Below are 134,116 nucleotides of genomic sequence, written 5' to 3'. Positions count from 1 at the left end.
TCTAAGTTGACTTGTAAGGTATCAAGCTGAGAAATGCATTTTCTAAACAGCTGTCCGTAGAGCGGTGCTGAAGGACTAGCAGCATGCCTATCAGCACTTTTAATTTGTAATTGTTTAGTCAAGTTGTGCACTACTGCATGCATATTTTAAACTCCAGTGATCGCTTGTTTTCAGCAGCTCTGAGGCACGGACATGGGCAACTGTTTTTTATTCACTCCACTTGACTCGTAAAATCCTGGCAAAACCACCATGTTGGCATGGCTTTGCGTCAGTGTTAATTTAGAATGATGTTAGCTGCAGGCACATGTGGGTCTCCAGTTATTGGATAAGGAAAATTGAATCCCCTCCCTCGTGGTTATTGGTTAGATGTTAGACTGGAGATTGGAGCCGAGTGTAATGAGTTGACAATTCGGTCTTATATAAAGCTACAGATTAATATCAATCTTCTAGTTGTGAAGAACCAAACTATCTCCTGAAATAGTAGTACTTCAAAGCCAAAAATGCAGACACGCTCATTCACACACAGATAGACGATCACAACCGTAACTTCCTTGCCCTTCCCCTTCAAGCACACACACACACACACACACACACACACACACACACACACACACACACACACACACACACACACACACACAACACACACACACACACACACACACACACACACACACACACACACACACACACACAAAAACAACAGACAAACCCAGGACTATATGAAAAAATACACACGCCCTACACAACATTCCAATCAATTTTCCACACTCCGCTTCAGCATTCCTGCCTGGTGTTAGAAGCTTTCTTCCCACTGCACACAGAAAGCCGTGTGTGTGTGTGTGTGTGTAAAAATCTTTAGATGCTGTGTAGCAGTAGGGCGCAGTGAAAGGCTTTCTCTGTCAGATCAGCTATGCCACAAGCTCAATTTCTAATCCTTTGCTGCAACAGTCTGCTTTGCCCCCCAAAATACAATTCATACCTCTGTCTTCTGTATGTCCACTACCAGTTTATTGCTATAAAGCTGCATAACACTGTTTTCACAATAAACACAAGAATTTCATATTTGCATTCATAAATAGTATGCTGGCATGCCAGATATCATTACTTACTGATCTGTTCTTATTTGAATAATTGGGATAGGGATTTGCATCATTGTGCATTGTTATGTAGGTTATAGCTCGTGTTGTTAAATAACAATTATGTAGCAATAATGTAACACAAAAAGAATGTAATGAGTAGTGTAAGAACTTACTTTCTTCTGACAGTAAACAATCCATTCTGTTGCAACAGTGTAGACTGTTATGTGCAATGCATTATTGTTTTGAGTAAGAACCATAGATAATATCAACGTCGGCATTGCTATTGTTTTGAAGCTTGGAGTTGATCGTTTTTAATATCCCCATCTTGGTATTTTGAAACCAGGTGTGACTAGGGATGGGTATCGTTTAGGTTTTATCCGATACCAGTACCAAACCGGTACTTTTGAAACAGTGCTTAAATGGTGCTCGAACCGGTGCTTAAAGAATGGAGAACACACACTTTGTCCAAAACACCTCTCATGTTCAGCTGTTTTTTTGTAAAAAGATAACAATGTTAGCCTTTTCTGCAGCTATGGGGCATATATGGTATCACTCTTGGCTGGAAGCAGTGCTTAAACAATGGAAAAAAACACCAATTTTGTCCAAAATCCTCTCATGTTTAGCTGTTTCCCACTTTTTCTTTGGTCATTTTAGGCTTTTTGGCCAGAGTGAAGGGAGTATCTGCCATCAAACAAGAAGACAGCCCCATGTAGCTATGATGATGTTTGCTAGTTCACCTTACGTGCATTAATGTAATAACGTGGTTAGCCTACTCAACGTAAAATACACACGAACAACATTAAGCTACTCACGCAGAGAAGAACGGCTGCTGCCATCATCATCCTCATCATTTCTGCTACACTGGCAGGGCTAGGGGCCAGGACTCTCCTCTTCGGGTTTTGGGGGGGATGTTGCTAACTCCGGGTCTGATAACAGGCACCACACCCGCAGTAGATGTGCTCGGTGTGAGGTCTCACAGCAAGCTATCAAATACGGCGCATTTTTCGGCTTTTAACAAAATGCTATACGTCGCCAGGTGTTTCATCAGATTCGAGGTGTTACCTCCTTTGACAGTATCACAGTATCAGCTTAAAGCACTTGTTGCAGGCTGCTGAGTTTGCATATTTTGCTGTGAAGTACAGCCAGACTTTGACCGCTTTGTCTTGGGCATTTTTAATCTGTAGCTCTGCTCTAAAAGAACGTACGTACCTGGACCCGCCTACTACGCTTGCAAAGGTAAAATGATTGGCTAGAATCCAAAGTGTGTGACATCTCAGGAAAAAAAGCACCAAAATGTGCGCTGCTTTTCGGTCTGGTTACTACCGTTTATGTCATAATGGCACCGGATACCGGTACCCATCCCTAGGTGTGACAAGCAAGGGCTAAACTAAAATCTTCTAAAATTGTGATCAAATAACTAGCTTACAGTGCCACGTTGCATCCACGTTTGTCTTCCAAACTATTAGAATTCTTAATGGCAAAGATTCAACAAGATCCTGGAAACATCCCACAGAGATTTTTGGTCCATATTGACATGACAGCATCAGAATCAGATTCCGTTATGGTCATTCAGTCAATACATAAAATATGCATTGCTGAAGGAAATTAAAAAACACAGACAAAAATACAAAAGAATCACAATAAAAACAGAAGTAGGTTAAAAGAATGTAGTGCAGCTGTCTATTACACAATGTTCACAGTTGCTTCAGATTTGGCAGCTGCACATCCGTGTTGCAAATCTCTCCATTCCACCACATGCCAAAAGTGCTTTGTTGGACTGGTGACTGAAGGCCATTTGAGTGCAGTGAACTCGTTTTTCAAGAAACCAGTTTGAGAAGATTTGAGCTTTGTGAGAGGGCACATTATCATGGTGGAAGGAGCCTTCAGAAGTGTTCATTTCAGTAGTTCATTAGTTCATCTGCTTCAAGGTTCAACCTGTTGTGTATTCAGAGACGCTCTTCTGCATACCTTGGTCGTAGAAAGTGGTTTTGTGAGTTATTTGGACTGGATAATTTGTGTTTTTTTCCTATAAAAATCTATAGAGAAACTTGTAATTTTCCAAACTGAAAAGTACTAAAAAAAAATGTTTCAGTCCAGTTATTCATTCACACTGCACATATACACCTGAACTATAGCCTTCGTTTGTTTTTGGTAACACTGAAGGTGCATGAGTATGTTTGAATCCACACAAACACAGATCATTGAAATGCTGAAAAGGTATAATGCCCTTGCACTGAGTGGGTGGTGAGTAAAACACTGTATACCTCAAAAAATAAAAGCAAGACATGGATTCCAGGGTTGTAAAAAGTCACTCGCACTCAGACATTCCCAGACACACTCCCACAATCCCACAGTATGACTACACACCCACATGTAGAGTCATCCACAGATAAAAGAATAAAGCACAATCCCAGTCAACCTCCCACACGCGTACACATAAAAACAGCGAGTCCAGGAGAGCAAAAAAAGGGAGATAGTGTGGTGTGTGCACTCAACTGTGGCTGGGGACATGATGATGTGTCTGTATGTGTGTTGTAGGCTGCATAGTGGACAAAATTAAGGTAATTTCACGGCCTGGTGCTGCTGACTTGTAGCCACTTGCTCCCTTTGCTACAGCAGTATGTACACCTAAATGTACATGTAGGTGTTAATGCAGCTGTGAGAGCAGAGACCACTCCAGAACTCACAATATTAGATGTAGTAAACAGTGCTTGTCCCTTATGAATGTCTAATATTAATATTTGGAGGTTTAAGATGCTCAAGATGACACTGCAGGATATATCTTTTAAACTAGACTGTTTTCCTGACATTCATGTGGGTAACAAACAGAGGATTTAAGTCTCGTCATGTTTTTTTTTTTGTTTTTTCTTTACCTGGCAAACATGAAATCTTTGACTTGTACCTCTGCTTTCTTTGCAGCGCACGCAGTACTGATCAGCTGTGGCATACAATCAGCCCATCTGCTCGATACCAACTCGACTGATATAATCTGATCTATAAAAAGATGGCATCAACCATCCCTGCAATCAGCAAACAGTCCGATAATGGTGATGTTCACATCTTAAACCTGTCAAGTCTCATGTTTTACTCATGAGGTTTCAGAACCCTTTTCTGTTATCACACAGCAATGAAATCAAACTCTTTCCAACTGTCACACTATCAAAGAACATCCCATAAAAGGCCCTTTTGGCTTCAGTAGCTTCTTACGTGTGTGGTGGCAGCCAGTAGGAGATAATGTTGTGAAAAAAGCCATTTCTGACCGCCTGTTGTGTGAAAATGGTCCATGTTCTTACCTTCTGTGGCACCTACAAATCCCTCCCTCCCATTTTGTAGCTTAGGAAACAGAAACAGTGCATGGTGAACTCTAGTGAAATAGTCTTTATCCTAAAAGCTTACAGTGTTGGCTTATAATTTAGCTTCTTCACAACCATTAATGTGAGATAAAATTGCAAAAGCATGAGATGCAAATCCTGGGTTAAGTTAACCAGCTTAACATTGCAGATTAAAGTCTTTTAGTTGCTGCGTTAATCAAATTCACAAGCTGTGTACAAACAAATGTTGCTTCCAGGTTTTAAAAGTGAAATGAGTGCATGAAGTACCTGCATTCTTTTCATTTACCAGCAGGGGCAACTACTTTAGTTGCAATAAAAAAAAGCCAGTTTATACAAGCGTGGCTCCTTTTATCGACGCGTTCAACAAAGTCTTCTGAAACTCTTCTGAAAGCATAAACAGGAAAGTGAACCACTCATCCACCTCCTGCACAAAGCTAAGTAATCCCCACCTTAGGGAAGGCCTACTGACATTGTTTACAAGCTTCTGGGCACATACACATTAGTATCATTAATAGGGAGTTCACAGCGCATATAAATGCATTTAAATCTTCACCAAACAGCCAAAAAGGATCCAATTCTGTGAGTGATTTTGTAGGGCCAACTATTCAATGAATCACCATTTGTTGACTCATAAATAACAATCATTTTCACGTAACCACCAAGTGATGAAAAAGTCAGAACAGTTTCTAAAATTACTGTTTTGTCACTGTTAATAAAGTTCTGAAGAGAATTAGGAGTTAAATTGGTAGCTGTGATGTTAAATTGCGTCAGTGTGGGAAGCAATGGGTGGAGAGAAATGACCCTCATCCCCAGCCGTGGTTCTGACTTAACAAAAAGATGCTTCAAGTAGGCTCCATCAGTACTCATCTATGCCTTTGATAGCCCAGATGGCCTGAAATAAAGATGGAAGAGTGGTACACACAGCGCCTTTGTGCCTCCGTGTGTCTGTGTGTGTGTATTCCTGCAGGACAATGAGAGAGCAATTACACAACATTTAAGAGTGAATCCTAACCAAGTACTTTCAATACAGTTTATTCCCCTGGGTCAAGTTTTGTTCCGGCGGCCAATTTAGCTCGACTTCATAGCAGTGTTAAAAAGGTGAGGACTATAACGATGCACAGCAGCACATCACCAGCTCACTGAAGGATAAAGTATTTTACTCTCATCATAGCACTCTTATCAAAGGTGATGTTCCTCATTTCCATCCATTTCATGATAATGTGCTGTCAGTGATAATTTGTATTAGCAGTAAATTGGCCCATTGCTATGTGATAGACAGCAGTGATGTGGCTCGTCCCCACCACAGATTTGCAAGTCGCTGTGTTGTTGCTATCACCAGGCTTGAGCTTTCTTGCTTTCCTTGCCAGACTGATGATGAGCTCTGCCCCCCCCTCCACCCAAAATCCTTGGATGTCTGATCAGCCTCCAGTATGTAAAAAGAAAACCTCTCTCAGATCCTTCCTCCAGGATGAGTTGATTTTCTACTGATATAACTCTTAAATTGAATACAAGTGCTTTCATAGATAACAGGTGGGAACGTAAATGGCATCTTTTATGAATTGGTGCCTTTTAATTATCAAAAATGCAACAAGGGCACCTGTTCTTTGAACAGTACAAGAGGCATTTCTCCAGAGCAATTATGAGGTGTCCTGTTTCCTGTTATTGTGGTTTATATTTCTTCCCATAAGGGTTTCATGAGCTTCACAACACCAGCCCTAAATTTCACTTCTCTCACTGTGCTCTGCTGAGGCCCTAGGAGGCATTTGCTTCACATAGATTTCAAGGTTGCTGCGTTAAAGAAGCTTCACAAGACTTGCTGGATGAGAACAATACTCACTGGGCTGCAACTGGTTTAGGTTCAGAGTTTCAAAGTGAGAAAAACAAAAATATGAGACGGACTAGCCTAATGTCTACTGAATAATAAATATAAAGCCCTCAATGGAGCTAGCTGCTTCAAGAGCGTGCTTACAATTTATGCAAGTGTTAACCCACAAAGCAAGCACTCTGTTAGAGACAGAGAAAGCCCAGAGAAAGTTGCTGCTTAATAGTTAAAGGCATGAATAACTGACTCTGGTAAATGCTGCTCATCTGGAATGGGTCAGGCAGTTTCCCTCCAGACAGAATGTGACTTGAAATCTTCCAGGTTGGGAGAAACTGAGGAATCTGACTTTAGCTATTATTCTCCAGAGGTTTTTACAGGAAACACACAAGAGAACAGGATTTCACACTGAGCCCACGCAAGGAATACTGAGTTTTCAGCAGAAGGTAAGGAAAGGTGAGCACCAGGCGGTCTTTAAAAAATGTGAGGTTTGATTAGTGGAATCGGAAACAGGTGAAGCAGCTGAAGCCAGAAACACCAGTGTTTCCCACTGTGCTGGCCAGCAAGAGAATCCAGCCCATTGCTGCACCTGGCAGAACAAGGACAGAAGTAGAGAAATAATCGAAGCACAGTTGATGTTATCTTTAGGATTTCTTTCTTTGGACATTCTCACTCAACTAAAACCTGTCTATAGCAGAGAAACAGTATAGGTCCTAAAGAAATAATAATAATGATAATAATAAATTGAGAATGTGCTGAAAAATCAAGGTGGTCTTACCAAATATTAACTTTCAAGCTCATTAGAATTCTACATACTATGTTTTGGCCTTGTATATTGTATTTCCATTTATGTGTTCACATTCCTATAAAGTGCTGCATGTAGTTCCCATTTTTCAAGCAAAATATGAAGAAAGGATGAGCGGCTCAAGACTTTTGAACAGTAGCGTCAATACTGACATTCATTTTATCTTAGTTTAACAGACAAATTACCTGCTGTGATGTATCAACTCCAGCATGTTCCCACCAGTAAGAATAAGATCAGTTCTAACTTGCTGTTTGGTTTTAGGACTTCTTTCATGTATTGTTTTTGTTCAGGAGCAGCATCCGATCGGTTTGGATCTTATCTCACTAATAGAAGTTCCACAATCTGTATCGGCTATCTCGTATCCGATTTTATCCCACTGTCTTGTTATATCTTGCAGGGCTTTGCCATTTTTAAACTCTTTATTATGACCAACTATTAAATTATAGAATTAACAAATGATTTATCATTCAGCACATTTTATTTGTAGATAACATCAACATTTATTTCTCTTTCAAACCATATGAGACTTTTAGACAATCAAAAGTTGGTCATGTAGTCCTGTATAGAAGAACTGCTATAAAGTGTGACGTCTGAAATAGGAATGCTCAAAAAGCTCCAGGAATTATTAACAGTCCTTTAATATTCATAAAATATTCAGAGAGGTTTGCGGTTACAGTGCAGCTACAAGCATAGATTTCTTGCAGAAGCATAAATATATAGTAACATGTACGAGAACAGGAAACACAAAGGTACTTAGGAATAAAAAGACAATCATGCATAATCATCAGACTACTACCACTACCAGACATGAACCAAAACACCAGGGAACCAAAAGAAATAAAACTCATCACTAGAATAGAAATAAACAGAAACCCAACAGAGATCAGATACTAACAACATTACAAGGAATCACAACCACTATATAATAAAGAAATGGAAACAGGAATCAGTAACTTTAAACAGTAGAACAGAAACTCAAAGCTAAATATCAAAAAAGGAACAAATCCAGGGACCATAACACTAACAGATTAGCTAAATTTAAGTCTGTGGGACTTATCTATTATATGTAGATACCATATTGGAATATTGGTTGCTGCTGCTGTTTTGGGAGAATTGCATCTCCCAGTACAACTAACTAGTTTGTGTGAATGGATGAAGGAGGCAAGTTGTATAAAGCACTTTGAGTAGAAAAGAAAGAAAATGTAAGAACCACAGTTTCATTGTAAAAACTTTACATGATCTATCTTTTATAGACAGTCTTATTTTGGACATTTTGGTGTACTGAGCAAATCCTTTCCAATTCTTTCCTCAATGGTGAACCAGTAAAGCCAGGCCTACATGGTGGGATGTTTAATGGCTCACCTGTGAACTGATTATTTCTCTTATGTGCTGTAACCCTCAAGCAATTGCAGAACGATATGGAAAATATTAAACAATATTTTAATAATAGAAAAACAATTTGAAACATGTCGAGGCAGAGGGGTCTGGACATCCCTGCAGGCCTGGGAAATACTTTTGCTGGAAATCATGCATTGCAGGAATGTTTGGCAGAATACAAAAAACCCATAAAAGCCTTTCAAGGAAAGAGGAAAAAACTTGCTGTGTTATCCAAGCCTCACATTCTTCTGTCACAGATGGTTCTGCTTAGTGAACACCTCATACTGAATCTGGATTGGATGAAATTTTAACAGGCCCCATATTTAAAGAAGAAGCGGCTCATTTGGGGATGCAAACGTCAGCTGCTTCTTTTCTTTGTGATTTGTGGCTGTTGTGGCCTGTTGCACATGGACATTTTTTTTCTTCTCGATTTGCTCGCCTACTTCCAGCGGACAACACGAGCACTGTTTTTGATTTGTGTTAACTGGGAAGACAGCAAACACTTGTTTGTGCATGGTAGTTCAAAGCTGTTTCAAACCAGAGCTTATCAGAGATGCGCTGGTATTTGGGTCCACCTCACCGCAGCAGTGTCCCACTATGGCTAACTGTTTTCTTTGCTTGGGTTGAAGAATGTGAATTTAAATAAGTTAGCTTCACACTTCCCAAAAACATTCAAACTAAACACCATGCAAACAAAAATGAATATGGTTTATTCTGGGCCAAGTTTTATCCTGTTATCCTCCTGGATCTCCATTCGAAACATCATCAGTCTAACTTGGAATGATGCACTCTGTCTGTCTGCATGATGGCTGTTATTTCCCCTTCCTTCAAATTCTTAAAATGGAAAAGAGATGAAGAAATTGCTGATATTTATAATCAGACTGTGGTCTTCCCTCAGTTCAATTTGTTATGTCAGGCTTTCCAAGCACGACAAACTCCTGACTATCAAATGTCAAAGTTTTTTTTTAAACCACCCATATGTTGGAATCACTGGATCCAAACTTATCATAACACTTTGACCAAACCACACATTCATCTAAGACCAGAACGAAGAAACATTCTCCGGGTCAAAGAGTACTTAGAACCTCCCAAGTTCATCTGGCATTACTGGCCAGGCAAACCAAATTTATGAATTATAGATATCACATGAATCAGCCCGAAATACTCAGTTTGAACACACCCTCACGCTAAAGGCTTTGACTGCACTAGAATGCAAAGTTCACGCATGCATGTAAAGAGCCTACATGCACCGTATTATTTTGCTAAACCTTTAAAACCCTTCAGTCATACAGGCCTAGAGACCATCTGCAAGCCACTGATCACGAGGGAAAAATTAGAATTCCCTGACTGGTGGCAAATGATTGCTAGTAGTAGCTGTGAAATGTATTGCTAAGCTCGAGTCACGCAGGCCTACAGCCCTCCTTGTGACTGCTTTGGTTGCTAGCAGGTTATTGCAGTCATCCACAGTTTGTATGGGCGCCAGCGATTTGATAAGAGGTTACGAAACTGTGAAGAGTTCGTTTACTTTGAAAGGACACGATCTCTTTTTCATTTTGCGTAACAGTTTTTCAAATTTAGCTACGTCTCACTGGTTAGTTAGCCAGTGTGTGCAGACAAGTTGTCATCTTCTACGTAAATTGCAGGTAACCACGGCAATCTGGTAGTTACCAAAGCAATCACAGGCAGGTTCCCGATACAGTTAACTGAATTTACCCAGCGACAGCCAGCAACTACAAGGAATATTTACCAGAGGTTGATATGGGGAACGGTCCTGGGCCTAAATAATAATAATAATAAATAAATAAATAATAATTTTTTTGTAGATCAGTTGATTTCAATGCCAGCTCACATCAGTTGATGGTTTAGCTTCAGCCTTTCTACATAGGCAATTGGCAGATCTCAAATGGGACGTGCCATTTAAGCTGCTTTAGGTACACACAATTATGACTCCTGTGCAAGCCGCTTCGCTCTCACCTCCACCTCATCTCCTACTGCAATGTTTTCTAACTTAGTAGATGTCATGTCTGCTGTCAGGGGCATCTTCTTTCTTTTGCCTTGAAAGAAGAATGGCAATACAAAGAGAATCAGTGCTATGGTATACACGGTGGCTGCTCTAGTAGAATGTGGTTGTTCTCACTTTATTTTGATATTCATCAGAATTTTAATTGGTTTACCATTTGTGTCATTTGGATATGCTCTAGTAAAAACCTTGAAAGAGAAGTTGTGTTTAAACTTGAGGTTGTAAATACTACTATCAGAAAAGAACTGATACTTGCAACCATATTCATGGACCAGGTGGAGCTATCCACTGGAGTCTCCCCTGAGACATGTTGGTACATGGGTGAGGCTGACCTTGAACATCCCGGCTGAGTTAGCGTTTGGCAGAATTGGCCTTTACTGGTGTTTATCAGATTTACATAGATTTTGTTTTTATTATGAGGGTCAAATTCACTGTGGCTGGACACTTACGATTCCTCCCCACCCGTTGTCTTTGTTTACTGTATCTGTACTGCACCACCCGCTCCTCTCACTCTCTCTCTCATTGCTCTAAGTAAAGAGGCTGCCATGACAGACTGCCTGTTTTCAGATGTCAGGCAGGGAAGAGCTTAACTCTAGGGAGCTCTGGAGATCAAAGTATTTACACACATACACACACACAGACACACACACGCGTGCGCAAACGTTCATGCTCTCAGTTACCACAAATCCAGCCTAACGTACACACACAGACAGAGGGATGTGAAATATCAGCATCAAACTGGATGCGACAAGGTCTTTCCCATGGCACTTTCTGCTGCTGCCTCTTCATGAGCATGCACATGCACGCACTCACACACAAATAATATTTGAAATCTGTAAGGGCAGATTAGGCAAAATCTCTACGGGTGTTTCAGCAGCAACCCACTCTTTGTGACAAGAGAATCCCTTTGTGTGTGTGAACAGCTTTTTAGTACTTTGTGTGTATTTGTGTGTGTGTGTATGTGCATGTGGTGAAAGTGTGTGAAGGTTGAATGGGTCTGAGTGACAAAGATGCCCCACATTCCCTATGTGTGTGATTTCAGCTTTGACTAAATTAACATTATCCTCCATCCCATCCCCATTCCCTTTTTTTTCACTCTCTCACATTGTCTCCCTTGTGCCCCCCTCCTCCATCACCAGTAATATGAGGGGTGAGATTATCCAGGCAAAGCCATTGTGGTTTCAACACAAACCTCCTGGATCTCCAGAGAGCTCCAGATTCTTTTACATAACAGCTCATCCTTTCCCGAGCACTGAGGAGATTAGGATGCAATTTTAGGTTTGTCTCTGAAGGCGAATATTAAAGAGAGGCTTGAGTTTTCATTTGGCACTCGAATAGGAGCGTCTGTGATTTTACTGCAGGACGGACAGCTACAGATTCTATTGCATGCGACCAAATCTGTTCCTTATTTCTGCTTAACTGTGCGTCACAGATGACATCTGATGCCATATATTATTAAAAGGCCTATATTTTCACGAAAGCAGGTTTAAAAAGCTTTACCTACTTTGTGCGTACCATTAAATTCACGCCAACCTGCTATGTGACACTCCAATTACAATACTTGTACATTTTGGGCTGAATGCAAAAGGTTAAATATTAAACGGTGTTTGATGAAAGCAATTTTTGGTAAACACTGAAAGATATATGAGCTTATGGAGAAATCATTTACTGCCCACAACCACAGCAGCCACGAGAGGCAGTTATGATATGATGGCACACTGAATTACTTTTTCCTCCAGTCACTTTCTCTGACTAAACATTGGGCGACCTGACTGCGAGACTCTGTCTCCTACTAATTATGTTTACCAGCCGCAACAATGTGGCTGGTATTTTTGTGTATGTGTGTGTCATCCTGCAAAATGTGGTCGTAGAAGCACTAACTGTAGCGGAAACTACCACAAAGGCGGTTTTGAGGACTTTGAAAGGTGTTTATGTCTGTCTGGTTGTCTGAGAATGGATTTTGTCAACACAATAGCATGACGGTGCAAAACACAGTGACAAAGCTTCAGAGGTGGGTGTGGTCTAACCCATGAGTAGTGAGTTTTTCGAGCCATAATTCATTGTCAACTTCAAATATGATGTGTTGTTTGTTATATAAGATACAATATTTACCTTACGAGGCATAGCTGATATTGTTTGTCCTTGTCATTATGTTTTTATATGTTGCTGATATAAAAAAAAAATTAAGGATTAGATTGAAGAAAGGCATGATGTGAGAAGTCAAGGCTGTTGGGAAGCCTTCATAAGACGGTCTTCCAACACAATATCCCCTCGTGGCGACCAAGGGGCAACCTTGCAAGCAAAAAATGGAAGCCTGTCTAAATGAATCGATGAAAAATGCCAAAAATAACTTTTTGCGCCATCATAGTGATTCCCAAAGTGCTAACAGGCGAAGCTTTAACATATCTTGGCATGGTGTGCAATGTGTTTCCTCACAAATCTGAGGAAATTGATCAAATCAGTTACCGAGTAAAGTAACTGAATTTATAAATGTAGCTTGCTAACATTATCTTATAACTTTGCACTTCTCCATCTGTGCCATTATGGTAAGTTAAAAAAACGAGGCTTCAGAATTTATAATGTAAAACCGATGAATGACGATACAGTGACCGACTTTTCTACAACCCATTCAAATATCTCCCAGAAAGTTTGGTAAAAACTTGAGTAGGTGGAAGAACTCAAGCCCAGAAAAGCTATTTTTATGCTTGCACTGTCATCCCATTGGAAAGTCTGATGACTCAGCAGGCAGGGCCATAGATAGAGGAAATACTGTGCATGTGCAGTGAGTCGCACAGACTGGATGCTGAAAAACATTATGAAAAAAGGACTCAGAGACATTCAGATGAGCTTGTTTAGTTTTTTTTGAGTGAATACTTTTGAAAATCTGGAGCCAGATATAGGAGCCAGATAATATGGTGGACATTAAAATGAAACAGAGGGTGTTTGTCTTTGCATGGACCGAATTTCATAATCTATCCAACCACCAGCAGGAAACAATACAGACCGCCGGGGAGTGTTTCTTACCACATGGGCAGAAAAGTCATAAAAGTAGCAGATTAATGCAGTATTTCAGAAAAAAGACTGAGCAACAGAGTAAACTGAATAGAGAAAATGTGCACTTTATTTCAAATTTTACAGCTGCAGCTTATTTTTTGCAGTTTGATTTTTGCAAAAATATAGAACCTCATGTTAAAGTGGTTAACTTGTAGCCATAGTACTTTTTGAAGGTGATGCCATCAATGTTTGCATCCTGTCACACTGTCAGGAGTCTCTCTTTACAAGTAGACTTCTTGATTGGTGGTAGTGTTCAGTTGTACTCATAGCAATCTACATGGATAACTATAGGACATCAGAATCGATCAGATAAAAAAACCAAACAAACCCAAAAGCTTTATTTTAGGGTGAGCTGTCCCTTTAAAATTAGTGCCGCTTCCATTTTAACAAGCACACACAGCTAAAGACCAAGACCTTCAGTTTTCTTGTGCAGCAAAGTCATCAGATGGCGGTTGAAGCAGGAAATTGTGACAATTGAAGGTTGAGAAATCCTATTGAAAGAGGTGCCCACTGTGACTGAAAACAGCTCTACAGGCAGATATAATGAGAGATAACTGTCTTAATTAGGCTGATTATCTGCATAATAGATTCCAGTGAGTCATCTGTCAGGAGAAGAAGAGCTATAGATTACCTTTTTCTTTTATGAAGGTGTTTGTTCTTCAAGAGCCAGCTTTCACATGTTTTTTTAACAGCACGTACAAGGACAAGTATGTGCCAATAGGAAGGCTTTTTCTTCCCCGTTTTGAAATATGCGCACGCACTCTTTCATCACATTTTTCACAAGCAGTGATGTGATGGCCATCAGTTAAAAATATGGTTGCCCTGGTAAGAGTATTGGTCTGAGAGTTTTAGCTGGGAATTATTGGATGATACTGAATAAAAATAAAAAGAAAGGATGAAAAGAAACTGTCAGAAGAAAGGGAGCAAGAATTTCTTATCTTGGAAATACATATAAATCTACAACAGAGTCAAGAAATTTAGAAAGCAGATGCGTTATGTTTTTCTTTTCAGTTTCCTCTCAGTCACTTTGGCCTTTGCTCTTGACAGAAAGACAAATGTCACAGAATCTCTTCTGGGATCCTTCACTGGATTTTCTGTTACTGCCCTTCTTGCCTTTGTTTGAAAGATAATGCCAACTCTCTCTGTTTATGTTTTAAACTGTTTCACGGGACAAGAAAAAAGGTGCAGAAGTCAAAACACTTGTGCTGAAAAACACCTCAATGAAGACTGACAAAACCTGTGAAATCAGCAAAGTAAGTGATTTAATCAGAAAGATGTGGATGCAGAAGTTTCTTTACGTGGCATAAAATCTATTCAACCTGGAAATAATGAGCCCACCTTTGTCTTGTTTCCAGGATGTCCCCGGTCTTTTGTTGTAATCTGATTTGAACAGAGTCACTCACTAGGAGCTGAAAAGACTCTTTCATCCATGCAGTGAGTCACGTTTCATTTGCAAATGAAATGTGGAGGACAAAATGTGCAAGCAACATTTGACAAAGCGTCTCCATGATGACCAACTGAACCATGTGTGGTTTGAATCAGACAATCGGACGACCCACGTAGCTCTGTGATAACAGCTAAAATGAAAAGTGAAATTAAGCATGCAGTTACTGCTTAATTCGCCTGTGTGAAACAACCAGAATATACTGCAGAGACCTGTGATTCTTCTTGGTTTGATACAGCCTCAGAACACATGTGTTTGTGTAACAGGGAGGGCATTTTTGTGTTTTTGTGTGTAACTGTGGTAATATAGGCTGCCTGGATACAGCTGAGCCAATAACAGACACATCCTGAGTCTCCTTGGCAACACTCTAGCAACCTTTGCTATGACTGAGGCTGGTATCAAAGGGATGAAAAACATGTATACAATATGTGTACAGTTGGGTTTTGTTTCAGCATATTTGCTCCAGGGGAGTTTGGAAAATAAGAGCAGTGGAGCAGGTTTCACTGCAATTAAAGGCTTGGTAATATCAGTAATGCTATTTGAAATGTTGCGCACTAAAGATGAATATGTACTGTCAGAATATTTCCTTTATTAGCTTGCAGCATGTTAAGATGGCCTGTTTTTGATTTAGCTTCGTATTTAGCACTCAGAAAGGAAGAGAGGAAGGAAGCACATGTGGTCGACTTATTCCAGCTTATAAAAAATAAACCTGCTTAACTGTTCATTAACACAAATATCTACTCATCAAATCACATGGCAGCAACTTGGTGCATTTAGGCACGTAGACATCATCAAGATCATCTGCTGAAGTTTAAATGGAGCATCATAATGAAGAAGAAAGGTGATCTAAGTGACTTTGACAGTGGTTTGGCTGTCAGTGCCAGATGGGATGGTCTGAATATTTCAGAAAGTGCTGATCTATTGGGATTTCACTGCACAACCAACTCTAAGGGTTACAGAGTATGGACTGAATACAGTAACACAACATTAACACAATTAACCACGTGGTACACCAAAGGCAGCAGAAGAGCATATTTGAATGCACAACACATCGAACCTTGAAGCAGACAGGCTACAGCAGCAGAAGACCTCACTCAGCGCCACTGCTGTCAGCTCGGAACAGAAAACCACATCTATTTACAGCAGCATGGTTTTGTAATAGAAGAGTCCAGGTGCTTAACTGGTCTGGTTATAGTTCCTCAGATTTAGATTAAAAACCTGGTCCTGACCCAGGTTTTTAGAAAAATGTTGCACTGAGGAAATATTTTATGATAGGTTTAAAATTTTGATGGGTTTCCTGTATTTTGTTAAATAAATAAATAAAATACTGGTTTATGAAAATTGCACATCTTTTTTTAACACAGCATCGCATTTTTTTGTGTTGGAAAATGTTTATATTTTTTGTGGTTTGAAGTGGGGCTGAGTGTAGTGTATTGCTATACTTATATCTCTGATATGTATTTGTATTTTATAACTTATTTAATATTGTGTGCACCTACACAGGTGCTGCAGATGGAAATGAGCTCCTGGCTAAATGTGGCACAAAACATCTTTTCGCATTAGAGGAATGTTTCTGTGCATGGTCCCTGACATTAAACTGAATATATACATACATAAATCACATTACATAACCTGGTTGTGATGGGTTGCTGAGCGTAATCAGCACATAGAGTAGCCAGAAAAGAGCGACCAGTGGAAAACTTTGTGGATACCGACACAGTGATGTGGTGACTCACTGGGATTTGTCTTGTAAAGAACTGCTACCGCAGTTGTGTCTACTTGCGCGTGGATTTGCCTGCAGAGAGGGATTTCCGGCCACCATGAACATGCTGCTGTGCAGTCCTCCAAAATCCCAACTGCACGTTGATTATGTTGTAACCATGTGGTGATAGGCTGACAACAGGGCCAGAACAGGGAAGGGAAAGATTCAACAGGAATGGGAGAAGTGCAGAAAAAACAAAACAAACAAACATTATAGATTAAAAAAAAAAATACAGTATGAAATATTCAGGCAACTTTTTATTTTTTCTTCTTGGTAGAGGAAGTTTAGTTAATGGGATGGAAATCATTGCAGGAAGAATCTGTGGGCTACATCTGTCAGTCACTGGTTTCTTGTGATTGTCCCTCTCATATCCAGTTAGATGGTCATATCTTGGATTTACATCGGTCTCTCTATGTGTGAAACCTGGGTTCATCCCCACTCTTGGTGCAAAACAATATATGAGGGTTGGTAAAATGGCTCACGTTACAGCTTACAGTCTCTTTGTCCATAGCGATATTATACTTTGTGTATCCGACAATAGTTTACGTGTGTTAAAACAAAAGGCAACTTTTAATTTTTACCATGACGGCTCCCCTTTACATTAATATTCATGCTGATGTTCAATATATAGATCATAGATAACGATAAAAGCATCATGATGCTTCTGACTTGTCAAATAACCGTGTCTGATAATCACATTGACCTTTTCTCATTTCGAGATCCGGCTCTTATAATTAAAACACATTTCTGTGTAATTATGAGATAGTAAGTCATAACTGTGAGCTAATTTGTTTTTTTCTTTGGAGAGTGCGGGTGGCTTCTGCGAAAAACACATTTGCTCATTAGCACTAATAACAGAAAGCACGGCTGACCATGATTATGCCATTTGTTATGAATATATCGGTCATCACTTAGAACCAAAATTAACCATAATCTATCCTGATGCAGTGAAGATGTTCTACTAAAAAGCACACGTGTCACATTGCCATTAGCTGAAAAGTTAGAAAATGTCCAAGCTCCTGGGGATTCATCCTGTGGTGAACATGCCAGTGAATTTAATATGAATCCGTTCAATAATTGTTAAGCCATTTGAATTTGAGAGTGTCAGTGTTGCAGTGAAGAGACAAATGGGACTCTTACTTTCACATACAGGCATTACAAATGTACCTTCATTGTGTTTGTGTGGGCCCCTTTCCCATCCTCACCTCAGCCAGTAATACACTGATCTCGCAGCACAGCGTGGTCTGTTGGTGGTCAGAGGTGTTTGCAGGTTTCCTTTCCTCATATTCAGTCTGTTTTCCACATGAAATATTCTCACTGTCAGATTTCGTTTCGAGCCGAGCCGTGGAAAGAGAGCAGGTGAGCAACAACGGCAGGAAAAAACACTCAACTCTAGTTTTAGACTAGCAAACTAAAAGTAGGTGACAAATTAAAAGAAAATACAACAATTTTATAGTAACAGCTCCGGTGCATGCTGGTCTAATGCTCTTTGTCATCGGTTCTCTGTTTCCCTGAAGCTCTACAGGAGGAACGAACCCCATGCTTTTTAAGAGATATTACCTCATTTGGTGTTTTAATTACAGGGGTGGTGCAGAGGCCTGTCTAACCTAGTGCGTCACGTGTTAACCATTAGTGCTTCTAATTCAATTCAGTTTAATCTATACAGCACCAATTCACAACAACAGTGGCTTCAAGGCACTTTTATATTGCAAGGTAAAGAGCCTTCAATATTAGTGAGAAAACCCCCTGTGAGCAAGCACAGGTCAGAAGAAAGAACCCCTTTTGACAGCAAGGGATCCAGAGTCATTGAGGGGCAGCCATCTACTGCAACTGGTTGGGGCTTGGGGGAAAGAGAAGCAAGAAAGAGAGCATAGGAGATGGTGGAGACATAAGTTAATGGCATGCAGTAGTGGCTCCGTATTCACAAATTCATCAAACACAGCAGCCTTACCTGCTCTTAAGGGATAGTTTAGGGTCATCTGATCCAGCCCTAACTATATGCTTTATCAAAAAAAGGAAAATTTTAAACCTTATCTTAAAAGTAGAGAGGGTGTCTGTCTCGTGAATTTAAACTGGGAGAGGAGCCACCAGATGTAACGTGCAGTACGTGAGAGAAGCAATCTGATGGGATAATGTGGTGCTATGAGGTGTGTAAGACGTAATGGGGCCTGATTATTCGAGAGTTTATATATGAGCCATTGAAGAGAATCCAGAATGGGACATACATGCTCTCACCGTCTAGTACCTGTTAGTCCTTGAGCCGCAGTGTTTTAGATCAGCGCAGTTCAAATGTGACTGGTCAGTCTTTTATGCTCAAAGCATCCTTTAGTGATGATCCTGGATTTACTGACATTGATGATATTGTTCACTGAAATCTTATTTTTCAGTCTCACTCACTGTTCAGGTTTGGGCATTTGGACTAAACACATCATAATGGATCACTTTGAGAAAATCAACATCTGTAGCTCTGGTGTAAATAAACGTAATCATAGCCAGATGGTTATCTTAATTTAGCACTAAATGGAAAGAGTGTTAACAGCCAGCTGAGCTAGATTACAGGGAACAAGATTTAGACTGTTCCTACTACAGGTTCACTTTATCATGTTATACATGTTATGTTACAGGTAATCGTCTACCAGTTCAAACATTACCGACAATCTGACCAAGGAACCAAAAATAGATATATAGAAATATAGTTGTTCCTTCTTTGTTTCATTCAGTAAATCAATCATAAAGCAACAACAACAACAACAACAACAACAAAAGAGTCCCTGTCTACAAATGTTGATGCAACATTTAAATCCATATTAATAAAACAGTTCACATCAGTGTTGCTGACAACCACATGCAAGTATAATAATCCAGTGTTTCAGCAGTTTTCCATGCAGAGCCTGGGAGTGGTTTTTGTTGAAATTAGATTTTGGACTGAACATGATGGATCTGTATTGAGGCCAGCTGGCTGCGGTCTGGCTTCACCAACACAACAGTCACTGTTCAGTGCACCCTTGATATATTTATACTGTCAGATTTCCCTATTATTTTTCTACCATCTTTACTGCTCCAGGAACAAGGACTTCTTGCTCTTACGGCTACTATTTCTATTAATTCAACTACTCTGCAAATAAATTCATTTTCATATACTGATATTTTTAACGCTTTGCTCAGTAATACGATCTTTCCCTTTACAGTCTTCAATTTGTGCAATGTGCTCTCATTAGTAAACTGATAAAGTGCCCGGTTGCACATTTATATCGCAGCACAGACAGTTTGAGAGTGAATGAGTGTGATAACACATATGAGCTGGAAGCTACAAGCAGCCACACTATATTCCTAGTTGCTGACAGGAAGCTTTAGCAGGATGAAATATCTGTGCGTATGTGTGTGTGTGAGAGAGCAGGCAAGCGAGATGTGGAAAGTGGCCAAATCAGCACGGTCTAATTTCAGTCCTAGCTGACCCCAAGGCGCCCTAATGAAGACGGAGCTAACAATCAGCTGCCCTGCTGGAAGACAGGAGCAAAAAAAGATGATATTTACTCTAAATTGCACCATCCTACTTGGTTGTTATTCGCAGAGCATAAAACCCGACAAGCAGTACATCCACAAATAACATCTCCCAGGATTTAGACTGTTGCTCGTATTAATTTTTCAACCTGTTTGTGTGCATTCCAGACATTCCTAATAACCATTTGCAGAAGCACAGATGAATCAGCATTTGTGTCAGCCATGTCTGGAGAGCTTATACAAGCCTTTTCCCTCACAGATATCAGGGTGGGGATTTTAGACACCAAACTTTGTTAACAAAACTTGTGTGAATTGCATGACTCAAACAAAACTACCCAAGGCAAGAGCTCTCTGGAGGAGTCGAGTGTACCAGTGTCAAAGTCTGCAATCTAAGTCTGCAGTTCCTTCGTGAATTTAAGTACAACAAGGTGCAAACCGCTGGTTACACTCAAGAACACTAAGGCTAAATTAAGCTTTGTCAGAAAACGTCTTGATGCATTCTCAATCATCCAGGTAAGTAAATCTCAAAGTCTCCAAAGGTTGACTCTGTTCATCTGGACGTAGCATTTTCAGTGGGAGAAACGTTTCGTCACTCATCTAAGTGACTTCTTCAGTCTCAGCTGACTGCAGGTTTCCCCAATCTTATAAACAGTACATTTGCATAATGACTGAAACCAGCCCACTGAAAGAACAATGGGCTGGGAGGTCAGTTCCTTCATCATGATTATGCAAATTCTCATGACCATTGATCAACAACCACTGATCAATGGCCATGAGTCCCATTCACAGAGCGTTGGGGAATGGCTGCAATCACAGCATTGTAAGATGGCGAAAGATGTACCCTTAGGCCCCCTCCTCCTCGAATCAGAGATGGTCTTTCCCTTTTCACGTAAATGGCCTCCTTGACTCCGCGCTCAAACCAGCGTTTCTCAATGTCCAGGATGTGTACATCTTCATCGTTGAAAGAGTGTCTGCTGGCCTGTAGGTGTAAATAGACTGCAGAGTCCTGGCCTGACGAGGTAGCTCTTCTGCGTTGTGCCATCCACTTCGCCAGAGGTTGTTTGGTTTCCCCGAAGTATAAATCCTGACAATCCTCCTGACACTTAACAGCGTACACTATGTTACTCTGTTTGTTTCGGGGGACCCGATCCTGACACATACGTGATCACTACAGGTTTTCGCTGATCAATGACCATGAGTACCATTCACAGAGAGTTGGGGAATGGCTGCAATCACAGCATTGTAAGATGGCAAAAAATGTACCCTTAGGCCCACCATTCACTGCTCAGTGACGAAAATACTTATGAGCCCCTGAAACGAGACCCCGGAAGTGGCTACAGGAAGAGGGTGATAGACTGTCTGAAGCAGTTAGAACAAGGCAATGCTATTGACCGGACCTCATTCCAAAGGCTATACCCAGGGGAATTGTCTGTATGATCAACTCGGTCAACTATAACATCTCTAAGTTTCTGGCTTTGATTCTCAATCTGGTAGGCAGTTCTGAACACCACATCCAGAACACCTTGGATTTTGTTGAGAAGGTGAGAGATGTCATTATGGAGGCAGATGAAACCATGGTCTCGTACGACGTTACATCTCTCTTCACTTGCATCCCAGTTACGGAAGCGTTGGAGGTAGTTCGTAAGAGATTACAGGATGACCCCAACCTCAGCAACAGGACCACTCTCAGCATCGACCAAGTGTGTTTGCTTTTGAAACTGTGTCTTCATTCCACCTACTTCACATACAAGGGTCAGTTCTACAGGCAGAAACATGGGTGTGCCATGGGTTGCCCAGTTTCACCCAATTTGTACATGGAAGAGGTGGAAAAGAGGGCTTTGTTATCCTACCCTGGAACACCACCAAGCCATTGGTTCAGGTATGTGGATGACACCTGGGTGAAAATCAAATCTCAGGACCAGGGCTTGCAAAATCGCTAGCCCGACGTCCCGGCGATATCTCCGGTCGGGCAACCAAAATCTATCTCAGCCCTGCTCGTTGGGTTATCATATAGCCCGATGGAATTAACTTAATTAATTCTGATTGGATCTCATTTTCATCTTGTTTTTATTCATCAACAAAAGTGTCAATACGTTTCATTTTATCATAGTTTTTGTCCTCAAGGATTAGTTTTTACCTAGTTATCATCTGTTTTTTGTCAGAAAAAAAGGTAGCTGACAAAAACTATGATGAAAACTATTGGTCAATGAAATTAACGCTGATGGGAAGACTACGGAGCCCCGCAAGGGACATTGGAGAAAAAAAATGAAGATGAACTTTTGCAAGATCTCGCAAAATAGGCTGCATCCTTCGGGGGCTGCCAACTTGAAGCTGACCGGGAATTTGAAGTTTACACAGCTACATTCTCGTCTGAAAATATCTTAAAAGTTCATTTTGTGACCCAGAAAGAGTAATACTAAAACTAAGTAGCTGCCGCCATTGTTGGAAACTGGAATTGGCTGGGCCGCGCTATGAATAGGTTGGGATAGGTTGGATGATGAAGGATACACCCAACCCATCCATCAAATTCGGGGAAATGAAGGACACATTTGGAGCAGCTTTCGAATTAGGACAGCCTTTGTTTCCTGGCTGTGATGTAATCGGCCTTCAAATCCGGCCTCCAAAGGATGTGGCCTATTTTGCGAGATCTCGCAAAAATAACTCAGGACAAAAAATCTGGTTCAAGAAAAGAACAGTTTGTGATCTGAAGTATACAAGATATTCCATCAAACATGGTGAAGATAATGTTATGGCACTGGAATGTATGGTTGGGATTGGAACCAGGTTTCTTGTGTTTATTGAAGATGTGAGTGCTGGTAGAAGTGGTAGGATGAATTGTGAAGTATACAGGGTTATGCTCACATTTGGCTTCACATTGCAAATGGATAATGATCTAAAGCAATCCACAGAGTTTCTCAAGCTACATCCACACTAGCCTGGATACATTTGAAAACGGCGTGTATGTCTGAAAACACTATGTGTCCACACTATCGCTTTCAGTCGTTTTCACAGAGTTGTGCGTCCACATTGAAACGGCCCAAAACGCTTACGTTCCAGTCCTTCGTATGCGTGAAACGGAAGACGATTCGACCTGCCTCATTTCTGTCTGCCGTTTATTTACTTTCCGGCTCTTTGAAACATTGTGGCAAAATGTCAAAGAAAAGCACCAAGTTTTTTAAATGGACTAACAATGAGGTGGAGTTGTTGCTGCGAGTAACACAAAAGTACAAAGTTGCAAAAGCGAGTGAGAATTAAAGAATTTGAAGAAAAGCCATCTGGAGCATGTACAGACTGATATTAATCTTTAATAGGGCTGTCAGAATTGAGCACAAACAGAACAACAGCTGTATAATGCCCTCCACTATCTTGGTTTAACTGGTCACATGACTGCATCATATGACTAAAATGTGTCATCGTTTTCGAAAAGTCTCCGGTTTCGCTGTCCACACTGTGCCGTGAAAATGGCGTTTTCAAATGTATCTGTTTTGGAGAGCGTTTTCAAAATGCTGCATTTTCCTTGACTGAAAATGCTGTCTCAGTGTGAATGGAAGGCCAACACAGAGAGAAAAAGATGTTTTTTCAAACGAAAACGTATTAGTGTGGACATGGCCTCAAGGCAAAGGAATGTGATTTTCTTCAATCACTAAGTCAGTAACCTGATCTAGACCCAACAGAGCATGCTTTTATGTTGCTGAAGACAAAACTGAAGGTAGAAAGACCCACAAAGACCCTGCAGAGCATCTCAAGGTGTGAAACATAGCATTTGGTGATGTCCGTGGGTTCTAGACTTTAGGCAGTCTCATTGAACAAAATATTTTCTTCCAAGTATTAAAACAATCCCCGTATTTGAAATTATGGTAGTTTGTCCAATTATTTTAGAGAGTCTGAAAATGGGGGGAGGGGGGATGTGTATAAAAATGGTTGCAGGTCTTAAACAGTGAATTTAAACTTTTGGTTAAATTTAACGTTTGATTTAAAGCAGAAAGTCTGAACTTGGATCACGTCTTGATTCTTTGATTTAAAATGAGCTATGGTGATGTGCGGAGGCAAAATGACAAAAAAAATGGGCTCATTATCCAAATATTTTTTGGCCTCACCGCTTCCTTCCCTGCACATTTCCAGGCAAATGAGACCACAAACAGTTTTTAACATTTTTTTTGAGAATATAAAAATAAATCCAATGATCTCTTTTCCTTTGCTTTTACTTTGGTCTTCACCAGCTGCTCCACTAGTGTCTCAGTTTGTCTGCTGCATATCCAAAGTCTGGCTGTATGACTGAGTTTTAGGACTAAAAGCAAGACATAAGCTAAAAGTCTTAGGGTTAGGGGTTAGGAAGTCAGGCTCAGATTAAGTGATGATATAAAAAAAGTTTTTCTTTAGAGTGAAAGAACAACAAAACATGCAGAAAATATCTTCCTACCTAAGCGATGATGAATTTATTATGACTGGGTGATGAACAAAATATAAGCTCCATTATTTAGATATATTTCCATGTTACAGCTTTTTCTACGGTTGGTATCACTGTAAGTGTTTTAACCGGTGCATACATTTTTAGACATAAGTTGTAACAGCCGGCGTTTTCTTTGTGAGTATTTATTACACAGTTGCTTTTTATCCGTAAATACTCTGCATCCTCTTTTACATGATTCAGTTTATTTTGAAAAGTCCCAACAGGATCTTGAGCTTTATTGTGAAAGGTTTATGTGGAAAATAAACAAGCGGATACGCGATGTTGTTGCTAACGACAACGCATAAAAACAGGTGATTGTCCATCCTTAGTGTGGTTATATTAAATATAAGAGAAAGAGAGAACTTTAAAAAATTACCATCAAAATGATGAAAAAATATTGCCGCAAACAGTCTATTTTGCGACACCACAAAACAAACGATAGCGTAAAATGAAATGATAGACGTTTTTATATCGTCATCCGATACATATCGTTATATCGAACAGCCCTACTTCAGTAATAGATTTAAGAGAAAGAATGTTGTAGCCAGTGTTCTGGACAAGATTGCATCTTTAACTGTAAGAATCTAAAGGCCTTGCTAAGCTTTGTAAGAATCTGCTTCTCTCCAGGGACAACTCTGCAAAAGGGTCACTGTGCAAACTGGTCACAATTGAAGATCTGACGGTCCCTTGAAATTCAGTTTGACACAGCCGTTTTGTAAAGAACAAACTTTAAACTCACCTACACACATTTCAATTAACAGATTGTTTTAGCAATACATAAATTTAAAAAAAAGAGATAACTTCAGTCATTTGGCTTAGAAAGGTAGTTTCAAGCACCAGATCTACTGAAACATACAAAAGGCTGAAGACTATTGGCTCCACCATTTTCAGTGCACAGCCACTGGATATCACATGGACTCAGTAGGCAAGTGATGGCTGATCTCACTACACTGGACACTGATGCTCTCAGTACACATCCACCATCTGCACAATGCCTAGAAAGTTCAGTGCAGTGTATGTGTGAAAATTCACTTATGTCAAAATATAATAGGAAGATTGCTTTTATGTTCCTTTATGATGCTGCATAAGTGGGGTTGAAGAACCCTTTTAGGTTTAATAATATTATCTCCATGAAGAGCAAAAATCAATGTTTTTTTCTGACATATCTCTATTATTGCATCTGTTTAATTGTTGTATTTATGTAGCTTTGTATCAATCAAAATTATCAACTGACTGAATACTATGGTGGAAATTAAAGGCTCCTGATGTTGTGAAAATGACTTTTGAAGTAGTTCACTGGGTGTAAATGAATGTATCGGCGTAATCCAAAATAGTTAAAGATTGAGAAACTTCATGAGCTTGTGGGGGGCACTCATCTGCACAAATGCATACCAGAGACCAGACTCACCATGGTAGATATTACACACCGACTTTCATCACTCTGAAAAAGGAAAAAGCACAAAAACATGCACTGAATCAAATTAGCAGACTAAGAGGCACTGCACTGAAGCTTCCAAACCCTAAAAAAATATTCACCTCTGTATGTTTTTTATATTAACACTGAGAAGCAAGGCGACACATTTGGACAAGGACGAGGTTTATTGTGGATTATGGTTAGCTGTTTTTTATTGCTTTTATCTAAAAACAAAAGTATCCAAGGCTAGCTGAAGCTTTCATGGCTACCAAATAAAAGTTTATACACTCAGCCCCACGCTTAAGATAGAGTTAAAGGAGAGAACAGAAGACAAGGGTATAGGAGAAAAAGATAGAGAGAATAAATGTAGACAGATGGTAAATACTTCCCTCCTGTAGGGAGACATGTCAGACCGCAGAGCACTGCTGCTCCCTGCATGACAAGACCAGGCAGGCAGACTCTGTGTGTGTGTGTGTGTGTGTGTCTAGGCAGGCAGGCACTCTCAGTGAATGTAGGTGAAAGGGCTTTGCTGTCAGAGCGAGGCAATGCAGAGCTGAGCAGAGCAGGGATAAGCTATAATCTACACTCCCCCGCCATCTTTCCAAAGGGGTGGGGTGGAGAGGCGGATCGATGTGGGAGGAGGAGGGAAGGGCAGTAAGGGAGAAAGATACAGAAGTCACTTGATTAACTTTTCCAATAAAGCTGCCAGTTTTTGTTGTTTTCTCGAGCAGCCATCTTTTAGTATCATAACTGCAGCCTCGAGGTGGGGCTTTAAAAAACAAAGAGCAGCTGCATTCAGCTCAGAGTCCTCAGTGCCCATGCTAGTCCACAGGTTTTCTTGTATATCCTCACTGACAGCACATTGCAGAAACAACACTGCACGCCACAGTGCCACATTATTCACGCACCATCTCAAAAGGTTCAAGCAGCCAAGAATTTGTATTCCTAAATCAAAAACTGCAGCACCAAATGTGTCCTGAATAAACCGGACTCCATTTGTGTTCACCATAAAGAGGAGAATCTAACTGAAAAGCTGCAAATGTTTTTGTATTGATAGCATCCTAAAATATTCTGACATAATTTTCATGCAATATTGACCTCTAGTGAATACATTATTCAACCGTTCTGGTTAGACATTCACACCACTTCATTAAAGTCAGGGAAAGATCATGGCCTGTTTCAATGCAGAAGAAATCCACAGTGACTTTAAATGCACCATATTTATTTATATTTAATCCAAACCATGATCTTCTATGACCTTTACTGGTGTTTCTGTTGCCTGAACCGAGTCAAAGGTGCCAGTGTAGACGTGAGCCCTGCTGTCTGGAGTATGAATCTCTGTCATTCACCTAAGTCACTTCCTGCCAAACTCTTTCAAATCATAAAAATAGCTTTATTTAAAAAATTACCTCTGAAAATAAGTGGCTAGTTCTGCCCCATCTAAAAAGCAGGAAGGCTAGAGATCTTAACATTAAAATATAACTTTTAGCAACCAAGCAGTGTCGTAATAATCAACTACTATGGTATATAGATACGATGAATACTAATAATGAGTGGTTGGTGAGTGGTTGCTGGCTGTAACAGGGTGACATTGGTCGCAAACAGGTTGTTTTACCAAAAATCTCCTGGTGATTGCTTTGGTCACTAGTAGGTTGCCGTGGTTACCTATACTTTGCACAAAAGACATTAGGGGTGTCCAAATTCATTGGCTGCATTCTCTTGAGGACCCGGTGGTCTATGTGGGCCGGGTACTCCGAAGGCTTGGTAGATCAGAAGTGAGCAGCTGTGAAATTGGGTGGTCTAGCCTTCAGTTTTGGAAGGAGGACGCATTTGTCGGCTGCATCTGGAGGAGTCTACGAATTTGGACAGCCTTTGTCGTGTCGCTGTGACGTAATCGGCCTCAGGAGGATGCAGGATATGAATTTGGACACCCCCATCAACTTGTAAATGGCCTGTATTTGTATAGCGCTTTCCTAATCCCTAAGGACCCCAAAGCGCTTTACACGTCCAGTCATCCACCCATTCACACACACATTCAAACACTGGTGATGCCACGGACTGACAGAGGCGAGGCTGCCGGACACTGGCGCCACCTCTGACCACCACCAGTAGGCGTACAGTAAAGGACACAACAACTGAGACTGTCCAAGCCGGGGCTCGAACCGGCAACCTTCTTGAGCCACGATCGCCCCATTTGCTAGTAAATACTTGCTAACTAGCAACCAAAACAATCACAAAGATGTTTTCTGCACAGCACCCAATATGTCTTTGTGACCAATTTCCCCTAGCAACAGCAACTAACCTCCCAGAAACATATATTTCCCTAGCAACCAGTGGCAACCAGAGGATCTCTGACTGGTTTCTGTAGGTTTGTGTGATTGGATCTTTAGCAGTCAATTTTATAGCAACTGCCAGCAACGCCTGACAGGGAAGAAACCATTTTCCCTTGCCTTCACTTGTTGCCAACTGGTCTTTAGGCCTGTATTACTGGGGCCCAACTAAACCAGTAATAAAATAATGCTAGAATCTGCAGTTCCGAGAAGTGAATCATTCTACACAGACATGGTAAAATATTCAGTTTGTAGTAGAAAGTTATATTTTTGCAGAGTGATCACCACATCTTATTAGCCCATATATGAAAAGTCTCCAAAGCCAGAATTACAGAATTTTTCCCGTGCACGTACCCAACCTAACTTGGAGTGTTAATATGTGATTTCATGATGAAAAATACCAAAACATAGTTTTAAGTTTTAAACTAACACTTCCAGCTATATTTATTCAACATGTACTAACATAACATTGTGTAGTCTCCTCTCTGTGCTGTTGGAGTTTTATAACACAGTCCAGCAGACAAAAATACATCCTGTACTTCTGTGCTTGTGGATGCCACAAATAAACAGTTAGACCGAAACCACAGCTTCCTTTCAGCGGTTTCGTAGCAATCTCTCTCAGAATTCTAAAAGCACAAATAACCATAACATTAACATTCATGCATCCCATCATCAGAGATCCATCAACAATACGACTGGAGTTGGAAATGGACAGCTCATACTTCTGTGACACACTTTGAAGTCCCTTGTTATATAACACAGAGCACTTTTGGCTGCAGGAGATGCTTACTGTTCACTGGGGAGAAATCTGCTTTCCCTGCATAACAAGACAGTGCTATAAAAAAATAGAGATTCGGTGTGTGTGTGTGTGTGTGGGCGCCTACGTGAGCTTGCTGCAGGCATAAACTGGAAAGGACAATCAACAATTACAGGCAGGCAGGCAGGCGTGGGGATGGAGGTGGTGGTGGGGGAGGTTTAGCTGAGAGAGAGGGAAGAAGAAAAATGAATCAGGGCTTGTGTGCTTGGTTAGGTTAGATAATGAATTGCTGACTGGGTGGGGATGTGGTGGGGAGTTAGTGTAGGAAGGCTGAGGTCACTTCAGGCCAACGTGTCTCACAGGAATAAGGAGATGAAACCAGTGCTGCTAAACAAAGCCCGGCAAACACGCTGAGACCAAAACAAAAAACACAGATTTATTTACGGAGGAAATGCTCAGAGTAAACATTCACAGTTTTGTGTCCCGTGTCACCCTTCAGTTCTACATACAATAGTATTCACTCTTGGAGCTGCCCACAGCATTGCTTGTGGGTCGTCTGTGCAATTTTTGACCACTTATGAGCAATGTTTTTAGAAGCGTTCCCACAGTTTGTTTGCACTGGGTTCATGCACATGCATATGCACGTACATGAGTGATGTAACACTCATTAATGCCTCAGGTTTCATGCTGTTCATTTCACTAAGGAGTTGGTGGGGTTACCATGCAACAAACACATGGAGGTAGAACACCACAAACTACATTCAGTAAGATTTTAAGACCTTTATGTTTTTAATATGTGAGCAGATGATGATATGTTCATTCTTCCCAGGGATTTGGCCACGTTGTGGAAACACTTAGAACACTTCTCCACCCTTTAGCTTAAGAAGCTCCCAGTGCGAGACACTGTGATGTCAAAGCCAGCTGCACTTAGGCAATGTCCATGTAATTTGCTGTATTGTTATTCTTCATGTAAAATGCAAGTTATGTAACTTGGTTAATAGAACAATGCAGGAGCAAAGGGGTTTTCACATAAAGAGACAGCCATAATAGGTTTAATGAAATGCTCTACAGAAAACTGTGAAAACACCTCCGTAATCACTTTGTTTCCTGTTTTCACTTCTTTTATCCCGTTTCCACTGGCATCTTTAGTGTAGGAGAAGACTGAAGTGAGTCAAGCACACACAAAAATGTAAGTATGAAGCTTTATGGCACTCAAATCCCTTAAAACAGAGATTCTGACACTGTTTTTGCCTGAAAAATCAGGGTTTGTGTTTAAGCATATAGGCAGAAAAATACCTGTTCACTCATTTAACTCAGCCTTACTATATGAACATTACCAAGACATTGTCCAGCAACAGTGACCAGTGGATAAAATGAGCAATAAGTTATGATTGCTGCTAACATTACTGACTACACTAACTTTTGTGGCAGCATACATTGTCAGTAATATTAGAAAAGCCCAAAATGTTTTCGAAACAATAAAATAATTTGGTTTAGTGTGTATGCTAGGGTTTATAGAAGCTCAAACAGCAGTTAAACAAAGGAGTATGTATGTAGCTTTAAACCTGCAATCTTCCAAAAGGCCACCAGGGGGCAACAACTGTGGTTACAAACAGACATTCAGCTGTAAACAGGTCTATAGACAAATGACCCCTGGCTTCCTTTACCAGATGAATTTAGTCAAGTCTACCAGAACACAAACCGATGATTTCAAAAACGGGACATCGCAAACTAACGTTAAAGTGTGGCTGCTTCCATCGTTTATATGCAGTCTATAGTTTAAACCATCCAACAACAGAATCCCCCTTTAGAAGGAATCATGTCATTCAAATACATGATTTAATGCATCTCAGAACTGTCTTGGAAGGGCATTTTCTTGAAAGCCCGTGTGTCCTACTAATGGGGGTGCAGCACTTCTGTTCAGTAGGGATTGGGGGTGGGGAGGTTGGAGATGGGGGGGAGAAAGTGATTCCCTTAAGTGCATGTCCCAATAAAACTGGAGATGTGTATGAGAGAGGCTTGGATAAGAGTATTAAATAAATGCAGAGGACGACAAGGAGAGATGGTGCATTGAAGTTGGGGGAATGGAGGTCTGGGTAGTGCGGGGGTGGGGCACAAAGTATGGATTTATGACAGAAAAGGACAAGAAAAATTGAAAAGAATAGGAGGGGTGACACAGTGAAGCTAGCATGGATAGACAGATGAATTAGACTAGATAAATGTTTAATGATTCCCACAGAGGTGGGATGGGTTTGCAATAGAATAAACGGTATACAGAGAAGTCTGTAAAATAAACAAAAGCAAAAGAAGATCGTGGGAGTATGAAGCCAAGGATAAGCACTGAAAAGAAGTGCTTCAGCTGCAGCTTCAGCATAATTTGCTTTTCTTATAAATCTGTTATAGTAAAATAAACATGCAGACTGTACAACAAGCCAAACTTACATCTGGTGAGAAAGAGAGAGACTCATTTGAATCGGACGGCACAAGTTTTGCTTCATGTTGAAACTGAAGGTGGATATAAGCATGAAGTCAGAAGGAGACTTTCAGAGAGCTGACAGACTGTAAGGGGGTAACAGCTAAGCTTAAATCAAGCAAGATTAATGTCTTTTATGGGCAGAATAACTAAGCCCAACACTACGACAACTTCAAAATATTCTTTATATATGATTCTTTATCATCAAATATCGATGCCGAAACTACCCTCAACTGTCATCCTCATATACTTCAGATAGATCAAAGCCCTGACGTCATACATGAGTTCATGAAGCATCAAGGTAAATATATCACCATCTAGGTGTTTTGAAACTGGACATGATGAGCGAGGGGTGGCTCCGCCCGAGAAATGAAGGGACACTGCATGCTAAAGCCCCAGCATGCTTTATCCTCATTTTTAACTTTTATGTGGAAAAAAAATGCACAAATGAATTTCATACTGCAGTGAATAACCTTTTCATTAGAGACTAAGGCCATAAAATCACAAGGAAAGTGTTACTGAGGTCTTAGATCAAGTAAGAAATAACAACATTTGACTTTAAAATATATATAATCTGATTTTTGAAAACATTATTATTATTATTATTATTATTATTATTATTATTATTATTATTATTATTATTATTATTATTATTATTATTATTATTATTATTATTATTAGTAACCAAAGCTGTCGCCCTCTACCTGGTATTAGAGGAATACTGGTATAAGGTCTGCTATGTCCATGTGTGGTTACTATGTTAGTGATCTGCTAGCACAAACACAGAGTTTTTACATCTCGGAGGAATGATGGGTTTCATTCAACATTTTTATGATAATCTTATACCATATGTTGTATACAATAAGACAAGCAACCATCTAAACTGCAGGTAGCCAGAAATAGCTCCAACTACGGTACACCTGCAGCTGGTGCCTTTGGTATTCTTCAACCTATATGCTGCAGTTTGGTGTGTGTGTTGTTTTTGGAAGCAGGGAATAAGAAAATGCTGAGGTCACTACTTTGCCTTAAAGTGAATGTCTAGCATTATTTAAGGATTTAATTAAGGTGAGGAAGTTTGAACTGGACTGTCGGAGTGACTGACTGAAGAAGTGGACATCTGTGCACGCCCACTACAAACCACAGGTTTCTTCTTTCCTTTTTAGCCTGCACTAATGGAAGGAGGTTACTAATGGTGAGGCTTCACTAGAGACGGCCAGACAGTGGTTGGATTGCTGGATCAGGGTTAATGAATGAAATCCCATTGGGACCACAAACTACTTATACATAGACATGGCAGGTATTCAACTTAAGTGTGGTCATTATTCACTCAACGTTAGTTCCACTGCTGTGGCAAAACCCCCCCCCCCCAAAAAAAACAAAAAAACAAACAAAACCTTGACCTATTTCTTTTGCCCCATCCAAAAAGAATTTGCAAGATATTAGTAATGTCAGAGGAAACAAACCAGATCTCACAGGATGTCTGCTGTTGAAACAAAATGAAAGAAGAACTTGAATTAAATTTAGAAACTAGGAAACAGCTGCCAGGTGAGGCCACAGTGCTACAATGTTTCCCAAACTGAGAATGATGAAGGTAACTGATCCCAGACTTAAACATAAAGCTGCGCAGCGCTGCCAGCACTGGGATATCTTCCATTAAGGTCAAGTATGCACTAATTCACATCAGAATGTTCTCAAAAAGTCACAGAACAAAACATCTGATTATGTAAACAGAGAAAGAAACAAAACTGGAGTTTCCCGTAATTCTAATAATAATAATAATTAAAAAAAAAAAACCCACACATGCACACACTCATATTTTAGATGAGGAAAGGAGCAGCAGTGACTCATGTCTTCCATGTTAACCTGTGGAATTTGATTTTTAGAGTCAGAACTAATGAAGAACACATTTTGTAGACTGTGGCAAAGACAGCTGTAGGAACCAGGATGTCAGCCATTAGTTTTGGACTTTGGTTGAACTAGTTTTAAAGCTTCAAGGGCAAAAATTGCAATAATCGGACAAAAATGTTGTTATCGATTTTTATCAGTTGCCAACTGCATCCAGACCCCTAACTCCAGTGTCCATGTGCGTTAGCTATTTAAAAAAAACAACAAAAAAACAGTCACCCTTGTCATAATTATTATGCAATCCATTGAGAACAAAGGGTATTTTATCATCAAGTCAAGATCGGAATTAGATTAGTTTTACTTTAGCTTTAGACATACAGCTTTATAACAAAGCTTAGCATGCAAAAGGTAGCTTTCACCGTCTAAACGGGCAAGCAGGCATTCTCATCTTGGTTATTATCACAAATTGTGGCTAGCAGTCTCAGTGGGAGCTTACATGGTGCAAAGGAGCTCAAAGACCCACAGACGATGAAGGAGAAAGTCCAGTAAGCTGCAGTGATTCTGTGTGCAATCCACAACTGCAGTCCAATACTGCATGTTACTATTATCAGAGAGCATTGCCATGTCCTCTTTCAATCCATCAATCTCTGTGTGTGAAGATGGAAGAAGAGACAGGCTGGGTTAACAGTTAATGAGCGAGAGACAGGGGAACATGATGGATGTCGGGGTGGGTACTAAATGAAGAGGGGAGGTGAGCAGAATGAATCACAGGGTAGTGAGAGAGAAACTGGAGAGTTAGAGAAATAAAGGACAGCATAATGAGGGAAGTGAGATAAAATTAGAGGGTGGAGGCGGTGGTAGTGGTGGGGGGTTAAAAAAATGGGAGAAGGAGGGGGAGGAGTCAGAAAAAATAAGTGGGAAACTGTAGAAAAGAAACATAAGGAGAAGTCTGCAGATGTGTGTGTGCTGCAGGAACAGGCAGGGTGATGGGAGGCTGTGGTGCATGATAAGCACTGTTATTTATAGATCTATGGAAACAGGCGAAGGAAGACTGCAAACCAGCGCTATCAGCCGTCTCATATTATTCCCGGTTGAGTGGAGAGGGGCACATGTGTGGAGAGTGTGTGCGCAGTCCTGTGAGAACTGAATACAAGCATTGAAAGATGTGGAGAGTGTACTTTGCCAGTCTTATTGCTAGCTCTGGGTTAAGGCTCAGCGCCAGGCTTTTTAAACTTCCTGTCCATCCTCGTCTTGTTATCCCTGTCCCGGGAGACAAAGCCTTCTGTGTCCAGGCTCCAACACTGTGGAACTCTGTTCACCTTCATTTTCTCTCCCTGAGCTTGGTTTAAAAGCTGTACTGCTGTGTGACCGTTAATGTTTCTGGCCCCATTAGTCATGTTATATTAGGAATAAATTATAAACTCTTGTTATGTCCTCCTATCTAGAGGGCTGAGGCACAACATGATAAATACATCGACCCCCTCCCCATGTCCCAAGCAGCCAAAGAAATTAAGACGTTTTAATCAAGAATATAAGTTGTATTTAGTCTTCAGCAGATTTATGAACACAGGACAAAAGAACAAACAACACTGTTTACCAATAAAAGCTCAGATAACCTAATCAAAAGTAATTAAGAAAATACGAGCGCTTATCTACCTAGACTAACAAAAAAGGAGACAACGGTGCAAACACTAATCAGAGCTCATCTTGCTCCATCTAAATACAGATCAAACTTCAGTTACACAAATGCTGGCTGGGTGGCTGAAAGGTAAGCAGATGGTCCGCTGGAAGTGGCAAGCATCTCAGCTCCTAATCTAGTGTGTAATTAATACACGCAATGCAGGCATTTCCATGAAAGGAAATACAAGGTAGACATAATGAAACAACTATTATTAATATCTATTAGCTCTGGATACTGGCCCGTCCGGTGGATCCGGTGAATAGTTTCTAGGCGTCGGGTCATCTTCTCCTTAGTCTAGTCGTCCCGTTAATTTTTTTTCTTTAGGCCTATATTGTAGTTCTACTAACCTGCTGGATTGTTTTTTATATGTGTGAAATAGCTAGATGTGTCCTCCACAAATGCACTTCCACGTGTGTTCATGCACAAACAAATAAAGTCAGCAGTTACACTAAACTGTAATTTAAAATTGAAACAAAACACAGAAATATCGTCCATTCGTATTTTGAGATAATGATGGATCTGTGTAGCTGCTGCTCGTCCACACGTCCTTGTTGCAGGTGTCATTGTATGGAGAGAAACTCTAGCAAGAGAAATCAACTTTAATAATGATGATAATGATCTAATACAGTAATAGGAAACCAGATAAAAACAGAACAAAAAATGTCGACGCTGGTGAGATGTTGGTGACAACTCTGAGCCAAGATCGTTGTCCCTCAGCACAACCCTACAGAGATACAGTATACGGGAGAAAAAACATGCTCATATCTATAAGCTTCACAGTTAATGTCCGTGAACAGTCAGCCACAGATAATAATTTCATCTTTACAGATTCCATCAGCAGGTTCAAATTCCAGACCATTCTCCCTTTTTATCTCTTTTGTGTCCCACGAGTTTCTCAGAGTCAGCAAGTCTTCTGAGCAAATGTATTACCATGCATTAAAAGGTGAATGCGGTACTGGAAGAGTAAAACTACAGCCCCTGAAACATGCTGATGTTGAATTATTTACCGAGATGTATATCCAGCAACAGCTTTGGACCGAAACAGAATCACGTAGGACATAAAGCTCTTTGTACACTTTTTAGTAACCCGTTCTTATTCATTAGAAAAGAGGTAAGTTGGGAGAAAAATGGCCTGCATGCATTTTTTTAAATTTTACAAAACACAAATATTGATGCCATTAAAGTGTCAGAGGTTCAGTACAAGCTCTCCCTGCATTCATTCTTTTCTCTTTCAAAAAAAAGAGGATTGTGAATTTTTGTTGTGAATTTCTGTTGTGGATTTTTGTGGTGAACACTGACAGACTGTTCTCAAACGTATCAAACTGAAAGGCTGGCCCACCCACTGAGGCAAATAACATGGTTAAAGGTGCTATGTTGGTCACACAAGTTTTGGATGACTCACCAAATCCTCTTTGACATATTTAGAGCAAAGGCTGGGAAATCTGTCTGAAATCTGTCAAGAGCTGGAACCAGTTATAAACAGAAGAGAACATTAATTTCACACTGAATCTGGTTTTTCAGTCTTGAAAAAATTTGTTTGGCTCTGCCTCATCTCGTGGCTACGCAGATATTGGGTAAGGTGGAAGGGTTTTGTTGTGGCATAAATCTGCATGGTTAAAGATATGACTAAAAGTCATGAAACCGGCAGCAACAGGATGAGATCTTCAGCCTTCTTTCAAGGTCCCCCTTTAACTCCTAAATCGCAGACTTTTGGAAATACTGCAACACAACAGCAGCGAGTGAACAAAAAAATCCCCAAATTCAGTCAGTAACATCTGTGACCCATGGGGAACAGCCTCACACTCAATGGACAATGATGACATGAACTGTCTGTGGCTCAGTGAGCAGGGGAGATAAATATTTATTAAAAAAAAAAAGACATTTATGCTTTCTGCTAATAAAAACTGCAAATAAGAGAGTTTAACATTTCCAAGTTTATTATGCTACATTATGTACTTTCGCTTTTTGTCTTCATTAATTTAATCTTCACTTTGTCATCTCACCTATTTTTAATCCCTGTGCTGGATTTATCTTATTTAAACATTGTAACACTTTATTCACTATTAAGTATACATTAAGTATACATCCACCACTTCAACCCTAGCGTCATTCATTTTTTCTTTTTCCTTTCTTCATTGTCTCTGTGGAGAGTCTTAGGTGTGTTTTTTTTAAAGAAAGTAACCTAAATTACTAAATTACTACATAACTGTATCAAAATTATGTTCTTAGCTTCAGCGTGCTTGAGTAATGTTAATTATCCTGTAATGCATTAGTACTGAAGCTGGGATTGCACTATGGTATTCAGTGCTTCACCCCAGCTCTATTGCAGTGACACTGGTAAAAGTATTATGGCAGAAATCTCTTTCCCAGCACTTATTTGCATGAGAAAACCATCTCAAGGACACTTTCACCTCCCTCCCTCGTCTCCCTCATAGTGGATGATGAAAGCAAAAGAAGCAGAAAGAAATGAAATGGGACCGGCCTGCCTTTGGAGTGAACAGTAAAGGTTAAAGTGACATTTCATTTTGCTCTCTACTTTGACTTTGTTATTAGTTTTTGGGGGGTTTTCAACGCGTATCCGGTGTTCTAAAATTAGTGTTGTCTTCATATTAGACTCCTTAACACGTCCTTCATAAGTCTACATTCCACACTTTTATATATACACAGGCTGGGTTGTGTTTATAGAATCATTAGCGCTTCTCAAAAAATGCACAACTCAGTATCGTCCCACTGAAGCACACATGGGATGATTCTGCACCTTTTGATTTACATCCAGCATCAACAAATTTAATCAAACCAGTTTCCTCCTGGAGCGACTATAAAGGAGGGCCGCAGCCACCGTGGCACCAACCATTGTTTTCTTGACTCCATCTGAAGCCTCAGTGTTTGCATATTTGCCACCACCGTGTTGTTATTTTGGAGCTGCACGTGTGTGGATGAAAGGGGGGAGTGCTCTTTACTGATGGCATTACCCAGAGGCGTGTGTATGTTTCAAATCATTTATATTTCACAAATAATTGTGCGCCTCCTTGTTTGCCCTGTTGAAGAGTTAGTTGTTATTAATGGTTATCATGTGTGAATATTTTCTCATGATTACAAGTAAAAATGGTTCAGAATTAATACAGGCCCTCAGTAAACTACCAAGCTCTCCTTGCAGCCAGTAAGATCATTGAAATATACAGTAGTGGGATTGTATCATTACATATTATATCATTACAGGCAAAGACCATTTTACTAGTTCTGGGCTGGATCCACAGCTGCCTTTAAAACTGCCTTAATTTTATTCTAACATTAATTCAACAGAGTGCTGGGAGCATTCCTCAGAGATCTTGGTCCGTATTGACATTGTAGCATTGTGAGTTGCAGCCTTATGTTTCTGCTCTTAGCTGGCAGGAGTGGCGCCTGCTGCGGTCTTCTGCTGCTGTGCACGTCTGCTACAGGCTGAACCATTAATGGTTCAATGTGTTGTGCATTCAGAGGCGCTCGGCTGCATACACTGATTGAGAGTTTATTTGAATTACTGTTTCCTTCCTATCAGCTCAGAGCAGTCTAGCCATTCTTCTCTGACCTCTGGCATTTTTGCTCATAAAACTGCCACTCACTGGATAGTTTTCTCTTTTTAAACCCTGGCAAAACTCCCAGTAGATCAGCAGGTTCTGAAAGTTCCACTTGCATTATAAAGCATTTGAATAGATGTACTTCAGCAAGTGTGTATTGAATTATACCAGATGTACTGGTAATAGTTACCTTCGACAAGGAGGTTATGTTTTTGGTAGCATGCATGTCATCATTTTGTTTGTAAACAAGATAAGTCCAAAAGTTTTGCCTGAATTCTGATAAAACTTTTTAGAGGTCTAGAATGGGGTCATGTTAACAATCCATTAAAATTTGGCTTACATCCGCCAAGGTCTTCAAGGTCAACTCAATGATTTATTGGTTGAAAACTAACAAAAAGCCTTACCTTAGAAACAATGATTTTTACAAGTGTGGTGTGTATTGTCGACATATAGAAAGTACCCTAAAAAGATTTTAAAATATCACATCATATTTTACCTTTGACCTCTTCTTCAAGGTCCACAGACTGATCTGAAGGTGAAAGTAATAATAATCCTGTCTTTAAGTGATGACGTGATGAATCCTGCTTCCGGGCCGAAACTACTCTGAGTTTTTATTAAGGCTGTTGTGTTTTTAACACGTTTTAATGTTTTGTATCATGTTCTGTTTAGTCTCAGCAAGCCCCTAAAAACAGTCAGTGATCACAGCCTCTCTCAGTTTTTATTACTGCTATTCATTTTAAAGCTCAGTTTTTAAAAACTTATGATGTAACTACAGCCCAGCCCATGCAGCAGTATAATGACTAACCTCCTATTGTGGATGGATTATCTCAGATGTTCCTGACTGAAGTTTGGTCCGTTTACAGCATCCTGCCATGCGATTGCATTTGTCCCTAACCATCGGGAACCCTCACGTTAACTTTTATCGAGTGGAAAAAAGTTAGCATTCATCCTCCAGCTATGTTAACATAGCTGTGTCGCTAGCAATCACGTAGCACATCATTATATGCCAGCTAGCCAAACTTGAATCACCCTACAAAACATCACTGCTGTTGACATTCCTGTCTTCATTTATGTTGGAAGCCATAGCAGAGCTGTATGTCTTAATTTGTTTCAGAAATCCCTCAGGCTGAACATGGTATATTATATTTAGATGGAAACTAGCAAGCTAACTTCCTGCTAACTTCTAACTCCGTTAAATGTAATAAATTCTGTTTTTATGGATGCCTGGATGTTAAACTCAATTGTTACACCTGGTAAAGCAGCAACACTGATCATTTTATTACAGATGAAAGAATGCAGACAGTTTTTCAACTCTCAGTGATCCCGGAGTGATCGTTTGACTTTGAGACGTGCAGCGGAGTTTGGACTCAGACTGGGCTAATGACGTCAGACTTAAAGACCGGATAATGTTTTATATTTCCATTTAAAACTGTTTATTCCAGCCATTGTTTGTATTGAAGGGAATGATATGTGGAGATTCTAAATATCATGTTACTTTATTCTGACTTTGTTATGCACGAGCCAGTAACAGGTTATAACTGTGTAAGTACATGGCTATTTGTTCCTGTGCATGCATGAAATCTATTTCACTTGTATGCTGCACATAGAGGGCCACCATTAGTCAATGTTCTCTGCAGTTTGAGAACACTTATTATTGAGTTACTCAGAAGTGACACAGGAGGAAATAAAGAAGAAAAAGGCTCTTCAATCTAAAAGTGGTGCAGGTGGAGAGGAGCCAGTGGGAGGCTGAAGAGGTAGGGACACTGAGGCCATGTGAAGGCAACGAAGAGGAGGAACATTAAGAAATTGGATGAATTAATGATGAATCTCTGCAGGCAGGCAGGCAGCCAAGAAATGAAAGAGTGTTCGGATGTGTAAGAAAGATACACGTATTCTCATTCGTGCGTGCACACACACACACACACACACACACACACACACACACACACACACACACACACACACACACACACACACACACACACACACACACACACACACAAAGAGATAAACACAGTGGAAGATGGGGAGAGGCATACAGAATGAGAGCAGCAGAAATAGCTGGTATGAAGCAGAGGGTGTATATGAAAGAAGTGGAGATGGGCTCAGTGCCAGCAGAGTAGCAGAGGCACGTCTGTTTCTGTACAGTTGTTGGGCTGGATGACAGAAACTGGGAGGTTTGAAAGAATTCATCATAGAAGTCAAGGTTTATTCCAAGGTTGAACCTAGATCTGAGAAAAAAAGGTTTTGCTAATTCATACTGTCACCAAATCAATTTTATATTTAGCATTCAGGGATCTTACTTACTTTATACCAGGCCATTTGAAAATGCTCAAGGCTTATCTTGGCTATTGATATTTTTTTCACCACACTGCCACTTTTAGTTTAGGGCTAACGCTTTATTTTTTCCCCCTCTGAAAGAAGTCGTGTCACACAAGAAACAACCACTGACAGCGAACTCAGGGGAGCAAAGAGCCAGAGTGCTGCTGCAGCTGTTTGGCACGTCTTCAGCTTTAATAACACGAGAAGCAGAAGGTGATGTAGACCAAGCGATCTGGAACTCTGTGTGAAAAGTGTTTAGATAATGATCACCATCCAACAGCTATCAGTTTTATGACTGTGAAACTGATGCTTTCGGCTATTTTTTCAATAGAACAAATTCTAAGTCCGAATCTAAACAGCGTGATGACAAAACATAAAATAATTACAAAAATTAAATACGACAGGAAACAATCATTGTTTATTCCTGCATATTTGAAAGTAATGAATCTGACATTTTTAATTTTTAATGCACCGAGCTCATTGCAAAAACAATTGACACGAGATTCCGAATTTTTCAGTTGCCACACCTCCAGAATTTAGCGACATAGATAGCCTCAGCCATTACTTATTTTTATTTCTGGCTCTCTTTAACAATGTGTTATTGACTTGCCTTCCTCCCCTCATCACCCAACCGGTTCACGAGCCTGGTTCCTGGAAGCTTTCTGTTTTAAGGGAGCTTTTCTTTCCCACTGTCGCCAAGTGCTTTCTCACTTGGGGTCGTTGATTGTTGACCCCAAGTGAGAATTATTGTATTATTGTAGAGACTCAAATTCCAAAGTGCTTTGAGGCGACTGTTCTTGTGACTTGATACTATCTAAAAATACAATGAATCAAACTTCTCATGCAGCTCTTATCCACTCAGGTCCAAAGAGTTTCTCTGTATATGCTTTGAATGTGGGTTTTAGTGTGATTATCCGGATAGTGTAGCTTGTAAATAAAATAGTGATGGCAATAGTACGCTCTGTCTATGACAGTAATTTGATTTTATTTGAGCCAGCGCAGCTAATTGGTGAGTCCAAACGGGCTGTGGATATATGAGTACGTTAGTTTGTTGTCCGATGATGGAAATGGCAGTCACTGAAGGGTGTGGTCTCCCTATTGCCCTGTGAAAGCTGGGAAAGCATCCAGGGCCTGACACTCAGTGCTTAACCAGCTTATCCTGAGCTGGATAAGCACTTAAGAAAATAGATAGATGGATAGTTTTACTACATGGATTCATTTGCCTTAGAGAATTGTCATTTGTTGCATTTGTATAAGCACTTGGAAAAAGAAAGCAAACATTGCATATTATGGGCTAAATGGGGGCAATTAACAAATTAATAGTTTGTTTGTTTAGAGGCCATTGGTACATAATGTTTCTAACCTAACAGGAGTCTGCTGTTAAACTCAAAAAGCAAAATAAGACACTAAAAACTGCATATCCCTTAATCCTTTCATCTTTTTTTTTTACATTTGTCAGCAGAATAATCAAAGTGCAGCTCCTGCCAGGTGGCTTTTCTCTCTCTACTCTGCACAGATGACTAAAATAAAAAAGGCTTTTATGCAAATGTTAGAGAACCTGCGAGCTGCAATGGTGCCAGCACAAATATCCAGGCTGCCAGAGAACGCGTGTGCACGGAAAGTGAATGAGAAACCGTCTCTTGCCAATATTCCAGTCAAGGTGCCTTTGAAGATGCTGCAGCAGAAGAAAAGTAGATGTGATTGTGTTGTAAACATCACGAGTGTGAAGGATGGTTTAAGGCTGCTGCCGAGAAAGAACATAGAAACCATAAATAATCTCACAGTTTTATATATATATATAAAAACAGGTGCCAAATGTACAGCAATGGTGCGACGCGGGCACTGTTGGTGTTCTTTTCTTGACTAAAGTGTGATCTTCCATACAGCTAAAATGCATGCGTGTGTCTGTGGAGGACTGACATGATATCGTGTGACAGATTGAGGCCACCGTGAAGCGATCATGAAAGAGTGGCTCCAGTTATTGATCCTGGGATTAACAGTGGAGCTGCACAGATAACACCACACGCCGCAGCGGAGGATTTTCATGATACGAGGCTATTATGCTTTATCGTTTTAGCTACGATCATCCGAATATTTGAAATCTGTCAGATACTGGTTCTTATCCCAAAAAACCTGTGTTGCATTTAAGATTTTACAGAAAAGCACGGAAACAACCCGAGGATAATAACGTCAGAAAAACAGGAGAGTAGCTGCAGGTGACAGACTTCACTCGACACCTCCACCCACTCAGCATCCCAAAACAAAGAGACACAGATTTTTTTTTTAAAAATGTAGCTGTTTCAAGGTCTGACTTTTTACTGTCAACATATTTATACAAGAATATTTATGCCAGCTTATGTAATTGAGCCTAAAGCTAAACTCTTTAGTTCACTTAAACATAATGCTAGGTGTAGGCCTATAAAAATCCCTGAAATTTGATCTTTCTTTCATCTGTCAGGATCATTTACAGTTTCTCTTCTAACTGAAACACGGCCACATTGAAAGTGATAATAAAATAAATAATCTCTCCAATAAAATGCAATATCATTTAGAATCAATTAAGCAAACAAACCCAGAAATGCTAAAAGGAAAAACGGCTGTACAGTGTCCAAGATTTGCAAGCCATTTGCACTCAGAAAGTCAGCTATGTGTCAGTTTGTGCAGGAAAAACATGAACAGGAGACAACAAATGACCTCAAAATGCTTGGAAGGATAAATGCTCCAACACTCTATGAAAGGAAACCAGGTTTTGTTACATCTTTTCCCTCTGAGAAATACGCCAGCTACTCTATTTCAAACCATATCACGACTTCCTTGATCCATTGTATAAAAAAGGGGGAGGCAGACTACCCAACATCACACTAACAATGATGTAAACACTGTTTAATTTGCAGGGTATGAAGTAATGAAATGGTCCATTTGGGATGGGGAGAGGGGACACGCTATTGTCACAGTGCCAGAGCAACTTTGAAACTGTAAGCAAAGGGCCACAGACTGAACAAACAAATGGAAACATGACACACGAAGAGCTGAAACATGCTGAAATCCAAGAATTTTAGTAGACATGACAGATTATTTTGAAATAGATCTGGGTCCTCGCTCCAGAAATCAAGATCTTTGTCCTTCCGTCTGTCCGTACATATCTAGTTCAGGGTTGCGGGGTGGCTGGAGCCTAGCCCAGTTGTCAAAGCAAGGCGAGGGAAAGAGTGTGCTGCCACTAACTTGAAATACAAGCCTGCATCAGTAAATGGATAAAATAAGCATTCACAGATAAACCTTTGTACATATACATTGTTATATTCATGAATATAAATGAAATCATTTCTGTTTTGACATGCAAAGCTAGCTAATACAATAGCAGTTCAGACCTGCTTCAATGACTGAAGAAAAGCTTGTATAATATTTATTATTTATGAACATATTTGAATGTATCCCCGCACATATCAAATGCTTGTGCAGGCTATAAATATATTTTTTTTCTCATTTGAGACAAATGAACTAAGTTATTCCACCTGGTCTTATTTTGAAAGTTCACGAGGAGGCTTATCAGGTATCTGTTGTGAAATTGGTCTTAAGGATGGACAAACTAAGTCCACTGTTTTAAACTGCAGCTGGTGATGGCACTCCGTGGTCTACTCTGAAGATCTCCTGTGAGCTTCTGTGAGCATTGAAATCTTAACTTGAAGCTGACTGAGAAATGGTCCATGCACTGCTGCACTGTTGGACAGTGGACAGTGGCGTTTGAGTCCACCACATGATAAGAAAATCAGTAGAAGGACAGCTAATGTTTGCTCAGCTATTTATTGTAAAAAATATGTATGTAAGAAAACATGGGTGTGCCTCCCTTTACATACACATGCACCCCACTGAAGCAGTTTTTATTGCTTCTTCTTTTGTTTGGTTTTTAGTTTTCATTTTAGGACATCGGGTACCGACTGATCCATGGACTGGTTCTGGGTGTATTTTACCCATGTCTGGGTAAAAGTTATTTAATGAGATATAAGTTGCTGGTGATTAGTGTCACATGTCAGAGGTTGAGAACGTTATTTAAATTTAGCCACATTTTTTTATTTCTAGAGTTGCAAATCCTAACAAAACTAATCTCATCACATTTTACAGTAACACCACTTTACAAGTCCACAGAGAGAGATCCCAACCCCTGAACAAGCAGTGGGTAACAGTGCAAATAAAAACACTGACTTTTTTATTGGAATCACAAACATTATTGAAAGCAGATATTTAAAGAGAAATTTGACTTTGTGTCTCCCCGCTGAGACTTTAATTAGAGACACATTAGTTCAAGTTTAAATCCCTGGGGTGATCGGTGGGAGATTTGACTAAATATTATCATTTTCCAAGTTTATATCTTGTTAGAACATAGACAGAACAGCCCCTGGCTCCTCTGCTTCAGAGGTTAGCTACCTTTCATTGACCTTCTGTTGAATAGTTGAGAAACTCCAACATGACTAAATATTCATGGCGTTTTCTTGTCATCCATAATGTATTGTATTTTAAATCCGGTGACCTCTTTGCACCTCTCATGCTTCTCTGCAAGTGGCTCTACACATGGGGAGAAGTGAAAACAGACTTTGCCACGTCCTTTAAAATAAGCAGCTACTTCCTGATACAGTTACTTTCTACAGTGATTTGGATTTGAAAGTAAAAAAAGAAAAAAAAGCTGGCATTACACTGAGTCACATCGGAGTGAGGACAGCAAAGTGTGAGCACACGCGACATTCTCATTCCAGAATCTTATAATAATGCCGTTTCTTGTGCATCTCAATTATTGCCCGCAGTGTATTGCCAGGTTCTAGCATTAGTAAGACGGGGCTGTCACTCATATCTTGTTATTTTTCAGTTTTGTAGGTTACTGCGGTGAAGGGACATGCTCAAACCCAAACCACATCTTTTCCTAAACCTAACAGTTTACATAGTAGTTTTTAGTATCCAAACCTAACTAGAGACTGAATGCAAAAGTTAAGGCAGTGAAAAAAAATTCAAACAGCATGAGGAAAAACAATAGTGAAATAAAACGCAAACCACAAAATTTCACCATGTCTGGCTGTTAAATCTGAACCCAGCAATAACACCTCCGACTTCTTCGACTTTCCTGACAACTCTGCAGATCTTTAAGACGAGGCCATTACCTCTCGGTGGCCCCTCATTATTTAATGACATTGTTTGTTCCTACCAACGCAAACAAGCTACTGTGAGGTTTCCTGAAACTACTTAAATGCAGCCAAGTCCCGCTTCGTTTTTAAGTTTCACTTCCGTTCTTTAGATTTGAACTACAAAACTACTCAGCTTGAGTAAGATCAAGAAAAAAGTTGTATGGAATGAAATATACCCTTTTCAATACATGATAGAAAGCTGCATGTTTTCGGTTACAAGGGTTCACTTCAGCTTGGAAAGCACCTGGTTGCTGACAAGTCAGCCAGCCGTTGAGATCAGATCAAAATATGGACGAACTCACGAGCCATTCTCACACATACAGCATATTACCCGACAGAGGCGCAGGTGAGAAGATTCATACCTAATGCAATGTGACTAGACACTTAAGGCTCTTCAAACTGCCAGGACTCTCACCCTTACAAAGCCTGTGTGATATCCGACTCCCCCATGTGACAAGAATGCTGGTAGCTGTCCACTGAATTTGAGTGAATGCACCCCGTATCCTACCTCCTGTCATAGAAACCAGAGCATTTCCATTTTTGAAGACTGTGTGCTACATGTGAGTAAGTATAAAGTAATAATAGGTAAAGTAGAAATCCTAATGTAGTCTGTGGTGTGAATGAAAAGTGTGCACATGTTAATACCAAGTGTTAATGGGACAGTATTGTCCGTTTTTTAGGGACAGAGAAACCACACCCAGGTAATTACATGGGCTTCCAACGAGGACTTTCCACACCCGGTGCAGCACGTGTACTGTGGTTTCTATACGACCAAAGCTGTGTGTGGTCTCAGAAATACAACCTCAGCTGTGATGCTGGGTGTGGTTCTGCTGACTAACCAGGTCAGTGCAGCTACGTTTACCTCCTTCTAAAAACACAAACTAGTGTGGAGTTACACTTTAAAGCTGCATTATTCATATGTTAGTTGTGAGGCCTGTGAGGCTCCCCGCGGCCTTACACATGCTTTACCCATTAATCTTTCGATATCTTTTGCTTGAACAGCACTTACACAAGCATCTTTGCATACCTGATCCTGACCCTTGCCTGAACTGGCTCATCATCTGATCTGTATGCCTTCTCTGATTACCTACCTACTCTCAACCTTGCGTGGGCTGTGCAGAGAGCTTTTTGACTTGTCTTGCTTATGAATTAATATATTAAGCTTCCTAAGAAGAGTGATGCTTCTCTCTGTCAAACGTTGGCTTTAAGCACAGAAAGCTTTTCACAGACGTCACTAGACACTGAGCAATGCAGTAGATGCATGTTCCAAATATAAAATTTGCCATCTCCAGGTCAAAATGCTCCTTCAGTTTCCAAACAAGCAAACAAGTACTGAGGCAACGTTAAGAGCTAAAAATGATCTAAATTATTATTATGTTCATCTTCAGTATACAATCAGTGTATCTGTTCTCACGGGCATTAGGGTCAAGCGTAGATGACAGAATTTACAAATTTAAAAGGAATTAAACTCCTTTTCACTTAACACAGATTGCACCGACACCCTTGAGGCTTCAAAACGGGACTTCAGAAACGACTGGATGACATCACAGTAGACATCACTTTTGAAATCTCAAGTGGCCACTAGGGGTACTGCAGTTTTTTGCAGCTCTGTGTTGACTTCATTTTTAGCTCTGGAGGTTGCCAGTTGATTTAGGGTGACTTGGCGAGGTACCGCATGCCTTGAGGTAATAGGTAGAGACACGTGCCATCATACAGTATGGTGACGAAACGATATTGATATTGAAAAAACAAAACAAAATTGCAGCCAAGGGACTGTTTGAGATTGTGCTGATGACAACAGGTGAGTAATTAATGTTTGGCCGCCTGTTCATATTTGCTATCTAAAAGTTGTGATCCTAAGCCAAGTCTCTGCACAGAAAATTTCAGTTGGCTTGTCAGTGGATAATTTCTGAAGCCTTAAAATACTGGCGTGTGGGAGACTGTTAGCTGGAGAGGCTGTAGTGTACAGCAGCTCCTGTGGATTGCTCAAGCAATGACAGCATTTGTGGTGCCACATTTACTCTGTGCCGCCAAAAAGATTCTCATTTAAAACACAGCGCAAGCCTCTGTCACCGCGGTGATATTAAGTACAAAACGCTGTACAAACACAGGTGCTGAGAGTTTACACTATGTGGACATTTTATGTAGGAATGCAGTGAACAGTTCATCGTGTTCTCCTGCTCTCTCTCTGTCCTCCTCATGCAGCACAGTGTCCTCATGCAACTCTGCCAATGTCAGTTATAAATAGCACTGTAGCCCCGAGTGCTCACAGCTCACACCCCAAACACACACACACACGCACACAAATAAAGCCTGAGAATACATTCTGCATGATGAAGACTTTCATTTTCATTTAGGTTTGACCGGAACTGGCGGAACCAAAATGTCAGCTCCCCTCTGATTGACGACGAGTGTTGACATGTCAGTCATAAATCTGGAGAGCATTAAAGCTGATATTAATAAATCAATATGCAGCTGCAGTATATCACACCCTATTAACGGGACTGACATGGCCACAGTGAACTTTGCTTGGGCATTTTAACTTAAATTGAACTTTTAAAGCTTCTGTTTTAATCACCTTTACACCTTTTCCATCTGGAAATCTATTGCAGCCTTGCCATCTCTTCTTCTCTGCCTGCCTTTATCTCTGCAAGCTGGTAATCCTCGGGGTGTCTGTCTGTCTCTTCAACTTGTCTCTCAGTTGGATATGGAGTGCTACTGAAGACTTTTACTGTCTCTCTGGAGGGAGTGAGAAGTAGAGGAGAGAAGGGAAGTGAGAAAGAGGATGTATGTTTTGGACACTGACAGGATTTAAAATGAACCCTGACTCATGTCGGGCTCATTACTTCGCTGTTGAGGGTTTGCTAAACTTTACGCTGAAAGCTCAGGATTATACTGGTGATTATCTGTAAAGATGTAGCTACTGAGGAGACAAAGAAAAGGAGGAAAAGAGAAAATAATGAGTAATCTGGACGATCACTGTGCTAATGTGTCAACACAGACAGAGCCAGTTCATTACAATAAAGGCCAGCATTCTACCAGGAGCATTGAAAGGGGCAAGTGCACTAACTAAAATAACACAATGTAAGCTCTGGTTTCATGCATCTTTTTCTCTGGCAGCATGGCAGTTCAGAGGCAGTTGAAACAAACTTGACATGGTTTGGATATAAGGGTGAAGTCTTCTATTAGAAATAGCTGGAGACTGTATGCCGATATACGTTTGTGATCTGTGGATGACAGCTCAGGTGGAGCGCATCATTCATTTTGAGGAGAGTTACCGTATTACAAACTATTCCACAGAATAAACCTGAAAGCTGACCTGTGTGATCTGCAGAAGAATGCAAAATATTTCTAACCATCAGATGATGCGTGTTACTGCAGTCGCTTTTACTGTGGGTTAAGGTTAGAGTTAGGATGCATGGAAACGTATGTGTCACACACTGAAGGATGAGGCATGTCTCAGGCTGAGGGTATTTATTACACACACATTTTATTTTTAAATTCAAACATTCAATTAACGCACTTCATATCTTTTGACTAAGTGGCAACCTCCATAGCTGAAAAAACGAAGCCGATGCAGAAGAAATAAGAATTGCAGTACCTCCAGCTGCCACTCTAGACTGACTCCAAAGACGAGTGAATATCCATAGGCTCAAATGTTAAATGTCGTAATCATAAATTAGCAATAAAAGGCATATTCATATCCCGATACAAAAAATGATTTTGCTACTTCTAGGCTTCACCTTCTCACTGTATGTGAGGTGTTGATGCTTTTGGAAGAATTTATTTATTTATTTTTATGTTTTGTACAGTCTGCCATCTGTGCCAAATATACTTGGAGAAGTTTTAATGAACTGGTTAATGGACAGCTGCAACATGTGATGAAAATGCATGTGGCTTAACCATGGAAAGAAGTAGATACTGGCTCATTGAAGCATGGTATAAAGACAGGAAATGGGTAAATTGCCAGCCTGGATCTATCCACAGTCAACATCATCAACTTTTTTAGAGGTCAATAATAAACATCTTTTAATCCCATTTCATTTTGAAGGGTGTGAAATACTGATATTGTGTCGAAGCTGCTATTATTTCCAAATCACACAGAATATGTCCTTTTGTGTTGGTGCCGAAAGCATCCGGTTCATGGTAACAGTGCAATATGTATTACTGTAAACTCATATGTGGATGTTGTGAAGAATCCTTTGGCATCACATTTTTACCTAAAAGACAGACAGGACTCAATCTTTTCATGAACATTCTAAAATTAAGATAACAAATTAAGTAATTTTTCAGTTTTTAAGACCTGTGCAAGTAAAAACAAAATATAAAACAGGATGGTACACCACGGTAAACAAGTTGAAAAAATGTGGATTTATTCTACTGCCCCCATTACAGCCTCAAAATGTGGACTTTTGAAAGGTCCACATTTTGAGGTGTGATAAAATAGAGAAGCCAGCAGCAAGAGAACAGCATCATTTTACGCCCTGGGATAAGCACATGTTGCTTTATATCTTTGGTTTAATCGTCATAAAAACCAAAGAGCAAAAGAAGCATTTCACCATTGAACAATAAAGGAAAATGGTGCACTATCCCTTTAAAGTGCAAAAAGCCCTGACAAAAATAACACACTCAGATGTCAGTTCTCCATCTGGTTCTCACATTGATGAAAACAAAAAACGCCCCCAAAAACCCTCTTTTAATGAATATAAATCTGTATAATTACAACCAACCATACAGGGATACAACAAAGCCAGGCTTCCTGATGAAATGCATCCATCTGATCTGAGCCCCCACCTCATCATTCAACTGCAGCAGAGCTTCAGTAATTTTTTCGCTTTGGCTCCTTTTTTTGATCCTGCAATTCATATCATCGTCAGTTTCATACCTGTCAGATTTCCCATGCTCAATAATCCCATTCATTTCTCAGTGTGCTCGAACGATGCCAGGCCATTTGGTGAGGTTAACACAGAGACGGAGCTGTGGGACTGCTAGCAGTGAACTGATGTTCCTGTTCTATTTAAAGCTCCTGCAGCAGTGAAAGACAGATAGCTTCCCTTCATTAGTCTTAACCTGAAATATTCAGCAGGAGGCAGACGGGGAGCCAGAAGGAGGTCGACGGGGACAGAAGAGAGGTAAATGTTCAGAAGCCTTCCTAACTAAACTCCATCAGCATTATTAGCTCTTCCTATCCAACTGTCAGATCCTGTTATAAAGATCCCAATCTGAGTTACACCTGCAAAAGGGCCAACTGAAGTGCAAAAGGGCTTTAAGTTGGTGATAATCTCAACTGACCTCTAAAAGAAGAAACCTGAAGATTTGTACTGACGTGTGGGAGTTTTCTAATTTCATAAATGTCTTTGATGTTATTAAAGCCCCATGTGATCTCGTGAAAAATTTCAGTTGCAATTTTAGCTTCCAGCAACTATGAAACCAAGATAATGTGGATAAACAGTTACTTTTGTATGCAATCCTTACCCAATACAGCTTATTCGTTGTTCATTTCAGTTTTATGTTGATAATTATAGCGACAAAATGTTGACCCTTAGTTAACAAAACTACAAGAGGTTACCACTGTAAAAGACTTAGGCTACGTCCACACTAGCCCAGATAAATTTGAAAATGGCGTATACGTCTGAAAACGCTCCGTGTCCACACTGTCGTTCTCATCTGTTTTCACAGAGTTGTTCATCCACATCTTTAATAGGGCTGTCAAAATTGAGAGCAAACAAATCAACTGCTGTGTAATGCCCTCCGCTATCTTAGTTTAATTGGTCACACGACTGCATCACATGACTAAAATGTGTCATCGTTTTCGAAAAGGCTCCGGGTTCGCTGTCCACACTGCGACGCGAAAACGATGTTTTCAAATGTATCCGCTTTGAGGAGAGCTTTCTCAAAATGCTCTGTTTTCCATGACCGAAAACGCCGTCTCAGTGTAGACGCAAGGCCAAAAGGGAGAGAAAAAGATCCGTTTTCAAGCTCTTAGATTAGCGAACCTGTGGAGGAAATATTAACACAGTGCAGCTAATTTATTTACGGATCTCCAAGGGTTTCTCACCTGGTCACCTTTCAGGGCTTTTATTTGGCTGTCAGCTCTTCATCACTCTCTGCATGGCTACTGTGCAGCTCTGCTGTGGTGTTGCAGTCTCCCCTGTCTGAATGTGACATCTACAACGTCTTGTTTTAATTAGATGAACAGCAATCATGCAGTAGCACTACTATCTGTGAGATCCTGGTAGAATGCTTTCATATGCAGGGCATCGCTGAAGAAATGTTTCACTCAGAGCTTGTTGGCTTTGCAACTGATTCCACAGCTGTTATGATGATATGATACGGAGCAGCAGTCACACTCCTCTGTGGAAAGATCAGTCCTAGCCCGACAATCATTCACTGCGGGAATCACAAGTTGGAACTTGTGATTAAAACAAATTAAAAAGCTGAGTCATTTTCAGATATTTATTGACTCTCTGTAAAAAATCCTGCTCTTCATCTCAATAAATTGGCCACCCCACCCCACTACAATCAGCTGATTTTTGGACATTAGTCTTATTTTTATTACTCAGTTTTAATATGTTAAAATTGAAGGAATAATCCCATGTGTGTCCTTCTTAGTGTAGGGATTTGTGTTGGTGTCTGGGACTGTAGCACCAACACAGTCCCAGACACAATATAGACAAGGTTTATACTTTTAAATGGTAATTATTTTAGGTTTTAGGTCATTTTACAGAGTACGTAACGCAAAGAGTAGTGTATAAAATTGTTTTTAATGGTGAGTAATTAGCTAGTTATGTACTGCATTCCTTTTAAGAAAAGTAACAAGTAATTGTATAGATTGCTTTTTTTGAGCAATGACCCCAACATTTATAAGGACTAATGAATAACTACACAGAACAAATGTTTATTGTTAATGTGTATTAAAAAAATAATTTCAGACAATATATCGTAATTTTAAATGACCAAAAATCAGTATCCGTCTTAAGACAGATAAATCAGTTTGGCTCTAATGTCCATCATCGTAGCAGCGTGTTTATTTATTCATTTTTTTGGCTGACATCATATCCCGTGGAAAGTTCTTAATTATCCCAATTCACAGTTCAATCAATGCCGCATTAGCCTAATATCTCGTAATTACAAGATCTTGTGGAGAAAATTGTAAATATGAGATAATGTACCACACACTGATGAGGCATGAATTGCTTCAGAAGTGAGAATGTTTTTAAGAATTATTCAGTGTCAAAGCCATTTCAGTTACAGTTGTCAGTATAGAAAAACAAATCAATTGTTAATAGCTAATCATTTTATTTACTTTGGTTTAATATGTAGAGGAATGAAAAGCCACTTTCATCATTTAACATATCACAGACCCTCTGGATGTTCCGTTAAATTCAATTTTATTTATACAACACCAAATCACAACTACAGTCGCCTGAAGGCGCTTTATATTGTAAGGCAGACCCTACAATAACACATACAGAGAAAAAACCTAACAATCATATGACCCCCTAAAAGCAAGCACTTTGGGGACAGTGGGAAGGAAAAACTTCCTTTTAACAGGAAGAAACCTCCAGCAGAACCAGACTCACGGAGGGTCGCCCATCTGCTGTGACTGGCTGGGGTGAGAGAAGGAAGACAGAATAAAAGACATGCTGTGGAAGAGAGACAGAGGTTAATAACAAGTATGATTCAATGCAGAGAGGTCTATGAACACATAGTGAGTGAGAAAGGTGATTGAAGAAGAAAAACTCAATGCATCATGGGAATCCCCAGCAGCCTACGTCTATTGCAGCATAACTAAGGGAGGATTCAGGGTCACCTGGTCCAGCCCTAACTATAGCAAAAATGAAAGTTTTAAGCCGAATCTTGAAAGTAGAGATAGTGTCTCTCTCCTCAATCCAAACTGGAAGCTGGTTCCACAGAAGAGGGGCCTGAAAACTGAAGGCTCTCCCTCCCATTCTACTTTTAAATACTCTAGGAACAACAAGTAGGTCTGCAGAGCGAGAGCGATGTGCTCTAATAGGGTGATATGGTACTACAAGGTCATTAAGATAAGATGAGGTCCGTTCAATGCTAAGTTCTTTTTTGTTGGTCTTGGATCAAATCTAGTCATTTCCTTGTTCTGTTTAGTCTTGGCCAGGAGAATTAAATGTACAGATCCAGTCAACATTGGATCTGGAATAGATCCTGTCCAAGGAGTGTTTTTCCAAACTGTTTCATCAGAGCCATAGGTGTTTCAGAAAGCTGTAAAACTGACAGTGATTTAGAGACACTACCCACGGCCTTCTGTACCACATCAATGTGAGACAGTAAACCTAAGAGGCCTGTTAGCACTATGAGTTATGACAATAGTTGTACTGTGATAAATGTATTATAATAAGTGACTTAATGAGGGAAAACTGAGACATTAGGTTATCACTGACAGTATAAAACATAGACGCAACTTTGACATCACCCATTTCTTATCAAAGTCCCGGCTTTAAGCCTCAAGCTGAGAGTTTTCTAAACATCTTGGTGTTCTGAAATCAAACTTGACGAATAAGGGATGGATCAGACTATGAAACGACTCATTCGTGACCATTAATGGATAATCCTTCTTTGTGACTCTTGGTGACCAAAATTCTGTCGAAAATGTAATGAATGGACGAAATATGACTGGAAAGTGTTTACTGAGGTCACAGCGATGGGAGTTGAAGCCAGTTTTCCCAAACACTTTGATACACCCTAAAATCTTTTCGCCACCAATGATGTCGCCCCCTTTTGGCCATTGAAACAGCTTTCATTTCTAGCTTTTGAAGCAACATCCACCTTTTATACATTTTCTTTTCTTCAGACGTCTTGAGCCATTAATTATCTGCTTTGTAAATGGACCCACTCAGGGGATCAGACTGACCTCTTTTTCTTATTAAGATAAAACCAGAGTGACTCAAGCATCAAAAAATATCCTGATGTAAGCCAGGCATGACTCAGAGGCTTTTCAAAGCCACAATCAGTTATGCCTTTTTATTGAAGCTCATCATTTGGTGCAATTTTAGAAATGGGAACTTTCATTTTTGAAGCAAAATTTAAGATGTTTACGGTCAAATTTATGCTTTAAACACCAAACCTGTGTGTGCAGTGTGGATAAGTGTTTTTCTCTCTTTCTTTTTAAGTAGGAAAATTTTTCTTTGGTCAACCTAAAGTGCTTTTCAGTTTCAATTAACAAAACACTGAATATCCAAAAGTTAGTATTTAGTTAAGCTTGTGCATCAAAAAAGGGTGCATGACTCATTAAAGTGACTGGTCTTCATGTAGCACACTTACTGTTTGTTTATGTTTTTCTATTTCATATTCAGGCACTGCTCGCTCATCAAAGGTAACAGTACACTACTGGAAAATAAACTCTGACACTGTTGACATCAGTCAAATCGCTTGAGTTCAGTGGAAAGCATTCTGTTTGATGTGGTGTTCAGGTGTGTCAGTAAAGGTTTTGAGGGCACGCAAAGCAGTGTTTGCGTTGCTACTTTTACTACAGAGGGATTTGCACAAATGTAAATAACATAAAAATAATCTCAAGGGTCACTTGTAACCAGTTAGTGGTGTCTGCGGTGACTGTCGGGAAATAGTAATACCATATGTTGTATTAATGAAAAAATGCTAACTTTAATTTAAAATATTTATTTGTACTGATGTACTTATCTTTTATTTTAGTTGGCTAAAAGTACATTACTGCATCATGCCCTGCAGCTATCTGTTTCCTGGTTTCGAGGCAATCAATCATTCTTTGTTTCATTTATGTTTTGGTGTAAAATTTAAAAGAACTCCAACACCATATCCTAAATATTTTAAAAAAAAGGCAAGCTAATATCTACACTTTGTTTTGAACAGGAAGTTATCATGCATAATGACATCTTTGAGTGGGAAAATATTCACTGATTGCATACACCAGATAACTGTTCTCACTCCATACCACTTCCACTTTTCGCTTTATGAAGACTGCACAAAGTTCAAAAACCTACGACTGAAACATGAAATGAAAAAACAGCGTCTTGACGTATTTCAGCGTTCTGCTGGGAAACCTTGGATTGTCATTTGGAGCCTGAGACCTCAGTCCGATCAACAATTTATGGGACACATCAAAACTCGATCCAAGAAGGTGTGCAACCTAAACAATATCAGACAGGCATTTTGAATATTGTGTGTATTGGATGCGTATTTAAAATACAAAATATGAGTAACTGTATTCCGTTACAATTACTGTTTAAAAAGGTGGTATTCAGAATACAGTTACTTTGTTGAAATAAATGGATTGCACGGCGGTCTTTTCCTGTTTCATATATTAGGCTATGCTCTCTCTCGTTTTGGTAATTCCACGCCGGTGGAAACCCAAACATAACACCATTAAGAGTCTCTAAAGCCTGTGTCTCAGTCTCGCGGCACATGTCACCCCTACTTCCGACGTATTAGCCAGAGGTCCCTTTACTACGGTTCGGGGCCGCGGACCTGTTTTATATATGCGTGGAATAGTTTTCTATACGAGATCGCTGCAAAAAGTGCAGCCTTATCTAATGTCCACCTATTCATTTTATATTAAGATTTAAACATCTAGTTGATATTGGTATGGCAAGTAACCTTCAGTTATAGTAATAAATCACACAGCAATAGTACGTTCATGTAGTTGTAAAAAGCATGATAATATATTAAGTAATACAAAGTATTCAGAATACATTACTCTCATTGAGTAACGTAAAAGAATACGTTGCAAAATACATTTTGGGGCATGTATTCTGTTATCTGTAGTGGAATACATTTTAAAAGTAACCTTCCCAACACTGGATGTATAATGGCTTGTATGATTTAAAAAAAATAACTTATATTTTACATGTACTTATTATGTATTATGTATCTCTTATTTGTATTTCCTTTTATTAGTCAGGTATTAGTAGAAAATATAAAAAGAAAAGTTGAGCAGTCTCAGTTCAAGTGGTCCAATAGAGCAAAGATAAAACCTCCCCAGTAGTGCATAATTAGTGACTTGAATAAAGAGTCTAGAGACAGATGTTGGCAGCTTTCCCCTTAACAGAGTCACCAATCATTCTGGATGAATTTGTGGGACTCCCTGCTTGGCATGGCCATAGCTCTCTGGGTTTGACAGCTACATTCAAAGAGTTGAAAGTGAGCACAACAGGCACCAGACTTTATCCACGGAGTTCCCTAAATTCATCAATTAAAAGCTCCATAGCTGCAAGGACAAAATGAACATCCTGCAGTTCAATGGGAAACAAAATATCTAATCTACATTTTAACTTTGGCCCAATCAAAACCGCTTAGAGTAAATAACAGCTGTTCAACATGAGTCAGCAGCAGGAATATTGCTGAATTTCAGCAGATACCACAGAATGTATAAAAACATTCTATAAAAAGTAATTTTAGTCTTTACTGGATGCACCATTCTAAACGCGTTGGGTTGTGCTCGGACTTTCATGGTGGAAAGATTTAAAAGAGAAACTCAGCCCTCATAAAACAATAAAGTTTTCAGTAGCTGTACAATATAAAACCTTAAAATGCAAAATTCAGAAAAGTGGAAAATAAGCTTTAGTCACACAATGTATTTCTGTGACACAATGCAATACAACACACTATGTAATATTTCCCTCTGCATTGCAGTGCTGTCTTGCACTCAGGTGATGTCCTTGGTGAATAAGTAGGAGGTTATTTGCATCTCCAGATGGCTCACTTATCAATAATTCATCGTGTTGAATACGTCCTCTCACACTTTGTTTTCCTGCTGCTGGTATTTTCACATAAAATGCTCATCTGGAGCTTTTTTTCCCCCACAAATCTGTGAAATACAGACTTTGTATCTTCAAACTAGAAACTCACTAATCTGTGGGCATTTTTGAGATAAAGATTGATGAAGAAAAGTTTTATATTATTACCATACATGTAAGTAAAACCGCTCATCACTTGTATTTTTTTTTAATGATGCCAGATTTCTGTCCTTTTCTGCTAAGCACTAAAACTGAAATAAAAGAATGAAAGTTTAAGACCAACGATCTGTATTTTTTCTTACTATTTTTCCACACTTTAGGCTCAACTGGGGTGTGGGCCAGATCATATGACCTGGTCAAACAGCAAACTTTCAGTAGGGGCATTTGGCTCACCTCACTCTCATTTTTCATTGAAAAAATTACTTTGTGTGCAAAAGAAGAGGATATAAACTAATATGCACATAAGTAACCACTGAATTCACATTTAAGACAGCACTGTGAGAGGCAGGTCTATAAAATGAATAAACCTAATCAATGAATAAACACTGGGATACCTTTACAGGCTACTCAGTACTTGCAAGGACGGTATGCACGGCTACAAAACGCTGTACACAGAGTTCTCATAGGAAAATGTAACCACATTTACAAAAATGCAGTCAATAGTTGTCTTTGAGATGGCAGTGTACAAAGCAGCACCGACTGGGAGTGCAGAATCTCAAGACCTTTCTATTTTCAAGTGAGATTATGATGTAAAGCTAGCTGCACACACTAACTTTTTTTTTTTAAATTTCCAATGAGACATGAAGGGTACTTGGATACTTTGAGAAGTCTGATGTGTTAGATATAAGCATCAGCTGCTGAGCCCCAGTGGGGTCTGTGCTAGTTACCTCTGCCATGGCTGATGCACGGAGGTACTTTTAAATGAATAATTAGCATAAGCTTAGTTGTGCTGCTGTTACTTATTGCTGCTGTGAGTATTTAAGTCTTTTGCTACCAAACTCCGTGCCTCAGTTTTAAAAGTAAAGGTAACCTGAGGGGCACAGTGACCTTTTTTTTTTATTGGTCCTGGTCCCTGGACCTGCTCATAGCTCAACAATTAGTTGACATCTACACATATACAGTACTCCAGCTCTCCTATTCAGTCTTTGATAGATTGCTTCAACAGCTGTGGTAGAAAATGCCTCAAACTTCTCTTGTTTCTGGAAACTATTGCTGGATATCTTATTTGCTAACTTGTCCTTTTTGTGGTCCAGACTGTCTTCATGTGCCAGCCAGTCCTTCTGGGGGCCGAATGGCAGATTTTCTCTCTGGCTTTGCCACTCTCCACCACCTTTTCTAGTATCAGTCACTGCTCTGCTGTCTACCTACACTTCTATTGTACATTTAAACCTATAAAAACTGTAAAACCTCTGTTTTCACCCAATCATGTTTTGCTCCATCAGTTCTTGTTTTTTAAAATGTAAGGAATATTATAAAATGTGAGTTTTAAAGAGCCTTTCACCTTTTACAGGGAGATTGAAGATATAATTTTGATACTATTATGTTATATTTTATGCTCTGACTGATGTTTTGTTTGATCTCAATCAATGGTAAGTAAAGATAGGTACACTATAGCAGTTGGTGCATCAGTAAACAACACTTCCATTTCATTCTTTCTAAACTGAGGACAATATTACTGAATAACTATCTTTTTTAAATATAATTTAGATATTTGGCCACACTTTTACTCATGTCTTTATGGCTTTTTTCCTTTTATATTACCAAACAAAGACAGTATACAGTACCAGTGACAAATAGTGCAATAACACCAGAATCAATATAAGTGCTACATTCGTTGGCTGATATCTAATTTTCAATTAAGAGATCGATATTGCCTCCACACACCAGTAATCACAGATATCTCTGTGAACCTTTTTTTGCCCTGTGTTTCAGCGCTTTCTCTCATTTAAGCTGGAGCACATAGCCACTGGTCTCCTAGGCAACAAGCCAGGTTTCCCGCGGTAACAGATCGCTGAAGCCCATTGGTGGGAGGATGAGGAGCTCCCTGCAGCATCCCCATGGCAACCAGCTCTGTGGTTTCTGAGAAATGATGACATGTTTTTTTTATAACTCTGTAATACCAGGCTCACCCCCAAAGTGACTCTTCACACTGCACACACACACACACACACACACACACACACACACACACACACACACACACACACACACACACACACACACACACTTTTCTCAGCTGGCAAAAGCAATAAACCTGCTCTCTTTTCATTCTTCTTTGTTAGACTGGCTCGATTAATTCACATGAGCAGATATTGTGGTTTCAGTTACACATTACTGACTCTATGCTTTTCACCTGACAGACAAAATAAACAAGCGTTATCTGTCTTTTTGGTGTTAGTTTAGACACACCACAGAGAATAAAATGCAACAAAGGCCATTAGCTCTGTTGAAACATTGTGTGTTATTAATTGTAATGTATCAACAAAATCGAGCCAGAATATATTACCGTATGGTGTGACTACAGACTGTGTATCAACGATGAGCCAAGCCAAAATGCATCGCGTCAGTGTTCACTGCCTTTACCACTACTGAAGAGAAAAGAGCTGCAAATTCATCTAGCCAACATTTGTGAGACAGTCCTTGATTAACAAGATGCGAGACAAAAAAAGCCATGAATTTATTTTTGTTTTTGCAAAGATATAGCATTGATTATATGTCATAACTTAAATCACTTTCTTTCCACAAAACCAATTTTGCCCTTAAAACCTGAGCATTATGGATTTACAGGAACCTTCCCTTGATGGTTCCTGTTTACAAACGCTGACTAAAATAGATAAAAAGAGCAAAATAAAATCAAAACAGGAACGTAAACATGTTCTCACAAGCAGCTGCTTGAGGCACAAAAACGTATTCATGGTACAATAACATCAAAATGTATTTTACTAATTCAAATCCTGTTTAAAAAAATGTTATTATTGTGACTTAATGAAAATTAACATTATATTTTGGACAAAGCCTCATACGGCATATTCATCTTGCGAGCTGTGCCATCAAACTGGACGTTTAGTGGGAGTGAGGGTTGTGGGTTCTTTCTTTTAGTCAGCCCCTCCCCAATAATCCAATTGCATAATGTAAAACAGTGAGAAAATGAAGCTACTGCTACACTGATTTACTATCCCAGTTAACTTTCTCCTGATGTTTGTTTAAAACAGGGTGTGGCTTAACACGGGGCCACTTTGTGACTGATAATCCACTATATTACAAGTGTGCTTCAAAACGGCACAAGCCTATGTCATGGTGATGTCATGGGGGCAAAGAAGCGAGTCTCTCCCTACACCCTACCATTCTACAGCCTGCTCATGTTGTGTGTTTTTTACTTTTAGTCAGATGTGAGTGGTTATAGCTCTTTAATTTGAAGCCGGAAACGTATTTCTTCATCTGTGGGAATGGTGTGCAGATGCGCATAATCTCAGCCAACGTATTTTATCTGTGATGTAAGGGACTGTCTCCCATTGCCAGAAACACATGCAGGGAGCAAATGACAAGAGAAGCTCGTGATCGCCTGATTATTTTTTTAAATGCATATCAAGGGGAGCTCCTTTAAACCTTTGTATTGACTGGGTCTCTTCTGCAATGTGCTCATCAAACTGCTAGATCCTGCAGGGGTTGCTTCTTGACACAATAACATTGCCATTCTCTACCGACCAAACCACCCACAGGGAAACAGAGGGAAAAAATCCAATCTCTTTTAACCCTTCTTGTGAATGTAAACAGTAAGAAAACACTTTTAATCAGCTGTGTTTTCATTTTAAAATGACCATCTGTAGGACTTAAGGCATCTATCTACATGTTCAGTATAAAACAGAAATAAACGTTCATCCTCATCTCCATCTGACTTTAATTCACCCTCAACTGTATTTCAAGCATCCACACAGGTATTGGGAATGTCAGCTGTCGTCACTAGGTTCAATTCAGTCCCCCTCCCCCCCCCCCAAAAAAAGAATTATGTGTTTTTTATTACAGCTTAAAAATCCCAGTGTAGACACCATCTTTAATGTCCAGTCTGCTTTTTTGTTATAAATACTAAGCTAGTTTTCTAAGCTAGAGTTCCTCAAATGGACACCTGGCAAAAAAGTGAGTTATTCCTCACAGCCTCATGTTTATTTATTACAGGTCATCTTTATTTCTGTGTGTCTGGTCACTGAGCCTCACAACACTGGTGGTGGTGGTTCTTGGTGGAGCGTTTTTTAATGGAATTTATGGAATGTTATAATCAGCAGGTCTGTGTCTGTTCACTATAGTCTGCAGATGAAGCTTTCTAGGTAGGCTTTATCAAGTGAACGTTTTAATTTTTACTCTATTTTTAATGACATTTAATGCATATGTTGTTTGCAGATTGAAAATGCATAATATTAATATTATATTAATATTAATATAACAACATTCACACTTTCTGACATATTTACTTTTTTATTATAGCCTGTCTGCAGTCTGCACCAAAAGGAAAAATAATCAAGTTATTACAAACCTACGTTCATCCTGGTTCTTCAGGGCTAAAATACCAAACTGTGTTTCTTTTGATACCTGATCTCACTGAGATGATAGCTTCATTAAACTGTGGAACTGATGTACCGCTGGCACCACTGGTTCTTATCAAACTCGAGCAATTTTGCACCACTGATGCATTATATATTACTCTGTATATCCAACACTGTATGAAGCCCCCAAAAGCGCAGAAACACACACACACTCGCACACACGCACACACGCACACACACACACACACAAACACACACGGATGCACACTCGCACACATACGCGCACACACACTCAGGCAAACACTGTAATCAGACCCTCTTTGATCATCCTGGTTTGGCTCAGTAGTTGCTATGCCAACAGGCGAGAATAAAAGCTTTGAGCTGCAATAATATGTCTTTCATTACTGATGCAACATTTAGCACAACCCCAACACTGCCCTCACTCACTCACACACACACACACACACACACACACACACACACACACACACACACACACACACACACACACACACACACACACACACACACACACACACACAGGCAGGAAGCAGTTTCTCCTAGTTTTTCTCCAACAGTTTGGCAGATTTAGTATTTAGGTCACCTCTTTGTATAACAAGAGAGGGAGGAGGTATAAGGAGAGAGGTAATGGTTGCTTTTGATTGGTCAGACCCCCCCCCCCCCCCCACACACACACACTTGTTATTGATTCTGATTCTTTCTTCATCCCTCTTTGACTCTTTCTGTCTCTCTGCCCCTGACGTTCCTTTGCCTCTGGCCACATCAGGGCTGGGAGTCTTTCAGGTGTCTTGTCCTCGTCTATTATCCTCCCCCTTGTCTCCCTCAATGTCCCTTCACTGCACTTCATCCTCGCTCATATCTTTGATGACCTACATTTCCTCCTAATGTCTTGGCCTTTTAGTTCCTCTCCGTCTTTTCTGCTTTCCCAGATTCTTGCACATTGTGTTAGAAACACACACACACAGACACACACACACACAGACACACACACACACACACACACACACACACACACACACACACACACACACACACACACACACACACACACACACACACACACACACACAGCAACACAGCAGGACGGGGGTGGGGTGAAGTCACTAAGTCCATTTAGAGCTGTTAAGGGTGGAGTTCTAAAATGGGATGCCAAGTTAAGCCTTGAGTGAACCCTGTTTCAAAACACGGCATGTGTTTGTGTGTGACATAGAGAACAGGGATGGCTGTGGATACAGTGCCTCCTATGGACAAACAGCATCTTGCTCCTGTTCACATGTGCAACTCCATACTGACCCCTGCTGAGCCTTGGTCAAAACTGCAACCATGTTGAATTTTTGCAGCACTGTCAGATCCTCCTCTCTGCTTCCACCTAGTGGTAAAAATAATAAGAGCGCCTCTCATTCTAAATTTACTCCATGGACTGCATGAACAGTTTTTCCTAGTAGTAGAGTTTGGTTTCCACATGTAATGCAGTTTTGTTTTTTAAAGTAACTTAAATTAAAGAAGTATTCCACAAATTTTACCTTGTGAACTTGTGGCTCTACAACAGCCTTCAGTGATTCAAAGCTTTTAAAAAAGTGAATTATGCAGCGATTAAGGTCTGTGTCTGAAATAAGCATTGAGCCTTTTTTGTTTAAAAGCCCCCTCTTTCCTAAAAGTGCACTTTCTTCTGATTGGCTGTCCCTTGTGTGGCTTCCGCAAGCGAGAGAGATTCCAAAAAACATCCTATTAAAAACATATGTTCTCATTCATGAAATAAAATTCATACTGTGATGCATACACTGCTGAACCGTTGAAATAATGTTACAATCATTAAGCAATCTAATTGATTAATAAGCCAAGGCTGCTATTAGCTAATTTTCTAAAAGGAAGATTGTAACAGTTGCTAAATTATAAATGTACCCGCTGTCTGTGCTGAAAGTGCGCGTGATGCTACAGACATTCGCAATCTAAGTCTGAGCCAGACCATGTCTGTGCAGTCGACTTGCAATCAAAAGTGGTTGCTCAGAAGTTGAGGGTCTTGTATCCTCAACCTCTCGGTGATCAGTTGAACAGTGCAGCTACCTGCAATTGTTCTCTCACAAAAATAAAATTCAATTCAGTAATTGGACCATAAACGTTTCCTAGTTTCATGAAGGTTGCCATCCTATTATTATTGTAGCGTGACTGAGCAAACAAGTTGGTCTTTGCCTGCTGCTGGTTAAAAAAAATAAAAATTAAAAAATAAGTAAAAATTGGCAGAGGTTCAGTGCATCTACAAAAAACAGCAAGTTGTGGAACTGTTTCAAAAATAATATTCATCAATGTATAATGTGAAGACTTTGAAATATCTCATCATCTGCAGTATAAAATATCATCAAAAAATTCTGAGAATCTCGAGAAATGCTGTAATTCAGTATTGGATGCCTATGATATTCGAGCCTATCACCCAGAAAAGTAAAAAACTGTCAGACCAGAATGGGATAACGATCGTCGCTCAAAAGTCCTGATCTCCCGAGTTCCCAGATGTTTACACACTGAAGTAGAAAAGGCGATGCGACATAGCTGTCACAACTTTTGTGTGCTGCTGCCATCAAATTGAAAATGAGCGAAAATGTTCTTAAAAGTGTATTTTCCCCCCCTATGTTCTGTTGTGAATAAAATATGGGTTATAGAGCTCAAGCTTAAAGCATCAAGTATGCAAAAAAGTTTTGTAATTTTGAATAACTGTGAAAAAATTTGCATTAAACTGTCAACTTTCACTGGATGGAAGGCTGTAGTTGCAATTGCACATCTTTCACTACCAGGAAGGTGACCAAAGCTTCCACTTCCTACGATTCTTTCTCTGTTTGTTTATAAGATTCCGCCTCTTCCTGTGGACCTCATATCATAGTTCACTGACTGTGTGGACTAACTGTGAAGCCAGTCCACAGCTACTCAGTCAGTCATAAACACAGCAACAGCATGCTACACCAGAGGACCTTCAGAAAGACCACCATCCACTGCACCCCACGGTGAGATCACTGCTCTGTTTCTCCTTTCGGTCCAGACCAGATCATACGCATTTCCTTTTTGTTTGTTTTTTTTAAAAGCTCTTTTCACTCTTTTTAGCTTTATGTTTATATGACACAAATAAAATACATGTTTTACTGTCAGATTATGAGAATCTGACTAACACATGTACTGGAAAAAACTTTTCTATAGAACCTAAACATCCACATCCACATTTAGATGTCTCTCATTCCACACATTTGTTTTTTAATAATAGAATTTCAACAATAATCTTTAATGTTCTTGGAAAATAATTATATTACAACAATAATAATACTAGTAATAGTATTTTTTCTCACCATGGATTAGTTATAGCCATGTAGAGATGGATGGATGGGATGAGAGTCTGTTTAATGTTAAGAGGCTCAGTTGTAATAACACCATCACATAATCATGAATAGGTAGTACCTGACCATGAGTACTGTCTTTAAAGACTCTGAACCTTTTATTCTTGGACTCTCTTAGAGTAGCTTTGCACTATTCACAGTTCAAAATAATGCTTATTTTTCTTCTTCTGTGTTGATAGCCAGTGCTGTGTATCTGAGATCACCATATCAAGCACACCCCCACTCAATGACATCAAACACAGTCAAGAATAGGAAAAAAAAACTACCTGAAAATTGTAAAGTGTAAATTTAGAGCCATTTGATTACTGAGCTTCCTGCTCTGAGCAAATAACTGTGCATCTCCTGACTTTATTATCTGAAATATTGGCCCTGTTTAATGTGACTTTGATGTATTACACATATTTAATGTATTCCTTTACTTAATTACTCACCAAGAAAGTAATTTTGTGACTTTGTGTTACTACTCATTACATTACTTTTGTGTTACTCTCTAACCAACTCTCTGGCTTGACATGCATTGTGACACATACTAACACCAGTCCCTATCCTAAAGAGCCCATACATACAATATTTCTTTTGTGTTGAAGCTTTAGCACAAAGAAAAATTGAAAACCAGCCCGAAGACACTTCAAAACAATCACCACTGTGTTCTACTGTAGAAACCAGTGCTGGGAGAGAGGGAGGGCAGACTGCCTGCTCATCACTGCCTGCTGAAGATCAGGCTTTGGCTGCTGGGCTGGAATTGGTATCCACTCAGCTTTAACATCACTCTGGGCTTTTCAATAGCTTTGTGTTAACATGCGGTCTGCGCAGATATTTTCGAAAGCCAGTGATGTGTTTGTTTTTGTATGTCCGGAAAACAGCGGCCTGTGTGCAAATATCTGAAGCTGTTTGTAACAAGAGTACAAATATAATCGGAATTGTATTCTGATTACTGAATTTAGTATAATAATGAGTTGCACTGCTGTCTTAACAAAAACGTAATCTATTACTTTGTAGTGCATTACACCCAACACTGGTCCCCTTTAATTTAACTGTCTTGATTTAGAACCAAATAACTAATCATCAAGGCCTAAACAGCTTAGGGCGCCCAGCAGCACAGATAGCCCAGATTGCCCCGGACTCATTGATCAGCATCTAGCAGCTGACAGATGTTTCAGGAAACATCCAGAATAATTGCTCCTATAAAGATTAACATGGCAGACTCTCTAAGAGATATTTTCCCCATCACCTTAGTTGTTCTTTTTTCACCTCTTAGTTCGTTTCCTGTCACTCACTCTTGTTTCCCTTTGCACCAAACACCCTCTCTCTCCTAAATCCCACAATCATCATCACACACTAATTATTAGTGGGAGCAGTGAGGGGCAGTGTGGCTCCTCTGGCTGTTGTTCAGTCTGCAGTATGGGAGGCATGCTGAAGGCTGCCAGAGCTGCTCCATGCCTCATAGACATGGACCGCCTGTTGGCTCAGTCTAGAGGACTCTTATTTGATGAAGCCTTGGATATTAAATGCAAAATGTTCACCTAGCCAGGAAACTTTTTGACTGCAGCTGCGTTTGAAGGTAAGTTCAGACAATTTATGAAACTGAGACAAGGTGAACAACTGTTTGTGAAGCTATTGAGTCCTCTGGTGATATATTTGTGGATTAGGAAGGTGTTTGATTACACTGCTAAAGGTTTCAGAGGGGGTTGGGATTATTGAATATGACAGAGATGCAATCTTGGCATCAGAGCAGTTTCCACACTAAGTGAAGTACCTCTGTCTCAGCTGTGTAAAAACTGCCTTTGTCAATCACTGATAAGAAAACAAAGAGATGCTATTCCTTTTATGACGACTGTAAAGTCTGACGTGAAGCTTGATCATTTGAGTCGATGTTTGTGTATCAGCCCGGCTGAGGAACAATGTTTAAATTAAACACTGAAAAAAATACATAAAGGCTTTCTATAGCAGGGTGTTAAGGTGTGTTTTCTGATTGGTTCAGCTAGATTATCATCACAAGTTAATGCAACCTCTATGATAGTCAAGCAGAAATGTACTTGCCTGCAATAAAATGCTAACACGGGGCTACAAACAAATCACACGCTTGCACGACTTCAGCATTGGCACCACTAAGCTTGTGTGTTTGGTACAATGCTGCTGATTGTCCTTGACAGCTCCTGTAGTCTCATTTTTCCACTCAAACACCGTCAAAAGTCACCAACTGGGTAATTAAAGGTAAAGTAATGTAAAGTGTCAAATGCAAATTAATTTTCTCTATTGTAGGACTCATTCTAGTGGCCTTCTATTATGGTGAAAATATGACATATTAACCAGGAGCTAGAGATGAGAAAAGACTTCTGATTTAAAGGTTGCTCTATATTTTAAATTAGTTATAGTGGCTGTATTAATGATTTATATTAATGATCAAATGACTCTGTTCAGTATGAAAGAGGTCACCCACAGTGACAAACCCACAGAGAATAATATTATTATTATTAATTTTCTATTCTCAGCTCTGTGGAGCTTTTTGAATCTTTCAGCAAGTCAATTGTGAATGTTTTGGGACTTTTTTTTAACCAAACCTACATTTTTCTGTCTATATATGAAGACAACACGGATTAATACAAATGTTAGCATGCAAATAAGACATTTGTAGCTGTTGGTGGTCATGGCGACTATAAAGCCTGCTCATACAAACTACAAATTGTACAAACGGTTGTTATATTTCTAAAAAAAAGAAGTTGTTTTTTCTTTCATAATTCAAGTTTGAGTCTGTTTGTTTGTTTTCTCCTTCTCCCTTTGTTCACCATTCCTTCAAATGTGATAAGACTTCATGTCCTCATAGCTCCTGTCCACACGAGAACATAAATTTTGCTGCCTTCAGTGTCACATTTTTAAGAATTGAATATACGCATGAGGAAACAAATAAAAATAAAAATATAAATATAAATTTGATATAGTCTCAAAATGTTTTCTCCATATTTGGACTGAATGATGCCACCACAGAGCTACTGTAAAGTGTAGCTGTTAATTTAATTACAGCAGCAAAATGACTTTCCAGCAGTCTGGATCATTCCATTAATGTTACCTCGCCGTGAGGAGCCGCGGAGTCTGGTTCTCAGCCATTAACACCAGCTGTCTGCACTGCTCTATTAGCAGTCATTGTAACAGTAACAACAAAATATGTGCCAGATGAAGCATCTTTAATCCAGTCTACAGTAAATCACACTGCTTTACCATCTCTTTCACTTTTTCACCTACAGGATGAGAAAAACAGTGAATGTTCATATTATCATGTGGTTTATTGTTTGTTTATATTCTCCTGAGAACCAGCCCATTCATTTATGTCCTCTGTAATAAACATTTGTTTTTGGTCTATATCTTTTGACTTATTTGAGCTATCCTAATAAGTCCTGACGGACTAAATAGAGGACATCCTGGTCTTTCCATTGATATCTCATGTGTTTGGGTGGCCTCTTTTAGCTCCACAGAGAAAGGAAATCGCAAATAACATTCAATGGGAAGATTCATTTTTCCTCGATTATCAGGATATGAAGAAGTTATGAACTTGCAATTTTATCTTACAAATCTCACCGGACTATTATTACCTAGAATCATCAGATCTACTAATTTATAATAATTGCTCGGATGACCTGTGAATGTCATCCCACATGTGTTTACTGTTTATAAAGACCACATATTACCTCCCTTATTATACCAAAAACAGGAGATCCTGCAATGGCTATTAGTCCCAAATGACAAATAGTGACCTGGTGATTTGAGGTTGTTTTTTGTTTTCTCTGCTCACGTTTTCTGCCTCTCTCCAACTCAAGGTTTAGAGAGGCTGCGTTTCTTTATAAAAACCGTGACTCACATCTCTACACACCACAGGGACCCATTCAAACAAATGGAAAGCTCCATTTCCATTATAAGAGTAAAATCTTAAAGCATGATGAGACGGATGAGATGGATGGCAGCATGCATTAAGGAACATCTTAATGTCTTTCAAGTGACTCAACAGTTATTATCTGGCAGCCTATTAGTAACATGAGATGTCTAGTTGAGTGTACCAGACACTTTCAAAATTTTAAATTCAGAGAGATTTTTCAGTAAATTGGATTAAAATGTGCATAGCATGAAACACAGATATGGGTCGGGAATGGAGGTTTCTTTTTCTCAGGAATGGTCTCTGATGCCTTGCAAATAGGGCGTTATGCAAAACCAAATTGAGCTATGGACTTCAGTATCCACCATTGAAGTCAACCAATATTGTCCATTTCACCTAGTTCTTGATTTAAAGGAAAATTCAATGAAAGCTACATATGTTTGAAGCATGTTTTCTGTTTGCTTGTCAGCCAGTTATGTAATAGCCAACCGCTGATTTCTAATACGTACCTTGCTGTAATCTTGTTTGCGCTACATTGCTTTGCTTCCCTCCCTGAGCCTGGTCCTGTCTCTTCCTGTTAAATGGGAGTTCTTCCTTCCCACTGTCACACGTCTTTGTCAGGGCTTCACAGCTGGTTAATTTCTTCTTGTTTTATTATATTTTAAGGCTAAATAAACAACTGTTACATGGATAAAATTTTAGTGGTTGGCTACTGCATTTGTGCCTTCAAGTAAACAACATACACTTGCTTAACCAATCACATTGCACCTCCATTTTTAAAGTCAAGGGGAAAAGACCCTGTAAACAGAGTTCTAAGAACTACAATGATCCTCAGTTCCTGCAATTATGAAACAAGCAAGGGAGCACTACTTCGAGCAGTTACTATAAAAGTGAAACATTTGAAATTCAATGTACCCTTTGACGTAAGCCTTATTGCTAAAGCACATGCTACATAACTGTAATGCCCCTGGTCTACTTCCAAATAGGAAGATGAATGCCACCATAGCTTCTCTTGCCTCATGTTTCAAATCTGCCTTCTAACTGATGAGGGTCAGTTAAAGGGAAAAAAAGACAAATAGATAATGTTCAAAAAGATATGCATCAATGCAGAATGATTTCAACCTAGGTGAAAACAATCCTGTCACAATAACCATTTAGCATAAATGACCTTGCCATAAACAATTAGTTGCTTTTGGGGACAACGTGGCCATCCACCTGGGCTTAACATCACAAGCACATCTTTACTACTTTGTCCAAGCATTTCACTACATATCGTACTGTGTATGACTGTGTACGTGACAAATAAAATTTGAATTTGAATTTGAATTTGAATTTGAATTTTGAATTTGAATTTACTGTTTATTCCTCTTTTATTAGTTCTTTCAGTCACAGTACGTATTTTACAAGCTATAGAGTGCAGAATTTCAATTCTAAACAAAGCTGAACAGCTGTGTTATGCTTTCACGGTCTGCTCAGCAGCCACTCAGAAAAAAGACAACTGCAGATTACACACACTGAACAGATGCCATCCGAATAACCTTCCAGAAACAGACCCATGACATCACTGCTGAGACACACCCTCAGTGGCAACATAAATCTGTTTTCATGGTCACTCTGTGGTGACAGAAAGCGAGTGCACATTACAGAAACCATTAAATTTAAGAGTGAAGAAGTGATTTAGGGGTTTTGTGTGTGTGTGTGTGTGTGTGTGTGTACGTGTAGGCATGCCTCTGTGTCTAACCCTGTCACAGAGAATGGCAGCACCTGTGGTATCGCTACACCACCTGACGCTCCTGCCTTCCAGGAACACTGAGAGGTTTAAGTTGTCAAAGAGAGACAAGTGCTTAGGTTATGACCTGCTTGAGATGACGCCAGCACGTGTGTGTGTGTGCATCATGTACATGAGGACAGTAATATGTAGGCACCAAGTCCGAGCACGTGTTCATGGCAGTATTTTTGACCACATAAGACTACATTCCTCTGGTGGACATGCTGGCCATGACCTTTTTAACAGACATAGTGGAAAAATAACAATGAGTTTCTGCTTTTTATAATATACAGATTTTTAGGATTACCTAAAACCAACTGCCATCAGATTAAATTCACAATGCACATGATACTAATACATGACCCATGGATACAGTGCAATAGCTGAGAACACCTCAGCCATAGTTTTTATTTTGCAAATATTGCTTTTAGTCTAGTTCTATACATGTGTAATAACATCTTAATCTATTGATTTATTTTATTTTATTTTATTATATTACATTATTTTATTATATATACATATACAAAGCTGTTGTTTCAAATATCTGTCACTTAAAGGTCAAACTCAGAGCATGTCACATGCTCACACTCTGTGTGGTGCCAGACATTAGATGAGGGCAGTATAGAAAAAACAGCATTAAGAAAATTATGAAAGAAATCAGTCAGTTACAATACTGTATAAGATTGAGAAAAAGCACTAGAATAATTGAATCAAAAATAACATAATAAAAACTCTAAAAACAAATACGATGCAGTAAGTTTTATAATTTAAGCATTTCATTTCCAGTTTGGTCGTCAGTGGTTTCTATAGTCTAGTATTGCTTGCAGCATAATTTCTCCAGGTTTCTATTCTTACAAAGTTCTATTCATTGTTTTCGTATTTTAATTTTTTTTTTATAATATTAACATAAATTTTCCTACTCTCCGAAGCACCTTGGGCTGGAATACAGACTGCATAAAAAACATTGACAGAGCCACCATGACAGCGCCCACTAGTCTGTGAAGCGCTTGTGTGAAGCCTCAAGCTGAGCATAGTGTCATCAGCATGTTCCAAAGCCAGGAAAGATGAGTGAGACGTATATTTGACTAAGAAATAGAAGATGCTCCACACTCCCAAGGTATCAACCATAATTCAATTAAATTCAGTTCATTTTTATTTTATTTATATAACGCCAAATCACAACAACAGTTGCCTCAAGGCGCTTTATATATTGTAAGTTAGATCCTACAATAATACATACAGAGAACAACCCAACAATCATATGACCCCCTATGAGCAAGCACTTTGGGGACAGTGGGAAGGAAAAACTTCCTTTTAACAGGAAGAAACCTCCGGCAGGACCAGGCTCAGGGAGGGGTTGAGGGTTGAGAGAAGGAAGACGGGATAGAAGACATGCTGCAGAAGACAGACGGAGATTAATAACAAGTACGATTCAGTGCAGAGAGGTCTATTAACACATAGTAAGTGAGAAAAGTGACTGAAGAAGAAATACTCAATGCATTGTGGGAATTATTTACCAGAATTACAGAGCATTTGGAGACGGATGTTAATCTTGCTGTAGATTTTTATACAGTTAGACAACTCTTTGTAACCTACAGCTGGTCATTAGAAAGAATACAAGTTAAAGCCAATTCCACAATGTCTTTGTTTCAGAGGAGCCATAATATACTAAGAATGAGAACTAATTGTAAAATTGTTTCTAGTTAAACCCAGTGGCCTTGTGCTTTCATTTCTGAAAGCTGCACTAACCTTTCCATTAGAACAAAAATATATCTAAAATGTTGATAGGCCTAGCAGCACTCAACACAGCAGAGCAAAAGAAAGCTCAACAACATGGCCAGTTAAATGGGATATTGATGTTTCAGGATTGCCATAAAACAGGCACAAAGACAGGATAAACTATACGCAACACCAAGACCAAACCAATTTGCTATAATATGCAGCCAAAAAGTGTGACTGAAAAATAAAATTCAAACTGTTTCCTAACAATTTCAATTGTTATCCATTCTGCATTCCCCAGTTGCCACTAAAGCTTCAGGTTCCGCATCATAAATCAGGTCCATCAGGGCAAAGTCAGTCAGTGTTCTGTCAGTCATACTCCTGAGATATGTAGCTAAGCATCATAAAGTGCTGACAGAGTCCTAAGCACTAGCAGTAGATGGTATTAATGGCAGCCATCATGGTTTATGCTCCACATCATGATTCTTGCAGTACAGCGTTTGCAGATTTTCAGCAGGATCTTCACTGCTTAGAATGATTCGCTCTCTGTTTTTGAAAACCTAAAAAAAAATAAAAACTGCTTTAATGTGCTCATTTCAAAATCCAACATGACCAAAGTGGCACCAGAAGCCATGACTTAGAGACTTGACAGTGCCCCTCCCTTCCATGCAGCACGGACACCTCCCACAACCACCCTAAAACATGCAGATGAGGATGATGTAAGCTCAGTGACTGAGATTTGACCCATCAGACAGAGCAGCAGTCAAAAACAGAGCCACAAGGCTTCGTTCGCCCCAGACACAGAGAAGGGGGGGTCTGTGCTGTTTTTTATTTTTAGAACAATCGATCAGAAAACTACATTAATGACAATTTGAAAACAGCAACAGGAGCTTTATGTACGAGAAAATTATTTCATTGTCTCTGACACCGGTAACTGTATTCTTCTTGTTGGGTTTTACTGAGAAATTAAAGCACTGCTGAGGCTTCCTGAAAGGCATCAGTCATAGCATTAGATCTAGTCTTTAGATAAAGAGCTAAATTATCCAATGGGTGAAGGTGTTGTGAAGCATAAGGTGACATGGTAGGGGACAACTGCTCCGACAGTCTGACCATTGACTTTTATCCAACACCGCCGTCAGAAATCAGGTGAGCTCTGTTTCATCATCACTGCTCAGGTGGGAGCCATAAAATCTTAGCAATGCATCCTCTTCTCTAGATTTAGCATTTTCATTTAAACCACCATCAGTATGGAACTATTTGTTACAATATAGCATATTTGTCTGTGTTAGTCCTGGGATACTGAACTCAAGTAAAAGTATTGTTACTTTATTTGCATTTTCAAGCAAAAGCTGAATTTAAAATAGACAAATATTTACACATTAAATGTCAGCCAGTTATTTTATATCTGATGGCTCTCATCTTCTCTGCCACAGACAGAGACATATACGTTACCACCTCATACCACAATACGTGAATTTATGTGTTATTAATTATTAAGCCCTTTTTATATTATATTTACACTTTCTTCAAAGAAGTTCGTAAATTTTATATTAATTTCACTTCTTCTATATAAGTTTTACCTGATTAAGCTATTTTGCCTTGTTATAGTGTATTTATTTTATTAAGCGTTTACTGTTTTAAAGCTCTGTTAAGAGCTGTGTTTAATGCTGTGAAACAGCAACATAAAGGAAGTATATCTTACCTTTTGTCTGGAATAATACCTCCGTCTTCAGGTTGGAAACCTCTGATTTAGGCCGTGGTTTACATTTCAGTCATAAAACGGGATTCTTTGCTTCCAGTGTTGACATTTCCCACCACTGATCGTCTTATCGTCAGAGTAGACTTCAGTGAAGGTAAAGTGTCGCTAAGCTGCCACTAAGAGCCCCACAGTGCTGTGCTAAAAAGCTGGTCTGAAACTGTTCACCTCAACCAACAGTACAACACACACCTACAAGATAAGTAAATATTGAGACTCAGGCACCCATGGTTTATCAGCCATTGCCCGATTTTTTAACAGACTGTGTGCACTGGCGTGAATGTGAATGTAATGAAGCATGCTTTAGTCAATATTAAGCGCTGTCATGTTGACCACTTCTGTTTAAGTAGACAGGTGCAAACAGCAGATTTGCTTCTCTGCTTGTTCTCGTCTCTGAAACAATTTTTGTATATAAATTGAAAAACACAAGATGAACATGAACCTCTTTAGCTTTATTTTTTTTCTGCTTCTGCCCTAAGAGCTCACAGAAAACTTAAAAAATGTTATAGTGCTCTATCAGGTTGTTTTTGAATCTTTTTGTGGATTGCATCCTGTTTTTCTGTAGCTAAGGCTTACCATCTGACATGTATTATGATTTAGGACCCAAATGCAGGCTGGGCTAACAAAAGGTGAGCCTTTTATTCACACTGAATTCAGAGTCCAAACCAAGACCAAAGGCTAAGTCCAAAATGGCAACAAACAGAAATCCAAAAATATCAGGGAACCACAAGGAACACATGCTCTGACAAAGAACGAAGACAAGGGCAGGCCAGAGTGACTAAGCACAGACTTATTGGCATAACCAATAAATCAAAATACAAGGAACCCAATAAAATAACCATAGGTACTAACAGAAACTAGAATATTAAAATATCAACAAACTCATGATAGTACAATAATTATTGAAATACAAAGAAATCAAGGGAAACCATATTTAAATCAGAACAATATAAAAGGCAACATAACTGAGGCCGGGGTACAAAGAAACAACCCCAAACCAAAAGCCTTTACTTTGTATTTATAGAAACCAGGAAAACTCCAATAACAAACAGATCGACCGTGACACCAGAGGTTTGCAACTTGTGGTGAATCCTCTGTGGTTTTGGTCATGAAGTCTTCAGATGTTTGTGAACATCCTGGAGGGATCATGTCCTTGACTTGCTGTGCATTCTTACAGAGCTTTTCAGTCAACCTATTAATGGTTTGCAAATGTTTGTCTGTATTTCTGCTCTCTATCTCATCTCCTGGGCACACCTCTTACTTGGATCACATCTTCTAAACTATAAAATGGTGCTATAACTTATAAAACGACACTAGCATTTACATAATATAATGTTTCTTTCTGGTTCAGGTGAGAATGGTGTCTGACCTTGGTGACGTCGGCTTTTACGGACAGTGTGGTGTCTATTTGTGCAGGAGGTCTTAAACTGCACAGGAATGGGTGCAATGTGGAGTGGGCAGTGTGTCCACATACCACTTCATGTGTGACCGTGGAGTTTTTCCATTAATTTACAGACATAAGTGTCCAAATAGCTGACAAATATAACACTCGAAGACACACAGGGCACCCTGCGTAGGCATGCAGTCAGTCAACACGTTCATTACTCATAAATCAGACCCACATATGTTCTCAGTTAAGACACGTGCACAGACACAAGTGCCATTCACACTTATTTTAGCTTACAGCGTAAAAAGAAACTGCAGGCGAACTGATGAATTTAATGCAATCTTGCATGTCCTTGTCAGGTATTAGCAATAAAAAATATTGTTTTAACACTAGCACAACTGATGTTAAAAGATCTGTAAAAATATTTAAAAAATGTGACCCTGGACACACCTACTGTGTGAATAATAAGTCTTACAGTAATAAGTCTACACAGACTTTTGGTTTCATGGGGCACAAATCCCAGTCTCCTGCATGAAAATCCTGCATTAAACATCCTCCCTGCATGGATGTTGTTGCCATGAAGGCAAACCTTTACCTTTTACTGTCCTAGAACACCACACGCTACACACATATACCTTTCACAGCAAGCTTGAAACTCTTATTAATGACTGATGAATAAACTTGGGTGTGTCAGCATTTAATGTAACTGGGTCTCTAGCTGTTTACCATGATGTGAACACACATGGTAAACAGCTGGGGTTGCTCTCACCTACTGATGTTTGCTGCAGTACAGTAATGCCTTGGAAACATAGTATTCAAGACATGTTTTGTCTCTAAAGACTGTCTCGTGATTAGGGATGGGTACCGGTATCCGGTGCCATGATGGCACCGGTTCTGACATAAACGGTAGTAACCAGACCGAAAAGCAGCGCACATTTCGGTGCTTTATTTCGGTGCTTCTTTTCCTGAGCTGTGATACGCTTTAGATTCTAGCCAATCATTTTACGTCTCCGAGGATAGTAGGCGGTTCTTTTAGAGCAGAGCTACAGATTAAAAATGTCCAAGGCGAAGTGGTCAAAGTCTGGCTGTACTTCACAGCAAAATATGCAAACTCAGCAGCCTGCAACAAGTGCTTTAAGCTGATACTGTGATACTGTCAAAGGAGGTAACACCTCAAATCTGATGAAACACCTGGCGACGCATAGCGTTTTTTTTTAAAAAGCCGAGAAATGCGCCGTATTTGATAGCTTGCTGCAAGACCTCACACCGAGCACATCTACTGCGGGTGTGGTGCCTGTTATCGGGCCCGGAGTTAGAGGAGAGTCCTGGCCCCTAGCCCTGCCAGTGTAGCAGAAATGATGACGGATGATGATGGCAGCAGCAGCCGTTCTTCTCTGTGTGAGTCGCTTAATGTTGTTCGTGTGTATTTTACGTTGAGTAGGCTAACCACGTTATTACATTAATGCATGTAAGGTGAACTAGCAAACATCATCATAGCTACATGCGGCTGTCTTCTTGTTTGATGGCAGATGCTCCCTTCACCCTGGCCAAAAAGGCTAAAATGACCAAAGAAAAAGTGGAAAACATGAGAGGTTTTTGGACAAAGTTTGTGTTTTTTCCATTGTTTAAGCACTGCTTCCAGCCAAGAGTGATACCATATATGCCCTATAGCTGCAGAAAAGGCTAACATTGTTATCTTTTTACAAAAAAACAGCTGAACATGAGAGGTGTTTTGGACAAAGTGTGTGTTCTCCATTCTTTAAGCACCGGTTTGAGCACTGTTTAAGCACCGGCACCGTTTCAAAAGTACCGGTTTGGCACCGGTATCGGATAAAACCTAAACGATACCCATCCCTACTCATGATAGGATCACACCAACTGCGATACTAGTGACTTTTCAACTAAAATAAGCCCATCTTCAGCTTCATTTTCATGTTAAAGCCAGCTACATTCCTATAAGGCTTTGTGACTATAGTATGAATGGTTGAGGTACGATTGTCTACAGAAATGCAGAGTTGTCTACAAGTCATTATTTGACTTGGGCTACCAATTAGCCCTCTGGGATTAGGAATTGGAATTGGGCAACCTGATATCGCAGCAAAATGTGTAATAGACACGCCAGTCCACCGTGTCCATTTCACACTTTAGAGAAGTAAAGTGTGAAACAGACAAGCATGCAGAAGAACCAGCAGAGGGAGATATCATATTTCAAGCCAACATGAAAATAATCATGGGAAAGTGTTTCAACACACATTATTACAGTATTTTCATGTATACATAGTAGCCTCCTAGTTTAATTGTTTCTGGCAATCAAGGACCCTGGAATGCACTTCATATGTTTTTGCTTACTTCCAACTTCTTGATTTTAAATATATTATCTCCCCCTGGTGGTAATGCAGCGTGAAATAGACACGGAGGTCTGGCGTGTGTATTACATGTTTTGCTGTGAGACTGGGTTGGATTGGAAATATAGAAGAGTAATTAGCTAGGACAAATCCTAGTACACACCGAACTTCTGTTCACAGACAGGCAAACACCCACTAATGTAATGACAAACGCATTTGTGGTAGTTCCTACTTTCAAATGTGTGATGATGCGCACAATACAGTATCAGTCACACTTTCACAGCTGGTAAGAATCTAAGTATTGTTTCTTTCTTTTTTAAATGTGTGCATTCAACACCAACAGATCAATCTAGAAATACCTTCTGAAGCTGACCAGAAAACTGTCAAGACAATAGAAATTATATCTTGCAGGGTGTGTTGGTTCTTAAATGCTACTTTTTGTATGTTTCACAGTTGGGTCAGCACCTCTGGCAGCAGCAGTGGACTACAATTTGAGCGTTCCTCAGAAAGAATGTTTCTGTGGGCAGGAAGTAAAGCAACAGATGGAAGATCTGATCGCAGGTGTGATATGTGTGTGTAATCGGAAGGTTGCCGGTTCGAGCCCCGGCTCGGACAGTCTCGGTCGTTGTGCCCTTGGGCAAGACACTTCACCCGTTGCCTACTGGTGGTGGTCAGAGGGCCCGGTGGCGCCAGTGTTCGGCAGCCTCGCCTCTGTCAGTGCGCCCCAGGGTGGCTGTGGCTACAATGTAGCTGCCATCACCAGTGTGTGAATGTGTGTGTGAATGGGTGGATGACAGGTTGTGTAAAGCGCTTTGGGGTCCTTAGGGACTAGAAATGCACTATACAAATACAGGCCATTTTTATATATATATATATATATATATATATATATATATATATATATATATATATATATATATATATATATATATATATATATATATATATATGTGTGTGTGTGTATGTGTATATGTGTATATATATATATTATTTATTTATTTATTTTTTAATTAATTAATTAATTTTTAAATTCAGTCTTGCTTATTATTATAATTATAATTAGGAGGAGATGCTTCATCAATATTCACCTTTTTTAGATCCATCTACCAGAAGATTCGTGAATATGAGGTCCTGGACAGGAGGAAGACAGTGACAGCTCTGAGGGCAGGAGAGGACAGAGCCATCCTGCTGGGCCTCAGCATGGTCTTCTTCTCCATCATGATGTACTTTGTTGTGGGAATCACCATCCTGCGCTCTTATTCTGACAGGTAATAGGCTGAATTAATTTCAGTAATATTTAAGAAAGGTCTTGCGAATAATCTTATCAGAGGAGTTTCCTTGGAAACTTTCTGCTGCATATCCTCATAACATCAAGTGGAGTCTTTGTTTTTTTTCTCCAGCGTGTGGACCGATGAGACAAGCTGCACTATTGTCAACTCCACTATAGTTTGGGATGTGAACTGTTCATACAGCTGTGGAACAGAGTGCTGGAAAAGGTCTCGCTACCCTTGTCTCCAGGTGTACGTCAGCCTTAACTCATCTGGAAAAGTGGTACGACTGTTCCATAACGAGGAGACGCAGGACAACAACCCTGAGGTACTCAGTAATTGCTGGCATCTTTGGTGTGCACTTTTCCATCCAAACAGCACACAGCAAAAATGAGAGAACAGCAGTACACTTTACACTAGTAGCATAATCTAAAAGAGTTACCAAACACAGCTGTTACTTTCACTCTTCTTCTATCCTGTTCAGTGCTTCTACATCCCAAAGTGCCATAAGGACTACGCAGCCATGCAGGTCTTGGTTCAGAACATTTCCGAGCGTCTTCGGTCTCAGCACACACTTCAGTGTTTCGTGGACCGCACAGACAAAACAGACAGCGCCATCCTGACACAAATCTACAGTCAGATCGCTGTCTTCCACTCCCTCTTCTGGCCCACCTGCACTTTGATTGGAGGAAGCGTCATCATTGCCATGGTGAAGTTGACTCAGTACCTGTCTGTCGTGTGCGACAGACTGAGCCGCATCAAGAGGTGAAGGGTTTCGAGGCTACAAAGACAAGGGGCAATAAGCAGAGTCATGGTGTCAAGACTGAAACACAAAAAGGCTGAGATGTGGTTTGTCTGTGGCAGCTGACACGCTATGACTCGGACATTTTCTGACAATCACAAAGAAGCGTTTCTCTTTGTTATTATGCTTGACTTCAGTGGAGCCTGTGGGTAAATCACAGGATTTTTACTTATGTCACTTGTTACATACATATTTAAGTGCCTGTTCTGCTTTATATGTCTATTTGTTAAATAATTTAGCAAATACTCTTATTAGCCTTTTTGCTAAGAGCTGGATGAGAAGGTCGCTGTAGTGCCAAAGCAAGTGAAACAGCTACCCAAGTTTCAGAAAAGTGTAGATTAACCCTCCTGCCAGTTGCTTTTTAAATTTGTAATTGTCTTTATGCTAAGGAAACGTAGCATAAACATCTTAGCTTAAAAACTAGCATACAGACATAGCATAGTCCCTAGTCATTAGGGGTGTCAAAAATTCATAGGCTGCATCCTCCTGAGGACCCGGCCTTCACGGTCCTCCGAAGGCCGGGTAGGCCGGAAGTGAGCGACTGTGAATTGGACGGTCTAGCCTTCAGTTTTGCGTCACTAGCTGTCTTGGTGGAGTTTAATAAACTCGGCTGTCTTCTCCTTTCTACCTAAAATATAACAGGACACTGGCGTGAATTCTCGATCATCACACACTAATGTTTAATCGGTTTTCTGTTTGACTGATTTATTCAGCTGTGTGAAAACTATAACTTTAATCTCAGCCAAACTGATTTACTCAGGAACAAATAAAACACTGAAAAAAGCCAAACAATAACAGTTTTAAGTTATCTAAGTGACTTATATATCATGTTTAACCTGAAAAGCAAAAGACAGCGGGGATCTGAAAACGATGTGCCGGGAGTCCGGTGTTTATCGCCAGCTCTAGTGAGCAGTGAACCCCGGCTAGCTTATTTGACCAAAAAGTCAAACTATTTCCTTAAGAACAGATTAGTTCTTAAACTTTAGCTTAGTATCAAATTTTTTATTTAAATTATTGTGGTTTCCATATATCAAAGGCTGCTAATGCTTAACCGGTCTTGTCTCTTAGAAGTAGGTTTTTAAACTGACTGGAAATCATGTTGGGGTTTGGTGAAGTGACTGCTGCCTGAAATCTTACAATCTTATTTTTTTGGTTTTAGGGGTATAACGTGGCATAAGATAATATAATAATCTAACAGCTCTTATAGCTCCCTCAGTCAGCTGATGACTCTGAAACCACTTCAAGCCTTTGGTATTTTACAATTTTTGCAGATTTTGAGTCTGATGTTCATTTATTCACAGCTGAGGAGTAACAAATATGTCAGAATTTCTGGGTTTCCATAATGTTTGTCTTTTAAAAATCTACTTTTAGCAAACAATCAAACCCTGACAGTCATTTTTTAAAGCCACACTTATGTAAAACCAGAATTCTTTCTGCACAATAAGTCAGGTATTTTGCAAGTTATATAGTCTCTCTGAGAGATTTTGTTTTTTCCTTTTTCATATCAGGTTGAACTGATTCAGCTATACAGTGTTAAGTAAAGTGAGTTTTGAAATGTGTTTTTAATGATTCTGTGGGAGGAAGATGGGAAATGGTCGTTAAACTAAAATAAACTGAAAACAGCTGGAATTAAGAGGAATGATGGTAAACAGAAAGGTTATCAATGAACTTTATCATCAACCATTAACCGAACATTTTTTATCTATTTTAAATCACCGAGCTCGCTTACCAAATACAGCACATTAATCTCACTCTTTTTGACTTTAGAACAAAGGATAAATTGGTGGTAATCCTTTACAGCCTCCTAATTAGGAGTCACAGCTTCACATGTTATACTACAAACAACTTGGTTTTACATTTTCTTTCTAACATTTTGTTGCATAAATGATTGTACTACCAAATAAACACAAGTTGCCTGTCAAATAGAAGTGTTGACTGTTTAATAAAGATTGTTATTTATTCATTTATTTTGGTCACTGTACACACCTCCATAATACTCTGAAAATGTCAATAATTGCAGTAATATCATCTTATATGTGTTTTCTGTTTTTAGGTTGCAGATCAACCGATTGTACATGTAATTTAAGTTCAGGCTTCAGACAGCTCCAAACACCCATTTTTCAGGCACAGAACACTAGTTCTGAAAACAGAAGCCACGCCCACCAACAGCACCCACAGCCATCTGTTGGGGGAGGGCTTCCAATCAGAAGAGAGTTGATTAAAGGTAGAGTAAAAGGATAAACTGTGAGGGGAAAAAACTGTGAATGATGCAAAGTCACTACAGAAGAGTCCAAGAACAAAAATATAGAGCTGGATATTTTTACAGGTGTTAATGTCATGCAACAAGCAGATATGAGCTTCTAAATTGGCCTAAAAGTAATTTGTATAAAACAGCATTTCAGGTGTTGTGGAAAATTTAACACTAACCTTCAACACAACCAGTGAGCTTGATTTGAAGTGGGTTTAATAAACACATTGCAATGTGGAGAGAGCTTCCCAGTGAAACACTTGGACCATCTCTGAATCGTGGCCGCCGCCCTTACATCTTACATACAGAGACACAGACAAAGAACATTCCACAAACTCTTATATGTTGGCCTCTCTCATGGGGGGGGGGGGCTATACCCCCTCCCTCACAGAGAGAATTATGACATTGCTTTCTGCTTGGCCGTCACCTAAGGATTTACATCCCCGATAAGGAGAAGGAGTCCCACTATCTGTTCAATATCTCCCATTACAATGGCCTCACTGTGTTAACATTCCACATGCATGCAAACTAGTGACAGGAGTGTTCTTACAACAGTAAAGTGAGAAAGTGATATTACTATAACTAATGTGATATGATTAAATATGTGATTAATACATGAGAAAAGGAATCTTCCACCACACCAGTAAACTCAGTATGAAGGCCATTGAAAAAAGTTGACATTTATGGATGTTGCACACTTGCAAACCCACAAAATAACAAGAATATACACTTAGTCTTTTTCAGATATTATGAAGTGGACTGTAGAGAGCAATTTAGAATTAGCTGCACATTTTGTGGTCACATGAAAACACTGTATCTCTCCGGATCAGACGGGACCTGGAAGTGAGGATTATTGTCGACCGCCATCTCATGGAAACATGGAGGCGCAAAAGATGTAGAAGATTTCTGCTATGTAAATAGCAGAAATAGCAGCTGAGAGGGAAGCTGGAGGGAGCCGGAGTAGGCAAACAGCTGACTGCATGGACCCTCGACTACCTTACCAACAGACCACAGTATGTGAGGCTCCATGACTGTGTCCGAGGTGGTAATCTGCAGCACGGGGGCACCACAGGGCACGGTTCTCTCACCATTCCTGTTCAGCCTTTACACTTCAGACTTCAGTTATAATTCGGACGATTGCCATCTACAGAAGTTCTCAGATGATACAGCCATCATTGGATGCGTATCAGATGGCAATGATCAAGAATACAGGGGGGTCATCAGTGACTTTGTTGGCTGGTGTGAGACCAACACACTCCAAATCCACACCGGAAAGACAAAGGAGATGATCATAGACTTCAGGAGGAAGTCACCCCCACAACACCGGTGAACATCCAGGAAAAGACATCGAGATAGTGGACTCTTACAAGTACCTGGGTGTTCACCTCAACAATCAACTGGACTGGACTACAAATACAGACATCCTGTATAAGAAGGGCCAGAGTCGACTCCACCTGCTGAGGAGACTGAGGTCCTTCGGAGTCTGCAGGACTCTGTTAAGGACATTCTATGACACTGTGGCAGCATCTGCCCTTTTCTATGCAGTGACCTGCTGGGGGAGTGGATGCACAGACAGGGACAGGAGCAGGATTGACAAACTGGTGTGGAGGTCTAGCTCTGTGCTGGGATGTCCTCTGGAGTCTGTGGAGGGGGTTGGCGAGAGGAGGATGTTAATAAAGCTGACATCCATTATGAACAACCCACATCACCCACTGCACGAGTCTGGGAGTGCGCTGAGCAGCTCCTTTAGTCAGAGACTGAAACACCCTCGCTGCAGGAAGGAGCGCTTTCGCAGATCATTCACCCCAACAGCAGTTAGACTTTATAACTCCTCAATCACGATGTCACGACTCACTGGACACTGTGAACATCCACGGTCACCACTTCATGCATAATGGACCTTCCATGTGTATGGACATGTGCAGGTACTTATTTGTATTTTTGTATTTCCTTCTGATATCTGTACCTGAGCTGAGGTAATGCAAACGTTTCCCCGTCGTGGGATCAATAAAGTCGTATCTTATCTTAAATCTGTGTCACTGTCTCTCCCAGGTAAAGCCGCATCTGCATCTGTGAGTCTCTCCTGTGCTTCTAAACTTCAAAAATTCAAACCTGTTATTTACTGTCGCTCCAACAACACCAGATAAGTGTTTGGATTCCTGACGCCATGAGTTGAACTCAGATAAGCAGTAGAAAATGGATGGATGGAATTAATAATGAATTATGTAACCACACAATCTTTAACAACCTGAGTCATAAAATGATCGTGAAATTCTTCAGCACAAAAACAGGTTAACAGCTTTAGTTGAGACACAGCAGGCCTTCAGAGAGCATCGCCCTGCAGCTGGAACCATGAAGCTCAGGTGGATCATTCTGCTCTTTGCGCTGGGTTTGGTAAGAGAACCTCTTCATGTGGATACAATGAAAATATCTATTACATTTCCAGGCAGGATTTGAGTCCATTCAGTTTCACGGGGATAATATTAAAGTCTTCTCTGTTGATTGATTGTTGTGCCTTCTAATTTACTTTACAGACAGCAGCCAAACTAACCGGTGATACAGGTGAGCTAGACATTATGTTTTAGGTGGTGATGTTACTGAAGGAATGTTGGACTTATGTCACTGTTCCATATACTTCTTTGTATTACTCTTGTCCGGATATTAATGCTTTAGTAAAACAACCATTTTCAGCCAATTCTGTGTTCATGTTATTAGAGTTCACAGGCCTTTTATCTTATTATCACTGATTCCTTACCTGCAGAAATTGATGTTGACGAAGGCCATGACTGGGACATCATTAACATCAATGAAGGTTTGTTCTCGTTCACTGTTCTTGTTTCATTTTGCTTGATAATGTCTCTGAGGAGTCGGTGAAATTATTTTATTGTTTTCCCTTTAGCGGCTGGGCTGGACCTGTTGGAAGGAGATATTATTCAGGAAAAAGTGAGTTTATCCTTTGTCATGAAAAGCCTGAGTTTTATATTTTTATTTCTTTTGGGTTTTTCTATATTTTAGTAGTGCCACTGTGTTAAGTCTGGAGTTTTTACCATCTTTGTAATCTTGTTTCTGTTAGTGTTTAGGATTATTTTGAATTTTGATTGTTTGTGTTTTAATTAGTCTAGCGTTCCTAGTGTCTTCCTGTATCTTGCCAAATCTTTGTCCAAGATGATAGAGATTTCCTTTTTAGTCGCTTCCTGTTTTATTTTGATAGTCATTTGTTTCTTGTGTTCAAATTTTAATTAAATTTCCTGTGTTGTGACCTTGGTTGTTGCAAGCTGTGTTTTCTTTTATTTCTGTTTCCGCGTCCGTTGTTATCTTCTGTGTATTTATGGTTTCTGTCTGCCCTCAGTACTTTGTCATGTTGTACCGTTTCCTGCCGGACTGGATTCTAGTGTTTTCGGTTTGTGGACTCATTTTAGCCCCAGTTGTGGATGTTATATTTGGTCACTTTGGATTTATTTATCTTCTGAAATAGCTTATAGGACCAAATTAGGAACTTAACATCTCCTTCTATTAAAGTCAGTGAACCAGCACATGATATTTAACATAATGAAAACACAGACTGCATATAGAAGATGACCATAAATTCTTGGTCAGAAAAGTGATGGCAGTGCTAAAATGATTTAAATCTGCATATTCTTTTAATGGCACGCAGATGGCGTCTCTTCTGCTTGCAAAAAAACATCCAGTTGTTTGTAGTTTTCATTATAGGCTCGAACACTAGTTTCAAGTCATATTACATCATTGAATTCGTTTTTTAAATTTTAGTAATTAGTAGAGTCTTAAAGCAGGATAAAAGAAGGTTCACTGGCTTAGCAGGCATTTTTACAACATAACAGTATTCGTGTTTCCTTTTAGACATCTGACAGAAACTCCATCATAGGTGATCAATATCGCTGGCCAACAATCATCCCCTACTACTTAGAGGACAGCCTGGGTAAGACATTCTGGAAACTCTCATTCACAGCAGTTGTGACTCTATGCACCAAATCATTATGCTTCCCTATTTTATTTTGCACTTTGTAGAGATGAATGCAAAGGGAGTGATCCTGAAGGCTTTTGATCAGTACAGACTGAAGACCTGCATCGATTTCTCGCCGTGGAAAGGAGAGGAGAACTATATCTCTGTTTTTAAAGGCAATGGGTGAGTCAGCCTTCAACCATCTGGTGGCTTGTTAAAGAAACTACAATAACATTTGGTAATCATTCCCATGACCATTCCCTATAAATATGGTTCTAATACACATATACATATATATACATACATATATATGTATACATATATATATATGTTATGGTTTATGATACAAAATATATTCATGAACTTTTACACAACTTGGTGACATAAATAAACATAATTCATAATACTTGACATAACCAGTAACTGGTAAATGAAATCAATTACAAAATCTAAAAAAAGATAATAATTAAGTGATAAATTACATTATTAGTGGTAGCTTTAATTGTATTACCTGTTTGCTAATAGTCACGCAGTTTGTGAGTTGAGCCTGGAAGATGGGAGATCTGTGTGTTTAGAGATTTGTACATCCAGATTTCTTCCTCTACAGATGCTACTCCTCTGTTGGCAACCGTCATGTGGGGAAGCAGGAGCTTTCCATTGGTAGTAACTGTGATAGGCTGGGAACAGTTGAACATGAGTTCCTGCATGCTCTCGGCTTCTGGCACGAGCAGTCCAGAGCTGACCGTGACGACTACGTCGACATCATTTGGAATCAGATTCAGTCCGGTAAGAGTGACAAGTGTGAATTACACCTCATTTAATGTAGAATTCGATTAGACAACCATTAGTAGTTTGTGTTTCTCTTATATCCCTGTTGTCAGAATAATGACAGACAACTGAAATATTGTGTCAAATAAGGGTAATTTCTTCTTGGTATTCCTCAGGTAAAGAGCACAACTTCAACACATATGATGACACAGTGTCCAGTGCACTGGGGGTTCCCTATGACTATGGTTCTGTGATGCACTACAGCAAGACGGCCTTCAACATCGGCTCAGAGCCGACCATCGTCACAAAGATCCCCCACTTCATGGATGTGATTGGCCAGAGGATGGGGTTCAGTTCTAGTGACCTAACTAAGCTCAACCGCCTCTACAACTGCAGTGAGTCATGACAACTTGTCAGAAATGAATCACATATAGTACAAGAAATGCAGAAACCGTACAGAATATTCAAAGGTGAGGAAGAAAACATTCCACACCACAAAAACTAGTGAGTGCTAATGAACTATTAATATCATAAATTAAGTGTTAATGGCCTTTTTTTCTTAGAACTATGTTTAACCAAATACTAATCGTGTCATGCAATAAAAATCTCTTTAGTCACTCTAATGTGGATTAGCATGCTAAGCTAACACATTGGACTAGATAAAATCCCCTGAAATAGATTATTATTGTATTAAATGGAGCGAAAACTGAAAATATTTTAAGAGGTTGTTGTTTGTGGTGACTCTTTGAGCATTTTCCAACAATTTAGACAATTATGGCAAGGAAATTTAAAATTTACCCATACTCAACCCAAACAAGTTCTGCAAAGTTCATGTGGTAATTTGTGCATAGTGTAGCAGAAAAACAGAACTGAAAAACATGAGATTCCAAGTAGGAACTCTAAAGATGTCTAAGCACAGAGCATGAAACAAAGCATGAAAGAAACATTTGCTCTTTGTGTTCAGTGTGCAGCGAAAGCTAATCTAGCTCATTTTCAGCATTTTCATATCTTCATGTTTTTCTTAAGTCATCATCAGCTGAACATCAAGATGGGAAGAAGCATGAAGATGGGAACCAATATTTAAATTCATAACACATCATGGGTGTTGTTGTAAAACAGTAGATAAAAATTCTACACGTATATTGAATCTACAGTGACCGATGGCACTTTGAACAAACAATAAATTGAATCCGTTCATTAAAACCAATGTGCAATGATAACCAAGCAGTGTTGCACAGATTAAAGTCTGTCTGGCAGAAAATGATGAGATTATACAGTGATAATCTTGGACAATAAACCATAATCAGTCTTCATAGTTTAATAGTAAACCATAGTTTAATCAACAGATTAACTTCCCTCACGCTACACTGTACAGTGTTATGTAAGGCACAGGTGCCGATTTGTTTCCTGTCTTCAGGTCAACACACAGGAGCTCTGGAAGTCTGCAAGTTGTTTTCTAGACCTAGAAGCTTTTTGTACTATTATGATACATAATATAGCCACATGTGGATGGTTGTACTCTTGCTGTTTATCTGCATTATCACAACTTAGTTGTCAGGCTCTTTATCAGCACTTTGTTTCTTTTTAACAGACTTCAATGCAGCCCAATAAAACTTGGATCTGTGATAACACAGGTGAAGAGAGCGGAGCACATCAATAACTCTTGCAAAACAAGTTTCCATAAAATAAAAAAATTTTACTAGGCAAGGAAAGTTTATTTATATAGCACGATTCAACAACAAGGCAATTCGAAGTGCTTTACAGAGACACTAAAAAACAAAAACAATAAAAAGCATGATTTAAAATTGATTAAAAAAACAGTAGATAAAATCAGAACAGTAGATAAAATCAGTAGTTAAAATGTAAGTTTTGAAATTTAAGCTTAAAAGTGTGGATTTGGTGCTTTATTCAAATGCAGCTGAGAACAGGTGAGTCTTCAACCTGGATTTAAATAAACTCAGTGTTTCAGCTGATCTGAGGCTTTCTGGGAGTTTGTTCCAGATATATGGAGCATAAAAGCTGAATGCAGCTTCTCTGCGTCTATACTATGATATAATATAATTAGAATATATTGATTATAAAATTATACCAATAAACCTTAAAGACCTTATATTAAAAGTGTCAGCTTCCTCTCCTTTTTGCTAATTTCTCAATTTTAGTCATCTCTTTTCCCCAAAGTTAAAACGTATTTTTTGTAAAGAGGGGAAATGGCAGTGTTCTGTCTGTAGGACTAGATCGAGCAGTGAAAGTGTGATTGCTTCCTCTCAACAGCCACGTCTTCCACCTTTGTGGACAGCTGTAATTTTGAGGAGGAGAACATCTGCGGGATGATTCAGGGCTCTGGCGATGCAAAGTGGGAGCAGCTTGCTTCAGTGGCTGGAGGACCTGAGACTGATTTCACCAATTTGGGACAATGCAAAGGTAACCATGAATAATCACAAAAATGTGTGTTATTATGCTAAGCCTTCATGGAAGGATCTTTCCATGCACAAAGGGATTCTTAATCCCAACAGTTCTCCCTTAGTTAAATAAATAGTGTGCACTACAAAAACATTTAGTGCACTTTCAAAAACTGGACTCTGGTTTGTGGAGGGTGGGGATGTCTGAAGAGAGATGTTGAGAGTTCCAAGGAATGATTACCTGTGTGCTCTTATCTGAGTTAAGAGCTACTGCTTTGGTTACATGTATCTGAAAAACAAAGAGAGCCGAGGTGATTTACAGCAGTGACCTGTGCAAAGTTCAGACTGGAATCAAGATAAAGGGATTTATTGTTTTCACAAAAACACGCTTAGTTTGTTAGAAAAATAACTTGCAAGTGTTTATACGATAAACTCGGCAAGGATAAAATGCTTCAGTACTGATCTCACTAAAAGAGAGAATCATTCTTTATTTGGTTTTCTATTCGTTAAGTTGAACTACTGCTGTGCTAACAACAAAAAGACAAACCCAGTATCCCACTGCTTTAATACCAGTGGTACATCAAGAGAATAAAAACTGATGCCTGCTAAGAATCTTCAAACCTATATCCTGTTGTTATATAGAGAAAGCAATGAGAAAAATGTTTGTAGGACTTCACAAACAGATTGGAAGGTTTTTCAATGTGAAAGATTTAAAACATTCAGAAAATAAAGTACTTTATTGTACCTTTAAGGTGCACAACTGCTTGCTACTGAGGTAATACCCTCTAGGTACTACTGCTACTGCCTAGTCTGTACAGTACTTGGCAAAATTCTCATGACACTCCTAATTTCTCTATATTTTGATTCCATAATCAAAATAATAATATCAAATAATCTAAATTTGAGTCCATCTTGTGATGTTTAAAGTGGTGTTGAGCAATAATTTTTCATTCTTTCGTCATTGGCTGCTTTTTCACTCAGTTTCAGTTCAGTCCTTCTACATGACCATTGTAAGCAGAATGCTTTGTTGTTTGTTGAACCACTAACCACTGACCTATTATTCATTTAAGCATTATAAGCACTTAACTAATTTGATGGACTAGTGTTGTGTCTACACAAAACAGAAAATTTAGCAAAGAAACCATTTAAATTGGACCCGTAGGCACTTTGTTACTAGAAGTCTGTTGCAAAAACACATAATTTGTTTCAACTTCTTTAGTCAAACCTAGGAAAATACTAAAGATAATGTTTTTGCACCAAGAAGTTGATTCTCAATTAGCTGATAATTTGGCATATCTCAAGATGTTGAGTCATTAAAAAATCTGAGGAAACTGGGCAAAAGAAAAAGACAAAAGAAGAAGCAGATGCCTTAAAAAGAAGAGAGATGCAACAAGCATCTGTAGTTGTTTGAAATACAGTATTTCAACAATTATTTGTCTTTCACAGGCAATCAGATTTGCTGTAACATCCCAATGTTGATACTTAATATCACCATTGATTTTTGCTGTCCAGGGAAAGGTTACTTCATGCACTTCAGCACAGCCTCTGCACTACCTGGCGAGCGTGCTTTTCTGGAGAGTCGCTGGCTTTATCCCACATCTGGAGCCCAGTGTCTGCAGTTCTTCCTCTATAACTCCGGGGCAGACGATGATGTTCTCAACATCTGGGTGAGAGAGTACGACAAGGCCAACCCCAACGGGAAAATGAAGCTCTTCCACAGCATTTCAGGTAAGAAATGACATACAGACCGAGTTGTGATTGTGAAGGTTATTGTTAAAGGTGTGATTTGGAAAGTTCTGAATTTGGTGACACTTAGCGAACGCATCAATACATTTAACCGAGATTTGTAAAAAGAACAATTAAATTGAGTTTTAAATGAATGAAAAACTTTATACACGGATGTGTTAAAGTTCGGATATAATTGATAAATTAAGAATTAACATCTGTTCTTCCATCTTTGCAGGAGGTGTCATGGGCTCCTGGGAGCTGCATAACATCAACCTGAACGTGACGCAGAAGGCCCGAGTGGTTTTCGAGGGCGTGAGGGGAATGAATCCATCAAAGGGAGGTTTCTCTTTGGATGACATTAACCTGTCATCCACAAAGTGTCCTCATCACATCTGGCACATCCGTGGCATCAACGAGCTGCTGGCCACCACACCAGCTGGAAAGAGAATGAGCAGCCCTCGCTTCATGTCACCAACAGGTTACACCTTCCAGGTAAATTACTATTTAATATTTATATATCTTTTTAATTCTGTTGCATTAAAAATAACTGGAAACACTTCAAAGTACGGTCCTCCATAATAAATAAAACACTATTTTTGTTTATTTATGACGTTCAAATACATTTAGTCACTATTTTAGAGCCTGTCTTTTTCAAATGGGAGAGAAACAAAAGGTTTTTGAACCAGTGTACATTAGGTAATGAACGTGGAAACCCTGTGGTAGCTTCATATTGCCCTGCCCTCTTCAGGTAGGTGTTTACCTAAACGGGCAAAGCAGCAATCCAGGGTATATGGCCATCTACTTCCACCTGACCTCAGGCCCCAATGACGACAATCTCAAGTGGCCATGTCCATGGCACCAAGCAACCATGACCTTGATGGATCAGCAGTCCGACATCAGGCAGCACATGAACATGAACCGAATGATCACAACAGACCCTGCGAAGATGTCCTCTGATGGTAAGAAGCAGGGCAACAGGTTAACTAATTATTTGTCAAGTCATTCCGTGTTTTCAGTGAGCTGTTGCGTTTCCATGTTTTCTCTCCAGGTACTGAGTTCTTCTGGGATAATCCCAAGATTGTGGGCTCTAAAATAACTGAGTCTGATGGCAGTTATTACTATCGAGGCCCAGGGTTTGGAACAAGTAGCTTCATCACCCACGACAGACTGAGGAGCAGATACTTCATCAAAGGAGACGACGCCTTCTTCCTCTTCAGTCTGGAAGGTGAGGAAGCTTTTAGACAACAGATGGGAACCACAATGTTTTGATCAGAATTACAATTCTGAGACAAATATTATGACCCACCCCTGTTTGGTTAGCCTTGCCATTTTTGGCTTCCCTCAGATCTATCGGACTTGTTGAAGCCGCAGCCTATGCCCGACTCTGTCGTCCATGGTGATGAGAGACCGATAAAGGCAGCAGATCAAGCAGCTCCACAGGGAGCTGTCAATAACACCACTGTAGTCATAGCTATCGCTGGATCAGTGGCAGGACTCATGCTGGTGGTTTCCATGCTGATTGTGGGGAAAGCCTGGAGGACGAATAAGATGAAGAGACAGCAGGAGGGGGTGATCATTCATAACATATCTGGATTCGTGGAAGTGAGTACGACTAAAACAGAGTCAGCACATCTTCAGTTGTTACTGTGTCCTTCCTGTGCTGATTAGTCTAAAGAAAATTTGATCAAATCCACATTAAATTTCTTTTTTATTACAGGAGCAACCAAGTAAAGATGTATCACCTCCTTTCTCTACACCGTGATGGGCAGTCAAAGGAAACATGTGACAGTGGCCAGAACAGAAACTACAATATGAGTGAATCAGTGATTTCAGCAATTGTTTAATCAGATTGTCACCAAGTGCAATCGGACTTTGAATTAAATAAAATCTGACAGCATTTGTCTTTATAGCATTTGTCCACTTTCTGACATCAGTTATATCTTCAGCGCTACAACACAACATCTCAGGGAGTTTTATAATGTAAAATGACAACATGGAAAATTATAGAGAAATCCACTAGAAGTGGTGGGAAAAATTCCCTCATAGAAGCAGGTGCATGGAAAGCAGCCATCTGCCACAACCGGGAAAGGAAGGAGAAGAGAAGATAAAAGTGATAGACACAAAAAAGCACTACTGGAGCAATGACACAAAGTTAATGACATACAATAGTGGCATATAAAATGGATGGGGAGTGAAACTGGGGTCATGAGTGAAAAGAAGAAAGATATTTAGTGACGCTGAGTCTGTTTTCACAAGACTCCTGGGAGAATCAGGTCAGGATGTTTAGTCATTTATTTTTAATGCTGGACACAACTAATACACATCAGGGGATTATCAGTGTTTTTTCCCTGGTTCTGAACCCTAACCATCGATGTGTACGCATGTATGCATGTCCATCTAAAATTTAATTTACCTGTGTTTACACTACTGTAAATGCTTTGGTTCAGGTGGTAAGTGCAGAACGCAGGACACATGTCCAACGCTGATGGCTGAGGTGCATCAGTGAAATTAGAATGAGGGAATTACGTAAACCAAAATAAATTACACAAAGGATTGGCTGATGATATGCGTTTTTACCTGAACATTATTCTGGATCCTCCCATTGAGTTGGAGAAATATTTTTGGGGAAAGTAACCTAGGAAAAGGTTTGGGAATCAAAGCATTAGTTTTTAGATTTTCAAAGGTGAATAACCTGGATTTTAAGTTTAACGACACAATTACCTTTAGTCTTAAGAGCTTGAGAAAAAGGCGACTGGACTTCAAGTTGTTGGTTTTTTTGAAGATTTTCACCTCTTATCCACGAGGCATCTTCAGTTCTTAATACAATTACCTCATTACTAATGTACAAGACTTTAGAGGATCTCTAACCAAACCTCATCAATCTGGTAAATGGAATTCCCGAGTTTGAACCATGCTGAGATGGTTTCTCACCATACCTGCTGACTGCAGTTCCAACAGTGACCACTAAGAGGCATTGCACTCCATATTACTGGACAGAATGAACCGCAGAAAAAACACAAATTGACTTTTTATCCCAGTGATGTAATTTATTAAATATCATTTTATACTGGACATAACAACCATATTTCATTTTGGACTGTTAAATGAACATTTGTTCTACATATAGGGGTCTTTTTAAGACTTCTGAGAGAAAAAGAGAGAAAATCCCGAGTCCCGAAACACCAGACAGACTGCAGTTTCAAGTCAAGCATTGTTTTTATTGTGATACACTCAAACACAGTGAGTGCCATGGGTTACTGTGATCTGGAAGGCTCTATAGAATGGATTAACACACACAGGTTCACACGTGTTGCATGCATCTTGCATACAGTGACCTTCTTACATTGTGCTTTCTCTAAGCAGACGATCTGTAACAATCAAAAACAATCATCTGTTTTCAGTGACCGGTGGGATATTCAGTAAGAAGGACTCATCACTGAGGACAGAAATCCTCACATCGCTGTGATTTATGAGCAATCAGTCAGGTTTGAGCTTCAAATGGACCCACTGCTCTCTGGAAGATCATCTAACTTTAACATTCAGTAAACTGCTTCTCAAACATAAAATCAACAAGAAGGCCTCAACCAAAAACAAAAGGCAACACTTGTCTTGTGGATTGTCTTTCGACTCTTTAAATGATTACACTAAAAGACCTTTTTTTTTTTAAATTTGTTCGGACTCGAAATGACAACAATTACTGTGCAAGTTCTCTCGCTTCTCACATCATTTGGTTTCACTCAGCTGGTACTCCGGTCTGGATTTGGTATTTCTGAGCCCTCAGAGATTGTGCTGCCTGCTTGGCATTTATACCCAAACCTGATTTTACAACAGTAGTTGGTCAGATATTAAAGAAAAAGAAAAGAAAACTCAGGTCAGTACTCTGGGACCTGTTTGTGCAGAAAACACACTTTTAAAGCTGCACTAATCAGTGTCTTTGTTGTCAAATGATAAAGGGTAACGTGAAAGATGTCATAAGGAGTGACTGTCTCCTCAGCTCCACAGAGCTTTTTTTCCCTTAACCCATGTAGAATTATTGTTTGGATTGAAAATGAAACAATTACTGCAGCTTTAAAAGATTTAAAAAGAAAAATGACAATTATTCACACGAAGAACACTTTTCTAAACACTTTGTCAATATGCAGCATGTTAAATTCAAATTCAGCAAAAAAACAAAAAAAACCCTGAACCAACAGGACATTTCTACTGTTGTAGTGTTCTTGCTCACGTTTAGCTCGCTCATTTCACTGTCAGTTGATGTTTTGTGTAAATGAAGCAGCTGATGTTCTTTATATTTGATCTAATCTTCAGCTTTTATCTGCTGTCCTGTAAAGAATTTCAAGATATTCCTTTGATAATGTGCTTTCAATAACAGGACATCATACAACAGTTGTGTTAAAGATTAAACAGCTGGCGGCACTTTTTCATATTCACTCACTCTTCAGCTCTAAACTGACTCCCTGTTTGTCATTTCAAAGGATTTTTCGATTGCCTTTGCAAGCAAGCTGGTATATAGAGCCATATCACCACACACATGCTGATGGAGCAGAATAGTCCCAGCACACATTACACATCACGCCATGCACACAGCTAGAAGGCGTTTAACTTTTTCACTGCTATTTCATCCTCCACACAGGTGTGCATACATATAAGACACTATCTAGATGCACAATAAATGTGCAGTGAAGATAAAGTACACTCTGAAAAAATATATCTTTGATGGCAGAAATATAGAAAATGGACTGACTTAAAGCTGCACCTTGATTCACTAGCAGCTACAAGGAAAACAAACCCAGAATTTAAGTGAAGCAGATGGAATATGCAGAGAACAAATCTCATTTTTACAACTTAAAAAAGTTGGAAAAGTAAACACTTATGAGCCACGTTTGAATCACAGCATTGGATTTGGGAAGAAGGATGGAAGACTACAAGAGCAGGCAGGATGAAATTGGAAAAAAGGGGGAAAAGAAGGATCAAAATCCTCTGCACACACACTCAAATGCAGGTCAAAAGTGGGACAGCTAACTGGAAGAAAGACAAAGAAAATCATCGCCCACCTCTGAACCCTAATATTTTTAATTTCTCTGCTGAACAACATCATAAAATACTCGAAGGAGCTCTAATGCCACAAACACACACACAGAGAACCAGATACTTCAAACACTAATGCAGTCGCACATAAAGTAGTGTGCATTAGTGCTGCAACAAGCAGTCGTATAAATGAAGAAAAGAAATTTATAATCAACAACCTTAACTGAGTGCCTAAGAAGTCTATCAAGACAAAATAATGGATTTAAGTCTTAAGTGAGAAGCTGCCTCAGAGACAAGATAGAGATACAAGCCTCAGAGGGCGTAAACAGGAGGCGTAACACTACCGTGGATATTCTGATTTGCTCACACTTTGCTCTATTCTGAGTGATAAAAGTACATAAATACAGTTCCTATCTGCAGGGTTTCAAAAATGCAGCCAGACAACCATCTGTGGATTACTTTCAGGCCAACGTACGTTTTCAGTTGCTCGAGTTGCTGCGAGTGCCAGCAGCATGAGGCGGCGCGGAGCGTCTTTTCTGCCTTGAGCAAAGAAATTTTTTTTTTAACTAATATATTAAAAAACAACAGTCTAAATAAACTTTACCCAATCTCAAAATGTAAAGCTGGACTGTGGCAGACAATCAAGGTCTTTCTAAACACAAAGCTTATTAAGCTTATGATTGCTCATAGAGTACTGGAGTTTTAAATTTGATGCACTGGTAGCAACGTGTTTTATGCCTATCCAGCAATAACTGGGTTGCCGAAACTGAAGAGTTAAGCAACCACAGTAATGCAGAGAGAGTAGAGGAAAGTGGAAAAAACCTAGGAAACTTCCAAGAAGAGTTTCTGATGATGTGTCTAAAAACAGTCATGGTCAGCATGCGTTAACAGTGTTGATGAAATGACTTCCACTGTCAGACACGGGAGACAAAGCTCCACACTGCAAGTTTACCTAAAGAAAATCATAAACAAACTCAAAAAACATTGTTTCTGCATCATAGAGCTCACATCACCATCAGCAAACACCTTAAAAAAAACTGCAACCTGAATAAATATTCCACTCAAACATTTAAAACTGCCAAAGGATTCCCCCCACGTCTCTCTCTCACAGCTCTGTGGACACATTTTCTTTTTATATTCATGCTTCCAGTGAAATAAAGAGCAGCACTGGACTCAGACATTCAGGTAACAAACGCTTCATAAAATCAACGAGTATTTCTATTCGTTTATAAAAGCCAGCTGGTCACATTATCATTTTGAAGGTGCAGCCACAGACAGACCTGCTTTGCCCTTTTCACTATAAACTACTAACAGTAAAAACCAGAACTCAACTGATTATATACGACAAAAACATATGAAACTAACCATGTTGCAGCGCTTTAACGACAACAGTGTGGATTCATGTTCTGTTCTTTTTCAGTCGAACATCTTTAACTTCGTCTCTGTGCTTCTCTGGTTTATTGTGTGTTGTGGCTGGCAGTCCAAAAGAAACTGTGGATGGCCCCAGTCGTATTCATGAGTAGTGAAACCACCCTTACAGCCCATTTTAGGTGGAGAATAGCTTACTATTTTCCACATAAACAAGGAATTCATTCACAATATTCAATCTCTGCTTGTAACACGTTGTAAGCCAATTAATTAATCTGACTGGGTGAGTAGATGTGGGGTGTTTTTTTATTTATCCCTGTTTTACAGTTACATAATGTGCTTACATGCCACAGATCTACAACCTGCTTTATCATAAAGTGGTTGGAAGGACTCAAGTTTTAAAAATCAAGATTTCAGGGCAGCGATGCTCTCAGCTCTCAACTCAACAGAGATGCTCTCAACTTTGGAATTCACATTTCAGGCAAAAACATAAAGTTTGTAGAAAAATACATCTTTAGACCTTTCCAAGGATAACGCTGCTGTTTCTCTTTCAGTTTATATTTTAAGTATAATCCAAATGAAATTGGATTATATTAAAAAAAAGAGTATAAATGCATAAACTTATTCTCCTCATCGACGTCACCATCTGGTTTCTATCGTGTTTTTATGTTTCAGCAGCATACCCAGTTGCTGCTTTTCACACACCAGACTTTAAAGAAGACTTATTATGCCAGCTCAATATCATTATGACTGGACTCCAATACAGTGACTGCATGTTTCACTCTTCAGAATAACTCCTTTTACCACATACTGAGCCTTACTCTTCAGTCCACCCTGTCTGAAACAAATCGTTTCCTCTCCCTTGGAGCCAAATTTCTTCTGACTAGCAAACCCTCACAAAACACAAGATATATTATGGAAATCTGCCCTCGGCGGCAGAAAACAAGGAAAAGCACAATGGGTCAACTGTAAGGGTAACTTTGAGCAAAAAAACTGAACAAAAAACCTTTGTTCTGTTTAATATAATCAAAGGTGTTTTGTTGCTAGTTCAACAGTAACCACCCATGTTTCTAAGAGCTCCGGTTCTAGAAGTGAATATCCCATTCATTTTCTCCATTGATGTGGACTGGTTTGAATTTAGCGCTTTTCTACTCTAAGCACTCAAAGCACTTTACATGTTGTTGTTCAGAAAGTTAAAGAGTTTTAAGCCTCGAACCAAGCCAACCAGCTACGAGAGGAATCATAAAAAACAAACAAACAAAAAAAAAAAAACACAAAAAGATTTTTGGTTAAAAACAATAAAGGGAAAAAAGCAAAAGGTACAATAATATGCGCATAAGTTACTTTTAACGGAGAAGGAACTAGACATCCCACAATGCACTGCACACCCCAGATTCCAGAGGAAACAACTTTCAGCCTTCTTGAATTTAATCGTGTTCCCCATCATAGTGTTGTAAAATAATAGCTGTCAATATATTTTGTAGTTGATGTTTGCGTATGTAGTAAAGTAGAAGTTCTCAATAGAGTAAAGGACTTTGTTCCTGCCTGGAATCACTGTTTGTGGCTTTTCCATTTCAAGAAGGATTCAAGTCAGAATTTGAGGATTTAGGTCGTGATTGTGGGTGAAGTAGTTCTTTTCCATTTTACTCTACTATGAATAAAATGCTTTTTTTGTTAAAACAAGGTTGCTATCTGCTTTCTACAGGAGCACACAGCACTGCTTCATAATGTTGTCGCCTGTAGCCAGTCTGCTTTGGATGGTTACAAAATTACAGCTCACGATCAAAATCAACATGAAGAATATAACGGGAATTTCACTTCTAGAATCTTGCAGTATTAGCATTAGTGTTTACCGCAGCTAACACCTGCACTGTCAAATGTAGCTTCGAGCTTTTGATTAATAGCTACTTGGGCTATAAGAAGAAAAATTAGCAGTGAGCAACTAATGAAGGAGAAAAATGATTTGTTCCAGGTTATTGTTGGTAACAGTCCACTTTAATTTGTGTGGACACTAAAACTGCTGGAAGGTTATTTCATAAGGCATCAGCAAAGGCTTTAGCTATAAGCACATGCCGCTGTAGCACAATCAGCTGTCATAGCAGCATTTTGGTTAGTTAGCTAGCCTGTCATAGGGCACTTGTGTAGAAATTGTCTGATGTTTCAAAATACTTTCAGAGCGGTCTTGGTGTTTACTATAAACCCAGTAATGGAAAAGAATAAAACCAAGAAAACAAAAAACACATTCCACTGCAAAAACACCAAAACCTGCTGCTAAAAGATGCAAAATATTAACTTTGTTGGCTCCAGGAAATCTTTATCTCAAGGCTACATGTTTTGTTTTGATTTCTTTTTTTCCCCTCATCATGCAAAAAGCAGCATTTCAAGAAACTGGCTTTAGTATGAAAAGTACTAACTACCACAGGACGATGATGCTACAACACTGGGCTGGCAGTGTACAATCAATCACCTGGATCATGCACCAACACACTGGAAGCTTGTCATATATTAAACCTTATCTAGTTAGTACAGTAGCCTTCACCTTGCAACAGTACTGCACAGCCTTTAAAAGCCACAATGTGCAAGATTTAAAAACAGTGATGACAGCAACACGGACTGTACCAACTCAAGATTGTCTTAAAAAAAAGTCCTAATTAAAGAGGCTACAAATATCCTCCAGGTAGTGGCTTTACACCACTTGATCAGGGTAATCTCCAATGTCCCACTGCACACATCTGCATCCAATATCTGGTTAATGCTTTGGCTCCGGACTACAAAATTACGAGGTAAACGGAACACATCACTGGCTCAAGTTAGAGGAAGTTAGAAAACATTTTCGCCTCTGCTGGAACCTTTTTTTGTTCACAGGCTTATTTACCTACTAGTTCTTCAGTTTTATCTCTTAATTTTCTTGCTTGTGTGCTGCAGTGAAAAAACAACAACAACAACTATGCTTACTGCATGTTTTTCTGAAAGGTTTCACACACAATGAAAATAATCAAAATAGATAATAGAGCACATTGGCTTTAAATGAAAGGCTACGACGCATAAGGCTACAGGAGAGGGTGCAGAGACCCCTCGGCTTGCTCAGATAATGGCAGTGAGTTAGTGAGTGAAAACTACCAGCTAGTGGAAGCATTAGTCAAACAATATCTCCCTGAAAACAGGCAGAAGACACCTGGATATTCCCCTGGTACCATGTCATTTCCTCTAAAATGTTTAACCTAAAAAGATATATAAATAGGCAATATTAACAGATTGCTTTCACCACAGTAAATTTTCACTTTGAAGGGGTGTGATTCTCAGGGTGTTTTTGTCATTAGTTTTGAGTTTGATGCATAAAACTCCCTTTAAATTACTACTTAACATCTGCTACATGTTTTTAACAGCATTCTGTATAAAGTTGATGAAGTAAAGTCAATATCTATATATTTATCAAGTGAGATGTCCTTTAGAAGTTTTTAAATGCAGCTATAATTTTTCATCTTGGAACTCTGATGGGAGGTTTTATGAGTGAATGAAAGTGATACGGAAGCTCGAACAGGCACTACGGTCCCCAGAACGCAGGCCTCTGGCTAACAGATATTAAATGAGACAGATCTAGTATATATTAAAGCACTGGATGGATAAAAAGAGCACACAGACTGAAGGTGGAGGCTACACAGCTCAGTTTGCACTCTGCATGAAACACAGATTTGCTGTAGAAAACTGCATGGAGAACTACACTCACTCATATCTGAAAGAGCTTAAACTGCAGGGCAGCTACTCATTGGTGACCTTTGCAGTTGTGTTTTTAACATGCAAACTATGCTGAGGTGTAAATTGAGGATTTAAAAGTTCACTGGACAGTCTGATAGAGGTAACCTCTTTTATAGGCGCTCAGAGGGTAGAAGGTAGCCACGACAAACTTCCCATCGAAGGTGCGGCCTGTCAGCAGCCTCTGAGCCTCTTTGCAGTCGCTGGAGTTGGCATACTCCACAAACACCTGTGGACAGAAGGGAAATGAAGATTTAGTGGGTGCTTTTGTTTGTATTTCACGGCTATGCTGAATACATGCTTTCAACTCATTTAGATAATGAGCTGCAAACAATTTTCCTTTATAAAACATCTGATTTAATGGGACTTCATGTTTAAATAAAGGTAAATAAATTTAAAATAAATGTGTTTTCTGCTGTAATGACTGCATTATTAATCAATCTTCTGAACTGCATTTATAGATATACATTTATATACAGTGAGACGAAGTCTGCAAATAAACAAAAGATCGGTCATGTTTTAATATAAACCTGCAGCAGCAAAGGAACTGTGAACTGTAATGTTTTCTTTCAAGGCTTCTCTTAATAAAATACAGCAACTGTAAAATGATGGAAGATTAAAACCCTCTCAGATTTCAATTCATTTGAAAGGTATGAAAAAGCTGTATTTGTTTAGAAGGAAAGTTTAAAAAGCAGCTTTAGAAGGACAAAAAGACTCACCTGTCCTTTCCCTGGATTTTCCTTGGGGATGAGCAGAGAAACCACGGATCCGTACTTCTGGCACTCCTCTTTCATGTCCTCCAGGATATCTGGGAATGACAATCCGACATTTTTACTTAACTGAGGCAAGCGATGGAATAATAAAGCTTCGAGAAATCAGTGAAGGATAGAAGCAACACAAAAATATGGAAAAAAACAAAGTAAAAATCATGCTGTTGTACCTTCATATTCATCCTCATTGTGCAGGTGGCTGTCATCGATTAGGTTGAGCAGACGCAGAACAGGAGAAGGCAGCAGAACCAGGTCGTCAATGTGAGGTGCTGTTACACACACACGCACACACACCTAAGTATAACACACCAGAGAGTTGTGTTTATCTTAGTGAATGTCTCAAATATTGACACTTACCAAAGGGAATACTGAAGAATGGGCTCAGCAGGGCAGTTTCAGCTGAGCATCTTTGTTTTGGATCAGTGACAAGCATGCTGCAGACACAAAGTAACATGAGTCAACAACCAGAGCCATCATGATAAGACTTCACTGTTTAGTGCATGATTCTTTACCTTTTAATAAGGTCTCTGAGGTGATAGACGGGGATGGCAGGGCATGCCAGGCTGTTGTTGGCAAAGACATGGTCTACAATGGCAGCGCTGTTATCCTGCAGGGCAGAAAACCATACTGTGTAAGCTCATGTCTTTCTATTGCACCAAAGGTCTGTGTTATTAGATTTTTCTTTGCTTAAAACTTGGAGAGCTTTGCCATACCTTCCACTCTTGCGAGCGGACGGTGTCTTTGAGTTTGATTCCTGAGAACATCTCCAGCAGGATGATGCCCAGGCTCCACAGGTCGACGGCGGCCGTGCAGCCCGAGTCTCCCTCCATTTCCACCCCTGCCTGAGCCAGGCTGTTCTGAAGCTCAGCCTCCGGTGCGCGGTACCCGTCTGTCTGGATGTACTTGACATCCTGCAAGATAAGGATGTCGTAATTTCACAAACAGAGCTATCCCTGATCCTCTTTTATTAACATTCACATCTAAATACACACTATTTTATCTTTAGCTAACATAAAAACAAAATGAGCACAAAACATTTGTTCTAGTCATCTCTATTAAGTGCATTTATTTCTTTTCAAATAATGTGCTCTAAATGCATTTGATACAGACTGATTCATAAAAGCTTAAACTCAATCGCTAGTTGGTTCAGCTCCAACCAAGAAGACAAACAGAGAGCCTGTGTTAAGAAGTTCTGTCAATAAGAGGAAAAACTCTCAATGCCTTCATAAGGTGAAGCTTGGAATAACAACAGCTGCTTTATCTCCAAATTGCTCAGGCTCTCTCATGGTCTGCTTTCAGCAGCCCGCTACTGGCTGTCAGCTTTCTTTCGTCTGCCCTAAGTCTGCCACGCAAAGTCTCCCGAGGTATCCATGTCTTCTAACACCTAGACCTCTCTTTAGTCTCATCTGCACCTGCAGACATCCTGCAACAACGGCAGGAAACCACAGACTAGTGGCCATCACAAACTGGTCAAAACCCACCTAATCAGTGCCAAACTCACTATTGAATGAACCTGTATCTTCCACCACATCCACCTTTTTCTGGATTTTTAAAAAAATCTGTTGAACAATATTTAAAGTTAAAGAAAATCTCCTGTAAAAAAAACACATCTTTAACTTCAGTCATTGCATCATGTTTTTTTAATGTTGGGGAATAAATTGTTGAGCTTAAAATATTGAGAATAATAACAAAACCCCACCTGGTTTCCCTGTTTGAAGCTGAGGCCAAAGTCAATGAGCTTGAAGGACTCGTCATCAGCGCTCCAGAGGATGTTGCGTGGTTTGAGGTCTGCGTGGACGTAGCCTTCTTTGTGAAGGAAGGCGAGAGCCTCGAGGATGTCTCTGGCACAGTGCTGGACAAGCCACATGGAGTGGCCCTGCTGGGCTCTAAACAAATGTTGAACTAGGATGTTACACAGGTAACTCACATCCTCTTAGCAATAACAAAATCTAACATTATTTATTATATAACATGATCACTGGTCCAGATGCTGTTTATATTGTTAAAAATCTTGAATTACAGCTGGAAAAAAAAAGGAAAACTGAACAATCTTCACTCCCAACAACTGATAAATAGTGCTGTCAAAGTATCCCACAATACGTCACTTTATGTTGTAGTACAGCCACAATACATGCAGCATATTTGTTTGACCAGCAGATGGCATTATGTGCTGCTTGAATGAGGTTTTGACACAGTACACGAGTATGGCAAAACATGAAGCCTTCTCTCCATGCTTTAGGAAAAGAAAACTATGTTACTATCCAATGTATTTAGAAGGTAATAAAAGATTTAACGCATAACGTTGCAAAAGTCTGTAATGTAAATATAGAAACTACTGCCATGAGAAATGCCACTAACTTTTGACAGTTTAAGTTGAAAAGTAGACATGTACAAAATCATAAAATTTTGTCATTTGCAGAGACTATTGACAGTGTCTGCTATTTTAACCTTTGATTATTTTTCCCCACTTCTTTCACTTTGTTAACTTCACTGGTGCTCTCATCTGTTCCAGTTCAGCTTTCAACCAATCAGCATTCTATCTATTCACAGTTTCATCCATACTGCCTACGAGCTATGGCTTCTTTTAATCACTACTCCACACAATAGTGATATCACCTCACTTACCTTACACCTTGGGTACTACTGTTGCGCCTCACCAGCAGCTCAGACACACTGACATCCAGGAGCTCCAGCAAAAGACAGCGTGTGGTCACACCCATAGAGCTGTGGTTGGTAAACACTCCATACAGTGTGACTGAGAAACAAAAGGGGGAAAAGAATGCATCGTTACACACATGGTGAGAATTATATTACTTAGAACTTCATTGAGGTTTTCAACAAAAACAGTCAATAACAGTGCAATGCCAGCAGAAAGACATACCAGTATAAGACCATCTTGCTGATCTGTACAGACATGATCCCCATGACATAAATGGATTATTACAATCCACTGAAGTTAAGCTCTCACAACAACTTTTAAGAACTACTTAAGGCCAGATGAAGGTGTTGAAGACTAGCATGTTACTAGATATGAGTTCATGAGTTATTATAAAGGAAATAAACAAACTAGGGTGGGGACAAATCAGATGACTGGGTTTTCTAAGCAAATACTGCAAAAATAGGCAGTGATTTTCTAATACATTTGACATTTATTGGTTAAAAAATGCTTCCTATTAAGCTTTTCCGCTGTTGTAGATCCACTCTGATCTCTTATACACATGTACTGTTGAAATGGCAGTTTTTCAGATATGTGAGGTTGTTCTACGTCTGCTTTGTAAACGAATGATTAGGTAGGTTGTGCTTCTATACAGGAAAAGAAAAGTAGTTTGTTATGCAACTGTTTTAATGGTCCACATGAGAGCAAACGTTTTACACAAGTGAAATAAGGCTTTTACCGATGTTTTTATGTCCCTGGATGTCTTCCAGCACGGACCTCTCCTTGTGATACCCGTAATCTCCTCCCTGAGTGTCGGCTTGAAACTCCTTCACAGCTGCAGTGGCTCTGCCCGAACTGACCCGGTACACCGAGGCCGAGACTCCCTGGCCGAGACGCGACTGGACGGTCCAAAGCTCGCCGAAGATCTCAAACAGCACCGGCTTCATGCTCTGGTCTACGCCACCCTGTGGGGGCAGGATGCTGTCCGGGTGCGGGGCCTGTACCTTTGCGCTGGGCTCAGAGGAGCCGCAGTGAGCCATTAAGGGAGGGGGGAAAGTAGGAGAGGAGCCAGCTAGATGACTGGTGGCAGCAGCTGCAGGATCATTGCAAAGACGACTGTACCGGGACGCGTCAACAGCAGCGAGAACACTCTCTGACTAAGCCTACGTCAGTGTTCAAACTAACCCGAAAGCAATATCCGAGCATATCAGACGACAGTTTTCTACCCGAGACGGCCAAAGTAAGTTCAAGCCAGTCAGCTGACAAAAAGTGAGCTAACTTATCTCCAAACTAGCCATTGAGTTTGAGCACAGAGATAAACCGCCGCCACAGCGCATGGGCTGAAGCTTCCCCCATAATGCACCGAACAATACTAAAGCGTAAGAAGTTATAACAATAACTTCAGAAATGTTATCCGCTACTGCAGCAAAGTTCGACTTGAGTTGTAAACTCAGGTTGTTGATATTGATCTTACTTCCGTTTCTACCACCCTCCTTCCTTGTTGGTGGTGCATGTTTTTCCAGCACTCTGCCCCCTACCGGTAGGGAGTGTACGTACACTATTTTAGATTAAACAAATATATGATGGTTAACTAAAATTAAACTATAAGCTAAAACGTAGTTTGAAAAACAAAAACAAAAAACTAATATTTAACCGTTTTTTTGAGTCATCACAGGGTACATTTGCAGTCGTAGCGCCTAAGCTGTGGAATAATTTACCCCTACACATCAGACAGGCTCCTACTGTCAATCTTTTTAAATCTTATCTTAAAACGCATTTTTATTTACTGGCTTTTAATACAGCATGAGAGTTATTTGTTATTTGTTAATTCATATTTGGTGTTTGCTTTTAATACTCTAAGTTGTTTTATTATGTATGTTGTATTCTTGTACAGCACTTTGGTCAACGCTCCTGTTGTAATTAAATGTGCTATATAAATAATTAAACTATTAACTATTAACTATTAAACTACATCTGCATCTATTTCACTCTATCCCTAACATCCCCCTCTGTCACACCAACACTCTGTATGTCCTGTGTAAATACCTCCACGGGTCTCCTCTGAGGTCTTCTTTTCCTCCTGTCTGGCAGCTCAGTATTTAACATCCTCTGTCCATTGTATCCGCTACCCCTCCTCTGCACATGACTCTCTAACTTTGTCTCCAAATTGCTCAGCCTTAACTGTCTCTCGAATGTACTCACAGGACTGTGTAATCCTGTCCCTCCTGATCACGCCTAAGAAAAGCAGGTGAACTGTGGGGCTGTATGAGCAGGGCAAACCCACATTTGACACACCTGCGTCCCAGGTGGATGTGTCCACACAGAGCCCACAGCAGTTTTGTCTTTTGGGGCACCCATATGCCCCAAAAGAAAGAAAAACCCATATGGGGGAAACCCACATTTTTCTTTTAAATCATTGATACAATATCATGCATATTCGTTAATATCCTACTACATAATAACATACTTGGGGACATCCGAAGGACTTTATTAATTTGTTTATTTATTATTTATAAAAACGACGTAAATTTGAAATGGAACATCGCTTCTTTTGTTCTCTAGATAAATTACATTTGGATTGATATCCGATATATGCAAAGTAAGCCACTAAAGCTAGTAACTATTTGAAAGTCCTTAAATTAAGATAATCCAATAGTTTTTACTTTATTTCAGAGTAGACCTTTTCCCGTTCTATTACACGGTTTCTGCATTTTTACGTTATTATTATTATTTTTCTGTGAACTACCTTTAGATTCCCCGGAAATGGAAGAACTATCATACCGGAAAAGGAAAACGTCAACAAGATGAGGTGGTGTTTTTGAACATTTAGCAGAAAACAGCACTCTATGCACAGTGGTCCTACGCTGCAGGAGGACAACCGGAACAGGTCGTTGACTGAAGTCGGCAGCTTTTAAAACCTTGAAACAGTAAGTTGACGAATCAAAGTGAGCACAGAGCCGTGAAGGAGAATTCACGTCACATAATTTTACAGCATGCAGTCACTGAAGTGTCAGCTCCTAAAGCAGACGCTGTGTCGTTTGTGTGTCGGTTTCGGCAGCAGGGTGAGTGTGTGCAGACTTCTACTAAAAACCGACTTTAAAGGGAGTAACGCGAGAGAATGTGAGAGTTGACTTCAATAGAAGCTACAACAGCAGCCGGCTGTTATTTCAACAGAAAGTGTGGCGGCTGATGTTTTTAACGAGCAGCTGTTACATTCCTTTTTTTTTCTCCTGAAGACAATCTCAGCAACAAGCGAAGCCACCGAGTGACCACACAGCCACAATACTTTATCTAACCGTATCTCCCTCTTTACTAAGTGTAGCATTGTTTGCTACCATTTGCTACATAATACAAACGTCACTCCTTATTTGCAGATTTGTTAAGGGGGGTTCAGCAGTTTTTTTTTTTTGATGTCGAAGGACAGTGAGCGCGAGGACAGTGGTATTGAGGTGCGGCAGGGCGCGTGACTTTCCAGAAAACCAGCTGACTTTCAGGGATTTTTTTTTGAAAGATCTGGAAAATACTGGTGTTTTTGCAGATTGGTCAGTCGAGTTGTAAACCAAATTAACACCGCTTTCCTTTCCTGCAATAAAAAAAGAATGCAAAAGGAAAACAAGTTTAACATACGACATCAAAAAGAGCCGTCAGACCTGCTGAAACAGGGCAAAATATAGCTCTAACCATAAAAGTCATTTTCTAGTTGGCCTCTGAACACGGCCTCCACTTCTCCCTCTTCTGTATCTTCAACCAACAATAGAACTATTTCAAAGGGCAAAAAGCAGCATGCACCTTGTAGGCGACCACTTTTTTTGGAGCCATTTCAGTGGTCATTTGGATATAAAACTGCATGCATGCATGCATTCAACAGCCAAAACAAAGAAACTGCCCTTCTTCCCTCTGGAATCATACTTCTATCAATAATGCTCAGTTATTAGAGTGTCATGTGTCTCTCTATAATGCTTTCAAAGAAAGACATCAGGTGCTTAAAAGCTGACATTGACGTGGGAACCACAAAGTGTGTGGGCCTGTTAGTGAAAGCTACTGATGTCAGTAGATGATAACCAAGAAGTTCACAGATCATTTGTAGATTCTGACTAAATTGTTTCCGAGGAAAGTTACTCCACCCTCTGTTATCTAGTGATCAAGCCTTCAAAATCTCAAAAGGCACCAAGTAGCCACCAGAACTGATGTGGTGTTATGTGGAGTTTTTTTTATTTTTTATTTTGTGGCTTCATAGTGTAGTAGTTTACACATTTGCCTAACAAGTGAAACATCCCTAGCAGGCACCCAGAAGGAGAGACAAATCCCTTTGAAATTGCATAAGACATAAAGAAAATCTGTTGAATACGGAAGCAGCTGAAAGCAGTTACTATTTGTGCCATCAGTGGAAGATGTCTGAGAGGAATGTGGAACAAGCAGATAGTGTTTGTGTTAGGCGGTGCGAGTCAGAGAGGGCGGGTACAGGTGTCTTGGATCAACAGGAATGTAGTTCCTTCTACACGCTGCCACACTGAGCTCTTTTACATCTGGGCTTGCACTACTTATTGACTGATACACATCTATGGCAGGTATTATCAAAGCAGATGTGTTTCTATGGTGTTCAAAATTAGATGAGAAACAATTTTGCATATATGGGTTTTGTATAATTAATGTTTGTGTGAGTGCACTTTGAGAAATTTCTTTGGCTGCTGAATCTCAAATCCAACTCTGAGAAAAATCCTCAAGTTTCTTACTTTCAGGTCTTTTTATTTGAAGTATTGTAATTATTATATAGTGAGGGGAATGATCACATCCCTCTAGCTGTTGAAAATGCAAGTCAGCAGCCTTCATTTCCTTTCATGCTTCCTTTTCAGCTTTTCCTTTTTCCCTTTGGTGCAAAAACAACTTTGGAAATTCTCATACTTTAAGATGTGCAAGCTTTCAATTCAGAAATGTTTTTCATAAGCTAATATTTTTACTCCTGTATACAAACTTAATTCTAGTGTTCTGGCTGCATTCTCATCATGAGATCTTGTGTTTAATCTAAGCTAAATTTTGATATGGATATATCACTTACAAAGGCTTTGCACAGTCTCTCCTTGCATTTGTCAGTCAATATGAGTTTAATTGGATCTTCCTTTTACTAGTTGGACAGTTGCTCTACCAGTTCTTCAGCTGTTATTTATATTCATTTGTTTGACTGTGATGTTTGGGATAATAAGTATATGGATCAAGAATCCTATCTGTCCAGCTGTACCTGCTGGACTCATTAATGGTTTGAACTCTGTTTTCAAAGCATAATTGGTCATTCTACCTGAGAATATCAATAATAATGCTATACTGTGAAAACTGTGACATACTGTTGTTACACCGTCATATATTTCCTTTGCTGTCAGTTTCTCCTAAGACCTGTGTTTGTGTGCATCCTTGTCTTTGTCTTAAGTTTATGCAGTATAAAACTACCGAATGGTGTACACACTTCCTACTTTTTCACAGCCACCTGAGTTGAGCAGGTCTTACTGACTGGCTCTTACTCTGCTTTTCTTTTTAAGGTGCTTCTGAGAGGCATGAATGACTTTGCAGTTCTTAACACAGGGCGCAAGATGCCCCTCATTGGACTGGGAACATGGAAGAGTGAGCCTGGAAAGGTAGAAACTGCACTTCTGTCCTCCTGTTTTTAAGCCATTTGAGACTTTCTAATAAAATAAAATGGCGTTGTGTTTACCCCTTTCCTTCATCTTAATGTCACACAATAAAGTTGCACTTTTTTGTATCCTTAATTAAATTGGCATGTGTAAACTGAGAAGTGCTTTCTGTTTTTTACAAATTCAACTCTGCAGTTCTCTCAGCTTTTTGGATTGTTTTTTTTGTCTTGGCTATTTTATTTATTTATTATTTAAAAAAAAAAAAATATTGACAGGGTAGTAATGAAGAGTAGACAGGAACAAGGGGAAGACATTATTTTCACCATATATTATTTTCAATGTATTAGAAATGGGGGAAAAATACAGTTTATTACATTTAGATTGTCCTACATTTAAACTGATTTTGCCCATAAATTCCTATCAATATGCTTCACTGCCCCCAAGTGGACAAGAAATCGTTTGATAAGCTCTAAGTATCCAGTGAATGAAAGTCTAATATAGTATTGTTTTATGTCCGGTAATTGCAGCCCATTTATTTTTTTCACTTGTTGGTCTGAGAATTTAGCAGATTCTGATGTTAAGTTTAGATTTTTTGGTACAAACATTAAGAACGTGTATGGGTACTTACTGAAACTTGTATATTTATTTCTAACAGGTGAAACAAGCAGTTATTTGGGCACTGGAAGCTGGGTATCGCCACATTGACTGTGCATCCATCTATGGCAATGAGGCTGAGATTGGAGAAGCCCTGCAGGAAAAGCTCGGACCTGAAAAGGTAGAACTGCTTCACCAAACTGTTCAAAGCTCCAGTAAAAACACACATAAAATGTGTCCCCTGAGAGCAACTGATTCTAGACTTGTCAGACTTTACTGACCAGTCTGGTCTACTACTGTCTTTAAAAACAAAAAACAAAGAATTCATATCTATCGTGTTCTGTGCTCCAGTCCCTAAGAAGAGAGGATGTGTTCATCACATCCAAGCTGTGGAACAGCAAGCACCATCCAGATGATGTCGAGCCAGCCCTCCTGAAGACCCTGAAGGACTTGAAACTTGAATACCTGGACCTCTACCTCATCCACTGGCCTTACGCCTTTCAGTGAGCTCAGCCTCCACATGGTCCAATAATGAGACAGTTAGCTTATGTTCCCAAAACCACCTTTGTTATATCAAGATAACTGATGGATTATTGTATATCTTATGCCAAATTAATCTGCTCACAGGTTAATAGTTTTAAAATCTTAAAACGATTTTGACAAGAACTATACTACTTCATTAAAAAGTGTTTATAAAAAAATTATGACATTTCTTAAAAGTTAGTTGATGCTCAAACTGATAAACAAGCCTGTATTTTGAGACCTTCTTGACTTGCTCCTAGACGAGGAGATGTTACTTTCCCCAGAAAGGAGGATGGCACCTTGCTATATGATGACACAGACTACAAGCTGACCTGGTCTGCCATGGAGAAACTGGTGGGAAAGGGTCTTGTCCGAGCCATTGGCTTGTCCAACTTCAACAGCAGGCAGATTGATGACATCCTGTCGGTCGCCAGTGTCAAACCAACTGTCCTTCAGGTACAGGATGTTTGTGATGTTGATGGTAATAAAAGGTGTTTGTAAAATGCCGGAGGTGACCCTGGTATTGCTTCATTTTTGCTGGACAGGTAGAGTGCCACCCCTATCTGGCCCAGGTAGAGCTGCTGGCCCACTGTCGGGATCGGGGCCTGGTGATGACGGCCTACAGTCCACTGGGGTCTGCTGATCGAGCCTGGAAACATCCGAACGAACCCATCCTGCTGGAGGAGCCTGTGATCTCTTCCCTTGCAGAGAAATATAAAAAGTCTCCAGCTCAGATTCTCCTGAGGTAAGTCTATAGATCAGAATATCCAAAAGAACTCTGCTAAAAAAAAAAAAAAAAAAAAAATGCAAAGATCACACTGTGTCTCTGTTTATCTTCGACCTTTTTACATAAACTTGCCTTGCCTTACATTCTTTGTTTCTTAAGGTTTCCAATTTTACATTTCAAATGATATCATCAAAAACACATCCTGATTCAGCTTGTTAGTCTGTAGCTCAGCATGCATCTAAACATTGTAGTGCATGGCAACTTTACTCACATTTGTAGTCTTAAAACAGCAAACTAAAGCTAAAAAAAGCAGCATACTACTTGTATAAAACTCGTGTGCTTGATGCTCTGGGCAGAAATGCACACTGGTATGGTGACGAAACCCTTCAGCAGCTTCACATCAACACAAATCCTGTATTTCCAGGTGGCAGACACAACGTGGAGTCGTAACAATCCCTAAGAGTGTGACCGAGTCCCGCATCAAAGAAAACATACAGGTGAAGTGAGATTTAAATAAATGTTACATTTTGTGGTCCAGCTACAGTGAGGTATGTTGTGTTGTATGTAAAGGGTTTTGTTATGTTGTCAGGTGTTCGACTTTACCCTTGAAGCAGAAGAAATGAAAAGTATCGCAGCACTGACCAGAGGCTGGCGCTACATCGTACCAATGATCGAAGTAAGTGGACTTAATCAGTACTCTAATAAATCTTTATGTTGGGACATAACCGCTAAGGAGCTCTTACTGTCTACATCAGCTCTGCAGTGATGAGCAGAGACAGAGATGCAACACTGCACAACGTTTGTGTAAATCTTGTAAATACGAGCTGAAAATAATAAAAATACTATACCTATCCTATGATTATGAAGATGGGGGTGGGTTGAAGTTAGTTTATATTGGATTATGGAGCTCTTATGTGTGATTTGGAAAATGTTCATTATATGAATATTAAATGTTCCATCTCTTCATTGAATACAATAAAGTCATTAAAGAATTAAGTTGGCTCATTTTTAAAAAATAAAAAAAAATTTATTCAAAGGAGATGGTTGATTTTTACCAGCTAAGCCATAGTGGAATACGTATTTTCAGACAGTTTTGGTTAAACAGGAAAAAAAACAGTTGATGTCAAGAATTAACACATGAACTTGCAAAATGCAAACAATGTGTTTAACTTTTGTTACTGCAGGTGGAAGGAAAGCGTGTTCCCAGGGATGCCGGACATCCCTTCTACCCTTTCAATGACCCATATTGACAACTCACACTACAGCCTGAATTTGTGCCTTCAACAACCCCATCAACACACCTTCACCTTCCCACATCACCGATAAATGTTCCTGGGTCCTGCCATCGAAGTTTGTCTTTAGATTTTGTTCAATTCTGCACTTGCCGTTAGAGTAATTCAAGTTAATATTGGTGGTTGAGACTGAAAAACTGGTAACTGTAAAAACACCGTACAGTATGTGTTAATTTTTTAATAAACATTTTGTTACTTCCCTTGCAAGCGTTTATTTCACTGAATGATTATTGGCTTAAGCTGTCTCTTTAATATTATATCTTAGAAGAAAGTGCTTTTAAGATTCTGTTTGGTGTGTCCATTTAAACCCATTCATTTCATCTGGTCTACATGACCACTTCAATCATGCAACAAAAACAAGTCTGTATAATACAGTCAAGTAATTAATAGTAATTTGTGAATTGTGAGTGCAGTTCTACAAGAAGGCTTACATACACCCAACAACCTGTTTCACAAGCATGACATCCATGGTTTGCATGGGGTGAGCATTAAAACCAAATGCATCCTGATATAGAAGTAATGAAACTTAAATTTCATTAAAAACGCAGGCCATGAAACTAACTCCACATAAAAATTAAAGTTGAGAAATGTGCTGTAACTCCATGCCTTTTTTTTTTTAAATTCTGTGACTTTGATGCCTCCTTTCTCCACCTATGACTCCAAATCACTGATGGTGTATGAATTCAAAAATCACATTCTTTGAAAACAGAAGTTGTCTAAATAACTATTAAGGCTATTAAATCTCACTTCTGATGAATTTGTCTACCTTCAGCATCAGCTTTCAACTTTGTTGCATTCTGTGTTAGTTACCTTAACTTGCAGGTGCTGTGGAGGTGTGCCCATCTTTACATTAGCAGACCACAGCCCTATAATGTCCACTCCAGTATTAAGAACCTAAAGTGATGGATTTGGCTGCCAGCTCTTGATTTTGACACTTGATATAAAATTCCACGCAGTGTTTTATGAATAATAGTCATTTTCCACTGAGAAGGGAAAAAAAAGTTTTTAAAATGTGTATAAAAATGTCTTTAAAAATAAAGACACAATCCAGCTTCTGGTCCTTGCAATCACAGTGGTCACATACAATGGTCTTCTCTCATCTCCTGCAGTACCTCCTCTAAAGCTTCCTTCATTGTCAGTTTGGGAGATCTGTGCATGTGGATAAGCTGAAAACAGAGGGGAAAGTTTCACTAAGTCACGCTTTGACCAGTATTGTTTTGAAATTACTTTTGTGGAGATGAAAAATAAAAATAATGAGCTGGAAATTAGTACAATGAGTACACTTTAAATGTCTGTTATTTCCATTACTGAGCCAAAAAGCTACAGATAAGTGTTATTCACAGCCAGTGCGTGAGTATACTTTACCTTCTTGGTGTCCTCGAGAGTGGTATATCTGTAGTTTGGTGGTTCCAGACTCTGCACCAGGCTGGAGTGCAGGTGGCGGTTGCTTTCAATGAACCGCCTTGTCATGGCAAGCTGCTGTTTTAGCAGTTCATTGAGAACAAATACAGCTGGATTGAAGGTGCTGATTGCTGATGGAGAACCAAGGGATACACATTGCAGGTTTAAGTTGAAATATTTATGAATGTTTAAATGACAGTAACAAAAAATGTCTTTTAACTATTTAACTGATCTGGAAGGCACTGTCTCCCAGTATATCACCTATAGATGGCGCTACAGCTTCATAATTTTTTTTTTAAATGGCCCCACCACAGCCATCAGTATGACTCACTTGAAATTTGCCATCATCCTTGTACAAACCCTAATAATCCCTGAGAATTACCATCTGAATCCAGGTTTAAAAGATTTTCTGTTATCAGTGTGACAAATCCAAAATTTGACAACTTTCTAGTTTTCTTGACAAAGTGAAGAGTCTCAGTGAAAGTGTGTTTTCAGTGCTGTCTGTTAGTTAATCTGTCAGCAAGATCATGTGGAAAATGCCATCAAAAATCTTATTTTTGAAACATTTTGGAGAAAATCATGATCACTTTTTTTAACCAATGAGGAGCATAATTGGCCTGATGTACTAGTACACCCCAGGCTCTTAGTAGGTACACCTATGGTATGAATTTTAAAATAATACATCGCTTTGTTCTCATGTTATTGCATTCATAAGATTTTCTGAAAACTTGAGCTCTGACCTTGACTTTGAGGTCAATGTCACTGAGATTCAAACTCATCGAAGATTTTTTGTAGGTGATTCTATGGTATCAGTTTGAAAACCCCTACTGCATGCCTGCCCGCCTGGCAGGGTGACAACAATACCCAATCAGACTTTTACAGCTGAGGGGTAAAAAAGCACGTGAAAGAGCAAAATTTTAAACATCGACCATGGGAAGAGTACATATGTTAAAAAATATAGAATGTTTTTTTTAATTATTTTGTATTTTATTTAGTTTTATTGGTTCTCACCTTCTACCATTTCTGCATTGAGGGTATGACTGACCACTGGAGAAGGATTTATGTAGGTCATGCTCACCATAGGGTCCACAGCAGGAATATCTGAAAAAAAAAAAAAATTAAAGCTCAATGCGATAAGACATAAGTTCTAGTTGCCCACTCAGAAAATGGGGACCTCTCTGGTTCACATCGGCATACATAATCATGGACTCATTTACGTTAGTCCCTGTCAATCAACACCAACGTGAAACAGCGCTCAAGCTTCTCTTCTTTTGTGAAAAGAAGCTTCAGATATTCACTCATGAATTCATCTTAACTTGTATTGATTTCTGCAATTCACTGCTTTCGTCACTCATTAAATCTGCCTTCCAGTGCTTGCAGGCAACGCAAATGCCAAATGGCTGCTCCTGTGACACTTGTTGCATTAAGGATCCAATTTAAAATTCCTTCCTACCTACCTACAGAGTATTGCACAGCCAAGTTCACTCTTTATCTTGCTCACTCAAGTCCAACAACCTAAAATTATTCCTAGTTCTCTGCACATGCCTGAAGCCACAGAGCCTGACCTTTAAAATGCTCTGAAGTTTGTGGATTCTGTGGACTTTCTAAGTCAGCTTCAGACATATCAGTTTACTCTGGCATTTTAGTTACAGGATTTTAAAAAGTAAATAAGTATTTCTCTTAGATCCAAAGAACAATGCAAGATAAAGTTCAGATTAGCGCCTTCATACAAACAAGATCTCCTTTAACTTAATAAGATGATTTAAAGGAATTTTGGTGAGAAATGGTGTCTCTCTCACATCTTAGATAGACAAATACTATGTGTAGCAGACAAACCTGTTGGCCATGTTGAAGCCAGTGGACCAGAATGGGTCTGTACTGCAGTCTCTTTTAAAACCTTTCTGGCTGAAGTACGTCTCCTCGACTGTTGATATGAAGCCTGGCCCTCATGTAATAATGACGGTCTGGAGTCCTCACTTCTGCCTTGGCTGTTTGACTTGGAAGTGTGACTGCGATCTGAGGTCCGTGAGGTGGAGGAATGACTTGCTTCTGAGAAAGCTCTCGAATAATCATCTTCTGTCCTCCCATCAGACATGTCTGAATCCAAACCCCCATCTCTGACTTCTGACACCATCTTCTCTTCACCTCCATTTCTCTGGAGATCCTCTGACACTTGACTGGCACTGTAATCTGGCTCTGTTTTGCTCTCACTCTCAAAGTCACTTTGGTAATCCAGCAGCTGGTCTTGTTGCTGTTCCTCCTCGTGTAGCTGCTGCTTTCTGTCTGGAGATCCTGGAACAGGGCTACCCTGTTTCATGAAAGCAAAGATATCAGTCTAGGGAGTCCTTCAGAGAATTTAGAGATCTCAGACAAAGGGTCCCCTGAAGAATATTATACGTATACTAACAATCAGCCTTCACCTGCATGCAAGGAAATTTGACAAACACAATAAAATGCAGTAAACAGTTGCTTTCTCCAGCTGAAGAGTATCTCAAAATGTAAGTTCATCCTCTCAAGAATAGGAGCATTACTACTGCCCCATTTATCTCCTTGAGACAGGATAACTAGAATTCGCTGTATATATCTCAGCAGAACAGCTGTCAGTTGGTTCACCTCCTTCAATTAAAGTCTGTAAACTGGACCACTCAACAGTATTTGTGTTGTTAGTATTTTGGAGCATTTCTACTTTTTCTACTTGCGCACTTTATACAACATGTCTCATCAACTCATTTACATCAGCATGTTTTCTATGCCTAACTGCTTCTATCTAACATTCACACATCCACTCAAATTGCGGTTCAGTATCTTGCCCAAGGATACTTGGCAAGCAGACTGCAGCAACCAGGGATCGAACCACCAACCTTCTGATTGGTGGATGACCTGCTCTACCTGCTCTGAGCTACAGCCACCCCACTAATAATAATACAGGTAATAATACGGTTTGGTGTGCGGTACAACACAACAAGAAGTTTGTGCTCTAGTGTAGGTGACTGAACTTTCTAGCACAGCTAATTAGTGTGGTTATTTAGCACTAATTAGCAGATACTTCTAGAATATAGAGTGAATCTGTTTGATTCCCTCTATATAAATGTATCTTATGATATAGGTTTATTGTATAGGATAGCGTTGTTAAAAAAGTTACAAATGCTAATGTTATACTCAGTCTATTTAAAACGTAAACGTAAACCATCTCATTTCTGTGGGCCTCTTAGAATTCAAACTTAGTCCAAGGTTCATTTTTCCACTGCCACAGTGGAATAAAATTTCTATTTCTATTTAGTTTATTTCTATTTAGTTTATTCTAATAAATCTTTAGAATGTTTTTTGACCATTTTAGAGCAGAGAAAGAATCATATTTAAGATATGACAGAAAACAAACTTATAATCATAACCCCTAGGATATCACATGTAAATATCCAGATTATTGCACATATGTGTTTTAATGCTTGTGGTTATTAATGTGAGGCTTTAACACATGGCTGTTTTATGATGTAAGATTTTTTGGTTTCGTTATTAATGCAAATTTCAGTGCACCACGCCAAGGAGAAAATGTCCTTGTGGACAGAATTTAGAGTCTCCAGCATTAATATCAGTGGCGTTACATTAACTTCAGGGTGTCGATTATCGTTCATCACTATCACAGACACAAGGATACAACTTTGCATACATACAGTTATTATCTTTTTCTAAATAAGGATTTATTTAGTGTGTGCACTGTGGAATAATGTTTGCACATAACATCAGGAACCTGTGATTAATACCTGAGTCACAGCTCCTTGCGCTTTCTTTCTCACTATTTAATGCCGTAAGGAACATCAGGCAGTCAGTGAAATCACATCAAGAGCAATTTAAACTATTTCTTCCTTTTCTTTGACACTACTCTAGCTGGTGGCTCCCTAGGTGGCCGGCTATTCTTGTTATATAAACAACAAATCCAGTGTCTATAATAAAGTCTTTCTCATTAAACTCATTGTTTTTATTTTATGTTATTTAACTAAATTCTTTTGGTAATCATTGCTGCTCTTTGTCTGTGGCAGCAGCAGTCCTAACCCAACAGCAGACAAAGTAAGCAACAGCTAGGGATCATAGTGAGGCATTTAGCAGCCAACTACCTGGCTGTTCCATTTGGAGCTGATGAGCAAATCAGAATTCTAATAATTTTAACTGCAACAATTATGTCTTGTGGTCCAAAACACAGCTGTTTCCCCATATCTGAAAAGATGATATGTTGATGATGTGTTCATAGCTTGTTTTGACTTTGTGTATAACATGTTTTCATAGATATAATGAGTGCAATTCAACAAATATTTCCTTTAAAGTGGACCTGCTATGCTCTTTTCTTTCATGCATTTACCATTATAGTGACTGACATTCATTTTAAAAATTCTCAAAGTTTAGTCAGGTCATATGTGCAAGTCATCTATGCGGGCCAAAAACTCAAGTGTAGTCTTATATGGTCATCTCTGGCACACAGCTGTGTGGAAGAAGCCCAAGCCACCTACTGCTCAAATCATGAGTTTATGAGGGGTAGCCAGTCAGAGCAGAGTTGGTTGGATGGGTTTTTTTCAGAGTGAGTATGAACAGAGGGGGCTGCACCAAGGCACAGATATGATGAGTCGAAGATAAATATGGATTATTTTGAACTCTGAATCATGCAAAGCTACTCTGGCAGAGTTCAAGAATACAAATATGGTGCTATAAATGAGACTAATAGGTCCTCTTTAAATTATGCTACACTGAATGGCAAACTTTCTCCTTTCTTCTTCACTTTATACTTGTTTAGAACTAATTCCTGTCATTTCCCACCTGTTTTCTTGGCGTTTCTGCATTAAATTCAAGGCGAGCAGGTGCAAGGTCATCCAGTGTCATCACATTAATCTTGAAGTCTGCAGAAACATAAAACCACAATGACAGAATTTAGAGTGTATATTCACGTAGCCAACTATAACATGTTACTCAGTTTATAGCTGCTAGCAGTGCAACGCATAAGGCTACAAAAAGACACTAAAAACACCTGATGATTAAAAACTGAAAACTGAATATTGAAAGAGGCTAACTTGTAAATTGAGACAATCTCATAAAACTGGTTTATGTGACAAACTGGAACATATCGAAGTCTATTACAATGCACGTCAGGGTACTAGAAATAAAGCTCAGGTCACTATGACTGCCAGTAGCATACTGCTCCAACAGTATCAATTACTGGTAAAGATACATTTATTATCAATATTATCAATATGTCTTTGGGCCTAGAAGTTGTACCTCCCATGTGGTAATGACAGGGACACTAGATCACAGTTATTAAACCAAACTATTACATTATTTGTACATTTACACAGCGCTTCACTAAATAGGAATAGTTAAAAAAGAACTATCTATACATATATAATTTTTAAAAAGAATATCCCAAAACACAGATAGTCTAAACTAAGTTAATTCTTTGCACGTTAAACTGTAGTAATTTAAAAAAAAAAAACTGTGCATTTTGAGGGAATGACTGATGATGCTGCAAATATGGACATGCTTGAAAGACGGATGGTTTAACTAATACCCGTGTTTGCCATTGTGCATCAGAAGATAAAATCTATTCTTTTTCTGTTGTTATCAAATTAATCCACTATCAAATGCAGCAGCTTGTTAAAACTCACAGTGGCTCGATACAATAAAAAGGTTCTCGAGACACTGATAATACATGCTTTATTCCCCCTTTTCCCTCTGAAAGCACAAATGTTGTTTTCTGCCTTCATGAAAAGCTTTCCAAGAACTGCCAAACAAATTAGATTCATCCTGTGAGTTCATTTTGTCATTAATAATTTTTCTTCAAGTATAACATTACTTCAATATTGAACAGAAGAATGACCACACTGTAACCTTCTTTTATACGAGCAGTAATGAGATGTTCATTTGGACATTAGTGATTTTATTTCAGATATAAAGTCATTAATGTACAAAGGAATGAGCGCCATGTTGCTCTCTCTTTCATAGGAGTGATCAATACATCATACTCCTAGATTGCTATTAATAGTTAAACACAAAGAACACAGCTGAGTCCAATCAACTCTTGAACACTAGGACTAAATGCATTTGATGAGCACCTCTCACCTTCAGAAGAAACTGAACTCATCTCACTGAGTGGGCGTTCAGATCCCGTCTCCACAGGGAAAAGCTCGTCCAGAGAGAGCACTTCACTGCGTCCTGAGAGGGAGGACAGGGATCGCTGTGGGCTTTCTGGCCTATAGGAGGTGCCCGGTCTTTCTGGAGGATGTGGGGAGGAGACACGGGGTGGAGAGGGAGAAGAAGAGAGCACAGAGGGGCTGAAGTGGGCCTGGGCATGGCCAGTGAATCGGAAAGGAGAACTCCGGTTAGAAGGAGAAGCAGAGGAGCGAGGTGGTGCTGTGTTGGAGGGTGGTGAAGGAATTACTTCGGCAGTAAGTGGAGTGGAGTGAACTTCATGACTGCTTTTGAGGAATACCTGTATGAGTAGAAAGCACAGCTGCTTTGAGCTGATAAAACGGTGTCTCTGAGCCATCAAAGTGAAAACATTATCAGGTTTTCACTCTAACCCTTAAAGTGCAGGTTGCAGGAAAACAGCCTGATGTCTTAACCACGTACATGTCTGGCATGATTAACAACCACTGTGTGAATGTGGCTTGTCATTATTTCCACAATGAAAGTCTGTCATGCATAAAAGTCTGTCTATTATGTTAAAATGATTTAGCTCTGCCTGCGTAATCATTCAATTTAGACAATTTCCAATTTCCTGTAATAAACAACTTTTTCTTTTATTAAAACTGGGTTCAAAATGTTTCTTTTTCTTATTAAAACTGTTTTCATGCCTATCAGAATGATGCTGTCAGTTTATAGGCTGTAAGTAATGGGAGTGAACCAAGCAAAAAAACCACCCAAGTGTACCTTATCTGACTTTTTCATGGAGGCAGGTCTCCCAGGTCTTAAGAAGCTATAGTCTGTCGAGTCCAGCGAGTCTCCAAGCAGTTTCTTCATGTCTTCTTCATCACTTTCCAGACTGACACCACTCGTTAGTTTAACTGACTTTGTCTCCAAACGCTCTGAAGATGCTACACGATCTGCTGCTCTGGACCTGACTCTCACACTAACATCTACACTTTTTGGAGCCATAGTAAGAGATGTATTAGTGTTTTCAAGAGCTCCAGCTGCTTTCTTCTTAAGGAAACGGGTTCCCCTCAGGCTCTGGTCACTGCTAGACTGTACAGACTGTTGCACAGATGTCTCTGGGGTTTGGGTGACTCTTGCTGGTGCTGATGATGACACTCCCAAATCCGAAGTCAGAATGAGGGCAGATTTTGTCTCCTGTCTGGCCTGTTCCTGCGCCTGCTTGCGGCTCCGGATGCGACTCTCAATTTCAGCCAGTCTAGTCAAGGATGCAGTCTGAGTGGCACGCCGTGAAGATGATGCATTTCTGACCAGCGATATTAAAATAGGTAACTTCACATCAGAAAACGTTTTATTCTTTGTGCAAATTAATAACCACATTTTTATATGTTGAATCTTACCTTGATTCAGATTCAGGGTGCATTTGGTCCCGGTTGACGGGTGACTGGCTGCTGTTTGTTGGTGGTGGAGCCTTCTTCAAAAACCTGCTTCCTCCTCCCAGAGAGCTCTGTGGCCTGAGACCCTAACCAAAAAATTATTAATTAATTAATTAATAAAAAAAATTATACAATTCATGTCAAGTTGGATTTACTGGGTTCAACAACACTAATGTGTAGTCTTCCATTATTGAGCAACAGCAACAATTAGCAGTTACCTTGTTTGAATCCAGTTCTCTTCCATGGTTCTTTTCAGCATCCGTAGCTTTAACATCCCCTCCAGACTCAGGAGCTGAACTGACTGAGGACAAGTCGCTCAGATCTGGGAATAATTTGTGTGTTTCGGGGGGAGCAGATCTGGGTTTGAAAGATTCACCTACAGAAACCTACAAAGAAACAGATTATATTTATGTAAGAAGTGCTTTAAGATTTAATCACTGTAGTACCTCATTCTGCTCTTACATGTGAATTATACTTCAGAGTCACAACGACTTGAATGACATCTCTATCAAACCTCACTCTGGATCTCACTGGGAAGCAACTTCTGGCATGACCAGTCATGGAAGCTCCAGTACCACCACATCTGTCACCAATCACTTGAAGGATACGGGGTCCCCTGACCCCTTAACTGGCCCCACACCAAGCATTCTCATTCTCTAAGAGCTCCTCAGCAGTCCTGGACCAGGATAATTCAATTAATCTGTTTATTGACACAGCCATTAAGGTAGTCCGAATGTGGGTTTTACTGGTTTTCAGGAACATCTTTTACAATGTAATTATATATTTTTGTCAAGGAAATATCTTGTTATAATAGCAGCTGTTGTGTTGCTGCAAACTGCATGTTAAAAAAAAAACTAGCTAGACAAGTAGCTTGTGGTTTGTGTTTGTGACTATTGCTAGTTGTCAAATCTAACCTTTAGTAATCATGGATATTGGCTCCTCTCAGGGTAACGCCAGTGGCGGCAAGGTTAAGGATGTCGTGTCCCACCCTTGCCCAGGTGTCACCTACTTTCCCTTGACCATCTCTGAGAAAACCCCATCCCCTCTTCATTGCCTGTATGGCAATCAGGGGGGAGGAGAGGGATGTGTAAGACAGAAAAATATTGCCCACTCGCCAGGCACCCATCAAGCAGCTCATGACTGCTGTCCCAGTGTGTATAAAGAAGATGAGCCATTACTAAACATTTTCCTCAAATTTTGGGGCTCATTTTTTAGCGTGGAGCAGTCAGTGGCATTTCATCTCTATCTGAACAGACGTTCACTTGTGTCAGTGGGACCAAACCTTCCAGGTAAGATGGAGTATTTCACAGCCTCCATGTACCAAAAGGTTTATAAATCAGAAGCGCAGTCAATATAAAATCTGAATGTGGTCATCCTGCTCTCAGCCTACCAAGCTGAGCTGTTTCAGGACATGGGCCCCCTGCTGGATAAGGGCTCAATCAAGGCTCAATCTCTCCAGCCTTCCTGGCCAAGACAAGGTCATTATGAATTCTCCATATAAGCCATCACGAGCTAGGGGATCGTTTGAGGAGGCACTAACTGCTATGCAGCAGGTTAGCGACCTGAGGAAGAAGCAGGGTGAAGCTTTTGACCTCTGGCTTCCCCATAAAACCACGCCACACCAGCCTCCGCCTACCTGCCCAGGCAGCAAGGGGATGTAATGTAGGCTTCAAAGGTCCTACTTAGCAGCTACCGAAGCAGCAGGTGCCTCACCAGCAGCGTCCATCCAGGCAGAGTGAGAAGGCATCATACCTTCTATACGAATACTATATAATCCATTGTTTAGCGATAGATAGATACATACATAGAATAAAGCTGGTCTTTAGGAAAGATTAAAGATTCCATCAAAATATGAAAGACTTAAAATTACACAAATCAAATAATTATTTAAAGAGCTCAAATGCACTTATTCAAAGGAGCTTGCAAAGAAAAGCGTCTGGACTTCTTTAAGTTGCTTGAAGACGTTTCACCTCTCATCCGAGAAGCTTCTTCAGTTCTAAGGTCAAATGGTGGAGAGTCCCAGATATAAACCTAGTGGGAGTGAAACCCCACAGAGGGACAAAAGGACCCCCTGATGATCCTCTAATCGCCTGAGCCAAGGTGTGAAACTGGGTGTGGGTCCCAATCAGCCAGAGTTTCGGGTGAGCTCATTGTGAAACCTGGCCCCACCTTATCATGCGAATTCCTGAGGTCAGATGGCCCAGGATGTGAGTGGGCGTTAAGGCGTCTGGGAAGGGATCTCAAAACTGGATTATAAATGGCAGAGAGTTGGTGTCGTAAACCCCCGCCTCTGTTCAAAGATGGTCGCTCACAGTGGACATAGATGGCTTCTTTCACTCCTCTTTCAAACCATCTGTCCTCTCTGTCCAAAATGTGAACATTGGCATCCTCGAAAGAGTGACCTTTATCCTTAAGATGCAGATGGACTGCTGAGTCTTGTCCTGTGGAGGTGGCTCTTCTGTGTTGTGCCATGCGCTTGTGAAGTGGCTGTTTGGTCTCTCCGATGTAGAGGTCCACGCCCAGTTTCCCACCTTGGCTCAGGCGATTAGAGGATCATCAGGGGGTCCTTTTGTCCCTCTGTGGGGGGTCACTCCCACTAGGTTTATATCTGGGACTCTCCACCATTTGACCTTAGAACTGAAGAAGCTTCTCAGATGAGAGGTGAAACGTCTTCAAGCAACTTAAAGAAGTCCAGACGCTTTTCTTTGCAAGCTCCTTTGACTACGATGACCTGGATGACTGAGAACCTTCACAGACAAATGCACTTATAGTATCTCACAAGAAATATCTCACAAGAAATACTTCTTTAGAAAATCTGCTGGTAAATTTCTACAAGAGCACCACTGAGAATGTCACATTGAAGTGTTGCTATTGAAAGGAAGGACCTGCATCACGCGGTAAGCACAGCTCAGTAGGACAAAACTCCTGGACCTGAATAGCAGCAGAACAGCCAACTGAGAATGAGAGCCAGGAGTGAAAATACCACCCACCGCGTTCACAGCCTGTTTGAACCACTGCTGTAAACTAGTATCAACAAGCTGAGAAACAACCTCTATGACACTCCATTTTTCTGCTCCATTAAAGCACTGGTAACAAGGAGTAGAACTACACCCACACAATCTGCAATTTACATACATACCGCCCTCAGAGATGTGAACTGCAATGCAAAACCACTTTAAAACCTCTATTTGATCATTTTCATCAAAATTATAAATTTTTATCTGGATTTAACTTATTTGTTTATTCATATCTGCAGTACGGGGGGCCCACAGGGAACGGTTCTGGCTCCGTTCCTCTTCACCATCTACACTGCAGACTTCTCCCACAATTCCACCCAGTGCTTCCTGCAGAAGTTCTCTGATGACTCTGCAATAGTCGGCCTCATCACTGATGGGGACGACAAGGAGTACAGAGGACTGACCCAAGACTGTGGACTGGTGCCAGCTGAACTACCTCCAGATCAACACCAGTAAAACCAAGGAGCTGGTGGTAGACTCCCGCAGGCACAAACATCCTCCACTGCAACCACTGAACATCCAAGGTATGGACATTGAGGCTGTGGACAGCTACAGGTACCTTGGTGTTCATCTGAACAACAAATTGGACTGGACTCATAATTCGGAAGCCCTCTACAGGAAAGGGCAGAGCAGACGGTACCTGCTGCGGAGACTCAGGTCGTTTGGATTGAAGGGCCCACTCCTGAAGACCTTCTATGACTCTGTGGTGGCCTCAGCTATCTTTTACAGTGTGGTCTGCTGGGATGGCAACATCTCTGCCGGGAACAGGAAGAGACTGAACAGGCTGATCCACAGGGCTAGCTCTGTTCTAGGATGCCCTCTGGACCCAGTGGAGGTGGTAAGTGACAGGAGAATGGTGGCTAAGCTGCCATCCCTGATGGACAACATCTCCCACCCCACACAGCAGACTGTGACAGCACTGAGCAGCTCCTTCAGTGGCTGCGGCACACACGGTGTGGGACAGAGAGATTTCACAGGTCTTTCCTCCCCACTGCTGTCAGACTCCACAACAAAGACTCCAACTGATCAAACACACACACCCACACATGTGCAATAACACTAAGTGCAATACTCTTTTTCTGACAAAGTTGTATTTTTACTGTTGTATACAGCATTTGTATTCTATTTTTATCCTATTGTATATCTTATTCTATGTATTCTACTGTACATAGTGTTTTATTTTATTCTCTTCTGTACAGTTGTGTACTGTATTTTATTTATTTTTATTGTATTCTAATTTTTGCTATATAACTTTTGCACTGTCCACTTCCTGCTGTGACAAAACAAATTTCCCACGTGTGGGACTAATAAAGGTTATTTTATCTTACATGCAAAATTTCATTGCATCAGAGTAAAGTTACAATAAAGATTCTGATATTATTGTTACCAACCGTAACGCAAGAAAACAAATTAAATTATTTCATCGCTTTTAACTATGATGCTGAAGAATTTCAAATTTAATTTTACCACAGACAAGGTAACTTTCCCGTGTAAGAACAAACAGCTCTTAAAAAGGGGGGAGACGACAGCTAAAGAAAACTCGGTACATACCCGTGTTTTGGATGAGGACTCTTGCCTGGAGCCCTGAGCGTCTCCTCCATTGCTCCTCTTTGCGGACAGCAACGCCTGAGCTCGATCCACAGCGGAGTTTCGGCCGCCTAGTTTCCACATTTTTAAAACACTCACTTTCTGGCAAACTGCTCCTTGATACAGTTCGATATGTAATATCACATGTTTTGTACGCAATTTCCACAGTAGCTAACCCATGTTATCCTGCATACGAGAGACTACTGTTGACTAGCAAGTAGCTAAAGCTAAAACTTCTAACTGCACAAAGAAAATTCGACATAGACTCACTTAGATGCCTTTCCTGTCAGTATAGTTAATTATCAATTATGCAACATTCAGGAGTTCCCAATTAAACTACATTATTTCCGTATCCCACCTACTACGTAAACGAGTATGAGTTAGAAGCGTCTGTTGTTTCCATGGAAGAGCTTCCGCCTCCGTCTTCTTCTTCTTGGTAGTAAGAAAGTTCTCCTTGGAGCGCCACCTACAGTTCAGTACAGAAGCTACGTGTATGTGTCCTACATGGGCACCGTTATGTTTTTTTTTCATTCAGTCCATTTTTATCTCTGCACTTTAGTCAAAATTAAATCTAAGCTTTGCTATTTTATGTTTACTTTAATTATATTTAAAGCTATTTGGCTGCTATGTTTTATTCATTATCAAAGAAGGTTCGTAATTTGCGATCTATTCTGTTTATACCTCTGTGTCCAAGCATGCGCCCATTTCCCTCCATTCCCCCCATTCCACATTAGTATTGTTTTGTTGGTAATAATAGTAAGTTAAACTAGTTTAGTTATTATTCTATAATTCCATAAATACTACAAAAATCATGGTAGAATGGCAAGAAAATGCAAAATGGAAATAGTAATATATCCTAAACAGACTGTAGAGGTAACCCTGGCCCTGTGCGATCCAGCAGGTAAATGTGAGTCTTTATGATAAGCATGTTTAATTGTACACCAAATTTAACATGCGCTGATTTTAAAACATGCGATAGCAGAGGATGGTTTCGATCCATCGACCTCTGGGTTATGGGCCCAGCACGCTTCCGCTGCGCCACTCTGCTATACGAAGATAACCGTCCGATTAAGCAATATTAACAGGCTTTAGTATATTGTGTGATCTGAATTGCTGTTCATTAAGAAAATATATAGTCTCTCTGTCTATATATATGATTACATATTTTCGCTGCTAATATGAAAGATAGAATTTTTTTTACATCGTGCTCTTATGTCAGAGTTTTCAAGCGATCAATAGCAGCAAGACAAAGACAAAAAAAAATCGTTAACAACTGCTTTGTGTTTATTGAGTTTCTACTAATTATTTTCAAATGTTGTGAGGCGACTATTAGAAGTTTTGAGATAATCTTTTTTGTATTATGAGACCAAGGGGCAATTTAAAAGGAATTCAATTAAATGCACGCATTTTTCTATGGATATTTCGGAATAGCTTCACAGATGCTGCTGAATTGTGCAAATAAACTAAACAAACAGATCAATATATGAAGTACCTGCATCTGGCTGCCTGCAGAGGTTCAGTGCAGATGACACTAAGATGTTCCAGGTTTTTCTTTTTTTTTTTTTTTTGCCTTCTTCTGGCTTCTCACATCCCGGAGATAAACACAGTCTGTCTTTTTCACTTTTCCCCGCCCTGTGTCAGATTGCGGCAGCATAAAAGTCAGACAGCTGACAGGAAATGCTGTTTCTAGTTCCCACACAGGGCTGGAGTCACCAATGGCCACGGCCTTGGAGCTGTTCTGTATTATTGAGTTTGTTGTTTTTTCATGTCCTTGTGCCAGGCTAGCTCTGCATGTGCCCAGTCAACATTATTTATTATCAGCCTGTCTGCTAAGAAATCACCTGTTATTGTATCAGGCTGCTGATTCTTTAATGACAAGATAGAATCCCCTTCAGGACATTTTGTTTCCCGTGAGGAAGCTCAAATCAAGCCTGCGATCTTGTTTTTGAGTTTCAACATCATGGGAGTGTTCCATAATTTTAAAGAAAGAAAGAAAGAAAGAAAGAAATGGTTTTCATTCACACTAGCAGCTCTGTGAGACTGGGCATAGTCCCAGCAGTGAATCTAGCATGATAACATACAGATTAGACAAATGGGAATGTCATTTGTTTTGCAGGTATTTTGTCATAAACAAAATCACTGGACAAATTGAATTTCTGACCTGATGATAGTGCTAGACAACAAAGGAGACGAGATATTGTTACAGTGCCAAAAGAATCCACAATATACATGAAATCAATTTGATTTCAGTCAGCACTTCTGCACTCAAAAGACTATATTTTATATCTGATCTGCAGTGATCTATATTTGGAAATGGTTTATTCAGAGACTTACAGAGAGCACAGCTGTTTCTGGATAATAGAGTCTATTTTTGTATGCTCATAGAAGCAAGACAACAGAGCAAATCAGGCAGGAGTGATGACAGATTTGACCTTAGTGAAGTGAGTACATACATTAAAAGGAGGATCTGGGGTAAAGTGGGTTGCTGATACAGCATAACAGCATTGTAGGCTAAAGAGCTAAAAATATCACACCCTATATGAGCCTATAATTGCCAGCTGTTTAGAAGGGAATTATGTGACATAGCACTGAAGTGAACTGCTGGGATTGCAGTTGAATGTCGCCACATAATTTGCTATTGAGCTCAGGTAAGGTCAACACCTCTTGTTCTTCGGTCCTTAAACTATTTCTAACCAGTTTTTGCAAGTGTGGCTTAGACAGGCCAACGTTTGCGGAGTGCTGGTGTCTTGAAGGTGGAGGTTGTCCCTAGGTCTGTAACAATGCTTGACTCAGCTGTGAAATCTTCCAGTTTATTTCAGCAGTGTCTTTCTTATTAATGTGGCTCTATCTGCCTCTATGATTATGATAACTTTTCCCTCACTTTTTACTTAATCTAAGACCAACGTAGTTCATGTGTGGCGTGTAAAGAGGTGAGTACTCAGCATAGGTAATTCTTGAGAGATCAAACACCAGTTTCGGGATGCCAGTGTTCAAGGCGCAAAGTCAGTAGCTGGACTTCTACGGCTTGAGTTTCTCTCTTATCACAATGTAGAGATTTTTCTAAATCTTGTTCCCACTCAGCAGTTCATTGAGCTGAGCTGAGTTTCAGGCTGACAGAACCACAGTAATTAAAAGCAAGTAATGCTACTGATAAACTCACATCAGTCCCTGTGATTGATATTACCCCTGCTCTACAGTTGAGCTGTTCTCAGTACTTAGATTAGTTGAATCCCGTTGCATAAGCAGACTGAGAACACACAAAACTGATGCAGCACACAGGTGGAAGACTTTTTCCATCCTGTAATTCTGCCTACACATGTCCTTCTATGTGTTAAATCAGTTAGCAAAGTCACTACTTACGTCTAAAAGGCCACACATTTTATAACCTCAATCAAAGAATGGCCGTCAGGACAAAACAGAACTTGCTGTTGCAAAGTCTTTGTAATGATGGGATACCTATAGCACTGGAAAGGACTGAAAAAGAGCAGTACTGACTGTCTGGTCAGAACACAAAAATAGTCTCCCCATCTCTTCCTTTGTTTGTTTCATTGTGGTGTTACTAGGAGAACATTTATTGAAATGACTCACGCCTCTCCTTAAATTCATTAGATCCACTTATTGGATAAGTGCTATGCCAGAGAGAGCAGTGCCATCCCAAACATCCATCCATCCAGTGTGCTGACCTGCCACAAGTCATTTACAAATTACACCATGGCACTATAAGTTCATTCAGTCCTACACACACCATACTGTCTTTATGAATCAGTGTTCTATATCTGATACAGCAGCTCCTCAGTCCTGCGTTATTGCTTCCTTTCCAACTTTCTTTTTGCTTAAGCAGAATTTCACATTTCATTGTTTATTTTCATCATCATTGTATTACTTAACCATCTGCGTGTGGCTGGAAATTTAAAGTGCTGTGAGTTCAAATCGTGTCTCTGTACACTGCCAATACCGATATAATTTCATGGAGAGGCCTCTTTCAACTTCTTGAGATTTTGTTGTCATCATTCGCTACGATTGGCTCATCTGTTTCGAAACAATGAAACCAGTGATGGATTGAATTTGAATTCCCCGTCAGACTGAAATTTTACACTGTTCGAGAAATAAGCAGAAAGATCATTTTTATGGAACACTTCAGGTTAATGCTATTACTTAAATAAGATTGAAGATGAATTTGAATATGAAACCTTTTCCCTTGGTAGTTTTGCAGTCTGCGTAAATGATCAAACTAGCGCTTCCTGCAGGAGTAAACCTCAGGAACAAGAGTACACTATGACTCATTTCAGATCTGCCACCTACTTCCTCTCCCTACATTTGGTGCTAATTATGTATCCGAGTGAAGGATCTGACATACTAAGTGCTGTTCCTAACCAACTAGGCTTCAGACTGCTCTCAGTATGGTAGCTTCAAATTACAAGAGTACAAATGAGCACTACCTGTCAAGTGTACAGCAGCAGTACCTTAGAGGGTATTGCCTCAGTGGCAAGCTGTTGTACCCAAAATGAAATACTTCATTTTCTGAGTGTTTTTAAACAGCCTCAAAATGAAACATCTTTTAATTATTGTGATCTCAAAAGAAATTCACTGCAGTTCTTTGGCTGCATCACCTTCCACATGCAACACTTTTCATTCCACTAGTGAAACTACACTGCACACTTATGACAGTGTTGAACCTTCATCCCCACTAAACATCACATACTGTCTGGAAGCCTCCAAAAGATCAAAGCACAAGCATGAAACCGAGCTGCTGTGCCTTATATTAAAACATATAAACTAAAAATTACCATTAAGTGAGGCACCACTCAAAAGATTTGTAACACCTGCTCACTCAGTTTTTGCTTTCACTACTTTGAGCTGCTGCTCTTTACTATCGTCCCGGTCTCTCAGATTAGCTCACCACCTGTTCAATTTCACTTATTTAACTAACCCGCAAGAATGGATTTCAACTATAAGATGTTTATATATTGATGTTGTGGGTCGTGAAAAAGTGCCTCATTTAGCCTAAATGATAGCCCGTCTTGTAAGACCACCAAACTCATGGCACCATGATTACTATCAGACGGTAAGTAAGCAAAAGGTAAATAAGTCTGAACCATTTCAAGAACGTTTCTTTAAAAGTAGTTCCAAAAATCATCAAACAGTGTGATAAAACTGGCTCTCACATCACTACAGGAAAGAAAGATCTGAATGTTCCCCTTTTTCCGTTTTTGCTGTAGATAAGAGGATAAATTCATTTCAGTTACCAGCCTCAGAAATCACCAATTAAATTTACTCCAGGTAAGAGTCGATAAGCAGATAAGCAGCAGACACATCAACATTAATTGTCTGGAATAGACTGTGGCAATCAGGCAAAATAAAAAAAAAAAAAAAAAGGGACACCATGAGGTGAACACTACACCAGTGAAAATGGTCTAATGAGCCGAAATTGTTGTATTTGTAAGCCACAGAGAGGATGAAGATGGTAGTGTGGCTTTTGCATTGAAGCCTGGATGAAGAGGCTCAAGTTTGACTGCTTTAAAAATAAAAACATTTGTGGCTACATTTGAACTGTTTTGCACAAATTTCATATTCATACACATACATTTAGGTATAACTTGAAACCATGAACTACTACTAAACTATGCGCTTGGATTGCAGAGGACCAAGAGTTTGCTGGAAAGACATTTGGAGTCTTGATGGTGCTGTTGCAAATGTAAAGAGCGGGGCTCTCTTCTGACATGTGTTTTGATATGAATGACTCATAAAAACATCCTATAATAGGGAGTAAATTACCAGTGAAACTCCAACAGCAGCTCCGGTGCGTCAAACTATAAAATATTCACGATGAACATTGAAAAAAAGTATGTTGAAAAAAAAGTGTACCGTAGTAAGTTCAAAGCTATGTAATAAAGGCAACAAACAGTATGCACACACACACAAACACACACATATAGCTTCATAATCTTTGATAACTTATTTATCAGTAATAGGCACTTGAGCTGCCAAACATTTTTCTGTAAGTACATTTCAACAATAAGAACGATTTATTGTAATTCATGTAGGTCATTAATAAGCCTGACACCTATCATTTAAATAAACTGAGCAGTTGCATTAACATGAAAACCCACAACTACAACATAAAGCTGATTTATTTTTCTTTCTTTCTTTCTTTCTTTCTTTCTTTCTTTCTTTCTTTCTTTCTTTCTTTCTTTCTTTGCAAAGTAAACACAAACTGTTCCATAATGTGAACGGGAGATATACAAGTGGGTTTGAAATTCCTCCAGATTCTTTTCACACTCAGCAAAGCACAACAACACTGATGGATTAAAGTGTGGCC

The 134,116-nt window shown here is 39.6% G+C and overlaps 5 protein-coding genes across 8 annotated transcripts; 3 read left to right on the top strand and 2 right to left on the bottom strand.

Moving 5' to 3' along the window:
* Nucleotides 1–64,420: 64,420 nt before the first annotated feature.
* Nucleotides 64,421–82,753, top strand: s100p (S100 calcium binding protein P). The gene is made up of 5 exons (XM_026160058.2): nucleotides 64,421–65,492; nucleotides 79,170–79,277; nucleotides 79,814–79,984; nucleotides 80,117–80,312; nucleotides 80,469–82,753. Exons 1-5 carry the CDS (start codon nucleotides 65,443–65,445, stop codon nucleotides 80,751–80,753), a joined length of 810 nt encoding a protein of 269 aa, XP_026015843.2. The 5' UTR covers nucleotides 64,421–65,442; the 3' UTR covers nucleotides 80,754–82,753.
* A 2,548-nt stretch (nucleotides 82,754–85,301) lies between these two features.
* On the top strand, nucleotides 85,302–93,792 carry LOC113015631 (meprin A subunit beta-like). Its single transcript, XM_026157687.2, has 15 exons — nucleotides 85,302–85,428; nucleotides 85,569–85,596; nucleotides 85,796–85,846; nucleotides 85,934–85,977; nucleotides 86,893–86,971; nucleotides 87,061–87,178; nucleotides 87,603–87,781; nucleotides 87,940–88,158; nucleotides 90,035–90,184; nucleotides 91,675–91,890; nucleotides 92,126–92,382; nucleotides 92,639–92,849; nucleotides 92,939–93,115; nucleotides 93,236–93,492; nucleotides 93,608–93,792. Exons 1-15 carry the CDS (start codon nucleotides 85,387–85,389, stop codon nucleotides 93,650–93,652), a joined length of 2,073 nt encoding a protein of 690 aa, XP_026013472.2. The 5' UTR covers nucleotides 85,302–85,386; the 3' UTR covers nucleotides 93,653–93,792.
* A 1,295-nt stretch (nucleotides 93,793–95,087) lies between these two features.
* Nucleotides 95,088–106,508, bottom strand: uhmk1 (U2AF homology motif (UHM) kinase 1). Its single transcript, XM_026157688.2, has 9 exons — nucleotides 106,205–106,508; nucleotides 105,435–105,564; nucleotides 104,509–104,695; nucleotides 103,523–103,720; nucleotides 103,322–103,416; nucleotides 103,167–103,243; nucleotides 102,980–103,078; nucleotides 102,759–102,847; nucleotides 95,088–102,268 (listed from the first exon to the last, which is right to left on the bottom strand). Exons 1-9 carry the CDS (start codon nucleotides 106,503–106,505, stop codon nucleotides 102,122–102,124), a joined length of 1,323 nt encoding a protein of 440 aa, XP_026013473.1. The 5' UTR covers nucleotides 106,506–106,508; the 3' UTR covers nucleotides 95,088–102,121.
* Nucleotides 106,509–108,252: 1,744 nt separating this feature from the next.
* Nucleotides 108,253–114,431, top strand: akr1a1b (aldo-keto reductase family 1, member A1b (aldehyde reductase)). 3 transcript variants are annotated; one of them, XM_026157690.2, is made up of 9 exons: nucleotides 108,253–108,392; nucleotides 110,997–111,092; nucleotides 111,745–111,864; nucleotides 112,035–112,186; nucleotides 112,466–112,661; nucleotides 112,751–112,950; nucleotides 113,357–113,429; nucleotides 113,522–113,608; nucleotides 114,117–114,431. In XM_026157690.2, exons 2-9 carry the CDS (start codon nucleotides 111,012–111,014, stop codon nucleotides 114,180–114,182), a joined length of 975 nt encoding a protein of 324 aa, XP_026013475.1. In that variant the 5' UTR covers nucleotides 108,253–108,392; nucleotides 110,997–111,011; the 3' UTR covers nucleotides 114,183–114,431. The 3 variants fall into 3 exon arrangements, with proteins under 3 accessions (XP_026013475.1, XP_026013474.1, XP_026013477.1); XM_026157689.2 differs by having other exon boundaries at nucleotides 108,374–108,527; XM_026157692.2 differs by lacking the exon at nucleotides 108,253–108,392 and adding an exon at nucleotides 109,980–110,033.
* Nucleotides 113,938–128,261, bottom strand: c23h19orf44 (chromosome 23 C19orf44 homolog). 2 transcript variants are annotated; one of them, XM_080297965.1, is made up of 11 exons: nucleotides 128,156–128,261; nucleotides 127,762–127,868; nucleotides 123,412–123,579; nucleotides 123,158–123,279; nucleotides 122,538–123,063; nucleotides 121,728–122,097; nucleotides 120,432–120,511; nucleotides 117,462–117,933; nucleotides 116,637–116,726; nucleotides 115,590–115,756; nucleotides 113,938–115,390 (listed from the first exon to the last, which is right to left on the bottom strand). In XM_080297965.1, the coding sequence occupies exons 4-11, from the start codon at nucleotides 123,178–123,180 to the stop codon at nucleotides 115,301–115,303; spliced, it is 1,818 nt and encodes a 605-aa protein (XP_080154091.1). In that variant the 5' UTR covers nucleotides 123,181–123,279; nucleotides 123,412–123,579; nucleotides 127,762–127,868; nucleotides 128,156–128,261; the 3' UTR covers nucleotides 113,938–115,300. The 2 variants fall into 2 exon arrangements, with proteins under 2 accessions (XP_080154091.1, XP_026013471.2); XM_026157686.2 differs by having other exon boundaries at nucleotides 127,762–128,226.
* Nucleotides 128,262–134,116: the final 5,855 nt, after the last annotated feature.

The sequence above is a fragment of the Astatotilapia calliptera genome, chromosome 23, assembly GCF_964374335.1.
Source record: "Astatotilapia calliptera chromosome 23, fAstCal68.1, whole genome shotgun sequence".
Lineage (NCBI taxonomy): Eukaryota > Metazoa > Chordata > Actinopteri > Cichliformes > Cichlidae > Astatotilapia > Astatotilapia calliptera.
The sequence above is the reverse complement of the archived record's forward strand: the minus strand, read 5'-3'. Positions and strand labels throughout refer to the sequence as shown.

Bases quoted from the DNA above. Each gene is read 5' to 3' on its own strand.
- s100p (XM_026160058.2), top strand. From the start codon at position 65,443: ATGCTACACCAGAGGACCTTCAGAAAGACCACCATCCACTGCACCCCA. The intron at 79,278-79,813 runs GTGTGATATGTG...CACCTTTTTTAG, and splicing joins GATGGAAGATCTGATCGCAG to ATCCATCTACCAGAAGATTC. The intron at 80,313-80,468 runs GTACTCAGTAAT...TATCCTGTTCAG, and splicing joins CGCAGGACAACAACCCTGAG to TGCTTCTACATCCCAAAGTG.
- LOC113015631 (XM_026157687.2), top strand. From the start codon at position 85,387: ATGAAGCTCAGGTGGATCATTCTGCTCTTTGCGCTGGGTTTG. The intron at 86,972-87,060 runs GTAAGACATTCT...TGCACTTTGTAG, and splicing joins CTACTTAGAGGACAGCCTGG to AGATGAATGCAAAGGGAGTG. The intron at 93,493-93,607 runs GTGAGTACGACT...TTTTTATTACAG, and splicing joins ACATATCTGGATTCGTGGAA to GAGCAACCAAGTAAAGATGT.
- uhmk1 (XM_026157688.2), bottom strand. From the start codon at position 106,505: ATGGCTCACTGCGGCTCCTCTGAGCCCAGCGCAAAGGTACAGGCCCCG. The intron at 104,696-105,434 runs GTAAGTGAGGTG...ACATTTGTTTAG, and splicing joins AGTAGTACCCAAGGTGTAAG to AGCCCAGCAGGGCCACTCCA. The intron at 103,079-103,166 runs GTAAGTGTCAAT...TGTGTGTAACAG, and splicing joins ATTCTTCAGTATTCCCTTTG to CACCTCACATTGACGACCTG.
- akr1a1b (XM_026157689.2), top strand. From the start codon at position 108,459: ATGCAGTCACTGAAGTGTCAGCTCCTAAAGCAGACGCTGTGTCGTTTG. The intron at 108,528-110,996 runs GTGAGTGTGTGC...TTTCTTTTTAAG, and splicing joins GTGTCGGTTTCGGCAGCAGG to GTGCTTCTGAGAGGCATGAA. The intron at 113,430-113,521 runs GTGAAGTGAGAT...TTATGTTGTCAG, and splicing joins GCATCAAAGAAAACATACAG to GTGTTCGACTTTACCCTTGA.
- c23h19orf44 (XM_026157686.2), bottom strand. From the start codon at position 127,881: ATGTGGAAACTAGGCGGCCGAAACTCCGCTGTGGATCGAGCTCAGGCG. The intron at 120,512-121,727 runs GTGAGAGGTGCT...ATGTTTCTGCAG, and splicing joins GAGTTCAGTTTCTTCTGAAG to ACTTCAAGATTAATGTGATG. The intron at 116,727-117,461 runs GTTTGTCTGCTA...TTTTTTTTTCAG, and splicing joins GGCTTCAACATGGCCAACAG to ATATTCCTGCTGTGGACCCT.